Genomic DNA, 143,281 nt, shown 5'->3' with positions numbered 1-143,281 from the left:
CAACCCGTGGTACCCTGGGGGTATGCAAGGCAAAGGCAGGGGGTACATGGGTGCTGTGTTTTGGTCTTTGCCTGCTCAGGCCGAAAGCTCTGGCCTCCACTCCTCCCAACGTGTCCTGTGTGCTGGAGCTTTCACTTCCCAGCATTAGTGTGCTGGGGGATAGGGAGGGAGGCCCTGCGCAGGCTGCTTTGCCCTAGAGCAGTGGTTCTCAACTCATGGGTTGCACCCCAAAAGTGGGTCTCAAGAATGTATGAAAGGGTCGTGAACAAACTTTAAAAATGGATTCTCCTTTAAAGGAGAAAAATGTGGGAAATTCTGGATTTTCCCTTGCAGGCTGGCAGAGTTTCAGCCTGCAAGGGGCTGCTTGGAGCCCCCCCTGCCCTACACACTAGTCATCAATATGTACAAATGGGTCCTGGTACAAAAAAGGTTGAGAACCACTGCTCTAGGGCACAGATCATGAAGGTTCTCCAAAGATCCAGAGTTTCAGTCATTGTGTATACTTGATCATGAAACCAAAAGTCAGGGAAAATGCCAGGGTGCCTCAGGCTTGGGAAGGGATTGTGGATATAAAGCAGCCATGCCTGAAAAAAGGATTTACCCCATGGATGGCTGTGGCACCAGATAACAGATAGAATTTGGGATGGGATCTTAAGCTGCCTCAGTGTAAGGAATGAACCGAAGTCCTCGGCAGTAGCAGGAGGAAGGAGGATTCTCTTGATTCCAAACTGTATTAGGTAAACCTAACAATGTTGTCTTCCATGAAAGTCAGTTTTCAGCCCATTTTGGTTTTTAATTACATCCATGCAAGCCAAGCTCCACTTGACTTTGAATATTCTATGTCAGGGCAATTCCTACATCCAGCCCTACCTGTGGGAAAAGTCATTTCCAACAAAGGGACTAAACTACTAGATTGCAACTAAAGCTTCTAGTCTTGGCTTTGTCACTGGATGACCTTAGACAAGTAATTTTCCTTCCTATGCCTCAGTTTTTCCATCTGTAAAATGGGGTCAGTGATCCTGACCGTTGTAAATTGTTTTGAGATCAATTGGCATAAAAAAAAATCACCAAGAGCTAGGGAATGTTATTATAGGCAACCTTTGTTCTGCTAAATGGACAGAAACAGCTCTCAGCCCTGTGTTTGAAGTCAGCTGTTGCTAGTGTTATAGAAAAGCAGATATCCTCCTGGGTTGTTAAATGCCACATCCTGATTGCGCACCACATGCACGTGTGGTCTGCCGATGCTGTGTGGGAACAGACCTTGTAAAAGCAACTTACCCCATGCACACTGCTTCTGATGCTTGTGTATCACCACATCAAAGGGAGAGCTTCAAATGCTGCTTTCATACAGATACAGGGACAGTGGGTTTTGTCCTCATACTTGCCTTGCTTTGGAAGAGGCATTACCAGAGAAGTTAATTCTGTGGTCATGGTTCTTCTAGATTCCACAGGGCAGACCTATTTAAATAGACTAACACTCTGGTGTTACTCAGAATCATTCACCTGCATACCTCCAATTGATATATATAAGGCAGACCAGGTTCATAAGTAGATAAGGAGCAGGACTTGCCCAAAGCCTTACAGCCTCATGGCCACAGCTGGAAACAGAATCCAAGTCTCTTGTCTCTCCAAAGCAGTAACCAAGTTGCAGAGCCATGCTGTCTCTTTGCTTGCCTAATATGCAGGTAACAGCGAGTTCTCAGCCAGCTCAGATCAAGCGTTTCTCCTGAACACTGACCAAAGCCAGCAGAGCCATGAACTCCTTCAAATCCTCCCAATGTCTGTATGTATGTGGAGCAAAGCAAATCAGCCTCTAGCATTTGAATCCGGTGGATATCAGAGAAAAACATGATCTGGCATTTTGGGTGTGAATAACCTGCCAAGAGTTACTACAGGCTCATTGTCAAAGCTGGCAGTAGAATCCAAACCTCTCTCCAGTTTCTCTGTTTAGTGACCCAAGCAGTTACCCTAACTTGATTCACAGGCATTTTGAGCAGAAACCATAAGGAGAAAGGAGAGAGGAGAAGTCCTGGACTCTTGAAGAAACACTCAACAAATGCCAAGAATAGTCAAAAGTAGTTAGGAAGTTGTGATGAGGGCTTTTCTGTAGGTTGTTAGTGCTTTACTTAGAGCTGCATCTCTTGTGCTGTCTAAAGTAAAGAGTGATTGGTCTGAACGTTCTCATGCAACCTCTGTGTCTTAGTTCATTTAAAGCCTGCAAGAAGAAATGATTGGGCAAACAGAGGTTGGAGCTCTGAAGAAGGTATGCAGAAGCCACTAAAGGGGTTCACTCTAGTCTTGAAGCATAGGACTGGATTGTGACTTTCTACTGCCAGTAAGGGGACCCAGACAATCTGTACTAGAGGAGTGGACTTATAGGCCCCATACACAGACACGGTCCTTGGGGCCCACCCACACCCAGGGAAGCTGAAAAACATACTGATCTAATGCTGGAGCCCAAGACAAATGGATGCCAGAGGAAGGAAATGCCTTAATTTTTTTGCATTTGAGCAGCATGTCCACAAAGGTTCAGGAGAGCATTCCTGTCCAGCAGAGCACCTAAGAGCATGCTGAAAGTTAAATCCATGCTAAAATTCTATTGATGTGATTTACTGAACTGAGGACATGTGTATTTACAAGGAGCAACAGTCTCAAGTTGCAGCAAGGGAAATTTAAGTTAGGTATTAGGAAAGACTTTCTTCCTAGGGGGACAATGAAGCACCAGAACAGACTACCCAGAGAGGTTGTGGAACTTCCATCCTTGGAGGTTTTTAAGACCTGGCTAGACAAAGCCCTGGCTGGGATGATCTAGTTGGGGATGGTCCTGCTTTGAGCAGGAGGTTGGACTAGATGACCTCCTGAGGTCCCTCCCAACCCTCATTTTCTATGATTCTATTTGGAGGAGACAGCACATCAATTCATTTCCAGGGCAAGCACCATCTTACTGAACATTTGTGAAGTATCTAGTGTAGTAGTTCTCAATCTTTTTAGATTCAAGGCACCCTTCAGAAAAAAGCTTTTAGTTGTCACTCATTTTTTGACTACAGAAAAATAATAGAGCAATCCTTTTGTTGCAAATTACTCAGAAGAAAGACCACAATAGGTCAGTGAAAGACCACAGCAGGTCAGAATATTGTTAACGCTATGGATTTGAAACTTCTGGGTTTGTCTTGCAAATCGTGTTTGCGTACCTAACAGTGCTAACATGGCACTCTTGAAAAGACCTCAAACCTCTGCAGAGTACCACAGCACCCCGGTTGGGAGTCACTGGTCTAGTGCAATGGAGCCCCTCAGCACAGATAATGCACCTGTCCTGAGACCAGAGAAGAACCTGCTCTGTATTAAACAAAGGAAGGAGTTGCTAGCTGGGCTCAGCGCAATGCCTCAAACTGGAATTTAGCCAGATCCCTTCTTTGTCTCTATCTCCACAATGTGCCTCTATTCTGAGCCAAGCTCTGGCTTAGGAATGATGCGTATGGTTTAAAAATAGTTTTATGTTTTTAAACAAAAATGGGAATCATGTGAGCCCACAGCCTCTGCCAAGTTTCGCAGCCAGGGAGGAGGAGATTGGCAGTGCAGAAGTGCCGTGTCATTTTGTTTGCATTTCTGTCTGGGTCTTTGCCAATGTGTGGTTTTGCTTTGTACGTGCTGCTGCTCCTTTTCATTAAAAAAAAAAAAAAAAAAAAAGAGTTGTGGCCCAGCTCATTTAGATGTATGGAGAGAAGGTTTGCAGCGCTCTGTTCAGAACTGGATTGGACTGGACTGGAGCTCTGGGGTCAGTGAGTCCAGTGCCTTTTGCTGTTGCAAACTACTACCTTGTAAACCTACCATGATCCAGCTCTCTGACATCCCCTGTACCCCAAAGCCATTGGCTTGCATGGGAGCCATTTCACAGGGAAATACTGAGCAGGATTTCATAGATTTCATAGACATTAGGGCTGGAAGGGACCTCGGGAGATCATCGAGTCCAGCCCCCTGCCCAAAGGATAGCAGCTTGTTAAAATAAAACAGGTGCAGAAACTTTTTACAGGAAAAGCTGTGTTACCACATGCATTCCAGCTGTCTCTGGAGGCCCCACCTGGATTGCAGACTGATTGTGCACGGTGCTGCATACACATAGCACTGAAAAAGGTCTCTGCCCAAAAGGACTTCTTCACTGAAGAAGACAAGGCACAGAGAGCAGGTCAGCAGCAAAACTCAGGTCTCTTGTGTCAGTGGTAGTTCAATAGGACCCAGAGGTAGAGATTTAGCCAAGTATTTTTGTATGGCTCCACAAAGCACCAGGGATTAAGGTATAACCCAAGTATCAGAGAAAAAGGGCTGTTTGTTCCAGTTTTCCTCTAGCTTTTAGATGTGTTGCTCATGGTCAGAACAGCAGTTTGTAGGCAGAAGGCAAACACATTTTGCCATGGGACACAGGTAAAATGGCACCACCGAAATCTGCATGGGACACACACAACCGCTCCTCTGATTACTGACCCGCAAGAAGGTGAGGTTGGGGAAAATGTAAATGTAAGACAGTAGCTTCCGGGCCCTGACTATAACAAACCCTTCACCATAGCACAGGAGGGCAAGTGTCCTTCAAAAGCAGCATGCAAACTCTGCAGCCACCGTGATTACAGGCCAAATGTAGACTGATCAGCTATGCAGCCCTGTTGGGAGAAAGGTGTGCCCCATTTTACCAAGAGAGCCAAGCTAATATTTTCTACAAACTGGCCACTACATTCAGTGCCTCTATTTTTCAGAGGCCAATGTGAAGCTCCCTTAATTTGGTCTCAAGATTGGGTACCCAGACATTGAAATTAGTGGATATAAGAAGGCATTTCTCTCGCATGCACAGTGAAAGGCTTCTCCTGATGGCAATCGTCACATGATCCCATTAATGCCCCTGTAATGCTGCTTACACCTGAGGACTGACTAGAGTAAACACCCTGTCTAAATGCACACCTCTGGTCAGGTCATCAAAAGGCTTATTTTCATGGAGCCAAATTCCAGTAGGTTTTGGCTCAAGCCAACTCCTAATGAAATAAGTGGGATAAAATTGCTCTCTCCTTCCCCCTGCTGTGGGTGCCAAATAACTTTAAAGTGAATCAATTTAACCTAGATCAAGAGCTGTCCAGGCGGTATTTGGCTTCATGGCATGAACTAGATTTCCTGTATTTGGGTGCTCAGACAGAAAGAGGCCTACAGGGTTGAGGTTCACTCAGACCCAGGTGTAATATTGCTGTTTCAAGCTCCCTCTGCTCTCCAGGGGCATGTCTAGCTGCTTTCAATAGTTCTTACTGAGAGTTACCCTGTAGCCCAAAGAGCCACAAGTCAGGCTGAGAGGCAAGCACTTCCGAAAGCGTGTGGTGCAACGCTTGCAACCCTGAGGCAACAGCCTCACCCAACCAGCCAGGAGCGATCCTGTCGTGGTGGTAGTTGCTTAACGTCTTGTGAAAGGAACAGGGACAGCTCTGACTGTGGTCAGGGGCAACAACATGTTGGGGCCAGTGCCTCGCCTAGTGTAAAATGGCTTACAACGCCACTGAAGTCACTGAAACCACTTCAACTTATACCAGCTAAGATTCTGGACATTTAAAAGTTTGGCTGGGGAGGGGGATGGAGAAAGAAATAGATTAGTTCAGTGGTAACTTATTCTAGAGAATGAAATTTGGGAAGCTTTAAACAAGAATTTCTACAAACCAACACCCCACCCTGGAAGGACAGAGGCTAGTTTTCATTGCCTGGGCCAGTCTTTCATTAGGGTGATGACAGATGCTGGCAATTGCATTTCCATTGCCTTCTGCAATCTGACCACACTTCCTCTTAGAGCTCTGAGCCAAGAGAAAGCTCTTAGTTGGTGACGTGCTGGACCTCTGCAGTCATGCTATTTCTGGGGTAGCTGGAGATCGTTGTCACCCACTACTGGCCTCCAGCTCTTACACACGCACATAGCTGGGTGTAAATAACAGCTTACTAGCTACGTGCTAACATGCAGAGCTTAGCGACAGGCGCTCTGCCGGATTACTGATACATTCCCAAAACACTGTGAGCACAGGACACACAACACTGAAGTTTCCCTGCCACTTGAAAGTCCGTGCACATTATATAGGCTCTAAACTCAGATTTAGCGCTGCAGTCTGTAACTGAAGAAGAGGGTTTCAGAGCTGAGCTTTTATCAGCACTGGATGAGCCTTCACCTCCAGTTGGCTTAAAGGCAAGAGGCACCTAAGTTGTCACCCATGTTGCTGTATTTCTCCAGGGATGGAGAGCAGGAACCAAATTGCCATTGACACACAAGCTTGTTCATGTGGAGCTGCTGGCTGTGCCCTGATGCAGCGAGGTTAGCCGCCACTGAGCATTCCCCGTGAGAGGGGACTGGGCCTGCCTTTTTTGCTCCCTATAGCCAGACAGATGGCATCTGTGGTTAGGTTGGGGTGATGCTGAGACTCCTTCAGCATCCCACCACCCTCGCTGCATCTGTGCACAGGGCTATGGGAGAAATCACAGCTAGCTTGTCACCGCAGGAGAGAACCTAGAACAAGACCCCAGAGGTCACTGAAGAGACGTGACATGGCACATACTCCCAGGGACTACCGCAGTTTATTTTTCTACCCTTTTATGAAGATTTTTAGCACTAAGGGGGTGCTTTGTTGTGTCCTGGAGTGGGGAGAGGGAAGGTGGGCAGCTCAGTGCAGGTGCGCTCCTCAGGTGAGGGAGCAGCCCCGCCATGACACGCAGCAAGGCAGCACACTTCCCACAGCTTTCTGCCCCAGGCACATCAAAATGGAGTCTGAGCTGTGCACGGGCCTTTGGCCCCTTTGGTGGAGAGCAAAGCTGCGCTAGGAGCCATAAGCAATGGAACTTCTGAACTTCTGTCACAAAGCCTCCGCATGCGAGAGTGGTCGGCCATGCCGACAGGGAGGTCTCTTTTACCTCAGGAACGCGGCCCCCCCTCACTGCCATGTTCTGGGGGAGGATGGGCACCTCGTGCGCATGCGTACATGTGTGCATGTGCGTACATGTGCGTGGGGCAGGACAGGAGTCTTTATTGAGTCAAGTTAGGGAGGAATTGCAGGAGGCCGGCGCCCAGTCCAGTTCCAGTTTGGCCAGTCCATAAAAGCCAGGTGCTGCCTATCCTGGTGAGGGCTGCCCTGGGGCGTGTGGGACCAGACTGACAGGCCCCCCGTGAGCAGCCAGATCTTCCAGCTGCCTCAGGCTGCCAGCAGCCCTCCCGGTACCACTCTGGCAGAAGGGTTTGATAAAGGCTTATCCTGAGGCATTTTCGCCCCTTTCCTTCTCCCCGGCAGGGTATGTTGAAGGCCCGAGGTAGGGCCAGGCTTAGACGAGCCGACCCTGAGGTAACCTGCATTATTTGAGGGGCGCTGCAGGCGGCCTAATGAGAAACAGAGGCAAGGTGTTGCGCTAGCGTGGCTCTGACATGTCTCCTGGCAAAGTGAGGGCGACCGCAGCCCTCCCAATGCCGCGCAGTGCATGGCACAGCTCTGCGGGGCAGCGCCAGACAGGCCTAACTCCTTGACAAAACATCTTCCCTCAGCTCTGCATTGATATTACAATGACGCAGAGTAGCCAGCACCCCCCCATCCACACAGAGGGATCCCTGCGCCAGACATTGCCCGTGTCCAGGGTTCGTTTCATCAGGAGAAGAAACAGCCCTCACACACTGAGCCAAAATAATAGCTAATGGCTCCTGGGAGGGGAGGAACAGCTGCCTCCTGAACAACCTACGCCGTTTCTGTCAACTCCTACCCCTCCTCGAGTGACCCGTGCTGGTGGCCTGATCTGGTGTCACAGGCAGCCTGAGGTCTTTTCCGAGCTGCATTCAAATCCTATTGAGGCTAGGTTGGTATGACAGGTCCATGATTAATGTCCTTCCTCTGGGCGTGTCTGACCAATTTGTCATGTGTCGTGGGATGAGTCTTAACCTATTCACGCACACACGAGCTGACCAGTTTTCTTCAGGTGATCTCAGCTAGCAATGGCCGAGTCCTCCGCCACCCTCCTGCATCGCGAACAAAACAAACGAGACGCATTCTCAGTTGGCTGCTGTCTTGCCCACATTAACCACATAAACACGCTCTCATGTGGTAGGCTTCACTGACAGGAGGAATGGGGACACATCGCTAACAATACACGCTACAGCCCATCACCACTTCCTCCCCCAAGCACGATGTGTGGGTGGAAAAGCTATCTGTCACGTCCTTTGGCACTTAAGCTTACATCATTACAAGGAAGGCATTTTAAGAGCTGATGACAAAGACATACGGGAGGGAGAGGAAATACAAGCAACCCAAAGAACGCTTCTCAAAACCCAAGACCAGACGGGAAGAGAATCCATTAAGGCCAGGACCTATGAGGAAATCCTCTCTATAGGCGCTCTCTCCAGCATGTTTGAAAGCTAGATTGTGGGGGAGATTCAAGAGCTGAGTAAGAAAGCCAGCATCTACTCCCTTTGGTTTCATTTGCATGTATTTAAAGGAATACTTGTTCTCGGAGCCAACTCAGTTTGGGCCAGCTCCATAAAGCACCATTTTGCTGGGCACCACTTCTGCTACTTCTCTAGCAAAGTGTGCCAAGAGAAAACTGCAGTTACCTCTTGGAAAATTCAGCTTCTTCATGGAGTGATAATATGTATTTAGGAGAGCACCCAGTGATCTCCAAGCCCTTTTTGAAGTCAGCCCTCCTCCATTTTCAATGGTTTAGGTGGCAAAAACCCAGTGTTCAGAACTTAAGCAATGTGCCCACTACAGCAGCACCTATCATCTTGACTGAAAGTGCACCCGCCTCTCTCCCCAGCAGCATTGCATGCCTCATCTGTCAGCAGACTTCCTGCTCGCAGGTCTAAGCTAGTCTGTACCCCGTCCATTCCAATATAGCCAATGCAATAGGCCCACTGGCAACTTGCTTCAGACAAACAACGGGCTAAAGCAGTGGGCTGATTTAGTGGGAGGGGTGATTTAAAAATATGAGGAGGAAACCATAGCCCTATTTATGTATCATTATCCTTATGGGAGGAAACACCTTTATGAGTCATTAAGGTACTCAAGAGCTTTTCCTTCACCAGCGAGTCAAAAATAGATGAAACTTTGCTCCAAACCACTATGTACCTAAATCAGCTGCCCTGGCCTCCCTCTCCTTGCAAATATTGACACAGAATGGGCCAGAGAGTCAACCCAGTTTATACAGGGGCCTCAGATCCTGAAGGAAATGGCAGAGCTCCTGCCCATTTTAGTGGAAGCAGACTTACAATGGGGCATAAAGCCAAGCCAAGGGAAACAAGTTCACCTGCTGTTCTGTTTTGCGACCAGCCCTGCACTCATGACACGTAGCAGATGGCTGCTCTAACACATGCAAGGGTTGTAAGGGGCTCAGAGGCACCACAGTGGGCTGTAGAGGGAAAATGAAGGTTACACCACTAAGATTATGTTGCTACTCAGTTTTCTCATGCATTGAACAGTGTGAGCAAGGTGTGAACTGACACTTGCAGATTGTACTTTCAAGGGTGCATTCAACAGGCAGAGCCTCCTGGTCATATGGGGCCCTATAAGGTCAGTGAAATGGGGCAGGGAGCCTAGCAGTCTCTTCCCCTCCCAAGTACATCATTGTACAGGACTGGGGCCCCTAAGTGGTGCAGTGAAAATAGATGGGGAGCTACAGTTGACTCATTGTCTGTGGGTGTCAGAGACAGGAGACTGGGAGGACATGGGAGAAGCAAAAAACAAGTTTGTTTTATAGTCTGAGGTCAAAAGGGACTGTTCACATGACCTGCTTGCCTTGTGGAGCTGTCTCCTTCCCATCTCAAAACACCAGAAAAGGGAAACAGCCAATGACTTGAAAGCAGCGGCAAGTTCAAAGTCAACGAAAGGAAACGTTTCCATGCGGTGTGCAACTAGGCTTTGCAGCTCACTGCCACAGGAAGTTGCCAAGGCCAAAAAAATTCAGGGAGACTCATTTGACCTTGAGTAGGGTCCATGCTAGATGGATTTAGACTTCCTACGTGTAAGTGCCAGAAAGACTCATAGACTCAGAAGCGTGGAGTGACCAGTCCAGCCTTTGTTAAGTTGTTTCATGGTGAACTGACCTCACTGTTGTATGTTGTCACACAAAGCACTCAGACACTAATTAGGCACTAATTAGGGTCCCAGTATTAATCTAGGGTCCCAGATAGGTGTCAGAATGGTTGGTAATTAAATGGAGATTTTAAAGATAGTCTTCGGTGGAGAGAAAGATTAAATCACTTTTTATAGAGAGATGCATAGTTATAAAGGGCACAGTATCTGAGGAGGGTAGATGTCTTCCCATTTCAAATACACTGGCAGAAACATAGTATCTAACCAACAGTACTGAAATTGCTAACCAGGTCCCCCCACACCTGAAATAGCTGAAGTTTTCACAAACAGCCATGATTTTATCCCATCAATAGCCTGGTGAACTCCATGCTTTACAGAAGGGAAACTGAGGCACAAAGCAGGAAAGCAGGTCACATGGGAACTGCAAGGCAGAGCATGGCATTAAACCCAGATCCAGAGCTGGCATTGACCGCTGGGGCTCCCATGAATACACGCTTCCCATTTCCTACCTTTCACTAACTTAGTCTTGTGGGACCCTTATAACCTGGGGTTCTGGGCAGTTGCTCTCTTGTGCCAACATAGAACCAGCTCTGCCTCGTCCCTTCCCCACAGACTATCCTTCACTTCAAAAGGCAGCTACACAGACCACAGCTGTGCCCAGGAATGGCTCATTAGCAGACATGGAGGACTGTCAGAAGTTGCTTGTTGTAAGCCACTGCGACAAGTAATAGCTTAGTAGCACACACACACACATACACACACGTACACACACCTCCCCACACCTTCTATGGGATGCAGACAGGCATTGCAACATTGTGACTCAAATCCAGTTCCTCTAGAAGAGCTTCTTTGCAGAGTCACCTCCCTGACAATCAGCTCAGAGAACCTCTAGCCAGGGAGCTTTAGTCTTCACATCATCAATGTGTGGTATAGCGAGAATCCATGTGCTGTGCCTGCAGGTCCTTAGCTCGATGGAGTAATACGGGAGCATTATATGAAAGCAAGACCCTTTCTCTTGCTAGAATTTCAAAAAAGGGGGGACTTTCTACTCTGCAAGGAGAACAGGACTTTCCAAAGAAGTGTCTGGTTGCCCCCCTACAGTTAGAGGTCTTTGGACATGGCAGATTCTACAGAGGTTTTGCTTTACCAGATGTTTTCTCCTTAGATGCAGCCCAAAATGGATCCTTGGGATCTTAATTTCTTATGAACTTTCACTGGAACCAATGAAAAACTGCACCAGCTGTAGTTCCAACCAATGATAGCATCCAGCCAGTCAAATGCTGCCATTGCAACCACTTGAATGTCTAGCCTGTTCAGTTCAGGGAGGCTGCTCCAATAGAGAATATGCCACTTCTTGAGCAATCCTAAATACTGGTGTGGGATGATATGCATGTAAAGATTCACTGCTCTATTCCTAGCTTTCTCCTCCATTACAGCAACAATAATGTGACCCTGTACAGGGAAGCTTCTGTCATACCTGGGAAACCATAGAGGGTTACCTCCACAACTCTATATGGACCTTGAGTTTGTATTGGGTTATTTTCATTTCCTTATTATGCCCTCTGCTTAATTCTCTTTCCCCCATTGTTTTCATGCAGGTGCCACCTCATTGGTTTCAGTGGCATTATTTCTGATTCTACAGAGCCACAGCATGCCAGCCTGAGAGCCAGAGCCACCCTGCCCCATGCCACATGATCCCTGAATACTAAACAACCACAGACTTTTGGGGAGCTCTTAGAAGTTTGCTGATTTCTACTTTTTAGGGTGTCTTAGTTAAAAGACATTTTACTGTCATCATATTGGCAAAGAGGAAGAAAACAAAAGTTTCCGAGAAATGAGCAGGGACTCTATAACCTATGCCCCACCTCTGGACTTTGAATTTATAGATCCTCCCTGCATATGGCAAGAAGGACACCATTTCCAATTGTCTGTCCCCACCTATATTTGAGAAAAGTAACAGAAAGAGAAACTGAAGTAAATCAGGAATGGGAGGGCAGTGGCGCAGCAGATACCAAGGGCGGAGGTTACCGTTGCTAAACATCAAATACCACATGCCATAAACATATATCTGTCAGTCACGTGTCTATATGCACTAGCTGGTGTTGGAGAGAGAGGAGGGTAGATGTTACATTGCAGAACTCTAGTCTCTAAACAAAGCACCTGATACCTGTAGCAAACAGTCCTGCCACGACCAGAGCTTAGATAACCTTGAAAACCTTTGTTTCATTTAGAGAAGGTTTTAGTGTAAATATATCCAAAAGCTATTAGGCTGAGGTGTAGTGGAAACTCTGATGATATAGGATACACTTTTTGCAAACAGAGGGTCCTTCGTGCTTTCCTAGGAAGTTATTGGTTTAAGATGGGACTGAGAGTGACCAGAGATACTATCAATACCTGCTAATAAGTATATCCCCAGGCAATACCTTCCCTTCTCCAGCATATGAAAATAGCTTAAATTGACTGTCCTGGACACTAGCTTAAAATAGCTGATGAGGCAATTTGTTCAGTAGACTAGAACGGACATCTTGACACTGGGGTCCCATTTCCAGTTTGACCACCATAATCTCTTGTAAAAGTTACAACCTTTGTCCCAGTGTCTCTAATCTATGGATTGGAGTGATAGCTTGTTTGTAAAAGGTGTTGTTTTCTTCATAGGAGATATGTGACAGAGGTTTATTGTGTTTATGTGACAGGCAGTATTGTGGATGCTATTACTGGCTGGAGTTCTTGACATCCCATCTTTCTGAGAAGGGACTTTGGATGGTTTTATTCTCGATATGAACTGGTAAGTACTTGCAGACTTTCAGGCAGGAAATGAAACACAGTTGAACTACGTGCACACACCTGCTTACTGTGTTAGTGATGTAGCCATGGGGGAGTTCCCCTGTTTTCCTGGCAATAATCTATTCTGTATGGCAGGGAAGTTAAGGTAGACCGAAAGGCAAGATTCCCATGATGGCTACATGCAGCAAAGGCCCCCCAGGGTCCCAAAATGTCCAATAGGAAGAAACAAACTTAATAGGGCGTGTAACCTCATGCTTTCAGGAGGATGGTCTTCCTTCTGACAGCTGCCTTGGAAGTTGTCCACAGTTTAAAACAGATATGATAGAAACCTTTCAGTGCAATTTGTAAATCATCTTCATCATCCTTATGTGCCAGTCCAAGATTGTTCCTTACTGACCTTTCTCCAATTTGGTCTTATGTGTCTCCAGCGATGGCACTTTCCCTGCCTGCCTGTGAAAGCCACTGAAGTAGTCTCAGGGCAGGAATAGGGACTTTGGAATGTGGGTCTTATTTTCTGGAGTGATACTTGGGCACTAAAGAGATCAAGTCACCTTTGAAAATAGGGCACAGGAGCTTTGGAAAGTGGCCACATCCTGCAAAATGAAAAAACTGAATTTCAGTTTACTTGTAGGACAGCAAGAATAAAAATAAAAATCTGTCTCCCCCCACAATGGCAAGAATTTCTTTAAGAGCATGAAGGATTTGTGTCCTCCCCTTTTAAGGGCAATTAAGGCAACGTGTTATTCCCCTCCATGTTTTCCTGTAACCCCAGGAGACTATAGCTTACACAATGATAGTGCCTGATTCACTGCTGATTAGTCTATTTTCATTCTTTTTGCCCTGCACGTCAGTCACATACCAGACAGTTGTCGTGACAAAACAATGTGGTATCATAACTTGCCATCTGTCAGAGCCCCATCACCTGGCCTTAGTTTGCTTCTTAAAAAGGAAACATGGGCAGATAGGTTAGGTTTCATTCTCAGCTTGTCCTCAGAAGCAGGGAGAAAAAGCCCAAGGTAACTTGAGGGAACAAACCACACCCTGTGTACAGTAGCTGGAAAAGCCAACCAGGACCAGTTTAGCCAGCCTTAATTCTGATTTCTGACTGAAAATCCAGCAATGTTTGCTTTTCTAAATGTCTTCAGACCCCACCTGCTGTTTGCCTGGAAGCCTCTAAACTATATCTGTGGTCTCCCTGCAGTGGGGTATATCTCCAGGGAGGCTGATATACTCCTCTAAAAACATTCCCCACCCTGAAGGGAAACACAAAGCTTGTCTGATATATTGCATTGCCCCTGTATCTACTTATGGATAACAGAATCCATAGAGCTCAGCAGTCTATTACCCTACCCCCATGCTAGCAAGACAGCAGGGCATTGCTAGTATGACTGTGATGTTTTATATCAGTGCAGTGTGGGTGTAAGTGTGTCAGGGAAGGGAGGATACATGTCATTAGAAAAGTGAGATCCCTGAAAGAACAGGCATCGCTTGACCTGGAAGGGACACAGATGGAAGGAAAGTGCACATCTCACTTGGATTACATTGCATCTTCAGATAAGCTGAGCTTCAGATAAATGCCTGGCTTAGATCCACCTGTAAATTCTGTCCAGATGGAAGTCTGAGGACCTACTTCATTGCATAGGCCATAAGTTTGGCATTTTACAGTTGGTTGGCAGGCTGGACACCACAAGCTATTCAAAATTTCATGACAGCAGTGGGGAAGGAACATCAAACCTTTTTTTTCCTGCCCCATAAAGATAGCCCTGCAACCCTGCATATCTGTGCTGTTGGAATATAAAGCTGGAGTGTAAAGCGTCTGGTATGCAAGAAACTATTCCAGATCTGTCCCACCATGACTGCTACACATGCACAACAGCCAGTTCATAACAATAGTGGACAGCCCATCTGCTGTCTCTGTCATTATCTGTGGTCCAGGCATGTTTAGACACCCAGCTGAATATCCCTACCCAATCACCAGTTGTCTCCAAGTTGTATATACACTCACACACACATGCTAAAGGCTGCCCAAGTGTCCAGTGGATTGAGTAGGTCCTTGCTACAAATTCCTCATCTCAGCTGGTGCCATCTGGTTTTGTTGGTCTTTGCTGACCAAGCCTTAGCTTCCAGAAGTGAGTCATTAGCAGATTTGGGCCACCTTAGAAATTATACCCTCTTCAGAAGGTCGTTTATATACAAAGCCAAGTCAGGCTTTCCACATCGTGGCTCTTGTGGTATTTCTCTTGCTATCTGTCTCCACCCTCAACTTCCTGGCTCCACTCCCTAAGCCTTATTTTAAGTGCATTTAAGGTTTCCTCCTGATGGTAGGTTTTTCCTGACTTTGGAAGTACATATTATATACACACCACTTCCTCTGCTATGAACAGGGCCTTGTCATGAAAGGGGCCTTGGTTTCTCTATAGATTTGCACCTGCATCTTTGCTTGTGCAGCGTTGAGCAGGTGCAAAACCCCAAATGAGGGCATGAAGAGTGTGGGTGCGTGCCTCATATAGGAAGGGCTGATTTCTGACTCTTGGTTGCACATAGATTTGCTTCTAGACATTCAGAACTAGATCCTATATCACTGTCATGTTTGGAACACGGGTGGCCAGGCCTAAGGGTGAGATGGGGATTGGAGTTACCAGGTTGGAGGCTGTAGAGTAAGAACTAGAGCTGCAGAGTTATGAAGTCAAAGCTGAGTCCAGGGCAGGCAAGCTGGGTCTCAGAGCAAGTCAAATCAGGAACCAGGGGGTCAGAAGACAAACAGGTTCTGGGAGCACCATCAGGTATGAGGATAAGCCCTATTGTCTGGGCATTTCATAGTCCTTGCCCTGGACTTAAATAGGGCAACTGTTTGACCGAGTGTTACTAGAGACACATGAATGGTTTTGCAAGGACTGAAGCAGGATGGACCAGAATCTGGCTTGGGTACCTACATTATCTCAAGCATCTAACAGATGGGAGAGGACATGAGCCCTGGTCTCCACATGTGCTTCAGCCCTTTATTTCCCCTGGGGAAAATGTATTTCTCTCATCCTTGTGAAATCTGTCAGGTTCAATGAGGTGTTAATATTATGGACAGTTTTATTTCTGGCCCGCTCCAAGCAGCTAGTCAGTAAAACTGTCCAGAGCTTTTGTATTTTAATAGTTCTTTTCCTGTGTTAAAATGCAAGTGAAAGGTGGGGTGATTTTCTACTCTTGCTGATAGTTTTTCAAGTCAGCAATTATGTCACAGACCAGCTTTAAATGTAGAAAGGAGACCATTTTTAGCAGTAGGAAAACACAGGGCCAGCTCAGGTATTGCATGATGAGAAGACGTGGGCTTGTGTGACTTGCAGAAGAAGTACACATCACTCACAGACCAGGATGGTGGTGTCCTTTACCCAGAGCACCCAAGCAACAGCCAAGTGAGATGTCCAAAGGAAAAACGTTTTCCTATTCAGCCCATGTTTTCCGTATGCCCTCCCCTAGCTGGAACACAGAGAAGCAAGGCTTGAAACAGATGTTCTCCTTTCAGTATCCTGGAACAGATGTTTAGTCATTACTTTGTGGCAATTGCTATCACTTTGGAACAGGGTGGGTTGCAGTGGTTGTTGTCAGTATATGGTAATAGGTGTGATGTGCTAAAGGAGCTGGTGGCAAAACAGTAATCGTGTCTTGCTATGGCTTCAGGGGTATAGTTTAAGCCCTAGTCTGAGCTCATGTTGAAAGCTGTCCCGAACAGTAAAGGAGTCATTTAGGCTAGGGATTCAAAGGCAAGCAGATGTGATGCTGCCTTACCCACATGAGCCTAATGGGCAGCTGGGCTGGAGGAAGGTCCCTTCATGATGAGCGTGATGGTTGAGAGAAGAGTGCCAGGGGGAAGGCAACAATAGAGAACGTCCCTCCCACAAACACCATTCACACAGCCAGATCTGTTAGCAGACAATGACATGAGCTGATTGATCCTCTCAAAACAGCTCAGAGTCTTTCAGAGGAAAATTAAAGAGCTGTCTGGAAAGTAAGGGCCATTCCTGTCGCAGTTCTGTATTAGAAGAATTCCCTCTGGAGACTTTCCTGTCAGGAAATAATGGTTTTGTGGCAGGAAAATTTGAGGAGTCCAGCCTGGGAAAACTGACTTTTCCTCCCTGACCATTTCTCAGTTGGCGCTATGTGAAAAGTGTTATTTTCAGGTAGAAAGCTAAATGCTCAGTGATGCCATCTCCTTTCCTATAATCCTCCTTCATCCACCCTCTGGACATTTCTCCTGGAGGTAAAAAGAAAGTCAAAAGTAGAGGGCATTTTCCCTGTGATTCTGAAATGAAAAACCTACCTTGGGGATTTCCTTCCTGGATGATGAAGCATCAGACCCTGCCTGTATCCACTTTTAAGTCTCATGGGGAAGGAGGCTCTGGAGAGTGCCTCACTCCAGCCAAATTCCTGTAGTAGTCAATGGGAGACTTGCCTAAGTAAGGACTTTAAGTGGAGTGCAGTCCCTGCAAAGGAAAAAGAGGCACTTCCAGGTCCCTGTGACCCTTCACTGAAGTGGCCCATATGCTTTTGGAGGGATTTTTTTTTTTAAATCCTTGTGCAAATTACTGAGCAGTTTTTGGCCCTGTTCCTTGCTGCTGCTGCCAACTTTGGGCATTCTTCTCCTCCCCCCCCCCCACAGTCACAATGGAAAACTGGTCACCTGCCAGTTGCAAAGTAGCGGGCAAGCATTCAAGTCTCAGCTACTTGTGGAGAGAACAGAGGGAAGCCCATGTCAGTGCTGTAAAGTGTTGTGATTTATCGAGCAATTGGGTAACAAGAGCTGATCTGCGTACTGATTAGACACACGGATGGAGCCAGGCACTGCACTAATGGGACAGTTCAGCAATACAACACATTTTGCCAGGGCGGCTGACAGACAGACCTCACCCACATAGTGAGGAGCCAAGGCAGAATGCTTTCCGTGAGTGGATCTCTTGCTAGAACAAGCCCAAAAGCAGGAATTTGGTTCCGTAGAAAACTGCAGCATTTGAAAGCTTTTTCTTCCCCTTTCCAAGTGGAACAAAGAACCAAAATTCTATACAGAATGAAGAAAGATTTTTATCGAGGACCAACACCATTTTTGGAAAGTTATAACATGAAAAGATTCTATAACAGAAAGTATAAAGTATTATTTGATTATACCATTAAGGGAAAAGAAAACTAAAGTGAACGGCAGCAAGGAAGATGGAGCAAATTGATTTGTACTTCCCCTGTTGAAAAAATGAATCCCCACATAAATTCCCTTTAGCAAAACTTAACTTGTGATTTCCCTCAGCAAAAGTTAGTTGTAACTGACTCTATGGAGAATCTCTTCAGCAAGAAACACCGTTTAAAGATAGTCTAACCACCTGTACTGTACAGATTAAAGCCCCTAACCAGTGGCTGAAAGGGGGAGCTTTTTTAAAGGTATTGGAGGGATAAGGAGTCTCATTCATTTTTCCTTGTCAGTCTTATTCATTTTTCCTTGTCTAACTGTACAGGAATGGCCCAAACCTCTAAGCTGCTTGTAAGGAATACTTCACATGCTCTGTGTTTTCTCCTCACACACGCTGCCTTCTTTGAATGAAGATGCAAGAGGCCAGAAAATGTGTTTCTTTTTTTTGGAGAAGCAGAAAAAATACACATGATGCTACAGAGAAGAAAGAAGCAAGGCCATACTGTCTTGCAAGCCAGCAAATACTTTGTGGGTTGCCTATCATCAGCTATTTGTATTGTGTTAGTGAGAGAGGAAGGCTAGTTAAAGCCCTTTAAGTTTCCAAAGTGCCAGGAAAACCAAGCTTCATTCCTTTTGAATGCCAAAATGAGGGCAGCTAAAATCTGAGGACATTGCAGCCCTAAAAGACAGACAAGGCTTGCCTCTGACCAAGCACCTTGGCTGTCATGATGTTCAGATGCAGCTAGTGACTTGTGGAACTTGATTTGAAACTCCTATGAGAGACCTGTTTTCAGATTCTGAGTGTGGCCCAAAATATAAAAATCAAACCCTTTTAAGTTGTCCCTAGCTGGCAACACTTAAAGCTTTAGTGCGGGGGGTGCGGCAGAAATTACTGGATTTTTGGTTGTAGCCATGTTGGTCTAAGGACATAGGCAGGCAAGGTTCTGTGAGTAGATGTGATATCTTTTATTAGACCAACTGAGTAGTTGGGAAAAAGTTCTTAGCAAGCTTTCGGGCACAGTCACCCTCCTTCAGGCATAGGAAGTCTCTGCTGGCCACTTGAACAGTCGGTAACCTGTATGCAATATGTCTTGGGACTCCATGGGAGGTCAGGTCTAGAGACATGACTCCCTAGGGTTCAGACTTGCTTTCTCGCAGCTGGCACACAGGTGCATTTCCTCCTTTACCAGAAACACTCTGCTCTCTTGCCTCCTACTTACTGGCTTGGCAAGCTGGGCAGGTTTTTCTCCTCTGTTGGCTTGCAGAGTGTGATGCTTGTGTGGGTATCCTGTGGTTCTTGCAGAAACCTCAGCAACAGCACAGTCAGCAGACAGCACTGCACCTCGTGTTTGGGTTTCTTGTTTACTAAGCAAGGGGAACTGAAAGGAAAAAAAAAAACAGAGCGAAGGCTGAAGAGCACAGCCAGGTGGCTTTAAAACTGCTCATTTGAAGCATGGCTACCCTCTCAGTGAACGCAGGCCTTTTCCTGGGGAGCAGAGAGTTACCCCTGCTCCTCTTCTTCTCTGACCAACCCTCACTGCAAGCTTTACTGGCCCATTTAAAGAGCTAGAAGCTGCTCTCAGCTTTCCTCAAGCTGTCTTGGAGCAAGGGTTCTGAGTTTGGCTTCTTTCCACGGCCCTCTTCCTCACCCTCCCATTAGCCAGTTTGAATTTATTGTTTAGTAATAATGCAATAAATACAGCTGGGCATTACACGCAATGGCTTAGCTGCCTCCATCCATTCCTGAGCCAGCACAGAGATTGAAGGGAGGGGCAATGTACTTACTCTAAACCAGGGTTACTTGTGACCGGCACAATTCCCAATGCAGTCGAGATGCCCACAGCTGACAATAGGTCAGGTATAAGAATTCCTACAGCACCCCCTGAAATGGCTTTGAAATGGCAGGTGCTGTAGAAATACAATGTGCTATAACAGGGTGGTTATAGCTGGGAGCCAGCTGCCTGCCAGCTAAACCCTGCACCAGAGTTGTTGCACAAAACACGAGGACACGTGTGGAACACAGTGCTGTTGTATCTAATATTGCTGAGCATCCCTGAGGTTTTGGGTTAAACACTTTCTAGGACTCTGGAGAGCTGGATTTCCTTGCTAGCTCTGCCAAAGACTGCAATCCCTCAGGTAGAAAGGGTAGGTCATTTCTTCCCTGGCCCTCAGTGCTGTTCCCCTACATCAATAAAATCTTGCCTTAGCTATTCAGATTGAGAGTCCTTTGGACTGACAGACACTGCCTCAGCACGTGCGATGTTGCACAAACACATTGGGTCTCTCATGAGGCCTCTGCATATTCCAGGAATGAGATGTTGTTTGTTTGTCTGACGTCAGCATCAAAGCTTCCTCTATGCAAGGCAGACAGCAAGTCTGCCTAGCAAGAAATCTCTGGCAGGTGAGCTGTCTGCATGTCAGCCTGGCAGCAGGCTTACCCACAAGAGCTATTTAGGACACTTTTTTTTTCCCCCCCCCCCATAGTTAAACACTATCATTGAGGTCTGAGCTCCTAGGAAGGCAATGAAAGCAAGAGACCTCTTGCCAGAATCAGCCTCCTAGAGGTGACCAGCTCCAGTACTCATCTTCAGGCCATGCATGGCTACTCTGGATTTATGCTAAAGGGGTGCAGGCCAATGGAGACCAAGGCTTCCACTCAGCTACATAACCCATTAGTGCATAGATGCCTTCAAAGACGTTTTGCTAGATACCTAGCCTGTAGAAGACAATACAAGTCCTCTGAATCCAGGCCTCCTGAAGGCTGCTAAGAAAGCCAGTGTACTAAGTTCTGTAAAAAAAATCTGAGGAGTTAAACAGTCCCTTAAGTTTCTAAGCTGGAAAAGAAAAAGATAAAAACTGCTGACACAGGCAACAAAGCAGAAAGGCTTTCAAATGGTTTATGGCGGCAGACTTATGTTAATTGGTTTTGCCCGGCCCCTTACACGATCTTATTCTATAAAACACCTTGTTTGTGTACCAGTAATAGAGCACTGCCCTTCAGAGGCTGTTTACAGTTGTACAAGCTATTTGGGAAAAGGAGAGACACCTGGCTTGTCCAAACACAGCTGGCAGAGGAGAAAGAGCCTTTTGGCAAGTGAAAGCAGGTATAGATTTGATCCCAAATTCTCAAAACAGGCTCAGGAAAACCATAGCTTCTCCCTACAGCTCCCTGCCATGGAGATCAGACACAGGGCAAGGGAGCAAAAACAACACTTTTCAGTCAGAGCAGCTTAAATTACACAAGGCTACCAAAGGAAATGGGTATCTGTGCCATTCAGCAAGGCTTAGCACTTTCCTGATGGGGCTTTAGGGACTGGAGAATGCCAAAACATGAGTTATTTCTGCTCATAATTTACAGTTAATGCCTTCAGGTCTTAGTCAGTCAGTCCCTGAGTTGGGAATAAGTCCTGCTAACATTTCTGGGCAAGTGGTTTCCAACACCCAGAGTTCTTGCACAATACATGAGCTTTAAGGAAAGTGCTGGGATCATCCTCGTATTTCTAATTTATCAAAATTACAGTATTGGGTTCAAACATTCCTCTCTCACACTGCACCAAACTTACATACTCACTAAGGACCTCAACTTTAGAATACTCACAGGCCAAAAAGCAAAGATAAAGAACATCCCTTACCCTGATTAATGGCAAGCTCAGCTTTCTCTGGTCCTTCTCTTTCTGAATTCCTCCATACAAGTGCTTTGCTTCCCCCAGGCTGGTCTTTTACATTGAGTCAGGCTCCCAGCATGCCTTGAGACCAGCTGCCTTTTTGATGGTGTTGATGGCCACTATCCCTTCAAGCTAGGTAGCCAGGTTCTGTAAAGACGTGGAGTGTACAGGGTAGAAGACAGTCCCTACTTCCACCGTATTTAGTAAGGCATGAATTTCCCCACTTCAAATCAAGTTGGAGTTCAACCCAAAATAGAGAAGATTAAGGATATGCTACTAGGGTCTCTTGTGGCAGAAAGGTGGCAGGACTTGGTAAAATAACAATGACTACAGAGACTTTATTCAGGTCACTGGACATTCACAGGCCCTCCTCTCGGTGGCTGCCTCAGGCTGAGCTACAACCTCAACACAGCAGTAGTATTTGATAGTGTTGTACATTACTGATGTGTAGACTCTAAAGAAAATAAGAAGAAACAGAATGGATAGAAAAAAGAATCCCCTTGAGTCAAAAGCACTTCAGGGAAGGATAGTAACAGAAGTTCTCCTCTGATACACTAAAGGATCTGCTAAAGGTCCCCTGGGCTAGATTTCTACAATACAGGGATTTCTGTATCGTTATGAGAGAGAAAAAGACTTTTATGAAATGTGACTTTATAGGAGACTAACTTCCCAGATTTGGGTAGAAGAGCAAATGCTGATGATGATGATAACCGGGCCCAGATAGTTGTGGAAGTGAGAGCTGACCAAATAGTGACCTAATAGGAAGGGATGCTATTTTGTTTTTTGTAAGTAGCAAGACTAATACCAAGAGTTAGTTGCAGCAAGTTAGTGGTCATGAGTCGACACAGTTTAAATCAAGTGGAAGGATAAATAGAAATAGTCCTAAGTATGACTTTTGCTAAGAAAAGGGCAAACTTTGAGAAATAAAGGTGATGTGCTAATGAAGTCAACCAGACAGAAAAACCCGAGGACCTCAGTGCCTGAGATGTTCTTAAATCAAAGATGGAAAAAAACCCAACTTGCCTGGAAGTTGTATCCTAAATGAGGGAATAAAACTCATAGAGAAGGGTTTTGTATCTAACTGGAATTCAATAAGGATATTAGGATTGAGGGAAGAGCTTTAAAAGAGTGGATAAAAGGTATGTCTGGCCAAGAAAGGTACCTCTTGGAGGTCAAGCAACTTGAGGATAAAGTAAGAATGGGCAAAGGTTAAGCTGTGATTAACCTTGCAAAAGAAATTAAAACGAAGAGCATATTTACTTTTTATTTACTTTGGTCAAGTAATAAAAAGAGACCCGAGAAAGAAGAGATAAGGTCTTTGGGGAATAAGGGAAGTGTTGAGAAAAAAAAGCAAGGCATTGCCCCAAAATTCAATGCCTACTTTGGCTTGTGTTCAACTAAGGACAGAGGTGTTGACCAGCAGGCAAAAGCAGGATCATAGAATCATAAAAGAACAGTCCTGGAAGGGACCTGTAGAAACTTTCTAGTTTAATCCTATGCTAAAGGCAGGATCATCCTTTGTCCATCACGGACCAGTCTTAGAACTTATTGCTAACATTTCTGTCTACACCACATTTGCAGGGAGCGAGGTGCTGAAGCAGTCCCCAGCTGGGCCCAAAGTCCTAACTAGCTTTTAAAGGGAGCTTGATAACCATGGTCTGGAGACTGGGCTCAGCAGGTCCCTTCAGCACTGGGAATGGAAAAAAGGAAATAACCACTCAGCACTGGTCTTTCTGTAACTGCCACGCACAGATGACCCAGTAGTACTCACAATTCTAGGCAAGGAGGATATTAATGCAGATGAAGAACAACAGACAAAAGGGTCCCAATGAAGTGGAGACAAAGTTGGGATAGATTGCCAAGCACAGGCATACTGAATATGATGCCTACCACAGGGATTCCTTTGGGCTGGGGAGTCAAAAGCAGCTGGAGATAATGCAAGCCACAGATGGTGAGTTTGAACACACATATAACCTGCCAGCCTCCTTGGCCCTGATGTACCAACCTGCTTTACCCGATTTGTGCTCCTCCTGGAAGGACTGATCTAGGAGAACATGTAGTCTCTCTCTCCCTTCACACCCTTAAAGTGAAGAGGGTTTTATTCTGCCCACACAAAATTTTATTATAGACCAGGTTTCTCCTACTATTCCAGTAGTGCCTGCAATACTCAGCAGTCTCCACCCTACTAAAAAAAACACATGCAGTAGTTCAAGGAAGAGGCACAGAAACTCCCCACCACCAAACACGCACTTTTTAAGTAATATACATCAGCCATCGCTTTCACTGACATGCCTCCCTCTATGAAGAAGAGGGGACCTGGTTTATATAGACTAAGGTCAGGAAGAGCATTCAAATTCTTGCCCGGATTGTAAGAGCTGGCATGTTATCTTCTTGCCTCCCAACTATCTATGTTCTGCACTGCACAAACATGGACAGCTCTCCCTGGACTGAGTGCCATTAAACATCATCCGTAACTACACAGTAATCATCCCTTCCTCCCCAGCATAAAAATGCCAGATGCTGTTTCCTTTCCGATTCATAGTTCTTTAGCAATGACCACACTCCAGGCAGCAGGAGTGCTCTGAATCTGCAAGCAAGGGGAACTTGAAAGAGACACCACTGTGCTTAAAAAATGGCAGGTCTGTATGAAGCTGTATTTTCCTTAGTCAAGTGAGAAGCGCATGCACACATACCCCCATTGTCTTTCCAATTTAATCCCAGGACTGGCAGGTTCTTTCCAAAGTGAGAAACAATTGTAGAACTACAAGAGGTTGCTAGAAGAGGTGTAGCCCATTAAGGAAAAGCTTGGTTAGATTTCAAATAGAAAGACTCCAAACAAGAGGTGGCTCTGCAATATTTCACGATACTAGAAACATCACAGTCCAACATCTGTTTTGTCAGGCTTGTCTTATGGAAAAGTATGGAGGCTAAGGGCTGGAAGGGACCTCAACAGATCATTGAGTCCAACCCCCTGCTCTAGGCAGGAATACTACTGAGATCAAATGAGCCCAGCAAGGTGTCTATCCAGTTTCCTCCTGAAGACTTCCAAGGTTGGGGACTGCACCACTTACCTGGGAAGTCTATTCCAGATTCTGATCACCCTTACCATAAAGTTCTTCCTTGCATCCAACCTGAAACCATCCTCTAACAGTTTATGGCCGTTGCACCTTGCCCTCCACTGGGTCACCTTAGTGAAGTTTTTCTCCCAGCTCTTGATAGTCACTCCTTAAGTCCCTCCATCAAGAGAGAAGCAGCATCACTTCCTTAGCCCTGCTTGTGATGCATTGGCTAATGCATCCCAGTATGCTATTAGCTGTTGACTACAGCATTGCATTGGCAGCTCACATTGACCCTGCGATCAACTATAACCCTGAGATCCCTTTCAGCCATCCTGCTGGGCAGGACTTCTAACCTATATTCATGTTGCTGGTTACTTCTCCCCAGATGAAGCATCGTGCATTTATCCTTATTGAACTGCATCCGGTTCCACTTTGCCCACCTCTCAAGCTTGTCCAGGTCCACTGATCTGCATCCTATTCCCTAGCGTGACCACTCCTCCCCAGAACTTGGTATCATCCACAAACTTGGCCAGCGTGCTTTCCACATCCTCATCTAAATCATTAAATAAAGATGTTGAACAGCACAGGGCCAAGAACCAAACCCTCCAGGACTGGCAGGTGGTCACCTCCCACCAAGATGATAGAGACCTGTCCACTAACACTCTGAGTTACTTTTGTAACACAGCAAGAATGACATTACATCCTCCTCTCATACAGCACCAAGAACACCAGCACTGCAGTATTAGCAGAAGAGTATCATCTGATAAGGGTTTTTTCCCCAACTCTTTTGGCATTACCCATGCACTGTCTACAATGAGGACCATACCACACTGAGATAGATGTCCTTTTTGTTGCATGACTGGAAAGGGTTAATCAAGGCATGCATGCCATTTCAAGGATGCTGAAGTGGGGAGCACTCCATCTTCTGAACAGAGATTTAGTACAAAAACCCTGGAAGTAGATGCTCTGGATATCAATTACTGCCAAAAGAGAAGCAGTTGTAGTCCCACCAATACACATCATGGCTTTTTCCCTTGATGTTCTCCCCCACCTCATAACACTGATTAGGTTACTTTAAAAACCCCTTTCTAGGAGAAGAAATTGCAGCCGAAAAAACTTCTAAAAAGTTTGCTCATGTCATGCAAGGTGTAATCCATTTTGAGTGTCTACCTTGCCATCTGCCCAGGGACCATGAAGCCTCTTTGAAAAGGGCATCAGAGGATACATTGCCAAACTCATTAGCAGCTCCTGAAAAAATCTGGCAGGAAAGACATTAGGCCTGCCTGGAGATTAGATGTTCCAAACTGCATTGACCTGTGTTATCCGTCTCCTTCGAATACTCTTGCAATGAATGAAACTTGCTGAGGTTCACAGGACATGCCATTTATTAAAAAGGAACCCAGAAAAATCACTGAAGTGGTGAAAGCTCCAAATTATTTCCCCCTCAGATGAGAAGAATGCAGAAAGGACGACTCTCTCTTTAATAATGAAATAATTTATTTTCTAACAGTTGAACAATACAGAAGTATACATATACACAGCAAGGTCTTCTAAAACATGTAGTTTCTAAAAATGCATGTGCTAACTGTAATAAAAAGCACCTTTATATGGTCTTGACACAGGATTTATAATGATGTGTTATTTACATTAGGAACTGAACATCTGGAAACAGAATTCATATTCTCCCATCTGCTGCTCCCCTGTTTAGGCTGTGTTTATTATTCGGAAGACTGCCAAAAATAAAGCCGATGGTTTGACAGCAGTGTTGCTTAAAGCACGAACCCAAGGAAGGGAGACAGGAAAGTTAGGTTTTTGTATCAATTTGGAAGGGAAAAACCCCAGCACAAATAAAGGAGTTAAAAGAAATCCAAATCAATTTGAGGTCTGGGCATTTCAGAAAATATATAATGTGCTCAGAGGTTTTTGTGGGACTTTTTTTGTCTGGTGTCACACTACAGCTGAGAGATGCCCAAGTGACTTTCACCTAAAGAATGAGGCAGAGTTATCTCAAAGTAGTAACTGAGATGAGACTTAACACATCCCAGATTTATTTCTAAACTGGCCGTTAGAGATTTGGGTCCGAGATGACTATGCGAGGTTGGGATGTTTGATTTTTCCTCACCTCCGGACACATCTACTCAGCTTGCTACTCAGGCAGCTATTGTAGGAGTTGAATGTTTCAATAATACTCGGGAACTGGGTACCTGTTTCTACTACTAGTTTAAAAACAAAAACAACACAACTTTAAAGTTAAGCGGCAATAGAAAAACAACAGAATATACACTTTCAGGGGAGCAAACATGTAGCTTGGCAAAAGCAGAATTCTTCCCAATACAGTAATTTACAGTGTCAAAACCTGAAATCTGTTACAAAAGGGGCAAAATTAGAACTTAAAGCCCTAATATATTGCTACACAAATCTCCCAGAAGCTTGTTTAATCTGGTTCTTATGCTTTGAACAAGCAAGTGAAAACCCACCACCCATCTTTCACCCTGAATCCTGGGCTCTCTTTCCACCATGTTTATAGGTTTAGTGCACAGATTTGTAGCTCTGGAGTAAAACCAGAGTTTTCCTTTCATTTTCAGAGCTGTGGTAGGTTTGGGGAAGGTGGAGGGAGAAGCGCCATATTAGAGAACAAAGTGCTAAAATGGCAATTGGCAGAACATGGCCTGCTCATGCCCAGAGCTCAGGAGTATTTCAGATCATCTTGAAAGATATGAAGTTAGTGGCACCTATGGTGCTGCTCAAAAAAGTGCTCTCTGAATTTACATCACAAACTGGTATTAGCAATGACCCTGGAGATTCACAAGATGTAACAAACAGCACCTTGCAGAGCTTGAAAGCTCTGCTTTATAGACTAAGTTTTACTTGGGTGCTCAAGCCTCAGGGGAAAAAACCTCAACAGGTACACCCAATACTTTCAGATGTTTAAAGACAGACCTACACTAATATGCATGTTACTGCAACTTTAAAATTTCTCTGCTCTGATTAAGTGCAAGAGTTTCCAATTGAGTGCATGCCTGGTTTCACCATTTGCACTGACACTTTTTTCCCTTTTATTTTCTTTTTGAAAGGGCAGATTATAAAATACTGCCCTCAATAACAAAGTTTTTTTTTTTTTTTAAATCAACACACTTCTGTGCAACCATCCATTGTAAACTTGGGGTATATGAGTAGCCCCTCAATTCCCACCCACCCCCCTATTTTTTTTTAAACAAGTCTACAAAATTTTAAATTGCTGCAGCTTATTTAGTAATAATGCTGGTGGATCAGTGAATTCAAGGAAAGGCTGGCAAAACAGAGAACAGTGCTACCATTTCAGCAACCTTGAAAGTAAGCTTTGCCACCTGAGGCCCTGGCTTGTCGACTAGCCGAGAAAGATCTGAAGCTGCCAAAACTGGTCCTAGTCAATAAAAGAGTAGCCTTAGAGCCGCCATTAGCAACATTTACTTCCCCTACCTAGAGTTTTGGAAAAAAGACACCAAATATACTTTTGCGTCAGTTTTGACATTAGTGCATTGTTTTTCAAAAGTCAATATTTTCTATGCCAACAAGATTGAGAGGACCACATCCAAACAGTGCAAAGGTCAAAAAATGACTGTTTTATATTGGGACAACACATGCAATAGTACACACACAAAAAAAAAAGGTCAACTGAAAAAGGCAAACAATAATTAAAAAACACAGTAAACTGAATCTGTAAGATTCGGTACTTCTAAATAATAATAAAAAGAAAATACAAAGTATACAATTTTGTATTTCAATTTTAACCCTCTGATGCTTTCCAAAATTCTAGTTACTCTGACCTCAAAAATAAAAAAAGGTAGCAATATCCGCAACTCTAGGTTTGGATTTGTGAGGCAGCTTATGCAACATTTGGAACAAAAAAAGAAAAAGCTAGAGAGGTCTCTCAAGCAAAAATGTATTGGAGTGAAGGACCTCAAAGTGCAGATATTCAACTTTTTTTATTATTTAAAAGTTTACAGGTTTTGAGCTAGCTCTCTGAAGATTTTCTGCTTGGACTCAGGAAGTAGGCTTAAAAATGCAAAAGGCATACAAGTTGTAAGTTCAGTGCAAGTCTGCTGGACATCTGAAAATTCCAGCTGTTTTAAAAAAAAAAAAAATCCTTCGTTTTCAAAACATAGCGCACACAGAAAGGAGAGTAGACTTTGGAGATATGAGCAATCCACTAGCCCCGTTTCCCACTTTCTCTCGTTTCAAAGTTCAAATGATCCAAAAAATAGTATAAGGATATTTTAAGAAAAACAAGTCTCTTTAGAGAGTTCATTCATTTGCAATTTATAGACCGTCTTAGTGGCTTTTGGCAGCTTGACTTGTCAAGTCTTGAAAACTGCATTTTTTTTTTTTATTTTAAAAGACTTCAGGCAAATAGGCAACAAAAATGGGCTTTCATATCACTAAATAAGCTACATAGCCCTTTTATAGAGTGAAGTTCAGTTGCTTGGTTGGCTCTCTCTGGTTATATTGTGCGAGTTGGTTTATTACCAGAATCAATTGTTTAACAGTCATTGCAAAGTTTGCCAAGTGGGCAGAATATAAAGATCCTAAAATTTTTCAAGCAAAAAAGGACTGAGGGGCGGGGCGGGGGAGAGAAATCTATATGTCTCAGTTAGCAGACCTCTACGTACAAAGTTTCCAGAACAACTATAAAAGCACAAAGTCATAAGAATGTATCTCCATTACATTAGTTTCATATAAAATGAATAAATACTATTTATAGATCATATGTTTTATGTACATTTACATGTGCTCTATTTAGCTTAAATGAAAATGTTGCAAGGTTTGAAACCACAGCTTGGGAAAAAATATTAGTTTTTAGTTGGCAAGCAAAATCCTTAATGACACAGATTTAGAGCGCCTAAAAATACTTCAACGAGGTGAGGAAGTGCTTTAATGCCAATAGCACTTCACTGAATAATCGTAGTAACGTACTATTAGCAACATCCAGTAAAATGTGCCCTTTTCAATCACTGACAACTGAAGATAGCACAGCTACCTTCCCTCATTCAGTTATTGCTAAATTTTATAGGAAAATGGATTTCAATAGGACCGAGCATCACTTATCTAAAACAAATGAGGCATAATTATTTTTGTGCTAAAGGGATTGAGATAATCTTTGTTCATCTCTCTGAGGTAGAAAAAAATTGTCCCAGAGACAAGAAGCATGAACAAACTTCTAGGAAAACTTGCCTAGAACAGTAATATGCAGCTGTAATGCAATGAGGTCATGAACTGCACTGTAGAAATAGTACCATTTGGTTTTAGGTATTAAAGAAACTTGGAAATGTGGAAAACAGATGCACTTTCAAGAGACGGAGCAGTACTTGCCTTGCTAAGGTCCTACAGCTCAGAAGACTGCTTGCAATTTACAGAATGTGCCAAGAATCTCACAAGTTCGGTCCCACAGTCCTGTGACAGTTAAAATTCCCACTGGCGTGTGTGAGTCACCAGTCTGAGATCAATTCTGATGGGACTATTCTTGCTAGACAGGGCTGCTCTACTGCAGGATCTGAAACTGGAAGTCAGTGCAAGTTCCGATTAAGACAACAGGCGTGGGCCAGAAATACAATTACATGGCTATGCAAATACAAACACAGCACTCTGAACATTTAAGAACCAACTGTTCAAAGTGATGTCTGGGATCTTGCTGCATACTTCTCGGGAGTACCAGAGGGTTGACAAAGCCAATATGCTCCGCATATCACTTTGAAAGTTCACTCCACCCATTCCCAGATCTAAGCTAGAACACAGTTGAGGTTCACCCTTCAGATTGTAGTCCAAACAATTATGCTCAGACACTTGAGATACGTTTGTCACTAGGCAAAGACAAGGTACATTTAGAATACTAGGCAATAACAGCAAGGCAAAACAATGAAGAGGGAAGAAGTAGAGGTTTTTTAAAGTTGTTATTACTGCAAAAAGATTCTTGGGTGCTTTAAAATTTTGTTGGAATGTACAGTCTCACAGAGATGAGTTTACCGACAGAAAGAGAAGCTAGTGGATGCAATCAGATGTGTGCTCCAGAGAGTAGCTTGTAACCCACAACCCTAAGCACTGTTTTGGGACTTGGGCAAAGCTGATTTTGGTAACATTGTTGGTACATTAAATTTACGTGCAAGAGAATTATGGGACGGTCCAACATACTACCTAAGATCCAACAGGGAAACAGCAACGGATGGAACAGCTACTGGAGTTGCTTCTTATAGGCTGAGACAAGGCTTGTGATTGTTCTGCAACTTCAATCTTTTAATGCCAGAGCTGGAGTACCCCTCGTCGCTACAGATGCTCTGCATGCTTCCCCTTTCATCTGAGTCACTCGGACTGCTGCTGCTCCAGTCTAGATCTCCCATTAGGTAGTCTGTGCTTTCAACATCCACATCGATTTCTTCTGTAAGCAAAAAGATCCTTAGTAAACAACTGTTCCAAGGCAACATTTGAGGTCTCCAATACAGAGAGGGGGACAGGCTTCATTCCACCTATTAGGTATTTAAATTGTATTTTGCCACATAAGCAGTCCATCCTGCTCAAATCCTGGAATGACTTAGACAGGTTAAGTGATCAGTGTTTATTCAGGGACATGACCAGGGTGGAACAGCACTGCACTTAAAACTCCCAAGAGGTGGAAAAGGATATGGCCCATGGAGCCTTCAACCACCGAAGCACCTCACCTCTATCAGAGTCTGACCGTTCTGATGACACCGTGGATCCTATACTGTCCATTCTTATTCTTTCTATGCCCAATTTTTCCAGCTGCCTTTTCAGATGCCGCTGCTCTCGCTGCAACTGGTCTATTTGGTGTACTGCTTTTCTGTCGTAGTCTTCAAGCTTCTGCAGGTAACGAAACGAAAAGGAGGCACGTTTAGTTCTTTTGGTCACTGTGTGTCAAAACCAAATGTTACTAACTCAGGTACTTAAAGGAGTGGCCTACTTCCCAGAGGTAGGTGCTCAGCACCTTTGAAAGCCAGCTTATTTTTAGATGCCAAAACATGGCTTTAGTTGACTAATCATGTTTACCCAGGTTTCAAAGCACTGGCCTAGGTTCAGCACCTTTTACGCACATGCATTAGGGTAGCTTTAAACCAAAAGTAAATTAAAGAAAATAATGGAGGTATTTTAAACACAACTGAAACATCTGAGCAGACAGCTTTTCAAATGGAGTTTGCTACACCCACACTAGTAGCCAAAACCTGCAGCCTAAAAACCCAAGTTTTGTCCCAGGATCTACACAAGTGCCACCACTTTCTGGGTCACCAACTATAACCCTTGTTCTCACTGGCAATAGTTCAAATCACCTCAAAAAGCCCTTGGTCATTATGACTTAAAGCTTGTTTCAGAAGTTGATCCCAGCAGCACAGCTGAAGTTATTCCACATGCCTCACACAGCGGACAAACACTTGCTCACACAGAATAAGCAGGATTTTTTTGCTTCTGTACGCACCTCCTGGGACATTGGAAACATACTCCTTTTTAGTTACACCTGCTGGTCCCCCTTCTCCCCCACATTTACTTGGGCAGTGGAACTGAAACTCAAACGGGGTGCTCTTGTGCAGATGGGCACAGCAATGCCTTGCCTGTAGTGTCCACCAGACCTACTTTTAGCTTCAGCTAATTCTCATCTACATAGGAATGCATATAAATGACACTTCCCTCTCAAAAAACTGTTTGTGTGCAACTCATCTGGCAGCAGCCCAATCCTATTAATATCTATTCCAAGACTTTGATATCTAGCTATTTGTAGCCAGCCTGATGCCAAAGAAGTCCCCCAACCCCACCCCTTTTTCAAGTCCCTGGTATTAACTGGAAGATAAAATACTTGGTATCCTCAGGAAAGGCTTCCAACTACATCAACTGAGAGTAAACCATGTCACTTCCTCAGAGCAAGGCTATGAACAGCAAGAACATTTAGATTGCAAATTCTTTAAAGGCTTAATGTTGAACACATGCAAATATAAACGTTGAGCAGCTGCCAAGGTTGAAAAAAGGTCCTCTGGACACTATTGCAATACAGCTGAATATAAACATTAAAAATTAGTCCCGAGTGAATGGTGATGTGGGAGTAAAACCAAACAAAAATTAAGAAACTAACCGGTAAAGCTTTTAGGCAAGGCTGATCTCCACTCATGTTTTTATTTACGTCAGCAAGAAGTAGCTGCTTAAGAATCATTGTCTCATTCACCCCCACCGCATTTGTGTTATCTATGACAATCAATTATTTGGTTTGCAAGAGAGTTAAGTCCAAGTACTGACCCCAAAGCAACACTCAAAATTGTCCTCACAAATCTTGTCATACACGAGGGTTTCCACTGCTTTCTATTCAATTATTTTATATGCTTATTAATGTTCTTGATCTTACCTTTATGTGCAATTTAGCTTTTGTAAGTAAACTCAGTGTGGTATGTCTATTGGATTCAGGCCCAAGTGGTACCAGCCCCTTCAGCTTCTCCAGACACAGCCGTAGATGAGCACGCCTATACAGAACAAAGAGTGCATGTCATACCGAATATACTTTGTGCGTGAGTAGCAACTAGGTAAGATAAGCCATCTCACAACATCACTTAACATCTGCAAGCAAGTACAGCAAATATAAATCAAAGTATTTAGACAAGTCCTGTCAACATTACGTGACAAGAGGGTAGTCTGGATTGAAATATAAAAGCATGTATTGCTCTGTATTTTCTTTTGCTATATGACTTAATGCATCTTGGTGTAATACCAGATGCCTCTCCCCCCACATTAGGTATATCAATGTATTATTCCCAAGAGCTGTGAAGTGTTAGCCATCCAGAAAAGGAGGAATGTTCTCCCGAGCCATTAAGTTCCTTCACAGAGCAGACACTTTTAGAGGCAAGTACGTAACCCTAGTCTCCTCTTCAAGAGGAGACTAGACAGTCACCTTGCTGGGGTCACTGGACCCTCAGTTATCTTTCCTGCTTGGTGGAAGACCCAATGATCTTCTGAGGTCCCTCCCAGCCTTACAATCTATGAATAAGCTGGAGAATGTTTCAAATTTTTTTTTTTTTTTTTTACCAACTCTGTGCATGTCAAAATACAAGAGGTCCAGCAGACATTAAGGTGATTATTAGAAAGGAAATAAACAGCAACAAGTTGCCATCAAATAAAGCTCAGTGCATTGGCATTAACATTAACATTTTCCCCAGGTCTGCTGGGAAGACCTTGGCTCCCAACTGTGCACAGTGACCTACTATAAACTACTTCACCTTAATACAAGTTAATTTTCACACTACTGAATTCTTCAACAAGCACCTTCTAGCTGCAACCACCACTAGTTACCAGTCTGTGGTAAGTCACTAACATTCCCTCCTGGCATCACGTGTTACAAAGGGCTACATTAACCCCAATATTTGTATGTCAGTAAACATGGTATAGTTTGCATAAAATAAAAATTAACCCAAAGGGAGTTTTAATGTAGGGGGAATAGAGGCTTTGACTAAAAAAAAAAAAGGCCTATGCTGTTACACAGCTGTTTTCATACAATGCTATGAAGAGTACTGTGCTTTCCCATCTTCCAAAACAGGCAATCTTCCCAACTGTTCCACACACTAGGTGACATTTAGGTCACACTATTTAGTATTGGTTGCAGCACCTACACTTCAAGCGTCTAATTGACAAAGGTGGCTACTAACTGAGATGTTGCAATAACTTGCCAATCTTGCTCTCCCATACAATATCCTCAGCGTGCTGCAGTAAACAATCATCTGCCTCCATAAGGTCTCCGACACCGTGATGCAAACAGAAGCAGATAATCTTTACTCCAAGGGTGAATCCAAAAAGTGGCAAGGCCAATGATTAATCTTTGCTGAACACTACTTGTAATCTCCATCTGTGCAGACTTGTTCAACCATGCCTTAATGGGGACAAACACGCTGTCAGCAGTATGTAAGCAGGTAGTACAACTATGGTCCATGAAACCAGAGCACGAGATGGAAGTAAACATAAGATGGGGTATAAAATTTGCTTTTACGCTACGCGGTAGGAAGAAAAAGTTGTTCTTTGATATCAAAACAGAGAAAACACCACAACACCATGAATGCCGTCAGGAAGTTTTAGATTTAGCTAATAAGACTCAATGAATGCCCTGCAATTTAAAACCTAGACAATTAAAAACCCTAAACCAAGTGTTCACTGCACCGCCTCTTAATCATTTCAAAACTTCAACTTTTGCTTTAAAAGAAGGTTGGCCGCAGAAAATCGGCCGAAACACACTCAACATCAGCATCATTTTTAGCTAAATGAAGCTGCAACCACAATATTTAGATTAGACAAAATTATCTCGTTGTCAAAAATCAGAACTCCTTTGTGAAGAAAAGTCTATTCAGAGAGATAAAAAATGATCTTTCAAGTCTGCTATATGAACAAGCAATTTAAGGCATGAGCAGGAATCTGGGTTCTCTCAAAAAGGAGAAAGCCCCAGATTTTCTCATTTTAAGGAGAAAAACATTGGAAACAAGCTGGAAGGAGTGGGAGGGGATGCTCTGGGCTTCTGCACATGCACACATACACATTACGGGCACGTGAAACAGGCCGTACCTGAATCAGTGATTCGGATCACTGTCCCGATTCGATTTGGCCGAATCTAAAGATTTGATGCCGATTCGGAGAATTAGTGATTCAGCCACAGACACAGCTTTAAGGGTTTTTTCTATATACCTCGTGGTACCAAGCGCAGCTCCTGAACACTGTGATGGTGGGGCAGTTGGAGCATCCCCCAGGAGCATGCCCCCCGCACTCAGTGGCAAACCTAGAAGTGACCCAGAAGTACTTCCGGTCCACTTCTGGGTCTGTTGCTGCTAATTCTCAGGCTGAGGTATGATATGTGCAGTATTTGACCCCAGATAACTAGTTAAAACTAATTCTTAAAATACTTGCAAATACATAGCTAAAGTTACTTTAGAAAACAGCCTAAGCCACATGTAATGGGATCGTTCAGTCAGGAAATCGCCTGACATGTACGGGGCTTGGCTAATCTTCCAAACCCTCCTACCAAATGTTTTTTCTCTCCTCAGCCCCATCTGGTCCTGCAGGCATCACACAGACTCTGCTGCATAGCAGACACAAGGGTGAAACAATTGATCATTTTATTTGCCGAGGCTCTGAACTAGACAAGTCTCAATGAAGTGGTAAGAGGTAGGCATACACTGAGTACACCCTCATTAGGGAAAGGAAGTAACAAGCCCCAATGAAATGCCAACAGCTGAACCGTGCAGTTCCAACACAGAGCAGCTTACATGCTTAAATCATGATATACTGTACAGGTTTTTTAAATGTAGAATCCAGTACTACCTGGCAAATGATGCGTGTCATTTGCCCAATTGAAATGCTTCCCCATTTTACTCATGGGCATCTGAACTGGATTATACTGTTGTACACAAGGCAACCAAAGGGTTAACTTCAGGGGCCACATAAGAGGTGTAATGATTTGTTTCTGTATAGAAATAAGCTGCCTAATGTTTCCCAAACCACCCTTTCGATAAGAGCTTAAAATGCCTGACATTTACTTCCTTGCTTCTGCAATAATATAAACAGGATTTCAATACAATTCTGGTACAACAGCCAAAGACAACTTAGGAGGAGAGATGCAAAGCATTATTTGGTTGCGATTTTAAAGGGTCCTTCTTCCCTGCTGATTTTATGAAGTAGATTAAAATCTACAGTGTGCCTTTTTTATATCCATTCTGAGCTCAAAGAAACCAGGTGAGCTGACAGTTGCCAAAGCAATATAGCAACATTTGAATAGGATCTCAAAGTTTTACGGAAGAAACTGAGGAGCCTATCAACGATGCAAAGCCACCTTTCATTATGCTACAATTGAATAAGTCGATTTAAAATGAGCCTGTAAAACACAGCTGTCCATCTAGTAAAATGTATAATGTTGGAAAGCAATTCATAAGATGCTGCTGAACTCTGACAGAGATCCCTGATTAGATGCTTGCAATGCACCATATTTGTAGTCAAAGATGGAAAGCTATCAGCAGTGTAGATTGGAATTTCCCTGTAAGTGATTATTAGTTTGTCACTTTATCTTTCAGAACTGGGAGGTTAACAATAGCTTGCTAAGTACACTTGAGAATAGCTCTTTGCTACTGGAAGTATAAGTGTACCTTTCTTTACTTCCCAGTCCCTTCCTACTCAGAAGGACAGACTATGGAAAATGGAGTAAACTGCACTCTGAGATACTCCAGTTTTACGAGTCTTACTTTCTTGGAGAACATGTTCCTGTATCATGCCTTTGAAGCATGTTCATCAAGGCACAGGCTATGGGAGCGGACTTGAGGACCGTGCCAACTTGGGCAATAAGAGATTAAGATTCTGCATAGTACTATATATGCATAGCATCTTACTGGCTCAGGAAACCAGCAGCTTGGCAAAGGGCAGCCTGTATCAGAGACTTCAGCAGAAGACTCAAACTACAGTAGTCAGCTACGGAAAAGGCTTACTAGTACTAGGACATGGAGCAAATGTGTCTGGTAGTTAAAAGACAGCTTATGCCCTGAAAGAGGAAAGTCTCCTCTGCCTGTGAAGCCTAGAAATGCCGATACCAATGAAAACATCATCCTAGACAATGCTGTTCATCTACAATTGCCACAATGTGCCACATCTGAGCACACAGAGAGCCATTGCTGGTAACCCATCTTCTGCCTACAGGTGTTTGTAGATTCCAGGTGATAACTTAAACCAAGAGCCCCATCTTGAAGCAGTGATGGCACTTCAGTTGATCATTGCAAGGAGGACTCAGACAGTTTTAGTGTAGACTGGAGGAGGAGGGAACAAACATTTGTGAAGTTCATTAGGTATTTGCACCAACTCACCTGTTTTTTTCCATTTCATTGTGCGTGGACCTGAAAAACAAGGAACAGGCAATTATTTATTCAATTGTTACCAACCGCAGAGGACTAAAAATGCCCTGCAATTAACAATATCAATGCATAGTGTTAATAACCACTCACTACAAAACTGCAGCCCAAAAGTGACTTCAAAAGAAAAGTTGGTGGTTACTCTTGAGACATCAAAAAATGGAAGCCACCAGGACAGCGAAGATGCCTCCAGCAACACAGCTCGGCATTATGCCAGCTAATTGCAGTACAAACCCTCCCAAAAGCTGCAAAACATGATTTTGCCAGCACTGTAGCAACTTAGATTTTAAGAGCTATGAAGTTATAACTGCTCCAATAACGCTAACGATATTTAAACAAGCTTACTGATAGGAAACTCAAGACTAGCAGTACACACCAGCTCCACCCAGAAGCCATCACACCTCCTGGCTGTGAGACAAATATGAAGTAAAAGTGCACTTGATGTTGAAGACTTAACACAGAAAACTATCAGACAGAGCTCTCATAATACCACAAGAGGAAGATTACTCCATTTGAGCATAACATTTGAAACGCAGCCAATTAAGAGTCAGATGCAGTTTCAGACCTGACACGTGCCTGACTGCTTTGCCAACTTGTGGTTTAAAAGAAGCATTAAAAAACACTTCTCTCTCCTGTCGTGATGCGTTATGAGACCCACTGAACAAAGAAAGCCAGCTGTGCATTTTACAGGAAATTACAGATGAAATAAACACACTGAAGAGATGGTGTAAAATTATTCCCTGAACTTCCAATTACAGCCGTCTCGGGTGTTTGTAGAAGAAATGGTTCCCAAAAAGTTCTGCCTTTAAAAAGTTAAAGTACAGAATAAAAGACAGCTTGAAAATGGACCCTTTGGAGTGTCCTCCAATGGACGCACCTCCAAGCGAGGAGATGAATACTAGGCTGACAATAGTGGAACATGGCAGACTAATGCATTGAATATGGCAGTCGGACTAGAAGACAGCAGCCTTTACCTTACTTCTGCCTAGTTTTGGACCAGCACCAACTATGAGCTGGTGATGTGTCCTCATGTCCTGTTAGTACCAACACAAAAAATATCCATAGCACTCGCGCACAAATCAGTCACCGTTATTTCTTCAGAAAAGAGATTTGGACTTGCCAAAGATGCCACGGGTGGGCATTAGAAAAAAGGTGCTAAAACTCTCACAACCATATGCTAAAACATAAGGTTTCTCTTGTATCTGGATGATTGACAAAGTATCAAATTTCAAGCTGTAATCTAGGTTGGCATTAAAATTTACCTATTTCTTCTCTCTCATTTTCTCAGGTATTAGGGAAAAGGCAGGAAAAATGAACTGGCACTGGGTTCACCTATAAATAAGATGCCCCGGAACATTTGAAAGAGATTTACATTTCAAATTAGTCTGGTCTTAATATGACGCAAGGCCCAATGCATGTACACATAGTCCTAACATAAAGCTGGCTTTGCAGTTCTGTAAAAGCTTTCAGTGAAGCCTGTTACTATGGGACCAGAAGCCTGAAGGGAAAGAAACACTGCTGTGACAAAGGCCTGATGTGTGCATCTGAAGCCTTCAATCCGATTTATCTTGTGCCTTAACAAAGATGGCTCATTTCCATTGTGTTTTCTCCAACACCTTGGTACTGAAACAGTTCATCTGTAAGCCAAACAGAGTTAGGAACTTAGAACTCATTGGTTTTGATATTTCTTACTTTTGCTAGCAACAAGCGTAGACACTTCATTAGCAAAATTTCACAATAGGTGAATCTTGATTTGGCAAGCCAACTTTTCCCCCCTTTGAGTTATAAGTAAGAAGTTCTAACGTGGCTCCTTTCATTTATTTCCTAATCACATTGTTTCAAATGATCTCTTCCAAAATGCAAACATTCTACTTCCAGACAATTAAAAAAAAAAATCAAAATAAAAAAAAAAAAAAAAAAATCACAAGATGTTTGATTTCAGCTGAAAATGAAAGGTTCATATTTCTTAGGTGATCATTTAAATGAATGCACATTATTCTGACATGTAACTGAAAGGTAAGCTCTCCTTATCAGGCAATCCATAAAAAGCTGGAGAGAGAGAGAAAACATGCATTTTCGCTTCCACCAGTTTCCTCATTTGACTTCTTTGTATAAAACCCAGAGGAAAAAAAAAAAAAAAGCCTTGGCCCCTCTCTGCCTCTGAATTCTAATTGCCTATAATCTTTCAGTCCAACACTCTCTACACTGAATTTAGGATTTTAATATGCAGGGCAATAAGTCATAAACAAGCCATGTTCAATAGGGATAGCCAAAGCTAAAGATCCTTATTACCCAGACAACTTTATGAATGGAAAGCCTCTCTGGCATCGCAGATTTTTTTTTGTCCTGGAACACTTTACAGTAATTTGCTGAGTGGTAACCAGTTTATGGGCATAAAAAGATATTTGTGTTAGTTGGTGAACTATTTTTACAACCCAACCTTGACAGCGGTTTGTTTGCATTTTGCCACATGCACAGGATTCATCTCTTAATGCTGTATTCATTTCTTCTAAGAAAATATCTACTCATTTTTTAGCTACTGGAAAGAGATCGAATACAGTCATTCTTGCAAAAAATTTTAGTGTCTTTCCCATCTATTGCAAAACAACATCAATGCTTACCTATTTTTTTTAAGGCTAAAAACAAAGAGCAGCACCCATCACAGGGGATGGAACAGAGAACACTATAACCATATGTGCAACTAACTAAATGCCTGTCCACCATACATAGACAGTACCTATATGCTTACAGAAGGAAAACAAAAAGTGCCTCTAGTTGGCTTGCTTAGAAGAGCCACTGCCACTTTATTGTGCTCAGCTGTGTTCCAGGATTTCCATTCCAGATATGTGGACTAGGCCAAACATCCAGCAGTAACAGACCTGTCAAAGCTGACCTTAGCTTGAAAGAGCTATAGAAGAAAGATCTCCAGCTTCTCACTCATCACCAGACAGACACAGCTATCGCTTAATAATCACCCAAAAAACCATGCTCAGAAACAGATTCCAAATTTCATATCTACCAAAAATCAAGAACTTAGATTCTTCACTCTACCAAGCACTAGGACAACTTTTGAAGCATAATTTTTTAATGAATACTTATGTTAATACAGACCCAGAAGAATCGCTACAGTCTACAAGATTGCACTGAAACAATCTTAACATATTCCATTCTATAAACTGGAATCACTTTTCCTTCTATAAAAGACAGCCAACAATTGGCAGTGAAGGACACCCATCAGTTTGAAACCTAACCATCTTCAACAAAAGAAAGTCAGATGTACCTTCAGGTAACATGCCCTAGACCACTCCAAGCTGTGGTTTACAATTCAGTTTTCCTATTTGTGCATGCACCTGTCTCCCTCCATTGCTGCATGCAAGTTCCACATGGAAGATGCGATTTATTTTCCACTGAAGCCAATTTGAGTCGAATGGGCCGCAAGCTATACAGAGGAAAAATGAAAAAGACGATGCAAAGCTATCAAAGAAGCTGATCTGCATCCTTCCACCCACACCTCTTTCAGCTAAAGAAATGTTTGATATTACCTTGACAGAAATTTGCTTTTAAATTTTTGGTTAATTGGACACCGTCCCTTTAACTTGGGGGGGCAAAAGAAACATTCAAAACAAGAGTCTAATGACACTGCCTAGAAAAAAGTTAAAAATAGGCTAAATCAAAAGGAAATGCACATCCCACAGCAGACATCCAGAGCTGAACTCCCTCCAACTTCAGGCTACATATTTCTCCATTATGTTTTCTTTTTTAGCTCATCTGATGTAGAAGCTGCATACACAGCTTCTAAAAAGCTTGCTTCCCAACACCTGCTCCACATGCCTTTAAAATACTCTGTAAAATCCCAAGTACAGTGGTGGAGATCTGCAACCCAGGCAGGCTAGGAAAAAAAAAAAATGTCAATTTTCACCCCCCACTACCCCTCAAAATTAAGTTAAGTTAAGTCTTCCACTTTAGCTCCCCCCCCAATCTCCTTCCCAGCCACAATAATATTCCCTTTGGTAGAACCTGACATTGAGCAGAAGGTTTAAAGGATACATTTTTCCAGTAAATTAAAGCATATACTTAAGCTTATATTATAATGCCATTTGTACAGAGGTGCTAGAAACTCATCAGGACACTCTCTACATCACTGCACCCACAGTCCACACTATGCTAAAAAGCGTGCTAGGAAGATGTCCATGACCCTATTAAGATTCAAAGCAACATTAGGGTTTGAACCTAAATCCAAGAAATGGCCAGTTGAAGGATGGGATTTCAGTGTTCACTTTCATTTGCTATGCTGTACCTAACTGTTGCTGCATATATGGTGCAGCTCACGTACTGATCCTCAACCATTAACCACAGTCAAAACAGGGTGAGAGTAAGGACACAGCTTTAACTGTGAACTTCCTGATTTCTATTAGCTTGTTTTCCAACACAAGTGTTTACCTAAAAGGAGAGGCTAATAACATGCATAAAAAGAAATGAGTCAAAGGAACTTCAAGCACCTAAAAAGGTGACATAGGAACTCAAGGGTTCAATCTACAAGTCTTCAACACATAATTAAGCTAAACGTGGCCTGCAGAAACTGAGTCTTAAATTGGATAAGAAAAAGCTTGGATTCAATTTAACTGAATCAAATCTGGGTAACACAAAGCAGGTCTAACCCATATTCCACCACAGGCACTCAATGATTTAACACTCTTAGCTATCCCAGAAACAAGGTACCTATTCAAATCAAAGATTAATAATGTACAGCAAAGCTCTATCCATATTTTAAGAGGAGCAATAAAAAAAAAAAAAAAAAAAAAAAAAAGTCAGCCTGTCAAAGAAATAAAAATAAAAATGAAAAAATTAAGTGGTAGTAGCCGCACAAAAATTAATTAAAAAAAAAATGCCCAATAAGAGTCATGTCACTTTCTACACTCAGATTTATAATTTAGCACGAGTTAAAGAATACTTGGAGGTTCAGAGAGAAATAGACATTGTTACCAATTTAAATCCAATGTTGTCAATAAATCTCAATTAGAGATGCAACTCTTTCCGTTCCCGTTTGCTTTAAAAAACTCATTTCTATCACGTCACGTGACATTATGAGAGAGAGAGAGAGAGAGAATCTCTCCAAGCAATTAACAGGCTACAGACCAAAAACTGTCATTTACTCTCCTGCGAGCCTCACTTTTAACTTTATAACTGCCTGTGGCCACAAGCAACAGGAAGGCAACTAGTTGCTTAAAAGATAGGGATTGGTGACCACTACTTATGGATAATCCAATTTTTTAACGCAATATTGCCACAATTAAAAATGCACCCGAGTCTAAACGCAGGCAGGGCCCTTTCACTCAGATGTGTGACAACTTCACCTCTGAACATCTGGGCTGGAGTGCGCTGCCATTTTAAAAAAAAAATACCCAAGATCGAGGCATTGAAGTGAGGCATGTATTTGCTAGAGCAAAGACAGGATTTCTACTGAAACAGCACTTCCCTCTTCATATACTGCCTCAGTTTCAAAAGATCTCTACATATTAAGGATGATCATTGCAAGTCTGCCTAACCTTTGGCTTTGACACGCATACAAAGCCGGGGTGTTTTGTTCCTTTCCATTTCCAAAGCTAGCCTTGGGGGAGGGGGGAGAACAAAGGACTGATTTCCCTTCCAGTATCCTCAGACAAGGCTTGGATCAGCAGAGGATATTCTTGTGGGCATACCCCCACGGCTGGATAGCACATATCCCTTCAAGCGGAGGGGGCAGAGGGGTTGTCGCACTGGAAGTTATCTTACCCGTGGCAGATAAAAGCCAGTGTTTATTCCTAGCCTTCTAGGGTCGTCCCTGCCCCCACCAACATCAGCTCCCCCTCTAGCGCTTCCTCTCCATGGTGGATGCCCCCCACAACCTCAATTCCCCCCAACACCACCTCCTGCAGCAGGGAGGACTCCCCCCTCCTCCTCCCCACCCCCGAGAAGGGTCCCTTCCCGGGGCAGTTTCCCTTCCAGGATCCATCCCTGCTCCAGGCCGGATGCCCCAGTGTTGTCTCAGCCTCCCCTTCGTGTCAGTTCCTGCCCCCCACCCCCGCCCCCAGTCTCCCCTCCAGGCCGACTCCCCCAGGCCCGAGTCCACCCGCCCGCCACTGGTCCGGAGCCCCCAGCCCCAATGCCCCCAGGACACCTCCCTGCCCATCCCCCCCGCGCCGATACCCACGGGGGCTCTTACCTGCTGCTGGTGCCCCCACCGCCGCCACCGCCGCTCTTCCTGGGCTTGCCCCGGCGCTGGCAGGCGTCCCGCTCGCGCTGCTGGCCGCGGTATGGCGGCATCGAGGCGTAGCCATGCTCCGCTTCTGCAACGAGCGCAGCGCGGCCTCAGCACCGGACCCCCCCAGAGACCCCTCCCGGGACCCTCCCCCCCGCCCGGGCAGGGAGAGGCGGGGCGGAGGGGGCCCGCGCGTACCTCGCTCGCGGCGCTCCAGGTACTCAGCGGCCTCCAGCAGCATCTGGATGTTGACGCAAACCCCGGGCGCCGCCATCTTCCCCCACGGCCCCGCTCACACCGAGAGCCACCGCCGCCCGGGTGTTTATCCCCGGCCCCGGCCCGCCCCGCCCCCCAGCGGCGCTCTGACACACCCGACCAACCAACCCTGCCCCGCGCAGCCTAACGCGCAACGCCCGCCCTCCTGGTTGGGCAGCGCGAGGCCGATCCCCGCGCCCCATTGGGCCCGCTGAAGCTAGGCCCGCCTCCGAATAGGGGCCGAGCCTGGGATTTGCCTTCAACTCTCTCCTCCCTCTTCATTGGACACAGAGAGCCCCGCCCCAACGTGGGATTGGGCTAGCCCGGCTTGGTGCCGCCTCCTGATCCCCACTCGCTCCGCAGGGCCGATCCGAAGCCCCGCCCCTTCCTCGAATGTCGCTTAGGATTGGCCAACGGTCTTAGCGAAGCTCCTCCCCTCAGCTCTGCCTATTGTGTGCGGGGCCTCGCCTCCGGCCCGCCCATTGGTCAACTGGTTTGGAAGGAGCCAATCAGAGACCGAAGCATGGCCCGAGAAGGGCGGGGCTAGGTGCAGGGAGCAGGAGGTGTAAGACTGGGTTTCAACAATGCGGGGCGGGGGGCAACGTGGCGGGGGAGGGGGGGGGGCACGTGCACTGGGTCCCAGGGGCGAGACAATGAACAATGCACCCGAGCGCGGACCAGAGCCAGAGCTGCCCTTCCCCGGCACAGCCCGCTGGGGCAGGAGCTACTGCACCTGGCGTGCCCGGCTGCACACCCACCCTGTCCTGCCCTTGGGATACTCCGCTCTGGGGCACAGCCGGTTCGCTCTTGCCCAGTCTCCTTCGCCAGGGCCTGGCAGAGCAGATCCTGGAGGGGAGAAGCTGGCCTGATCCAGGCACTGGAGGGCGAGAGAAGGGGGTCTGACCCAGGTTCTTCTCTCCCCTGCAGCCTCCAGCATTTAAAGTCAAGGAAGCTCTGACACAGAGGGCGTGCCCCTCACCGCTGGGCTCAGTAGCTCTTGCTGCTCCTTTCCTCTAAGAATGTGTCCCGCCCCTATGGGAATCCAGCTAGGCTCTCAGATGTGCTGGCAATCAGTTCCACCCCTGAATGGCACACCAGGTGAAAACACTGCTCTGTACCAGTTTTGAACTTACTTGGTCCATGTCATTCCCTCCTAGTTCTTATCTGGGGGGAGACAGTCAAAAATAAATCCCTACTGACTTCCTCTTTGCCATTCAGTATTGGGTAACCCGTACCTTGTTCCTCCCTCAAACCTCTTTTCTCAGCTGAATAGGCCGAGTCTGTCTTTTCTAACCTGGACAGCCCAGGACTTTCACAACTCCTAAAACAAGTGCTCTCCTCCCAGCGTGGGTATGGCCTGAGATCTCACCATGGCCAGAGGGAACACAACAAGGACCCAATGGTGAACCTCAAGAAAATGGGTGCTGGCATGGCTGCTGACCAACTCCAATGGTGCTGCAGTCTCACCTGAGCTGCGGCCTGTTTCGAGGTAAAGTGTTTTGCCCTTGAAGCAGGGGAGAGAGAGCAAAGAAAGGGAAAGGAGAGCAATCTCAGCCTGCGGTCTACTCTGCACTGGGGAAAAGACCTGCAACTTCTGCTGATCTGTGGCTCAAGGACTGGACTCTTAAGTCACCGCAAGCCCATCAATGAGCCATGGTGGAGATTATCCTCAAAACTGAAGGATCACTGCTATCACCGCTTACAATCAGTTGCCCTTTTTCTCTTGTGCCACCTCTAGCCCTGAGCTTCAGAACAGTGTGGAATGGATTGTCCCAGCTCCTTCTCCATGCCCACCACCTCTAGGTATTTGCCTGCCAATGCTGCTCTGCTTGCTTCCTGTCACCAAGAACAAAACCAGCCCCAGATCTAGCTGTAAGGCCACCTCAAGTGTCTTCAATACAACAGCCCAGCAGAAGGGTGCTGAGTAGAGTGCACAGACTAGAATGGAACAATGTCAGCACAGCAACAGGCTCTAGTTTGGTCACCTGGTACATAACATGGGACACAAGGATTGTGTCAGATTAGCCATAGTGGAAACCCTCTGCTCCCTCCCAGGGCTTGCAATGTGGCGTGGAGCATTCCTCTGAGATGATTCCTAATGAATCTAAGTCGTGATTTGGCAATAAAGCCAGTGTAGCAATAAAAGCTAAATGGCTGCACATGATCTGCTGCTTCTGTAAACTATGCCTTGCCCCATTCTTGTCCTGACTTCCTAGACCAAGGAGCCACCTAATGAGACCTTCACATGACGACACATACAATGCTAGGATAAGTGTTTGCCTCATTAGCAATCTCCATGTGTAAAAGAGCTACTGCCACATTGTTTGAGATCCACTTTGAAATACCCTGCAAAAAAAGAATGCAGTAAAGATAAATGAAGCCATAGGAAAACACCATAGAAAGTAGCATGCATGTGAAACAGCAGAGAAAAGCACATACCTGTACTAGTTTCAAAAAGGGTAGGAGGAACCTGCAGCAGTGAAAGGTAGTCAATCCTCTGCTCATTGCTGTTGTTGCTGAGAACAGCTTAAGTCAGATTCAAGTGCTGCTTAAAGCAAACAGCTCTCCATAAGAAAGCCTATACTACATGTGCTTGTTTCTTATCCCTTTATAAGTCTCCACTCCACTCCATTATTCAGATTTTCAAATTCAGTCTTTTCCACTGCCTGCATTTCCTCCAGATTAGCTTTTCTGTTTTGTTTTTGATATTCCAAATACTTTGCCTCCCTAAAGACCAAGAGATTATTTTCTATTTTGATCCCTCTTGCCCTCATCCATTTTCACTGGCATTTTCTCCCACAGACCTTATCTGGTTACCAACATTTACTCCACTTCTTTCTCCCACTTCCCATCTTTAAAGCACTGATCCTATCCTACTTCCGTATGATGGCCAAGTGTATTTCAGAGGCTAATATAATTTGCCCTCCAGCCAGCAGCAAGCAGCCAACTCTATAGTCACTCATGACACAACACTTTCATTAACTTGCCCATCCAAGAATACACAGTTAGGCAACAACAAATAAATAGAGGTTTGACATCAACATATAGCAGTTGTTTTGCAAGGAAAATACATTAGAGAAAAGATCTTTAGGGATCTGTTAACCAGGCTACTTGCAGCAGTGACTTCAAGCTGCAATGGAAGACACAGCTATTCTGCCCCATGGGAAAGACATGCCACTGGTTTCCCTTCCTTCAGCTTTCCCAAGAAAAATCCAGGGCTTGGATGCCTCTCAGCAGTTAGGGATGCAGGTGAAGCCACTATTATCGTTAGCTGCAGGAGACTCTGACACTCAAAAACATTATTCCTAGACTGCCCCAATTCAAATATTTCATATTAAACTACTGTCGCTCTGGATAGGCTGCTAGCATTCCTTAGTTTGCCCTTGTTTAAGCTGTGGTGCCGGACACATTTTGGAGTATTGCAGCAAGTTTAAGTAAGTGCTGGACTAGGAAGCATTGCTTTCTTGCATTGATGCGGAGTCCTATATAGAGGATTATGCTCAGTGATCTGCCATCTCTGCCCACAGGACAGGGCCAAGACATGCTGCTACGCAAGCAGAACCAGGCTCTTGTTTATGTGACAACTAGGCTTTAAGCAGCAAGGGCAATGAAGATAGTGAGAATTTTTATGACCTCATGCTGATTTAGAGAAGTTTTTGGCAAACAGAGGAGCCTTATCTAAAGCCAGCAGAGAAGAGACCTTGATCAACTGGGTCCTCTTGTATATTACAGCTCTTACTCAGCACAAAAAGTAAAGCATTGGAATTGAACAGCTGTCTTCTATCTTAAGGCTGCTTCACATAGAACACTGGTTATAATTAGTGCTTTATTTCCCAAACTTTTCAGTAGTTTGGGGGGTTTTTTAGGGCTATTACAAAAGAATTTGAGTCTCCCCTAGATATCAGGCATATTTTTGAAGGTACAAAGGTTTGGCCTACTCGCTTTCAGCTAGTAAAAAAGTTTCCACTGTCAGTGTTAATCTTGTGGCTAACGCTACTGTTGTTTGACTACGTGGCATGTTTTAAGGTGCCCACGTTTAATTTGTGTGGGTGGACTAAATCCCAAACCACTCTTAGTCACCAAGGGCTGGACATGTGACTTTGATCTTGGACTCTTTCCTCTGCTGGGGAAAGGGAATAGCCTCATGTTGTGTTTGTTAACAGTCACTGAAGATGCAGGTAAAACTATAAGACATGAAGATTGCAGTTTTGCAGGAATCTCTGTTACTAGGGCATCTATACCGAGCTTCATTTTTTAAAAAAGGCAGCAACTAATTTTCTAAGGCAAGGAAGATTTGCACTTAAAGTCTTAGAGGTTTAAAAGAGAGAGTCACTCTCAGCCCACTTGGCAATTGCAAAGCTTTGAATGAGAAGTGGGGTCCATATATCACTGTAAGAGGGAAGATGAAAGGCAGTAGCCAATTAAGGCACCGTTAAGGTTTCCCAAAAAGGAGAAATACAGCTCACTCTACTCCAGAGAGCTAAGTACACATGCTTAGGACTTGGCTCATGTCACTTCGTCCTGTAAGCATTAGCTGTGTTTGCTGCAAGTGCTTACCCAATCAGAAGTGGGAGGAGAGAGAGGCCACACAGCTGCCTATAGGAAAGGAGGTGCCCATCAGTTCATGTGGGCTACACCAGGAAAATTTTCAAATGGCTTTGAACCATGCAGTGAGTGCTGCCGCCTACTGGAATGTGCAAGAAATGGTACAGAACAATCCAGGTATTTGTAAAATGCTTGAAAAACCCATAGCAATAATAATCTAGATGCAGAGAAATCCATGAAAGGGTGAGGCCCTACCAAACTTACTTGTTTCCCAGCCAGGGCAGTGCATTCCATTTAAGGGGACTGAAAAAGGGCCATGCACCTACCCAAACTCCACGTAAACAATGCTTGTAAGGACAGGGACAGCCTGTGCCAAGCTTAATGCTTCATTAAGCTCCCTACCTTGTTTTTCATAGCACCTTAGGCCTTTAATAGCAGCCCTGAAATTGATACTGCTTAGTCAGTTATGCAAATACCCTGTATGCATCCAAGTGGAGTACACTGTAGTTAAAACCTTTGTACTCCATGCTACCCTGAAGTTCATGAGAACATGGATTACTAAGTAGTAAAGAAAGGGTTAAATAGGGTTGGAAGCAGCTGATCTCAAAGGATCAATGGTGTGTTCCAGCCTGTCCAATAACACATACTCCCAAAACCCTTTTGTTAATCCCTTAAATCTTGTTTCTCTCCATAGTGACATGCCCCACCATCAGGCAAATGACTGCCCAGACACATTCCTCCATACCTTCCCTGGCACTTTATTCCTGAGTGATGCTACTGTTATCGAGTTAAAAAATGGGGGGAGGGGGGAATATATACACTGCTTTATTGTATACATCCAATACGGTTAAAAATAAAATAAAAACAAAAACAAAAAAAATCAAAGCAACAAAACGCACCACATGGAGGACACGAAAAATACAGCTCACAAAGAAATCCTGGTAGGAAACAAAACGAGTGTGAGCGCTTTCAAAACCAATGTTTCTACAAAACTGCATTTTTACCCTCTCTTCCTGCATGGCAGATCAAGTGTCTCTGGACTCGTCATAAATAAGCTGATCTTGGTTTATGGAGGGAAGCTGAGGTCCTGTCTCTGGAAGCACAGCACAGACGCCGCAGTGAGACAATTAAATATTAGCCACCGATGTTGCGGAGGTTGTTTTTCACAAGTAACCAACCAGTCTAGACATCAGGCAATAAAATCCAAAGGTCTGTTGAATCCACCCTTTCTGTTCATGTACTGCCTGCAGTGGGAGGGTGGGCAGGGTGGAGAATGGAACAGAGAAATATCAACATTATTAGAAATGAATTATCTGTCCCTGCCACGAATGTCAGAAATCAATTTACAAGACAGTTATAAAAAGATACTGGGAGACATCTCTCAGGCTGGCTGTAGTTAAACTACATACCCTGCTACAGACCCTAGCTGGTTTATTAGTGATGTGTATGAAATAACTTGGGTAGTTTTAACTGACAAAATCTCCTGTAAAGGTGCTAGTAAGCGCTAATTTTAGCTACAAAGGGTGATCTGAGCTCCCTATAACGGTTGATCACTGATCAGGCATACACAAGAAGTGTTTGCTGTAGTGACAACCCCTCCAATATACAGCCCAAACCTGCCTCTGCTGACATAAGTTTATAGCTCATTGTGCTTGCCAAAAATGTATCTGGGCAACAACCCTTTTCTGTTGGTTCAACTGCATTTACACTAAGGTTTTTGCTGGTATAGAAGTGTCAAAAAGGCCACACCCCCCTTCACTGACATCAGACTAGCAAACTTTTCTAGCCAACACTGGCCCAGACACTTGAAGACCACAAGCAAGGCTGCATCTGTTCAAGGACTACAGTCCCTCAGCTATCAATTCGGTATGTTCCAAGGGTGCTGAAGTTTAAAGACATGCTGGGGGTGAGGACAAAGGGAGGAAAAAAACCCCCTAACAAGTGATGCAGTCACTTCTAGCAACAAACAGCAGCAGAATACAGGTGGGGAAGGGCTGGCACTCTGTCTTTGGTGCCATTGCTGCTCAGGTGGGCAGGACAAGAATTTTAGTTGCATCTAAACAGAATGTCTGTGCACCCTAACTCTTTGTTTCTTACTGCTTTTTGCCAGCAGCACAGGATTTAAGTGGGACACCACAAGTATGAAACTCGTATCTGTCCTGGCTCTATAGCACATCCTTAGAGGCACGACCATGAAGCAACTCCTGTATCAATGACAACCGCTCAGGAAACAGACCCAGAAAGCTATTCTTCCAGCCAGGACTAAAAGCCTTCTCCAGTTCACCTCCTTCCCATGAGACTCTAGCTCTCTCTCAATAGGTAAGCATAACCAATATTCCCATGTCCTAATCTGGTCTACTGGGTTTGAGTGGCAAAGCCACAAACCTGTACTTTCTCTTCTGCGACACGTTGATGGCATAGGCATTTGCAGAACCATCCACTTTCTTTCCCTGAAAGACATAACAGGAAAAAATAAGGTCCAAACCTCAGAATACTGTACAGAGAACTGGTAAGAAGCTGAAGAGCACTGTTAGAGGTGGTAAAATTAAACCAAGACAGCTAACCCAACAGAACCCTGTCATTAGGAAAGCCAAGGAATTTAATAAACTCAAGGCAGGTTAGTTTTCGGAAAGCAGATTAACAGAACTAGCACAGCAAACTATTTTTAGAGACAGCTGGCTGCAGGACTAATTGCTTTCTTAGAATTATGCACCAAAGTATCTGTCCAAAGCTGATCCATAGCAAAAGGCATCAGCCTCTGAGAGACCTTCCCAACACACTGGTGACAAGGCTCAACCTCACTTGTCCTGAGAGATAAAATGGGATTACAACGCAAGCAGGTGAAGCTGCTAGCCATGACCTGTATGAAGATGTTCAATACAATTACGTATACAATCAGTACTGGCTCTAACGATGTAGTTCTGTGGGCAACACTTCTGATGCAAGGTTTCAAAACATGTGGGTGCATTATTTCTTAACAGTCCAGAGACAGACATGCAATAGGGACTGATTATGCCCTACAATGAACTGCAGATGTATTCAAGAAAATGGCAGGGACTTCAAGTTCCACGTGCTATGGAAAACACCACTCACTTTTGTTGTGTCAAAAGTTGCAAATCCCATTAACTTCATCATCTCAATTTCTTCTTCCGTCTTCCCTTCCAGATCTTCTTCTAAAAAGACAGTAAAAGGCAATATGGAATGTGTAATACAACAATAAGAAAGTTTCCTTGCCTCAGGGTTGGGGTGCACAGATAGATAGGACAGAAGCATGTGAGGAAGATTTCAGCAGCACCCGATTTTAGTTATCTTGACTCAAGCAATTTCCATGGCAACCACTGCTCTTCTTAACTGAATTAATGATGCCCAACAAGCTCTCTAAACACTGAGGTAAGATACACAAAGGCTCAAGAAGTTAGGACAACATTCTCGCACCAGTAATTTGCCGCTCCTTGGCTTTAGTGTCTTTGACTTCCTTCTTTTCTTCCTCTCGCCTTTCCTTAGGCCGGCTTGGGGAAGAGGAGCTGGATCGGTGCCGTCTTGGAGATCTAGAATTCCAAACAAGGACAGGTTTCAGTGGAACAGCAACAGAGGGAAACGCTGCAGCAGTCAATATTGCAATGAGTGCTAAAAATCGAATCCAGAGACCTCTGTTGTAATCCTATCTGCCACACCAATAAAGCCCGACGCTGTTACACAGTGTTACAAGTGCCCTCTGGTTTCCCTGCACTCTGCAGTTCTGTCTGAATTTACATGCTGACTTCGCAAGAGCTCTGCAGCCAGGACCATCTTTCTGTCTTTCATGTATAGTGATAAGCAATGCAGAGCCCAACACCATGACTGAGTAACTTAGACACTGTTGCAATAAGAAATACAAAGGGAAATAACTTTTCCCAGCTAACCCCCGTTAAGTAAGTAAAGACACCGGATGACCAGTATAAAGGCTTCCTTAGTTTCCCCACCTCCTGCTCAGATCAAAAGGCAAAATGGTCTCTCAGCTGGGTAACTGATAACTCACTACCCTGCCAATTTCATGGCAACAGTGATATTGAATAGAGGAGAAAGGAGCTGCCAGCCAGAAACCTACTCCATTACCCTTGGAGGACAACAGCACTCTGCCCTCACCTGGATCGTCTCCTGTGCGGCGAACGGGAACGACTCCTCCTCCTGTCCCTTTCCCGGGACCGCGAGCGCTCCCTTCGCCTCCTTTCCCTCTCCCGGGAAGTGGAACGAGAACGTCTACGGTCTGAGGCAAGCCAGGATCGGAAGGAAGAGAAAAAGAGAGGGTTGGCGAATCCTGGTCATCTTGAACTCGCTGCTTTATTATGGCTGTAGGAAACCTCTTGGCTTGGAACAGAAGACCAGGTTTATTTAGTATTTAAAATGCTGGGGATGTCTCCCCACATACGGGACTTGCTCAGGGGTAGGAAAAGGTGATCCTACAGTGCAAACACAACCAGAGGGAAAATGCACAATGCTCTGGGCAAACGGGGCCCAGCCCAACCCAGCATCACAGTTCCTCCAGAAGCTCCTGCTGAGATTCTGGCTGCACAACTCCCCACAGCTTTCTGTTCACACCCTCTCCAACTGCAGCCCCACCAAGTCCCCGGACCTCCTTGTCAACCTCCTCCTGGCCCTAGCCAAACTGGGCTGGAAGGAGACTCTGGCCAGGGCAAATCACTGGGGGCTGTGGGAACATTTTCCTGTATCTCACCCATTCATGTGTCCAGGCCAAGTATCTCCAGGCTCCTTAGACTCATCTGAGGACCAATGGGTGCTGTCAGGTATAGCCTGCTCAGTCCTCCCCCTTGATGCACTCATTATGAAATCTACAATCTTGACTCCTTTCCCTGTTTTCATTTGTCCCAAAGAATCGATTGCTACATCCTCAGCGGTCTCTTTCTTAAGGAAAGCTTACAGTTTTATTTGGTAGGCCTGGGCCTACGCTTTGCCGATGGTGTAACCAACAGCTCTGACCGGAAAGGAGGCTCTGGCCAGGGGGACGCCCGGGGACTGCAGGGCTGCCCCCGTCCCGAGGCCCCGGCTGCCGCTTGGAACAGCAGGGGCCGACAGTCCTCCCGACCGAGACCCGAGGGACGGCTCCCCCACCCCTGCCCAGACTCATGCCTAGGGCTGGCTTCTTGGGGACCATCCTCAGCGCCCCCTGCTGCGGAGGAGGGGCTTGTCCCCTACCCCCCCCCCCCATACAAGGGTGGGGGAGGGGCTGCCACTACCCCTTCTCCCCCTCCGGGCTGGGATCCAACCCCCTCCCCAAGGGGCGCACGGCACAGACCTGCCCTCCGGGTGGAGGCACTCACCCCTGCGCGGTGGCGAGCGGGACCGGCTGCGGCCCATCCCTGCAGCCCGAGCGGACTTCCCGGATCGCGGGCCACGCCGGAGCCCCGCAGGGAGATCCTTCCGGGGCGAGGTCCGTCACTTCCGCTCCGCTGGGGAGGGCGTCCGCCGCCCACCCCTGCGCACCTTGGTTCCGGGGAGGGAGGGTTCCGTCCTTCGTTGGGCTCGGCTCGGCTCGCGGCCGCGGGGCTCGGGCCCTTCGTGGGCCTGTGCTGCTGCTGAACGCGCCCCCCGTGGAAATAGGCAGGCGCGGTTCTTTGGGCACACGTGAAATCTTGTATTAGACTAAATACATGTTTGGGGAAGCCGTTCTTTGCAAGGTTTCGGGTACAAATCCCTCCTTCAGGCAGAGGGAGAGTGTCTGAAGAAGGGGGTTGTACCCGAAAGCTTGCAGAGAACGCTGTGCGCAGCCATTTACTTGGTCTAACACGAGGTTTCACCTTTACCCAAGCAAGCTCGTCTGCCCACGTCCTTGCAACCAGCACCTCCGTGGAAACACACTTTGGGGGCGCAAGCTGCAGATGCCAGCACCCAGCAGCAGTTGCCTCCACGTAGGTGCCCAGGTCATGACCTCGGCTCGGGCGACTGGTGAGTTGCAAAGCCCTTCTCGCAAGCATGCGAGCCCCGGCCCTCGGCGGCTGCCCAGCGCCCTGCGCAGCGAGGCTGCTGGTTGGTGCCTACCAGGGACACCAGGCACAGTGTAGCGCTGCATCTCATGCCATGCAATCACCACCCCTCTGCCCACTGCAACTGGCAGGCTGCGTCCTTTCCCTCTGGGCAGTCTTCCCCTTCACCCCGGCTTCTCCCTGGCTGCATCTATGCGAGACACCCCACAGGGCAGGATGGCTTTAGCACCATGGTTTCCCGTGTGAAAGCTCTGGGGTTATCTTGTGAGAGGGGTTTGCACACCTAACAGTGCTAACACCCTTGAAAGGATCTGGGACTCTCTTGAGAAACCCTTTTGAATTGATGCCTTAAGACTTCTGGTTGGTTTGCTCCAGATACACACTAGGGATCTCAGGAGGTTTCTCCTAAGGGACAGAAACTATATTTGCATCCTTGGATCAAGCTTTTCTTTTTCTCTCTGCTCTTCGTGGTGTGTCCTGCATCTCCCTCACCCTCCAGCCCTCAGGCAGCTGGTCTATAAGAAATACACTGCATTTCTTGGCACTATTGTAATACTGTTGTAAATTAGAAGCGCTTCTCTAGCCTCATGAGCTGAATCTTTCCCTTGCACGTCTGGGCTTCTGCTTTTACCTCTCCTTGGGTTTCTTGATTTTTGACTGGGATCCAGCCTCCTACCCTTTCTCTGGAGCGCTTGCAGCCTCTCCAGCACCTGACATATCCATTGTGCTGCTTTCTAAGCAAAACCAAGCCCTTCAGGCTGCCTCCCAGCCATGCACAGAACATCTGCAGCCCTCTGCATGGCCATGATGCTGGAAGCTTTACTTTGTGCAAGATCCTGGGTGCCCCTGGGCAAGAAAAAGCCAGGGGCTGGGATCCCCAAGTCAGGATGGAGCTGAGCTGCCTGTTCAAAGCAACCACCACGTTTGCAAATGTAAGTGGAGCCTCCAGCCCTCGGCAAGCCTGCACGGGACCACAGAGCCCCGAGGAGCTGGGAAGCCCTGGCCCATGACAGATCCCCTCCGGGGCTGCTTCAGCATCACTCTGACTTGGTCCAGGGGCAGAAAGCTGAGGGGTCCCAGGGCAACTTGGAGCAGACAGGAGCTGTTCAGTTGCTCCTCCATGCCATGAGTTGGGCAGGTCTCGGCCTCAGCAGAGGAAGGGGCAGAGAGGGAGCCACTAAGCAGGCACTACCTCCTCACCCCCCTCTCCCAACCTCCCTGGAAAGAAAATGCAGTGCCAGGCAGGCCAGAGTGTTACCGTGAAAGTTTATTCTGTTTGCTGCTGTTCTCAAAAGGGGGATAGAGCAAGGGGACAACAAGCCTCTGGTCCTGACCCTGGGGGCAGCTCGCTTGGCCCCCAGAGAGAGCTTGGCCCCAGGGTTGCTTTGATACAGGAATATCCACTCAGCCACGAAGAGCGTAATACAGTTGTCTGGATGCAGGGACATGCAATCCTAGCAGGACTCCCACCCCGCGGGGCCAAAAGTCTCCCAGGTCCCACTGGGAGGGTCTGCATGAAGCCAGCGGGACGGGCACCCAAAGGTTACGAGCCAAAACCGATACAGAGTAAAAACAAAAGAAAAGATAACTCGAAAACGGCAATGGAAACCCAAAATCTGGATGTCCCCACGTGTGGAGAAAAGAGTAGACCCACAGCAAAAAAATAGAGGCTTTCAAGTAGTAATGCACAGATACAGGTTACCAGAGCCTAGGTAGCAAGAAAGTTATTTACACCAGAACCCAACGGTAAACTTCACAATATTAGCAAAAGGCCAAACACAGGGTCATATTTACAGACGGAGACATGATAGAGCACTTTCAAGCAACGATTGTCAGACACAGACAGTTCACTTTAACAGCCCAACTGCTATATAGAACATTGTACCATACTTAGTTTGGTTATCGTTTGTACACTGGGCAGGCTCCCCTGGGCTCCTCCGCAAGCGAGTGAATTGTTGCCCTCAGCCCATCTGCTGTGAGAGGCAAAGCGTAAAGAGCTGCATTTTCAAACCAGAAGGATGGAGCCAGGCTCACCCATCAATCAGAAAGGGAAATCTGATGCCATTTGGGATATCCACTGCTATAAGCTGTCACCTGTTTCCATTGCGGTAGCCACCCTGCTGCTGCCATTTTTCTCATTCCACCATTCCCCCTGCAATGATTTCTTTGCAGAGCTGCTCTTACCTAGGACTTGCATGGTTGTGTGGGGGGGACCACTGATTTCCTGTGACATCTGTTTCCAGAGCACAGCTGGCATCTAGATCAGTAATTCCCAAGCTAAGGATCACAAGCCCAATCGGGGTCATGGCACATACAAGTGGGGTCACGAGCCCTGTAGAAGTGCAATTGGGAAGATAAGAGGTTGCACGCTGACTGGGAGTGGTGTCATAAACCTAGGAGCAGGGTCACAGGCCCCAAAAGTTCAGAAAACGCCTGGATTTTATCTCGGAATCAAGCTGACCACAAGATGTGCCAATGCATGTACCATCTTGCAACTACAATCCCAGGTGACACACATTTATTTTCCTGTCCTATTTGGCATTTAATATGTGTGAGGTCAATGCCATGATACTTTATAGAGACAAAGGTAAATAGAGCGGACTTCTGGACCAAAACCTATTGGGAGTGACGTGTCTCAAGGCATCAGCAGACTTAGCTCCCTACCACAGATGGCACCAAGCCTCTTGTGAGTGAATGCATATCTCAGCAAATACAGTGGGCTTCACCCTGCCCTCTGCTGAGATCCAGTTCCTGCTGTGAATCACTGACTTTAGTGGGTGCTGGATTCACACCTTCCTTTGGTTTGAATAACTCCATAAGCTTCAACAGCATCACACAGCATTGGTAAGGGGAGAATCAGGTAAGACAGCGATGGGCATGTTTTGCACCTGCTTATTCCAGTGCTGAATTGGGCCCAGGGATTTTATTAAAAAATAATAATAAATCTAGCAAACAAATTTGAACAGGAAGCGTTGGGTCTACTTTAAAATACTGGCTTAAGACAAGACAAAGGAGGGGCCTATTTGGGATGGTTCATGGTGCAGGCCTCTGGCTGTGAATGTGAGAGTGAGAACAAAATCCTTGGAGTCCAGGGAGCAGAGTATACTAAACTACCTGGGGTGAAAAGTCCTCTGCAACTGTTACAGCATGTTTCTGGGTGGCTGCTCAAATCACTGAATAACCGTGGGTGTGAACTTGCAAATAAGAACTTCAGACTAAGGGAGGGCTTAAACAAGCTCTCCCCATCTTGATACAGCAGCCCTCCATGCCCTGCCAGTTAGCATCCTGAGCCTGGCTGCCTGTCAGTGTAAGGCCCCTGATAGCCCTAGATATTTCAATTGCATACCCAGGCCGTGTACTATGGGGACGCAGCCACCACCAGGCTGCTCCTTCCTTGCTAATGCAGGTGGGCAGGGAGTGAGTGAAGCAGGCAGCATAGCTGAATCAGCGTGCAGAGAGAAGCAAGCTGCCTGAACAGTAGGACAGATGTCTTCTTTCCCCGTTCCACAGAGGAAGCAGGGATTCAACTGGGACTCAGATAGGTCTGGGGGCACAGCAGCACCATGCTCCTCCTGACTCAGGAACCACCTTCTCTAAGACTCAGGAGAGCTTGCGATGACAAAATGAGACCCAAAGCATTGCTGCCATTGCTTCACACTGAGATCTGCACTCCTGCCTTTCAGGGAACAAATAACCATAGATCAGTTCTGTAATTGCAGTGATAATTAGGGGTATAGTTCAAGATAATTATATGGTTATTTATGCCTGGCAGATTACATGGTGCAAGTGTTACTGCGAGCAGATGTAAACTTATAAATGAAAAACCAGTGAGTGAATAGCATGTAATTGCAGGGGGTCATTGTTCCCTATTAACTTGAGTGCATCTTTTCAGAACAGTGAAACTAAAAGGCAGCAGAAGCTCTGGCCCTTCCTCACTGACATGGGTCTTGTTATGTACTAAGGAAAGTGGTGCGTTAGGCTTCTTCATGTTTGTGCCTGGAAATGAAACCTCTGTGCCTCATCATAAGGCTCATTCTGAACAGTTCTCAGCACTCACGGCTCCCACTGTCATTGACATCTATTCTGCTCTTCAATGCTGATGCCACAGCAAGTTCCAACAGCCTTGAAAGTCAATGGAAAGATAGCAGAATCAGATTTTCCATAGGTGTAGTGGGTGTTCAGAGGCTAACATGAATGTACAATGAGCCATTGGTTAGGAAGACACAGGTCTCTTCAATACTTAATATTTAGCAATACAATTTCAGTTCCAGCTTAAGGTCAAGTCCAAGGGCTATTATCTGAGTTTGTCTTGAGGTATAAAAGAAGGGTTCAGATCCAGGCTTCACTGACACTCTACAATGTTCAGATCTGGGAATTTGGGTAAGCCCCCTTTCATGCTATTTTAGCAGAAGCTTGTAAAACATTTGTGGGGCACAGGAAAACTCCCTGTGGCTTTGAAGGCAGCCTACATGCAACTCAGGTTTAGTCATTCAGGCCTTTCTGCACTTCCATGCAAACTCATCCATAACCAGTGCTGAACATAAAATCATGATGTTTCATAGGAACGTAACCATAATAGATCAATGATCTGTGTGGATGAGGAGTCCATCTCCAAGAGGGGACAATGTCAGATATTTGAGAGGAAGGAATAAATACCCTTTCATTGTACCTAATTCAATACTTTCCCATGGGAGTTCCAAGAAGAGTTTCTCCCTGATCTCAGTTGGTGACCAGCTTTATAATGCTCATATAACTTAACAATAATATCTATAACCAAGGTTGCTTTGAAAGGTGGACTCCTGTACCCCAGTTTTGCCTTCCTGTACAGGCCAAATTCCCATTCATTTCAGTGGTGGTTCAGTGTACGAGAGCTGAAAATCAGAACTTTAATTGGCATTGACATTAAAGCCAATATCCAGCATGACATTTCAGTGCAGAACCAAAACACACAAGTGAAAGGAGTGGCGGCGTATATTGATTTTGTGTTATTTTTTAGCTAAGGTAAAAACATATCTAGCACATTTGAACCTGCAAGCTGGATTTTGGCTTTGGCTGTTTTATATCATAAGAACCTTGTTATTGAACACAGTGTCCTGCAGTTTAGTAAACTGGAGTAGTTGCCTTGAAGGGGGGTGTTAAAGATGCCTTCTCCATCTCCTGTGCTGAATTCAGAAAGCGGAAGGTGTTTGGATGTGGGAAGCGGGGTGTGACTCATCTGTTTAGGGGCAGATCTTTTGTTCTGTGTTGGTACAGCACCTAGCACATCCGGCATCCCCAGCATTTTAAATACTAAATAAACCTGGTCTTCTCTTCCAAGCCAAGAGGTTTCCTACAGTGCACCAGGTTGGAATAGCACAGGCCAAACCAGTGAATGCAATGAAAAGCACTAACAGGTCTCCATGTCACAGCCCTATCCAAGTGTGACAAGGTTGTCATTAATTAGCACTGCAGCGAGGAAGAGCAAAGTCACATTTTCTACAGGCTTCTCCTTTTGTGGTGCTTTTCGGTTCTGCAGCAGCTATCACAGGAGGGGGATTGGCAGCGTGAGTTTATGCCAAACTGACAAAGTAGCACTTAGTGACTGTAGTTTCCTTGGTTTTAAACAGAACAGATGGTTTCTCAAGGCATTCTCCCTCTCCGTTTCCACCACGGTCTTTATGGCAGGACACAAAAGCTTGCTTGACGTTGTTGGGCAGGGACCTGCGTATTCCCCGGAACACAATACTTCTTTCCAAGTGGCCTAATTTCCTATTTCATCCCATGCTGCAGCAAACAAAGCCTAAGATATCTTGTCACCACTCCACACAGAAAAAAACTTTGAAAATGGCTTGTTGGCTTCATCGGAAGATTGCCATCCAGGAAGCAAAAGGTCACGGGCTCATCCCCTGCCCTTTGCTTCTTTGGAGATCAATCCTGCCCACTTTTGATTTGGATAAAATTGTACCATCACCCTTTGAGTTACACAACCAAGTGCAGCCATGTGACTAGCTGGGACTGCTTGGAAGGCTTGGAAAAAAATTGGCAAATCAATCCAGTGCATCCTGGCTGTGCCATCATGTGTCATGAGGTGTGTTCTCAACTCTGCACACAAAACTGTTTCTAAAGGTGGCCACCTGTGCTGTGAAGAAAGCAGCGTGTGGGAAGACCTCAGCCCACACAACCTGAAACGACTTGGATTATAAGTGCTGTGACAAGGTGGAACTGCGGGGAAGGAAAAAAGAGAGTAAATTTATCGCTTGTGAAATAATTTGTGACTAGCTCATCAAGCAGAAAAATCAGGTCCACAGTCATTTTTAAGCTTGGTTACTTCCTCAAAAAGCGGTCAACAGCAGGTTAATGGGGAATGGTACATCTTGCTCCACGAGCACCCAGAAAATTCGCCACATTTCCTCCAAAGCGTAGGTTTTGTCTCCATGTGCACTACACAAGAGTCTTTTTGAGTCTCTCAGCGCCTGGTTCTACCTCAGCACAAACCATCCGAAGTGAGGCAGTTGTTAGCTGTGGTTAGGAGCTCCCTCTACTGCTCCGGTGACCTTGGTGGGTAGGGGAGTAGGTGGGAAGGAGCAGGAGGAAGGGGCCTGGAGAGGAATCAAGATTCAGCCTTCTCCTTCTTTTTGCTCTTTTTCAGGAAGGAGGGGGTCCGGAATTTCTTCTTCTTCTTGGAGGGAGATTTGGATGGCGACCCTTCTGGGGACACGGGGCCACTGGTAATTGACTCTGTTTTGTCCTTAGGGGTGTCTGTGTCAGCATCTGCATTAGTGGTCATCTGGCTTATTCCTTTGCTTAGGATTTCTTCTGCAGTTTGGTCATCGTCTTTTCCGTTCACCACCACCGCATCCTGCTGTTCCTTTTGGACAACAGCGGTGGTGTCATTGGGCGGCTGGCTGGAGTCGGCCTTTTTATCGCCTTCACACAAAGGAAAAAGAAAGACACAAGGCGTGAGGATTTATGGAGGCAGAATCACAGCTTGCATTAGTTGGGCTGCTGCTACAGGGCCATTGTTTGCCTTAGGGGGGCAAAATATGTAGGAAGTGGTCTTAGAGGCTGCAAGCAAGTTAGAAGCAGACATTTTTTGCCCTGCCTTCTGCATTTATTAAACTACCAACCCACCAGTGAGGATAGTCCAGGTTGATACTGGTTTGAATGGAGGCATAATTTGGCTTAGGGCATAAGAAGCATCATAAAACCTGATTTCCCCTTCGCTTACACCACATCAATTCCCCTGGGCCTGGTTACTCCGTGCTTCATGACACGTGCATTTTTATGTCTGTTCAAAGCAAGTGTGACATGAGTGTAAAACACAGGTGTAAAAAGGTGCCAAGATGGAGAATTAGGTCAATTGTTTTGCAGTGAACTATTGCTAGCACCAGCAAGGAAGAACAAAGCAGCTCATGAAGTTCACAGTCTGGACCTTATCCTCCTTCCAATAAGCCCTGTGGGCCTTTATTTTGACAACTGGGTCTTGCTAGTGGCTTGCCTGTACCAAGGTTTCTCTCCTGATATAGCTGGGCTGGTAGATCTCCCCAGTGGAGTGGCGATGCGGGCCAATAGGTGTTTTTCTACCAGCATAGCTCAACTCTCTTCCCAAATGACAGAGCTAAGCTGACCAAAGTCTCCTCTCTCAGCCTGGCTGCATCTGCACCAGCTATGGGATGCAATGGCTATGGGGGGGGTGAGCTTTTCACATCCTCCAGGAAACGTCCCTAGGCTGGCAAATGCTGTAGTGTAGACCTTGCTTAGTTCTTGCTCTGAAAGTGGAACCAGGGCCCTGATGGCTTGGGACAATGTCTTTGGGAAGGACACTCTTACCCACCCACATGCCGAAATGATTCCTTTTCTCCTAGAGTGGAGAGAAAAACCTTATGCATCAGGGTCCCTCAGCGGTTTCGTTTCCTTTATCAAATCTCAGTCGAGCTGGAAGACTCTGTCTGTAGACAATAACAATAATCTCACAACACCTACCACGCTAAGGCTGCAAATTCCACCTCTAGAATCCAGAGGAGGAGAGCTTATTGATAACCTAATGCAGTATCTACTGGATGCAGATTAACTAAGGACCCTGAAAGCACTCTGGCCTGTTTATTAAAGGTTCTGTGGCAGGTGAACATAGGCATGTGGATTTCCTATTTTCTCCCACACCCAGTCTTTCCTTCCAATATCACAGATGCAAGAGTGACTTCCAAAGAGCTCCTACCAAAACATACCTTAGCAACCTTGATTTCCTTCAGGCACTGAGCGTGAGCAAAAGTCTCTCAGGAAAATATAGTTAAACAATAGCCAGCTTGTCTCTTTTTCTCCTCCTCTTCTGTCCGGTTTGTATTTTTCCCCTTGGATTTGTTATCATATTTACCAAGACCTTTGCCATTCACACACAATGATTCTATAGCGCCTTTACCCTCTCTGGGTTTGCCAGAGGCTAACCCCACAAATCAGATTTTTCAATACAGTATCTTACTCTGGGTCAGCAAAATATTTCATACCATCTGAACTTGCAGCCTGACCCAGGATTGCTTTTTTTCCAACCTGATACTTCAGTTCTCTCACACAGAAGAGTTGTCCTGACTCTAACGGGACTGTCCTTGGGAACGTGCTGCTCTGTGGGAGGACAGGTTGCAGAATCTGATCCCCAGGAGAAAACAACGTGTAAAAGATATTATTGCCATTTCACCTACCCCAGGAGATACTCAGAGCTATGAAGAAGCCAGACCACTGACTTAGACTCTCAGGTTCTTGTTTAAAAACCACCAGAGCCACCCGTGGCTGATTAGATTGGTCCTTGCTCTATTTACATGTAGCATTTAGTTTACTTTGGTATTACAGTACTGGGACCTGTTACCACTCCTGACCATTTGGGGATGATGCTATCTCTACAGATTTAGCATTTTAAAGAACATTCCATACTGGAGACTTCCACCTGCAGTTTGGAATGCGTACATTGGAAAACCCAATTAAGAGGGGTTACAAAACTATGCCTGTCAAAGCAGCAGCACCCACTGTATGCATATGACACCTTGGTTTGCAAACAACGCTAAGAAAACATGACCTGAAACCTCAGTGAGTTGACATCAGCTTCACTGATTTCAATAGAGCTACAATAATTTATTTCAGCCAAGACTCTGGTCCTAAGCATTAGGATGTGAGTAGTTTCTTGTTCACTTTCCCCTCTTTTGATTTCCCATTTCTGCCTCTGCAGGATGGTGTTGTATTTGCCTACATGAGTCTTGTAGTTCTGCACCAGCCCCAATGTCTGTGCTCCATTCTGTCCTTACACTTACACCTCAGGCCTTGAAACCTGCCCAGATTTCAGCCTCCTGCTTGCAGGGAGGGAACTAGGTGGCTGATTCCAAGAGGTATCTGCAAAATTGAAACCTGTTTTAATTTTGCTGCACCCACCCCCAAAGCAAACAGTTGGTTTCCACCAGACTCCTGATTATGTTTTTGAGGTCTGCTTCTTCCACACTGTTCTGCAGGGCACTCTGGATATAAATTGTATGTGCAACAGCAGAAAGTCAGAGGCACAATGGAAAGCAATGGGAAAAGACAGAGGAGGTGTGAAAAAAAAAGCTGTTGATGGCAAATGTGAGCAGCTTAGCTGGCTAGTTTTGATGCTGGCCATTTGAGCTCATAAGATACTTCAAATGGTGACTGCTGGTGTTTGGAAAGTGTGGCAGGGAGACAAGGCAAAGGTCAGCTCTCAGATCAGCCCAATACATATCAGCTCCCAACAGTCTATTCCCCCACCGGCCACAGCTCCCCCTCTGAGCAGGGGAGAAGTTCGGTGACTAGGGAGCAAAGAAAACTGTCAAGAACTCCTGGATAGATCCAAAAGCACAATTTTGCCTGCGGGTAGGAAATTACTTCGACAAAGACCTGAAGCTACAGCTCACTCCTGTTTACAGCATTCAGAACTAGTGCAGGATGGAAACAAAAAAAAGAGAGAAATAAGAGGTAAAAATGAGGCAGAAAAAATGAGCGAGAGAGAATCCTCAAAATCTCAAGCAGGAAATACTGGAACAACTCTCCCAAAACAGTCCATAAAAAAAAGCGGGAGAAAAATGTTAGGAAAAAAGGTCCACCTGAACTTGTTGCAAAGATCTAGATCCCAAGTCTAGATGGTCAAATCAGTATGCAGGCAATGTAGCTGTGATCTTCCAAGTGCTAGTGTTTACACTAGATGCTACAAGAAATATTCCTATAGAAACACAATAGATATGAGCCTAAGGTCTGAGCGTCTAAACAAAAAACGTGCGGGTTCTAGTAAGCTTGCCCACATTTGAAGACTGGGCCCTATTGGTTTCCAGTTAAAAGCTGGCCCCACTGGGAAAATGGGAACCTGGAATAACTGATCACAACACTGCTGTTCCATGGAGTTGCTTCCCAGCTGTTTTCCCCAGTCACCCACTTTCCTGTGAGAAGTACCCCGCCTCCCACAAGGTGATGGTATGCGAGTGTAGAAAACAGCCTCTCTATACTTACTACAGTGACAAGTATTCAGAATCAGAGGTAAGTCCTTTGATGAAAGCAACACATGGAGGAAAGAGAAAGGAAGAGATTGTGGAGACAGACAAACACCAACACAGTGAGACACAATGCGACACAGTGAGAACACCAAGAACTACACCGCTTTCTGGGCTGCTGCTGCCCATGGCTGTTTTGTTGTGGGTTTGGGGTTTTTTTGCCTACAGCACCGTCAGATGCATTCATTATTTCCAGTGCTCTCAGGCGTGCAGTCTTACAAGCATGCTGATAACAAACACTGACAGCTCTACCCCCAGGATGGCACAGACATTCACAAAGGTGACTTGATTTGATTTGTGCTATCCAGACCCATCTGCTTGGTGGCCAGTGTGGAGAGAATTTGGTGGTTTCTGTCCCTTTCCCAGGGAGGGGGGAGCATCAAGTTCACTGAGCACTAAATGTCCTCCTCACTGTCCAACACATCTCAGTGGCCAGGGAAATTACATAGGTGCATGGAGACTGAGTTGTCAGGTCAAGGTGGAGGCACCCAGGTGAGATGACATAAGAAAACTTGTACTGCCTCCTCCTAGGCTGATTGACTTACATAAATGCAGAAATCTGATTTGGAGAGCTACTTTAAACCTTCACCGATACAAGAATGCAAAGGTCTCATTTTTAGAGAAGGATGGTATATGGAGACAATTTGGATCGAGACCACCTTAGACTCCACCCAGTCTCTTTCTGCATCAGTTCCTCCTTTCAAATTAGAGCAACACTTCCTCTTGAATTGTTTGTCAGGACCAAGGCTGCTCAGAATTTACAGTGGTAATAAGCCAGCCACCTTCTAGCAATGTAACACAGAACCTCTCTTGTCTTTCCACTGGTGGAAGGTGCCTGCTTTAAACCTACAGCATGCCCATGCCTTGCTGCAGAGTTTGGAAGGTGTCAGCTTTCTCTGTGGATTCGTGCCTCATGTATACTGTGGGCACACCCACCCATTGCAGCAGCTGTCCTAGGCTGCAGGCACAAGTGCTCCAAGTGTCTTCATGCAGCAGAACGGTGATAACATGACCTGGCACACAAGCCTAGCTTACCATCTGAAGACTTAGTGGGGGATAGGGGTGGGCTCTTGATTGGAGACTTTGTGGGGCTTTGCACTGGGGAAGCTGATGGAGACTTTCCAGGAGAAGCCAGAGATTCCTCCACGCTGGTGTCTTTCTCACCTGGGTAAAGAGAAGACATTTATGTGCTGCGGAAAAACAGGATCCCAGCCAACTTTACCTGCCTGCTTAGCTTCTGAGTAGGGCTGGTTGGAATGGGGTCTGCAAAGGGACATTGCAAAATGGAAACATTTTGCAGACATAGCTGAGTTCTGTCAAAAAGAGGCATTGGGCTTTTGTGAGAGAAAGAGATACTCCATATACCAGTGAGTGGGGTATGAGTCAAGATGGAGATGGAAAAACTTTGCTCTACATCAGGCAGAATAGGGACCTGAACCTAGGTTCCCACGCACTTTCTAGCCAAAAGCAGGCATTTTTGCATAATTTCATTCTCAGAGAAACATCTCAAAACTTTTTGTCTCATTCCAGTGAGGGAACAAAACCAAACATCAACACCTTAAAAGCTACCAAAAAACAGAGCCTTTTGTTTTGCTCTGCTTCTGAGTCACATATTTATACCAACTCGCAATACTGAAGAAACCACTGCTGTTCCTCCCCACAGGAGATTTACCGTCTAGTCCCAGTTCCTTTCTTTCCACTTCTTTCTTGTATTCCTCTAGCTCCTGGTCTGTTAGCTGGCTGAATGGGTTGGGGGGTTCTGGCTCAGCAGGTATCTCCTCCTGGAGTCCATCCTTTGTCTCCATGTCTGCTTTGGAAGCCAGCTGACTCTCTGTAGACTGAAACCAACCACAACATTGTAGTGTCTGCACCCTAGGGCTGGTCTTAAAAGCCAATTAACTATCCTAAGCACCTTCTTGTGTCACTAGCAAGGTTCAGTTTTCCTAGAGTCAAGCACACTGTTCAAGCACGTGCCTCCTGAGGCCAACACAACCCTTCCTTCAGGTCCCAATGGGAAACCATTTTTGGACAATTCCACCTTGCGTAAAAGCAGAAGAGATTCTGGGAGACTGGTGAGGAGATAACTCCTCTGGGGTATGAAACTTAGCTCCATGTGGCAGAAGTATCCCATGAGGCTGCTGCAGGGGGAGGCAAGCTACCAGATACATCAATGTGCATCTCCACTTGACATTGCCCTCCATGGAGTCACAGCTCGGAGAGGCACTTACATTCTCACCAAGACTTCATGAGCCCCCCTGCTGTGCCTCTGCCCTGGTTCCCAGAAGTACTCTCCTGGTACCCCTAAGTTGTTGCCTTCCACTGTGCCTGCAGCTGGTGTCTCAGACTGACCCTTATAACTAGAGAAAAGGGGCTAGCTCAGATTAGAGGTCCCTTGAACTTGGTGCAGTAGCAGAAGTTGTGTGTTGGATTTGAAATCAGATCTGAACCTATTTGCTTGTAACGTGCACAGGGCTGCTGACTTGGTTGAAGGGCAAGGAAGAGGTTTGCTCCCAAACAGTCCATCCCTATTATTATGAAAAATGATACAGGATATGATAAATATGCTATATTGTTAATGTAAGTACCGGACTTCTGCTCTTCTCTGCTATCACACTGGCTAGCAGCTGAGACTGGGGTCCTGCTGATTTCACATCCTGGCGGTTCTGTTCTCGAATCTGTAGGCAACAGATAAATACACAAGTCAAAGCTGATGTGTACCAGAAGGACTAAATGACTTAAGGAAGTAGCAAAAAACAGAGTGTGCCTTGATTCACCACTGCTTTGGTGTCATTTGCATCAGGGATAGGAACAAGTGACATAGCACCAGTTAAAATGGTAGCACCATGCACTCATGTGTGGAAGTGGATGTTCAGTCCCTGGATTCTCTTTTCTGCGTTGTTCACCCAAATCCAGGTTAGTTCAGTAGTCCCTTAATGCTCTTACCATCTGGTGACTGTTCCATTGGCCAGTATGGAATGAACCAGCATGTTTCTGTCTAGCACTTAGTGCAGTGACTCTCAACCAGGGCGTTGTGGCACCCTGGGGTTCCTTGAGATTCTTTTAAGGGTGCTGCAGGGTGCCACACACACTGTAAGGTGTACAAATGTGATTCACAAGATAAACCCCAAGATTTCAAATAGGAACCCATTGTGTTAAAACTATTCTGACCTGCTGTGGTCCTTCTGAGTTCTTTGCAACAAAGGAATGGCTTTATTATTTTTTCTGTAGTCAAAAAACAAATGAAAGTGAAGGGCTGGCATTTTCTGAGGGTGCCTAGAGTCTATCAAAGGGTGCCTTGAGTCCATTAAGGCTGAGAACTACTGAGCTGGTGGCTAGCTAAGCTGGGCATCACTTTGGCACTCTGGAACCTGTGCTGGCTGCTTCTGAACTGAATGGATTACAGGAAGGTGGGTCTTTCAGGCTGTGACTGAGTGGTATCTACAAGGTGTTATCTACAAAGTGATGTTAGGGAAGGGATATGTCTTGCACAACTGCTTCCCACACTAACTGCTCTGGAAGTACGTGAACGACTTGGATTTCTGGAGATGCCTGTCTGGACCCCTTCATGAGCACTATCTTTCCAGATGAAACATTTAAGAGAAATAAGACAAAATTGTCTCATCTCTTGCTTCCAGATGTTTCATTGCAATGGAACCTCAAAGGACTCTGCTGTATCTCAGTCAGCCCATGAGATCTTAATTCTTAGGAGGCCATCAGGATGTGGGGATGAAGCCATACCTTGTTTCTCATTTCCAGCACTTCCTGTGGGTCGGTATAGAGAGGCACAAATTGGTTGGGATTTTCAATTCGGATGGGGGTCCCACTGCTGCCTTTCTCCACCTCATCGGCCTTCATCCACTGGTGGACAAAAAGAACAGGAAATGTCAGGGAAAGGGAAGAGAAAATGGATCAAAATGAGACCCACAATGCCATGAAGACTGGGAAAAAATATGACCCTTCATTTCTGACCCAAAGTAGACTTTTGGACACTCTAACATTAACGGGCATTCCCGTCTGGGCTCTTTACAGCTTTTCTGTTTCAAATAAAACTGAAATGCTGCCCTTCAAAAATGTCAGGACAAAAAAATCTTTTTTTTTTTTTTCAGTATTTGCTTCTTCCCACACTCCCTGCTCCAACACATCTGAAAAGACTTGGTGAGATGGACAGAAATTTGTGAAGTTGACCCAAATCAGCAATTGTGAGTGGAGGAAAAACACCCTTCAGCTGTAAAATTTCAAACTGTTCAGAGCCCCTGTACCGTGGTTTTGCTCCTCTGGGTGCCCACATATCCTTGGTTCTCATCAGCAACATTGACTCGAAGATAAGTGTTGGGCGTGTTTAGCCAGCGGGTTTTCTCCTTCTGTTGTTTCTGAGCGTGCTGTCGGAGGGTGGAGATGGGAGCAGCCTCCTCATCAAAGATGAACGCTGTGACAGTGGCAGGGATTAGCACGTCACTTTTATGTTTGGCTTTCTCCTGGACAAATGGGTAACGATACGTGTAGCCTGTTCTATAACCCTAGAAGGACATACATACACAGAATGTGTGTTTTAGTTGCGAACACTAGCTTTTGGGGCTGGTTGAAACAGGGGAAAAGTTGAGAGAACGGTGTTACAGGATGTAAAACAGCTCTACTCTATTTTGGCTGCGTGAAAATTTTGGGGGCATATTTTTAATTGCAATGTTTGCAAACATCTTTTGTTTTTCCAAATTTAGATGCTCTGTAAATGATTTACCATAATCTGTCTGCCCCCCACTCCCTGCGCAATAATAAAAAACAATGAAAAAGGCTGATACCAGTTCGGACCAGCCGTGTTAGCTGTCTGTCCGTCTGCAGACAAACCTACACTGGAGATCAGGTCTATTCTCCAACCACGAGAGTCTGCAGCATGTCTTGCTTCTGGCTGGCTCCCCCATAGATTACTAGCTCACAGAGAGGCAAAGCAGAGTGCTCTTTGATACCAAGGGTGCAGCTCCTGTGACTACTGTGTCAGAGTCTTAATAGACAAGCGGTGTGTTTGTTCTGTGGAGTTCTGGGGAAGAGATGGTCAGAGGGTCTGATTCTTTGGGTGTGAGTAAAGGATGGCTCCACTGACAAGAGTGGTGTTTATGAACTTTAAAAGTTGGGGTTGGAGAATAATCAGGCCCAGCACTAGACCTGTAACTTTCAGAGTCCCAGAAACAAGGAACAGAATAGCATTGTACTGCACTGATAACATGGCAGATTTGGTAAAGGATAATGTGTATATCTATATATATATAGGTCCAGTAAACACAGACCACAAACCTCACATGAACCACAACTGCCTCAAACCCAGAACAGCAGGGCCTCCTATTCACTGCCCTTCTTTGCTACAAGTCCCCATAGAGCACCCAGATTTCAAAGACCAATAATGTGGTTTTGCTGCTGCACAGTCCTATTGCTGCAGTGCGGAGTCATTCATTTTGCCCTGGCACAATCAGTGCATACAGAGAAAGATGCTTCAAATGCCAGCTCCGTGCATGGCAGGGAACAGTGACTGGGAGAGCAGTGGATCTGATGGGAAAAGATTTTCTAGGTGTAATGTAGATCTTGGCTCACAAACAGGCCTTAGGGTTTGGATTGGGGGCCTCAGTGTCCCATATTTCATGGACTTTGAAGTCCAGATTCTTGGTCTGGGGGCTTTGTCCAAAGGAAAGTATTTGGATAGTCCATCGCCTGTAACTGGAAATGCTAATGGCTTCGTTAGCCTCCATTCCAACTAATGTTAGGGCAACTCCACTTTCTATCTGGAGATCATATATCTGACGTATAGAGTTGCAAAGTACTTTATGCCTCTGACAATACAATCATCCTTTCTAGAGTGTATATTTAATGGAATGCCTTGCAGGAGTGAAACACAGTGACTATTTATATATTTTACAGGCATAGAGCAAACAAAGCTAGGCTGGGATATTATTTAGTGGGTTTCTGTTTTATGTTGCTATTCTAGTTGCCTTCTTAAAGTTGTTTTCTTCTAATGTTTGCTCGCCTGTTATTTACTATAAGCCACACAGCCCCCCGGGTGGCATAAATAAATAAACAAATATTTAGCTTTGCATGGCAACATCACAGGCCTGTTTAGTACAAGAAGGTGAGAAGAGTGTGGCGTCTTATGGACACTGAAATCAGAGAGAATTGCAGCGAATGAGGGGACACTATAGTGACAGCTGGGAAGTCCAAGTGGTCATACCAGGTTGTCTAGCATTCTCATAAGAGCTTCAAACTCGTGTTCTCCAAGGCGGCTCTTCTGCATGGGTCCAAACATGCTCCCAGCCCATCGGACTGACCCAACATCGTGGGGTCTGTACTTCTCCCGCTCCAGCACAATAAGATTCTCAGCTCCTCCAGCACTAGACAAGGCTGAGACCTGAAACAGAGCACAGAGAACCTACTGACATAGGTGGAATCACAGAAGCAGTCAGGAAAACATGGATAAAGCCAGGTTCTCTGCTGGTTTCCATCCCTTTTGGGCTTCTCAGGTAGCAGAGTGGAAAGACTGCTGGCTAGAGTTGGCTAGGTGTGAGTTCTCCATGTGGAAGGGAACTGAAATCAAGCCATTAGAGCTGAGCTGTAACCCACCATCCCAATCTGTCTTCCACTAGGGTGGGATTCTGGGCACACTGGAGCAGTGAAAAGACTCCCTTGCCATTGAAGCTCTAATTGTGCAGTCACACATACTGCTCATGTGCAGTGGAATTGGGCCCACTTTATTTACAGAAAAATCCTCTCCCCATCTCAGCTTCAGTGTGTCCCTTGAGTTGCCCTAGTTTGGAAGGCCCAGGGAGGTGTAAATCAACATAGAACAGCCCTAGACTCCCCCAAAGGCACTCCCTGCCTGCCAACCAGCCAGGCAGCGCAAGTGCCCATTTTGAAACAAAAGCCAAGAACCCACCAGAAACATCACGAATGCAAATACGGGAGCAGCAGCTACTCCCCTGGGGACTCAGTAACTGGAGAGCCAGGAGCGAAGTAAGAAGCAGGACTCCCAGTGACAGCAGCAATATTCCTCTGTCAACATGGCTGCATGTGGCAATCTAGAAGGCTGCAAAGTGCACGCCCTGGATTCCTAGCCCGGCACCTGCTGATGACTCCCAGGCTCAGCCTCAGTAATGCGCTGACCTCATTTTTCCAACTGAGGAACTAGGTCGATGCACAGAGGGGAGGATGAGTGCATTGATAACGGATGGCCATGATTGCAACCTTGCTGCAGAACAAACACAATTAAACCTGCTGCCTTCCTACAGGGCATTGGCCCTGCTCTGCTTGAGAAGAGACAAGCAGGACAATGTAATTACTGGATTGTGCTTTCCAGCTTTGCTGACAAGATGTTGGGGTTTGTTTTTGTTGGGTTTTTTTTGGGGGGGGGAATGACATGCAAAGGAACTACACAATTGCTGTAGGTGGTCTTGGTTTTAGACTTGATTGTAGCTCCAGGCAAGAAGCCAGGGCAGAGATTTGAGTAGTGATGCTGATAAAGATGTCAGCAGCTGGTGGAATCACTTCTTAATCTGAGCTATACATTGCAATGAATGTACTGCCTTTGTCAAATTTTGGATTCTTAGTAAAATATATATATATATATATATATATATTTTTTTTCTGTAGTAAGTGCAGCTCTTATATAGCAAGGAGCAGCCAAACCAAGCAGTGGAGACTGTGGCATTATCACAAACAACCTGAGGCCACCTCTTCCATGCACAGAACACCCACTTTGCTGGAACCGCTCAGCTTTTTCAGCTACATGTTTCCAAAGACCCTGTTCATCCCACAGGGTGCATACGAAGCTAAACAAATGTTTATTCCCTTTGCTGAGCATCCCACTACATCCTGCCTACTCTACATCTGTTTTTCCTGAATTAAAAAAGGTTCTCTGTATGTGTATGTATGCATGTGCTTGCATGGCAGCAATTTCTAGGGCTGAGCTAAGTAAGACCTGAAGCTTGCAAGCTATAAGCATATTTCTATATTCATATCTGGGCTCATGTTGATTTTGCAAAGGAGGACAGTTTTCTAAATCTGCTTTTGTATATGCACAGTTAGTGTTTGTTAACATTTGGCCAAAGCCCCCAGTTACAGAAAAGTCACTTAATCTGAGCTACACACTGAAACGGATGTATTGCCTTTATCAAATTTCGGGTTCTTATTAAAAAAAAAAAAACCCAAAAAATTACTGTTTTAAGTACAGTTCTTGTATAGCAAGAAGCAGACAAACCAAAACGCCTTTTGGGTTGGGGCTGGGCTGAGCTGTGCCACATTATTTTTAGTTTGTATTCATATTGTACACAGCAGGGGAGTGCTCCTGAAACTAGCACACAGAACATGTCACAGCTCTGTCATGCTGAACAGTATATTCAGCTTTAGGAGCACTAACTCCATTCACTGCACTGAAATTACTCCTGAGTTAATCCACTGCATGCAAGATCCCAAGCAGAGCCCACTGCCTTTTATTCATCATTACAGCTCCATGCACTTTACGGGATTGCACATAGGTAACAAACAGCTGTAGCAAGCCATGCAGGAATTGGCTGCTTTTGTGCCCCTACATCAGTGCTTGCTGAACGAGGGATGTTTAGATATCGGGGCTCATCAGAAACACTCTATCGTGAACAATATCTGTTCTCAGTAACGACAGAACTTGTGTTGATATCAATGGGAACAAGTTACTCTAGTGCCAAGCAATTCTGGAAGTCTCATTCAAAACCACAGCTGATATCCGAGGAGAAGCCAGCTTCCAACTACTGAGAAAACTGCTGGCAGCAGTTTCAAGGCTTAGCTGGGGTTCTCTGAAAACCAAAAAGCTCCAAAAAATCTTGGAAAAAATGTTGTTTTTCCTCTTGAAACTGTTCCAGAGTTGGACCGTTAGAGGGCGATAGATGACTGACAGAGTCAAGGAAGGCTGAGCTTTCATCCTCTGCAACACACCAGTGGGTGGATGTATGTTTCTACTGTGTTACTGCAGCATGGGCAGACACACCCGAGCTCGATCGATCTGAACTACATAGCGTGGGTACCATTCGCAGCAAAGAGGCAGCACTTAAGCAACCCAAGGATTCCCGGGGGGTCTCTTAGAGCCCAGGCTGAAGTCTGTGCCACTGCTGTTGTTAATTGCGCCAGCTAGATTCAAGCTAGATTACATCATAGTTATGACTGCAGCGTAGACGTACCCATACTCTATACCAGCCTGCAAACCTTGATCTGCCCCACAGGGGGGGAATCTCCCAAGTGTCAAGTGCAAAACAAGCTGTTGCCATCATGCTGCCAACCATACACAGAAAAGCACTGGACTAGTCCAGCTTCATGTTTAGAAATGTTGCAGTGATCCTGTTGCAAGATCTAATATCTGGTATGGCTATTTTAGAAAGCTGTAGCTTACCCAGTAATATGCATACAGGGGAGTCAGAGGTTCATTTAAAGAAAAAACTTCCCTGATAGACACAATGCAGGCCTGTCTCTACACTTTACCACTACCTATCAAACTGCTGTCAGGATTAGAAGGGAGAACAAACTTTGTTGGCGTGTTTAACTTGTTGGAGGTACTCTGGTACTACAGTGGTCCAGGCCACATTCACGTACCAGTAGACATACTGGGAGTAGACCAGTGCGATGTTTATGGTAGGCAGTGCTTGGGAGCCCAGTAACTGCATGCTGAAATGAGAAGCAATTTGGGAAACGTGCATTCGCCTCCCTAGGTGTTGTCCAAAGGACTGCCCTGTTGGAGAATCTCACCTGTATCTCACAAGCTGCTTGCAAGTGAAAGATTTTATAAAATGCTTCTTCCACGGTATCTCCCAAAGCAATTACTCCATGATTTCGCAGCACCAGGATCTGCAAAAAGAGAAAAGGCCAGCTGAAAAAATGGTCATCACCAACAAATGTATGTCTGTATGAGGGAGAAGAACCAGTCCAGGGAGAAGTCTAAATCTCTCTACCACTTCCTGGATGATAAGGAGTTCAGATACCTCATCTGGCTTATTGGCTATGTTAACTCTCAGCTTCTGCACGTGGTACCCAGCTCTCTGTGGTATCGGGGGTGTCAGAAAAGCTTTTCAAATGCTAATGCATTAAGCAACAGGTATATCCTCATGATCTGCTATGCACTAGGGTGCATCTACACATGCTAGTAATGTGACAAAATAAACTCCAGTGCAGTTTGCACCAGAGTTAGCTGCTCCTGGGCTCAGCATATGCATGTGTGCCCAGAACCACAGCACTTTGAGCTGGGCCGGCAGACCAGCCACAGGCTGGCGGGAGGCCTGGGGGGTCAGCACTGGGCTCCCAGGTTGTGATGTTGGTTGGTGAAGGGACTAGCTGGGGCACGAGGGTGCTAAAGTGCAGGGCCAGCCAGGAGGCAGCCCACTCACTTTAGCACCCTCATGCCCCAGCCAGCCCATCTCTGTCTACACAGGTGTTTCGACGGAACAAATTATTCTGCTGCAGGATAGTACTGTCTCCAGTAGTACTACCTGAGGACAGTACTATCCTACAATGGAGCTAATTAATTTACTCTGCCATAATACTGGTGCACACGTAGACTATGACGCTTTCCTGTGGAGCTAATTAGTCAACTCCACAGTAAAGTGTATGTGTTGATGCACCCACAGATGAGGGAACTGAGACAGCAGAGCAGTTGTGTGGGCCAAGTTTGACAAGACTAAAACCCAGTGCCTTAACTCACATTTGGAGCCACAACCTCAGGCCAGGTCAGCATGGAAACCTCAGTCCTGATGTGGTCTTAAGCTAGAACCTGCACACCAACCCAGATCTGATCTGAATGCTTCTTCAGCCCACACCCAGTGAAACATTCCCACAGCTATGCCCTTAGCAGCTAAGCCAAATAATTATAGATCCATCTTATTATCTGAGGAGTGTAGTTTCTCTTAACCTTGCATGTTGGTCCAAGGCACTTCTGTAACTCAATTCTGTCTGCCTCTTCCTCCATCTCACCATTGAAATCAAAATACACCATATCGCCCACCAGCAATGCATCATGAGATATAGGCAGGACACCACATTTCATGGCAGATACCTGGGGAACAGAGAGAAAGCAAGTAGGACGCCAGTGAGAAGAATCAGCATATTGGTCCCCTTATGCAGGCACTAACATGCCTATACAGTTCATTTTTAGCTTCCAGGCCACTATGTAGTGGGAGAAAGGACCAACAGTAGCACTTTTATGGATCTGGTCTTGACAGCTCTTGTCTGTGAAATCAGTGGGATTTGTATTGCTGGATACTTCCTAGGATTAGATCCTCAGAACATCAGTTGATCAGACCATGGGTGCATGAAACTGTGAAGAATGAGTGGGTCTGTCACTAAGAAATCAGTATGGAGCAAGACCATCCATCCTTAGCACCAGCAGTAAGGCACCCCTGAAAAATGATGATTTTGTACCAGTTGCGTTTTTGCCTTTTGTCTCTTATTTTTCCACCTCCCACCATTTCTGTGGCCCTTAAAGGTTTTGCATCAGTGCAGAGGCAGAATGCTTTTGTGAAATTGGATGGTAAAAGTATTTCTTCAATAACAGAATGGGAAAATATCATCAAAGTGCTATGACAAGCTAATAAGGCCCTTCACCTCCACAATGACTGTGAAATGGGGGTTACCCCAGGAACCTTGACACCTTTATCCCTTCTCTTCCTCTTGGCTTCGTAGCCCAGCCCTATCAAATGTGAGGGTGCATCAACAGCATGCTGCTTGCCCATGAAAGCAGGCGGCAGGCAGTTCTCCCACAAGGCAGAAGCTGCTCTATAAATCAGTCGCAGAGCTGGTATACATAGCTCTGGGAGGGGTGCACTCTCCGATTTTCCACTGCCCTGGCAAACTGGCCATCAGCATGATGGATGGGATTCCTTACTGCAGCGGTGGCAGGCGTGTGCAAGTGGATAATGCATCTCACGTCGGGTCTGGCCGCATAAATGGCTGAGTGCAAGCTGAATCCTCGTGTGTCCACTGCAAAATTGGTGCTGCCCTGCTCCACCACTTCACCCAGGATGTTCACTTTAACCTATGGTGAGGAAATGAAGTGGGACAGCATGAAAGCACAGAGCCTGCCTACAGTGGGTCACCCCCATTTGTTCTTGGGCAGCTCCATCCCATGGCCCAGATGGGTCTGCAGTGTGGGAGCATGCTTCCCTGAGGCTGCTTCTCCACCTGTCTAGATCACATGCCCTTTGTGAGTCTTCAAACCCTTTGCAAACATTAAGCACAGGCTTTACAAAGCAGACCAGTATCATTATCTCCATCTTACAAGTGGGGAAGCTATGGCTTGGAGAGGTCTGAGGTCACCCGGCCACCTGGAAACAACCCTGGGAAGAGAGCCCAAGTCTTCTGGGACCATGTTCCATGTTTTTAGAACAAAATTGTATTGGCTACTGTCTCAGCCTGATCCTCTGGACCTTTGGCTGAAACCGGTTGTGCTCTGCAGGCTTTCAGGCTGCAGGTGCATGTGGAACACCTTAGTCCTTGGAAGCCAGCTCTGGCTCAGTGGGCAGATAGGGCTTCCATATATATAAGGGAACTAGTCAGAATATTACAAATTTCTAACCTAAAGTTTAAAACTTTGAACAAATGGTGGGATTTTCATGCATCTTCCTTCCTCCCACATACCAGGGATACATATATTTACAAATTTGAGGCCTTTGTGAATTTGGGAGCAAAATTTCATGCATTCTACCCCTTTTTTACCATCTCTGCCCTCAACCTCTTTGAATGCAGTGCCAGAATTATGAGCCTGGTTTGCTTGATGGACAGGAAAGAGAGGGGAAAGGGATTGCAGAGCATGGAGGCATATCTTAGCAGACTCACCAAGCTGGATGCTGTGACTTCATTACAGGAAAAGCCTTTGGGGCTGATCAAGAAATGATCCTGTTCTTTGCTGACACGCAGCTACCAAAAGAAATATGCTGTTAGGGTTAAGTAGGTAATTTTTAGATTCCCACTCCCCCACTGGATCCCAGCTCTTGGATTGTAAGAGACAGACAGTCCAGAGGAGAGCCACGCGCATGATCAGAGGTCAGGAAAACAGATCTTACGATGACAGGCTGAGAGCCATGGGACTCTTTAGCCTGGAAAAGCGCAGGCTCAGGGGTGATCTGATGGCCACCTATAAGTTTATCAGGGGTGACCACCAGGACCTGGGGGAACGTTTGTTCACCAGAGCGCCCCAAGGGATGATGAGGTCGAATGGTCACAAACTCCTGCAAGACCATTTCAGGCTGGACATAAGGAAGAATTTCTTTACTGTCCGAGCCCCCAAGGTCTGGAACAGTCTGCCAGCGGAGGTGGTTCAAGCACCTACATTGAACACCTTCAAGAGTAAATTGGATGCTTATCTTGCTGGGATCCTATGACCCAACTGACTTCCTGCCCCTTGGGCAGAGGGCTGGACTCGATGATCTCCCAAGGTCCCTTTCAGCCCTAATGTCTATGAAATCTATGAAATCTATTTCAGGAATCACTTCAAACCTAAAGGAAATGACAGTGTGGAAGGGATTCAGCTGAGTAGGTTGTAATGGGCTACAGAGCAATTTGGTTGGACATACTCAGACTTAGTCTGCACTGACGGTTAGCAAAGTCCCTGCTTGTGAATCTATCGCTGGTTCCACTAGAGTTAGGAAGGGACCTGTAGTAAGGACCCCACTGTTAGCATCATGCTGGCTAGTTGTGATTTGATTAGGGTTAGATAAAGTATGTTGGCAAACATGCTGGCAGCCAGACCTAGCCCTGACAGAGCAGCACTGGTGGTAGAGAAATCTTATTGTAGGCAGAACCCAGCTCTTATGACAAATTCTTGAGAATTTTTCATGTCAGCAGGCAGGCAGGATGTCAGTTTTCTCTCTTATTCAATAGATGGCACTACCACAAGAGTCACAGTGCTCCCTCCCTTGCTTACAGTACAACCTTGCCTCCATCGCCACCACAACCACCTCTCCCATTGTCCAAGGTTATATTGCTTGTTGCAGACACTTAAGATAGCTCTCACCTGGTCGTTGACCTATCCTAGTGCTGCCTAACCTGTGAGACCTGACAGCACCTCAGCCCAAGCAAGACAACAGTAATACAAAGAAGAGTTTCATGGGAAGTTATAAGTATCTTATGATAATAAAGCAACCCCTAGTGCCATTTCTTGTCATCTGCATTTCACTGTCCATCCTCCAGTATCTGAGATTCCATCTGGTTGAATTTGGATCTCAGACCACTGTGGGAGTCAGACTTGACTGACCAAGCTTGATTGGGTCACCATGGGGAGGAAAAAAATGCTTAACAGATTGTAATAGGGGCAGAAATAAAAAGGAGGTCAGTGGCAGAGAGAAATTTGAGAACAATACAGTGCATTCCTTGGTCACATACCATGTGGCTGTGCTGGAGCCAACAGATTAGGCAGGCTTTGATCACAGAGATAATGGGAAATGGCATTTTTTGGCAGGTTCTGTGCATTTTACTACATGTCTCTTTTGCGTCTAGTGGTCACTAGTGGTCTAGTGCGCCTGTGGTCTAGTTTTTTGTTGGATGTAAGGCAATAGAGTTCTGCTGCAGGCAGTGGACAAGCAAAAATGTACATCCACTCATCTGGCCCATTTTGGTTATTAAATGGCATAGAAGGGAACACAGTTCCCTACTGGGTAGAGGCAGAGCAGGGAAGTCACTGCTGGATGTTTTCTGACCCTCTATCCAAGCCAAGATCAGGCTCAACAGATGTAGGACATATATGATCATTGGCAGGTGCCAGAAGAGAAGGCACTGACACCCTTAATTCCCATTGACAGGATCAAATTGCTGACCCTATGCTTCAGTGCTGTAGGATTGCAAGGGTTTTTCTCTTCCCTCTCTCCTAAATGCTATGCGCTGGTTTTGACAAGATACCAGCCCTGGCACTGGGTCAAATGTTGCATTTGCAGGCTGGCCACAAGATACAGCATGAGACCAGAAATACCTGACCCCAAGGGCTCTCACAGAGAACTGGAAAGCATCCCCTTGTTCGGCGAACCCTCATATTCTTTACTTCCTCCTATCCTGATCTGATCCACCCTGGTAACCAGAGGACAAAAAAAGTCTACATATTTAACTGAGCCCTTCACAATAGAGGCAGGGCTGCTAGGCAGAGTGTGCAGTCAAGTTCCAGCTACTGGGAAAGCCTAAATCACCATCAGCTACACTGAGGCATGACCTCACCGTGACATAGGTGCTGCTGATCTGGGCCCAGCCATAGAGGTCTAGCAGTCGGTAGATGCTGCTGATCTTGCACCTCATGAGCCTCTCTCCTTTCACTAAGGACATGGAGTCGGTGCCATGGAGGTCATTGATGGGTGTCACTGTGGACAGATCTGAAGAAGAAAGGGAAAACCACTGAGGTGAATAGGTCTGAGGAGGTCACTGGGAAAAGGCACAGTGCTTTTCAGAGCTAGGAAGCATTCCAGGCCACGAGGCTACCATGTATCACCTGTCTTCCCCAGAGCCTCAGCTGTTATCTATTATCTTTACTGGGAGATTCCTCATCCCTGATCTTCACAGGTCACTCACGTGGCCTAGCCCTCACTAAAGGATCTGGGAGACTTGACAGCAAGTTTCCTAGCATGAGTGCACCCCCACAACAGCCACTGGAGAAAGGCAGCTAAGACCCATAATTTTTTAGAGCTGGACAGTGAAAGAGATCGATGAGCTGAGTTGCCCAAAGATGTCCAACCCAAGGTACCCTCTTATGGGAACCTCCAAGGTATTTGAACAGCTCCCCACAGAAAAGAAGAAAGCAGTGCTTAGATGTCCCACGGAGGCAGTAAGAAGTGAGGCCAGCTCATCCCGCTGAAATCTAACTCCTTTGAAAATCCCAGCCTCCCAGCTTTGGCAGCCCTTGCCTGAAGCCCTAATCTTTGCAAACCCTGCCTCCCCACAAGCTGGTATCCCAGCAGCAATGCAGGCCGCTTCTCCCATGTGGGCCCTTACCCCCTGCGAGAAAGGTTTTGAACCAACATACTGAGCGGAGACGTGGGGAAGACAGAAGGAGCAGTGCTGGCCATGAAGTCTGCAATCTGCCGGAGGGCCCAGATGTTGGAAGAGTTGTTCCCTTTCTTCATCTGCTCTTGGATAAGGCTCTCCAGCTCCTCCCTGAAAGACTGAAACAACAGTGATTTCACAGATGAGCCCTCACTTGGCCCACACTTCCCGGCAGCCACACTGAGAACTGTGGAGTGCCGTTATCTTCCCGATAATCAGCCACGCTCTTCCCTGCATGCCAGGCATTTCAGGGCAAACAGACACCCCAGCCTCATTCATTCAACACAGTCCTCATGCACAATTCTGACAGCCCAAGAAAGAGCCTCTGGAAGAGGATGCCGTGGTCAGTGGCCTTCTCTTTGCTCCATTCCTTAAGCAAAAAAAAAAAATTCCCACATCAGGGTGTGGAGAAGAAGAGTCCTATTCTGCAAGAGGAGAAGGTTTAACACTTTTTTTAAAAATGGCTTCTAATTGGGGATACTTTCATTTTTTGGTGCTGAACTTGAAGGTGGAGAGCTGGAGTTTCAGGAGGTACCTAAATAAGGACCAGATTTCCAGGGAAACCTGGCACCCAACCTACTGAGAGCTTTTAAGCATCTGGTCACTCTTTTGGGGGCTGATGGGCACAGGTGCTGAGCACCTGAGGTACTGCCTTCAGCTGGTTTAGCATGAAATGAATCAAGAGAGGCAACCATATTCCAGACATCACCAATGGACCATATGATCCCAGAAGACAGCCTTGAGTTGGGCAGAATTAAAAATGGAAATCCCAGGCCCCCTCACTTTCAGCCATTTACGAGGTATCCTTTACTCACTGGACTCTGCAGAATCATGGTGACCCGTTTCTTCTGCTCCATCATGTTGAAGTCCTGCCGGAGGTCTGCTGCCATGTTCCGGATCCGTAGGTACTCGGGGTCATCTTCAGAGAATCTGTCAAAGTATCGCTGCCCAGGCGGGGGTGGGGAAGAGATGGCCTCAGGGGTAGTTTCGTTGCTCATCTTCCTGGTTGTCTAGAGCTGATTTCTTGGTACCTGTGTATAGGGATGAAAGGGGTCAAGGGAAGTGAGGAAAACTGACTGAGCACTGACTGAGCAATTCATGTCATGTGAAAAACCTCAGTGGTAGCCTTAGGGTTTGGGGCCCTGGGGAAGAGAGTCATTTGGGGCCCCTTAGAGGTATGCACTCAGGTAAATATTAAGCCACCACAGCTGTATTTTGGATCTTTTTAATATTCTTTCGGGGAATTAGATAAATAGTCAAGTGTTAACATGCAAATAGAGCCTCTTCCTTGCAAAAACTTCACTCCCCCCCCAAAAAAATTGGACCCCCTAAAGTACAGCTGCCCAGTTTGCCCTCCCCTGAGGCCATTACTGACCTTCTGGAGGGTGCCTGCATAAGGAACTGCAGGGCAACTTCATTAATACCAACAGGAAGGAGTGGTGTGTGAGAGAGAAGAAGAAATGTGTGTGAATGCTACATGCATGTTACATGCAGAATTTCTGACTGGATAACATACCCGACACTGTCTTTAACAGCTGCAAGATCTGCAGCATTTGAACTAGGATCATCTTAGACAGCTTCCACAACACGGTTCAAGTTACAAAACCTGGGACCTCACACAAGTTGCCCAGATTTGGGCTTCTGAGTGAGCTTCAAATCTGTGCAAATGCTAGCAGGAGTGAGACGCCTGAGTGTAATCATCCCACTGGTCCCCACTGGCACAGAAAGGATAGGGTGCCCCTTGGAGCATGGTAACTCTCCAGGGACTTGGTGCATGTAAATTTGAAAGCTTCCTCCCAATACTGTTGTTTTAAGGGTTGATATTTTTGGAGGGGCTATCACAAGAGCTGGCATTGCTGAACACTGAGTGGGATGTTTGTCCATCACCTGCATCCCCTTATTATCCACTTGGACACAAGGCCTAGAGACTGGAAAGGCAACGAGCCCCTGAAGGAATGCAGAAGGCTTCTGTCTGGTCTCCAGGCCGTAGCTGGGCCACTACCAGTTACTCTCAGCTTCCAGGAGGAAAGTGGAAATGAAACCTCAGTCAGGCAGAGATCTGCTCCTGGCAGGCAGTTGAAAAGCTGGCATCACATGGGTCATGCAGCCTGGCAGCCTTTGTGCAGCAGAGATAGCAACAGACAGACCTAGAGATTTATCAGTCCCCCAAGCTTAAAGAAAGAAAGCATCATTCACTGAGGGCTATGAACATCTTGAGTATGAATAACTTGGGTTCTACCATACATAATACTAGAGTCATGGGGCTCAGGGCTAAACCTCTCCAAGGGTGTTTGGCTGTGAAGTTTTTGGTTCAGTCCGTGAATAACAGGGGTTCCCTGAAGCACAGAGGTCAGAACTGGAAGCCTGGAGTTCTGCTTTTGGGTTGGAGAGTCTCTTGCACATGCACATGCACGCACGCACACCCATAATCTTCAAAGGCTCTTACTGCATTTGATATCTCTTGGCAAAGGGGAGGTCACTGTTTTCTTTTTCATTCTTCCCTCTATAAATATGGACCCAACTCATGTTAACTCCAAAGTTCTTGGCACTTCAGGAGGCTTTGGTCCACATTTAGGTACCTAAATAAGGACCAGGTTTCCAGGGGAGACCAGCACACAAGCTGCTGGGTTGGGTCTTGGAAGGGTCAACGAAACAAATCTCTGAGATGTCTACATTTCACTAAGGGACCGGGGATCTTGTCAAAGAAGATGCGATTCAGTGAAGTGTTTGGCTGCTATAAAAATCTCAGCTGCTGCTGTGTCTTGCTGACTGTCCACCCTGACACCCTGACCACAGGGCTTAGACATTGCAATTAGAAAAAAGAGCTAGAAATAAACAACAGGACAAAACAGGAAGAGCATATGAAAACCATAGGCAATGCACTTCTACTCCCAGCCCCAGCAAAAGAGCTTGCTTGGCTGGCTGTCCTGAATGACGCACAATCCTGGACTGATGCTATCAGATTCTGCAGCCCGGCGCTGTGTCTGATGCTTCAGGTAAGGCTGGGTGTCAGAGAGGGAATCACTACCGACTACACGTGGCTTGTTTGTATACAAGTCACAGCGAATTAACAGCACGAACAAATGCAATGAGCGGCACCGGGCTGAACAAGCCAGAGCAGCAAAACAGCATCCCCACTGCTCTGAGCAACACAGGGCAGATGGAAACTGCGATGCGACAAACCAGAGAGCATTCTCTGGGCAACATCAGGCCATTTTGCCACTGCTCTGAGGAGGGGATGGTGCAGTACTGAGGGAAGGAGACACAAAGCTTCCCCCAGCCCTTCTGTGTGCAAGAGAATTGTGCAAACTGCTCCGCTCCTTGTCATCTGAATCACCTCTATCTTGGGGCACTGATATAGGGCCATGCGCCAGCTTCCTGCCCTCTCGCCTGAAGCCACTGCAGAGAGCTCAAGGACTGATGTTCCCTGGCACTTGCATAGCGTTTCTGGGTAAAGCTGGATCTATGAGCCGTTCTGCTATTAGTGGCATCATCCACAGGATCAGGGCAGATGGCACTGCAACGTGGACGAGGTGGGGGACTAGATTGCTGGAGCCAGAACTGAAAGCTCATGCCCATAGCAGCAAGCTTGTATGGGTGAGAAGGCAGCCTCTTCCCTGCCAGCAATGATTCAGATGCAGCCCAGTTTCCTCTGCTGCTGACAGTTCTACCTCAGCCTGGCTTCATTTTCTAAACCCTGTTTCCTCCAGCTGCAATTTACAGTCCTCAGCATCCTTCATGCCAAAGAGGTTCTCAGCAATAGATGGAAGGCCATTTCATTCACCATGTCAATGTAGCCACTTCTGGGGTGGACTGACACTGTGTAGAACCATGCAGCAGACAGGACTGGAGGGAAAGAAGGACATCATAAGCCACTACAGTAATGCAAACAAGCTGACTCCTGCTCTTATTAGTACAGGCTTGTGATGGCCAGTGGCTCCTGGGGTCATCCTCTACACTACGCACTTTGGTGCCCCCAACCCTTTTAGGCTTGGGGGAGCTGAAGGGTAATGGATTCCCAGTGGAGTGTGGCAAGAAGTTAGGGTGCAGAGTTAGTTCACAGGACAGTACAGGCAGGAGGCAACATGATGGGTAGAGTCCCTGTATCTTATGGAGCTCTCTCTGTAAACTCACTATGGCACCCAGATGCCCTGGTGATGGGCACAACACAAGTTTGTGGAGGAAGCAGAGCACTTTTAGGAAAGAGCTTTGCCTGCTCACTCCCTGCAGCATCCTGAGTGCTCTCCTCTCCAGGCACTATCCCACCTCCCAACTTCAGAGATAAGAGCCAACAGGACCACAGCACACGTGACAGCAAATTTGCCGCCTCTGCTGCTGACACACCTGCTTCCTGCAACTACGGCTGACACTCCTCCACCATTTGCTGATGCAACTAGCAGGGCCATTCCATTGGCTGGGATCATAGCACAGGTTCAGTAAGTCAACAGGGCCATGCTGAAAAACCATCCCCAAGAGATGGGTAAATGAAGTAACAGTATGAACACAATGGACTATTCTGATGCTAGAAACAAAGCTTCTGATTTGTTTTCATTCATAGTTTTCCCTTCTTCTTTTTTACCAACCTCATGAGCTCCTCAGGAAGGAAATACCTCTTCTTCCAGCTGTGCTTTAGGACTAGCTCATCTTGATCTGTTTTCCCCAACTCAAGACCTTGGCAAGATGTGACCTCCATGCCCTCTGATGCTCTGTCTAGCACCAAAGGGGACTGCTGGGCACTATCAGGTAAAAAGAGTGAGGGAGGCCGGAAGCTGCGTTTGAACTCTGACCGCTGCTTCCCGTGGTTCTCTGCCACTTCTGCTTTTGCTAAACAAACAGCTCTCTCGTTTCCATGGCAAAGGCTGCTCCAGAAATATATTTTGTAGAAATTGGCCCTGTGGTGTGGACTAAAATAGCTCAAGCAGCCTGTAAGGTGCCTGGATTTCTGTGCTTGCAGAGAGAGAAAACTGTGGAGCCCCGCAGAGAAAAAAAATAAGACTGGTTTTCACCCTTTTGGTGCTGTCTCTTGGGGAAAACATTAGCCCTATATGATAAAATATGCTGCCCATCTCATTGCGCGTTACAGTCAGACAGGCATATGCAGGTCCTCTCTTTGCCAACAGGATTTGAGTTCTGGGTTGCAGATGAAAATTCCTGAGGGGAAATTTCCCCTGCCTTTTTTGCTTCATTTGCTGTGAGTACGAGCTGCTGAGTCTCACCAAGTAGCATCACCCGGGCAGGTGCAAGTGGGGTGCTTAGGTAGAGGAGGTGCTAGAAGGGAAGCACCACAGCTGCAGCTGGGGGGCAAAACTTCCTAATTAAGCCTCTCTTCTCACTACTGCCTTTTCCCTATGCTGGTAGGTTTTTTCCTCTCCCATGCAGTGGTGAAAGAGCCTGCTGCTTGCCAGGCTTTCTGAAACCAGTGTCTGGGCCAAAGTGAGTCGGTAGTTAGCACTTCCATGGGAAGGGACAACTCTCTCTGTTGCTGCGGGACGTTCTCACGGGCAACAAAGTGGGTTCTATGGGAAAGCAAGGGCAGGCCACTTTCGGGCAACCCTTGTAAGGGCTCTACCCCACCACTGCCCCATGAAGCCCATTTCCATGACTGGAGGGAGCAGGCGGGACAGGAGAAGTGGGTATGCAGGCTACCAGGTCTCAGACTCTTTGTATTGGGATGTCAGCTCCTTCCTGCTCCAAGCCATTTGCACTCCGGATTTATTTCCCTTCTCTTCTTGCTCCAGGGATGGGAGCCTCAGCCCAGTTGCTTAGTTACCCAAAGGCTTAAGATACTGCAGCACCACAAGGCAGCTGCCTACTGCCAAAATACAGTCGTCTTGCAGTCATAAAGCAGGTTAGAAGGCTCTGTTGTCTCATAGATCAAGACCCCAGGCTGGAGGGGAGTGGGAAAATGATGGTAGTAAGGAGAGCAGGCTGGGCTTGGGCCACTCTTTGAGAAGGGAATGAGCACACAGAAGGGGCACCCACACAGCAGTCAGTGCTATAATGCAGAGAGACCCAGCTAGCGTGCTGTGCTCTGGGGCCCAGCTCATGCTTTTGTTAGGGCAATGGGCAACACTGGTTTCATAAGGAAAGTGCGGGTCAGGAAGCTCCTATACGGACCAATTTCTGTTGCAGATTTAGTTGTCTAACAGTGTTTCAAGTCTTATGCTTCAGGGCTTGAAAACTGCTGGCAGTGGGAGCTGGAAATGAATGCCTGCCCATCCCTCCTACCAACCCCCCTGTCCAGAACTGCAGTGCACAGTTGGCCAAGGGCATTGCAAAAGGCTTTTGCTGACCACTGAGTAGCATCAGGCATTGCTCACTGCCAGAGGCAGGATGCCAGACTACAGAGACTATGGCCAGAACTGCAGTCTGTCCTGACATATGGGATGGTCCTCTTTAAAGAAGTCTGGCTATCCCTTCATACAATAAAATGCTGATTCTAGAGAGACACACATAAAACAAAATGATCACTGCAAACATCCATGAGCAAGGAGTCAGGAGAAATGTCCACAAATTCACTTTCTACCTCAAAAAACTCCATGCAGCTTAAAAGCAGGGACTTCACAAAATCAATCCTGCCCATTAGCAGTGAATGTCTGCGCAAACCAGGCCCTCTTGCTTTCATTCAGCTTATCCAGGCAACGTGTGCAAGCACAAAGAAGGGTAGTAGCATCAGCTGGGAAAGAGGGGATGTATCTGTACTGCTGCTAGACCAGGTCCATCCCTGCTTTAAAGGGGTCTTCTTCAAGTACCACACAACTTAGTCACACACAAAGATACCTCCTGTGGCACATTTCACTGGCCAAACAAATACAGACCAGATTTTCCAGGCAGATGTGAAGGAGCAAGGCAAGTGAAGTAAATCTGCTTGTAACAGTGCGCATCTACACATGACTTTTACTGTGGAGCTGACTAATTAGCTCCACAATAAAAAGTTTCAGTGTCTACACATGCAGCCCTATTAGGCTGCAGTAAACTAATAAACTTCACTGCAGGATAGTATCTACTGTGCCACAACGTATGTGTAGATGCTGATGGGGCTGGCTGAAGCATGAGTGTGCCTGCCGTCTAACCCCAAACTGGAGCACTGGTGCCCCAGCCAGCCCTTCTGGAACATGCTGAGCCTGGCTGGAGCAGCCCCAGGCAGGCACGCTGACCCTCCAGACCACCTGCCAGCCAGGGCTGCTCCAACTCAGTTCAACATGCTGCAGAAGTGAAGATGTAGCACCCAGAAGCAATAAACTCCAGTGAGAACTGCGCTGAAGTTTATTAATTCTAATTAACTGCATGTGTAGATGTGCCCACAGTATATGAGATGAGAACACAGCCTAAGTATTTGAACAAAGACATATATTTTATTGCAGTGCAAAGCAGGGATCAGTTACTATACCCAGGGGTCTATAAATGTTTTTTGTGTACATATGTAGGGATTCTTTGCTGCAGGGGATACGGAGCAGGAGACCCTCTATATATAACAGCAACTAGTCACCTTTTTAAAACCAAGTCCTTCTTTGTTAGGCTCAAAGCACCACTGGAAAATGCCAGCTCTTAGTCGCTCATTTTTTGATGAAGGAAAACAAGCTGAGAAATTCTTCTATTGTAACAAGCTCAGAAAAACCACAACAGGTCAGAATGGTTTTGGCCCTGTGAATTCCTATTTGAAATCTCTGCATTTGTCTTGTGAGTCATGTGTAGATGTAGTCACAATCTACACATGTATTTTGGCATATGTAACTGTGCTGGGATTGTTCCAGATAGTCTACAGTGGAGTTAATTAAGTTGCTGTGCCCTAACATGGGCACACATGTAGACCATGACACTTTACTGCAGAACTAATTAGTCAGCTCTGCAGTGAAGTGCATGTGTAGATGCACCCCGGTAGATGTGTCAGTTAAGGACCAGCAAGATCTATTGCAGTTTATCAATGCCTTATGCTGGGTCCAACCCAGGGAGGACCCCTTAATAAAAGGACCTGTTATATTAGAGATGGTCCATCTTTGTAAGCATTCATTACATGATGTTGTTGGAAGTAATGTGGTGGAGCAGTGGCTGGAGGCTGCTGTTCTAGTTAGATAAGGAATGGGCTAGCCTTCACCCATCTGGGAACCAGAGATCCCCAGTTAGCAGCAGGTCATAGCTCTGCACACTCTTCTGGAAAGAGCAGAGGATTCAAGGTTAACCCTTTTCATTGCACAGAGGCACATGCTAATGCCAGGCACCATACCACCACCAGGCACGCTTAGCAGCCTGGAACATATCAGGGTGGTGGGGGTTAATATGCACTGGTTCATATGCAAGTAGACCCAAGAAGGCAAATCTTAGGAACGCAATAAGCAGCTGCGTGTGGTCAGTTAGCACCAAACCAAAGGGCTCCGAGAAGCCTCAAATCACTGAAGTCGTGAGCACTCTTCATGCTCACCCTAGCTCATTCCAGGAGGGGTTGCCGCGGTGGCACATAACACCACCCACAATCTCCTTCTGCTGCTGTTTATTTGTTAAAATAGGTTTTGTTTCCTGCTCGTCTCCTGCATTGGCAGGTGCCCCAAGCATTAACTGCTGAGCTCCAAAGCTAGGACATTGCTTCCAGTGGGCCATAAAACATCACAGTGGCTTATGCAACAGTTATTATAAGTGTATTTCCATTATACTCCTAATGTTCTGCTCTTGAGCAGGGCATATGAACAGGCAGGTCACTAGCAAGTGCACCTCACCCACAAGGAAACTTGTGCAAAATGTTCACCAGTGATAATGATGCACTATGCAAGGACAGGAATCACTTAACTGCATTCATTCTTATTCTCTGTAATGTCTGAAGGAAGCAGATGTTTGACATGGCTCAGTGAGAGGGACATTGATGCATTTCCAATGTCTCCATTAAGGTAACCGCCGGATCTCAAACTTACTCACTCTTGCCTGCTTTTGTCCTTCCTAAAAACGAAAATAAATGGGGGATCCCATGTATTCCAGAAGGGCCTGATGCAGGTCCTGAAATGCAAACAGATTCTGGGCAGCTTTTGGATCTGAACTCCCAGTATAAAAGCTCCTTCCTAATAAATACAACTTGGCAAGGAGCTGAGCACTTCCAGTCTCCACTACCTTAAGTGGGATCACTGTGCCCTTTGCAAGTGGCACTCAGAACATTGCAAGCCCATGTTCAATGGGGACCCATGCTGTATCAGAAAAATCCTCCTAATGGGAGCAAACACTCTGCTTGGTTGGTTCATCCTAAGGCTTCTGTAAAAGCCGTATCAGAGACACAAAAGGACGAATGCACAACTCCTGCTGATGGTACTACATATACCGTGGCTACATAAAGTCTCATAATATAATACAAATCAGGTACTTAGTCATTTCACCAAGTGCCCCAATAAGAGTCACCATTACATGGTTCTGTTCATTCTTCTAGCTGTTAATCAGATTCTGAAAACACCTCCCCTTTAGCCAAACCTCAATGCTCTACTTGTGGTTAGAAAACACTGATGAAGCATCAAAAAACTCCTAGCAGCACTAAGGGTTGACAGTCACAGCAGCGAGCAGGTAACAGGACCATAAACATTTCTGAATAAAAGGTAAACAGCAGCTGCATACATTGCTTACCTGCCAATCTCTCTCCTTTCTTAAAGTAGAGGAGCATAATATTCTGGTCCCATCGGCATTTTAAATGCTTCTGTCTCTGAGAAGGTACTTGCTTAAGACCCACCCATAAGCTACCACATGCTAGAGAGCAAAACATTGAGCCTGCCAATCAGATACAACCACATTTCAGCATTCACAGCCTGTCTCATGCAAAAACCCCTGCCACTCTCTTGAAGCCAGGCAGCGATCCGACAACCTGTCCCACTGTTGAGAGAAGTTTGCCATAAGCATGGTTTCTCTGACCTACATACTATAGACTCACAGGGTGCCCTGAGGGCCATCCATAACCAATAGGACAGAGAAATGCATTAATTGATCTAACCCTGAGTTGTCCAAATGGAAGTGAGAGATGCTTTTTACATTAATTTGAGCATCTGCCTTATCCTTTAATAGCTCCAGTTTATGTATCAGTTGCAGCTGCGACTGTAACTTCTTCTCTTGTATTACTGCTGATTTATATTACAGTAGCAGTGAAAAGCCCAATCTAAGGTTAGGGCTCACTATGCCAGGTGCTATATAGGCAGTGTGATCCAACTCTTGCTCAAGAGACCTGACCAGCTAAATAGACAAGCCAGAAAAATGAAAGCAAAGCAAGTGTTAACCCAGTTGTACAACAGGAAATTGGAGACTCACAGCAAGAAATTGACTTTCCCAAGATTACAGTCTAAGTGTAATCATTGAGAGCTTAACTTTGCAGCATTCATAGATGCTAGTTGAAAAACAGAATTTCTTGCCAGTAGGAAATGCTGTCTATGTATCGCTATCGATTCCCTTGGAGTTACATCCACCTACAGTATCCACAGACCTGACCACTCTGTGTTATAATCTTATATGAGTTTACAGGCAACTGACAGGGCGAGATCATGCTACCCCATCCAAGTTACCCCAGTGAAGTTGCCTGATGTGGCAGCATTGCTGCGTGGAGTGATTTCTAACAGAAAAGACTCTCCACTTTCTGCACCTCAGCACCCATCCACATTATTGTTGGGAAAAAACCCAAAGTGCAGAATTGTCTTTGCTAGGCACTGGGGAACAGACCTAATACTTATGCATCCTATACCATCTCCATACCTTGGGATCCCCTTCTGTGGTCTCCATCACCAAGGGTTCTCTGGTTTCAGAAAAAAACACTACCAGGACAGGGATTTTGGGACCTGTTTGAGTGGTCTGGGGGCAGATGCTTCTACAGCAAACAGCTATAACAGGGCTTACCAAGCTTATGGTCTTGCCTCTTACCACACACACACCACCAGTCCTGGCTTTTCCTGTTGGATAAACTAAATTGCTGCCAATCAGTCTCTTTCAGTATCTTTAATTATTTGGATCAATTATTCATGCCTCAGTGCACTGATAAAAGTCACCCATTAAAAGCAGGCTGAACGCAACCATGTCTAGACCTAAATCCATGCCACTGTCTGAGAACTAATGAAATACAGGGATAGGCACTGTTCTCCCAGACCTCATCAGCCCATTAGACACTTTGTGGGCAAGCCAGAGGAGCTTACGGCATCTTAAATGCCCTGGTGCATCAAAGCTTTGGTGCAAATTCAGATAGGAAATAAAATCTCCTCATTTTGATACATTTATACCTGCTCACTGCCAGGTTTGAGTTTCATACAAGGTGTGAAACGCAAAGGGCGTCAGCAACTTGGTCCACCAAATCCCTGGCAGCATCCATCCATGATGTTTGGTGACATGCTCACAACCATGATTAAGGCTGCTGGGAAACAGTGACTTGAACTTTCATGTAGGAGGGACAAATCCACCACTGGGGAAATGTTGGTTTGCTCTTTTGCAGGGCAAGGAGGTTACTGAAACAGCCTGATCTGCAGCCACCTAAACTGTACCCCATTTCCTGCACCCAAGCACAAATGTGCAAGCTGAATAAGTTACTGTGCTCACACACAATAGATAGTGTGGTGCAGAAAGGTGTGTGCCTTTTCCCTGTGTATGCATGGTAATGCTCTCCAGATGCAGTTCAGCTGGACACCTTTATCTGAGTTGACTTCTAGCCAGTACACAGCCCCAGACTCTACTCTGCAATGTGGCTCTACAAGCAGCACTATCAGTTGTAAGTGGCACTCTTGGTATAGCAACCGTGTCTTCCGGCAGCATGAAGTCAGCTTAGCATCTCTTGCAGCACAACTGCAGATTCTGGCATCCAGCTGGCAGTAAGAGAATGGATGTGGTCAGAGCTTTCATAGATGCCACTAGTTCCCAGCTGATTGTTCAACCCAGTGGGAACAGTAGGGCTTGGCACGGCTTGCAGAAGCCTTCCTGAGGCTCTGAATGTATTCATGGGGATGGGAGCAGCACACAGGTAGCCTGAAGTGGGGGAGCAGGGATGTTTACTCCTCCTAATTCTGGAGCTGGGCTATTTACTCCTAAACAACAGCCGCGGCTCTGAGCTTTCATGTTTATGATACTTTAAATCGTTCCTGGCATATGGGCTTAATTAATTTTTTCACAAACAGATAGATTCCAACCGGGAGCACAAAACAGCAATTATTTTCCAATCCAATTTTAATAGTGAAAAGCCGCTGGTGCGGAATAACTCCCAGGACATGTACTTTTCCACATAATCTCCCCCTGCAAAAAAAGTGGCCTTGATAGATATTGGATCTAATCAAACAAATTAGGGTGTCTTAAAACTGATGTTTTGCCTTGCACAGTGCTCCAGTGCTGTGTTGCTTTAACCCGGTTGTTAGCATGAGCCTAACTAACAATCACTAGCATGGTAGTCTTTTGGGGGAGGGCTTGGACTAAAACCAGGTAACAGAAAAGGTTTTTGATCCTATCATGTGTAAAATTCCAATTTCTGTGCTAAAAGTACATGCAGGCTGCTTCAGAAATGATACCTCCACTATGAAGTTCCCAGAGGGTAACATTTTTTCATTTTTCGACACCTCAATGATTTTTGTAGATTTTTAAATAATTTTTCTTCTAAATGAAACTCTGTGAGGGTTTTTTTTGTTCCTCTTTCCCCTCTTTATTTGACTTTTCCTCCTCACCCCACTCTACCAAGAGAAAAAGAAGAGAGGAAAGCACACAAAGCTCTTTAAAAAATGATGGAAAAGATACTTTAAAGCTCCTGCTGTAATTTAGTAAGTCAATTTTATCTGTACAACTGACCATCATTCAGCTAATTCTACTCCATGGGTCCCAGCTGTGGTATACTTATTAATGGCGCTGAAAGGACATTAGCAGAGAGAGGAACTTTTGATTCCAAGTGCACTCTTAAGTGGCAAGTGTCTTCATTAGCTGTAGTATCATTGGGGTTTATATATGTATCCTTCCTGGATCAGGGCATTCACATACTCACGGTCTCCGTCTCACACACGCACACAAGCACAAGCATACATGAGCAAGTCCTTGAACTGAACTCCTGGGTCTTCAATGCCAAAAAGCCCAAAGCTGTATTGTGTGAACCCCACAAAAAGCTCTCTTAGCTGTGCGTTAATAGCAGTCTGTTTTTGTCACTGGTATGACTCCCTAGGGGAAGACCTGATCACATCCTAATCTTAGTGTTCCACATACAAGTGTGAGACTAGTGCACTGTCACATTCATGCAAGTAAAAATGCCACAGCTGGCCTGTGTAATGCTCCTTTGAAAATGTAGCTCTGCATGAGGTCAGAACAGGGGAGGCATTTTGAGGTTATGAATGAGCTGCAGCGTGACCTCCGATGTGACATCAGAATTAGAGAGACTATTCAGTTGCTTAACACAGTGTCCATCATGGAGGCGTCCAGGCACCTTCTAGTGGCACACTAAACTTTGTTGGAGTGCAGAGATGGCTCTCAGCTTCAGATTTCTTGCCTTGGCAAGCTATTGAAATCTACCATATTTGCTCTTGTCAACCAAAAATTATCAGTAGCAGCTCAGTTTGGCAATGGGATGCATGTGTGCATTTTCTCACTGAAGTGCAATATACAATGAGACCATTCTCACAGTCCATTCAGGGTCAAGGCATCCAAAACAACAGGCTGCCATGCATGCTAAATTAAAATGAATGTATAGGAGGCTGTGACAATAATCAGTCTGAGGATGAAATCATTTGATGCGGCATGGAAGTCTATGGCTGTGCATAAAAACCTGCCAATTTGCAGCAGTCTGGTTTTGCAAGGGTACCTTTGTGTATGAAAGTGCGGCAGCATATGGTCCTTTGGAAATCTAATAATGCTGGCAGACAGCCATCATACTAAGTGTCTTAAGCGATAGAGCAGACCTGCCCGATGGGGAAGGGTTGAGCTTTTGCAGACAGGCAGAGAAGAAAAGAATGTCCCAGGGGCTGGGTTGGGGTCGGATAGCATACAGACAATGATGGAGGAAAGAGAGATGGAGCAAGATTCAGAGCCCACGGCTTTCCTGGAGGAGGAGGGGAGTTCGCTTAGCAGTCTAGCATTGCTCACTCCATCACATGTCAAACCACGGGCCTTCCAAAGGCATTTTGCAGAATGGACAAAGAACTACTTTAGTTTCATCCTAGACCTATGAATGGGGAGAAAGGAGAACTGTTTGGATAAGCAGAAGCTGTCATTAGGAAGTTCTGCAACATTCAAGGGTAGCCACAAACTCTTCCAGCTTACTGGGAGTTTTGACCAAAGGCTCCACACTGCCTTCTTGTTGGAAGCTCATTTAGATGAAAGTAGCCTGGGAATGTAATGTGCAATAGCTTTTCTGAGGGAGAAAAGCAAAATCTGTGCAGATACATTTTTTTTCTCAAAATAAACATGGGTAAAGTCAAACTAAGACAAGATGCCACCCCAGTTTTTTCCAGAATAGCCATGCCTGAATAACCCCACATGTCTGTGGGTGAGGGGGGCTTGGGAGCAAAAGTATGATCTTGCATATTTAAAACAGACCAGTTCTGTATTCTTCATCAACTAAACTTTTCCTTAGCATTCTTAGAGCAAATGAGGATGGATTTTTAAAGGAAAAAATGGCAGTATCTGTTTGCTAAGCCTTTGTCTCATAATCTGTCTTAACATACATGCATGCATGCGCGTGTGTATGTGTATAAACCTTCCAAAGCCACGTATGGTAAAGAATATCATGGCTGCCAATTCAAGCACTCAGAAATAAAGATACACCCCCTTGTGCTAGGCCTGATGACACAGTCGTCAGCTACATGGTCACATATTACTGCTTTCAGCAGACCACGAGTTGCTAAGCACATAGAAATCATACTGGGAGTCATTTGGGCTGCTGGCTACAGGATTAATAGATTCATAGATATTAGGGTCAGAAGGAACCTCAGCAGATCATCAAGTCCAACCCCCTGGCCCGGGCAGAAAGGACACTGGGGTCAGATGACCCCGGCCAGGTGCTTGTCCAGGATGCCTGACCTCCCCCCGCCTCACCCCCCATTGCAGAAGTTGGGAAATGTGGAGCAAGGCAGGGGATTGCAAGATGGGAGAGCACATTGTGATGATTGAAAGCAGCTGAACTGACCTTCGAGAACTGGATTCTTGCCCTGCTTGGCTTGGGTTTCTCAGGCTTTGCTGGTGCGATGCACATGGTTCCCCGAGACCAACGGACAGTCCCAGCCCCAAGGGACCTTTTCACATGGGACACAGTTCAGAGATTGTCAGTGTAGGTGTGAGAACAGATGCCTCACAACGTCCTATGCTTTCTTCCTGCTGGAGGAGCTCACACAGGCTGCTCCCACTCTGTCATGCAAGAAAGTGCAAAGCCTGAGTCACACAGCTAGCGGCGTGAAAGCAGACTGCCAAGCGCAGCGACAGCAATTGCTCCTTCTAAACGGCACATGTCAGTGTGATGAGAACACAGGTTTGGTCATGCAGAGCTGATCAGAGCACGGTTGCCTTTATTGGGCTTTATTGCATTCAGAGATGTAATCTTTCAGAGTGTGGGGGAGCAGAATTCCCCCTGCCTGCAGGGGCAAATACAGAAAACCAGTGCCAGTTGTGTTTCATGTGGCATGTGGTAGACACATAGGAGTTGCCATCTCAAGGAAATAAAATAGGAGATTCACTATGGACAAGTTACAAAGAGGTCAGACCCAGAGAGTGGTAATAAACAAAAGTAAATCCTTGCGGTGCACCGTGACCAGCGGGGTCCCCCAAGGCTCCGTCCTTGGACCTATACTCTTTAACATCTTTATTAACAATGTAGATATTGGTATCAAAAGTGGACTGGCCAAGTTCGCTGATGACACCAAACTTTGGGATACAGCGTCCACACCTGAGGATAGGCTGGTGATCCCGGCTGACTTTGACAGGCTCTGAAAATGGGAAGATGAAAACCTGATGGCGTTCAACACCAAAAAATGCAAGGTATTCCACCTTGGGGAAAAAAATCCCACAGCATGCTTATAGGCTTGGCAGTGCTAGCTGGCTTGCTAGCACCAAGGCCGAAAGGGACTTGGGGTCATGATTGACCACAAGACGAACATGAGCTATCAATGTGATGCTGCAGCTAGTAAAGTTAGCAAAATGCTGGCTTGCATCCATAGATGCTTCTCAAACAAATCCCAGGATGTCATCCTCCCACTGTACTTGGCCTTGGTGAGGCCGCAGCTGGAGTACTGCATCCAATTCTGGGTTCCAGAATTTAAAAAGGATGTGGAGAAGCTTGAGAAGGTCCAGAGGAGAGCCACACACATGATCAGAGGGGAGGAGAACAGGCCTTATGATGAGAAGTTGAGAGCTATGGGACTCTTCAGCCTGGAAAAGCGCAGGCTCAGGGGGTACTTGGTGGTTGCCTATAAGTACATCAGGGGTGTGCATCAGGATCTAGGGGAATGCCTGTTACCAGAGCACCCCAAGGGCTGACAAGGTCAAATGGCTCCTTCAAGACCGTTTCAGCCTGGACAAAGGGAAAAACTTTTTTACTGTCCGAGCCCTCATGACCTGGAATAGACTGCCTCCAGAGGTGGTACACGCACCTACTCTGGAATCTTTTAAGAAACATTTGGATGTCTATCTTGCTGGGATCCTTTGAACCTAGCTGACTTCCTGCCCCTGGGGCAGGGGGCTGGATTCAAGGATTTTCCAAGGTCCCTTCCAGCCCTAATGTCTTTGAAATCTATGAAATACAGAGCAGCTGGAACATTAAAAAGGCTTTTTCTTAACCCCAGACAGACAGTCACCATTTGTATCCAAAGAAACTTTCTGCTAGTATAATAGTTACTTCACCTCCTTGAATGAAAGCTAAGCTGTAGGCATAGCTGCATTCATATGTCCCCATGCTCTGAGCTAACATAGCTATGCAGGCAAACTTTTCTGGTGTGGACTGTGCTTTCAGTCAGTCAGTGTTTTCTTATCCTCCATAGCCAGATGCTGCCTTTGTTAAACTCAGGGGGTAACCTCTCCAGGAATGAGGGACTTTGCCATACCTACCCTTGCCTCTTCAACTCTCTCAGTTCATTGACTGGTCCCGCAATTCATTCTGCACTTATTTTTCTGACTATTGCGAGAACTTATGGCCCTTTCTCCTCTGCTTGACCCCACGAGGAACCTGCTCTTGTGGTGTGAAGCAGCAGGCATTTCAGAAGAAGCAGGGAGTGCTAGCAGAGCAAGATCTCAGAGGGGATTAATGCCTGCCCAAACTAGATGGGAAGCCAATAAGTGCAATTCAACAGCACGTCAATCATGCGGTTTTCTTGGCCTCCCTCTGTTTCTGTTTCAGGTGCCTTGGCAGTGCTAGCTCTCACTCAGATAGCTCTTCTTTACATGGGAATTTTTTCTGCCCTGTTACTGCCTTCGCCATGGCTCCCTGTGTAGCATTATACAACTTCTATGGAGCAAAAGTCAATCTTTACCCAACTCCCTGCTTTTTTATGACTTAACAGTACTCCAACCTGTCCCACACTGGAGAAATTGCGTCAGTGTTGCTGACTGCAATTATCAATCTTGTTACACAGTGCAAAGCCCCTGATGTCAATAGTTTTTAGCCTGTATAAAGCTCATTTAAAAATGATAAATACACTGACTCGAGCTCAAATAATTTTCATGGAGCTTAAACAGGTTGGGGCAACTGACAACGGACGCCCAGGAAAAAGCCAACTTATTAAATGGGTACTTTGCGCTGGTCTTTCATCAGTCCCATGGGATGCCCATGCCTGCTATGGGACAGGGAGGTCCTGGTGAGGGAGATCCCCTGCCCTCCATCAATGCTGACCTCGTGAAGGAATATCTTGAGAGGCTGGATACCTTCAAGTCAGCCGGCCCTGACAATCTACACCCCAGGGTGCTCAGGGAGCTGGCGAGCATCATAGCCCAGCCCCTGGTGCGGATCTTTAAAAATTCCTGGTGCTCTGGTGTAGTGCCCAAAGACTGGAAGAAGGCCAATGTGGTGCCTATCTTCAAGAAAGGGAGGAAAGTGGATCCGGCAAACTATAGGACCATCAGCCTGACTTCTATCCCGGGGAAGATCTTAGAAAAGTTTATTAAAGAGGCCATCTTTGATGGACTGGCCAATGCCAACATCCTAAGGGATAGCCAGCACAGGTCTGTTGCAGGTAGGTCTTGCTTGACCAATCTCATTTCCTTCTATGACCAGGGAGAAGAGATTGATGTCATATATCTTGACTTCAAAAAAGCCTTCCATCTTGGGTCCGCTGGCTGGGAAATTGGCTCCGTGGTCAGATCCAGAGGCTAGTAATTGATGGAAGTCAATTGTCATGGTGCCCTGTGACCAGTGGGGTCCCCCAAGGCTCTGTCCTTGGACCCCTATCTTTCAACGTCTTCTTTAATGATGTGGACATTGGAGTCAGAAGTGGACTGGCCAAGTTTGCCGATGACACCAAACTTTGGGGCAAAGCATCCACACCAGAAGACAGAAGGGCAATCCAGGCTGACCTGGACAGGCTCAGGAAATGGGCAGATGAGAACCTGACGGTGTTTAACACTGAAAAATGCAAGATTCTCCACCTTGGGAGGAAAAACCTGCAGCATCCCTGTAGGCTCGGCAGCGCTACGCTGGCTAGCACTACGGAAGAAAGAGACTTGGGGGTCTCTTGCTAGTAAAGCAATCAAAACACTGGCTTGCATCCATAGATGCTTCTCAAGCAAATCCAGGGATGTCATTTTCCCCTTGAACTTGGCCTTGGTGAAACCACAGCTGGAGTACTGCGTCCAGTTTTGGGCTCCACAATTCAAAAAGGATGTGGAGAAGCTTGAGAGAGTCCAGAGAAGAGCCACACGCATCATCAGACGTCAGAAAAACAAACTTTATGATGACAGGCTGAGAGCTATGGGGCTCTTTAGCCTGGAAAAGCGCAGGCTCAGTGCTGATCTGATGGCCACCCACCAGGATCTGGGGGAACGTTTGTTCACCAGAGCGCCCCAAGGGATGACGAGGTCGAACGGTCACAAACTCCTGCAAGACCGTTTCAGGCTGGACATAAGGAAGAATTTCTTTACTGTCCGAGCCCCCAAGGTCTGGAACAGTCTGCCAGCGGAGGTGGTTCAAGCACCTACATTGAACACCTTCAAGAGTAAATTGGATGCTTATCTTGCTGGGATCCTATGACCCCAGCTGACTTCCTGCCCTTTGGGCAGGGGTCTGGACTTGATGATCTCCTGAGGTCCCTTCCAGCCCTAATGTCTATGAAATCTATGAAAAGCTTCTGTGCCCTACCCCAGAGAAAGCTGCATTTCAGAAGTGGGATAAGCACATTTCTTTTTCCACAGGGCACTTGGATCATCTCCTGTTTGCGTAGCTGAGTGGACAATTCAGACAACTTAGCCTTGTGTTGCACAGATCAATAAACAAGAGTAACCAAAAAAAACCCACATGAGCAACTGTCTCAGATTTATACTGTGAATGCCAGGATGCTGCCAGGAGCCAGACAAAACAGCTGAAAGTCATGAACGTCTCAGTGCACAGACATATCAATGAGCAGCACGATGCCTATAACTGCATTTACAGTTCCTAATTTATACCCATAGAGGCAAAAGCAGAATCAGACCCACAACTTGAAGGATGAGACTATTCTTTAACGTGTGGCTGGGAAGGCTGTGCTAAGAGATTGCATTTTATTTTCCATTTTAAAGGGCCATTAAGCCAGCATGAGTGATCATGGCATTTAGTCAGTGTTTTACCCCTTCATGGGGCTAAATCTGAAAATGTCCATGACAGTCCTTTCTTCTGTTGTTTGGATGATTGCAGTAGGTAGGGTTGTCTATGGCTTGAACTTTTAGTGGGCATTCACATCTGTGCAAAGGGGCAGTGCAATTTGTTGAGCCTCTGTAGAGCAGGAGGTCTCCAAAGGCGTGGGAGAAGCATCCAGTGACTTTTCCACCAAGATTTCAAATTAAAACAGCAAAAAAATCATCAGCTGGCTTGAAAAACAGAGTAGAAAGTTAACAAAATTTCCTTTAGCACTGTGTTTTCCCTTTCAACCAGGATCAACAACTTGCTCCTTTCTCCTTACTCATGGGAAAGGCACAGGTCTTGTGGTTTTAAGATGCGTGGAGAATGCTAACATGGAGACTGCAACCAGCAATCAGCCCCCTCAAGACTGTGAACCCCAACCCATTAAGAATCAGTGACTGCTTATGTTACATTCTTAATCTACATGGACTTTGTAGCATTTAATAAGCTCTAGCCAAAACTATACTGTCAGAAGACATTACAGGATCTGGGGGAAGACGTGTTTAGTTCTGCCTCCTTGCATTCCTTCTTAGATGGCTGATGTCTTAATGAAGTTTCTTCTCACTCTAGCCATGCAGACAAAAAAGAAAAATCTCATTTAGCTGATGAAGAGGTATGAGGATGATGAGCCGACGACCAGACAAACAGTTTGTGGACGTAGGGAGCAGCCCTGCCAGACGGAAATGAATTGCTGAGCAGGTTGAACTGCACGACGAACAAACCTGGCTCATGAAAACCAAATTTCAAGGGTGGGACCCTGGTAATTTAATATAGCTCGTAGTTCAGCTGCAGACACCAGAGGCCAGATCCCCTGACTGGGGTAAAACTGGCATAACGCTACTCATGTCAAGCAGTTATGCCCAGTTTATGCCAGTGGAAGGTCTGGCCCCGTGTATGCTGTTGATTACAACAGTGGGACAAAGGGTTGAGGGTCATGAGCATGATGTCTAATTAAGAAAATACAAGTAAGCCTGTGATCTTGACATAGCCCAGACAGAAGCCTTTGCCAAGACTGCTGCTGACACTGCCTTTCAGCTGCACTAGTGTTGCCAGCACTGCATTCTGCAATCGACATTCAGAGACCTGCACGGACCCTAAATGAACTAGTTTGGGTGCATCTACACTGTTCTGCGGTTGACAGTGTATACACACCCCAGAATGACAATAAGATGGGGCCAAATACTAAAGTGCCCACACCCACTTCATCATGAAAGCCAAAAGGCACTTATTCAGCATGATTCCCCACTGCCTCATTTAACCCTTAACATGAAAAGGTCTCTCCCCCCCCCACCGTCTTTCAACACATTCTCCCTCTGCCGAATTGGTTTCCTATACTGCTTCTATTATGGTTTTAAAAATATTCCTGTCTAAAGATGAGATGATCTCTTGGCAAATAAATGGCAGGTGCTGGAGTATCTGTGACAGCCAATTCATGGAGCAGTTTGGAATGAACATTTATCAGTTACTCCCTGTAAAAGAGCACTGAGAAGCAAAAGCCAGAAAAGCAGGAAAGACGATGCACTGGTTCACATAATGCCGTCCTGGAAGGGCATGAGCTGCTGCTTAGGAAGCCCTATCCAGCCCTATTGCCTGCTAGCCTGCCCTGGCAAGCTGGACAGCAAATGCTAGCAGGCGTTGAACCCTGCTATGTAAAAGGAGCACTTTTCCCTCCCCTCACTGCAAGGGCACCTGGGATTCCTGCAGCAGATGGCAGCTGAACAGCATTCCTGATTTCCCCTAATTGCACCAGGCCAGGAGTCCCAGAATGCCTTTCAATTCTTTGGGGTGAAGGATGCTAGATCCGGCTATGCATATATACATAAAAATGAGGTGTGTTTTAAATCTGGCAGGCAAGGGGAAGGGGAAGGGCACTATCTCAACTCTGATGCTTGCCCCTGGGAAGGGGTCACTTTTGTGCCTCAGTTTCCCCAGTATCCTACCTTCTTTCCTATTTAAATTTGAAGCATCTTGGGGAAGGAATGGTTTCTTACTATACATCTCTCTAGCACCTGGGACAGTGGAGTTTTATTGACACTGGGGTCCCAAGGTGCTGTTGTCAATTAGAGACATGAATGATTTATATCAGGTCATTTATATTCCAAATGCACGGGGTTCATTTTCTCTTACCGCCCCCACCCAGTAGATTAGTCTGGGAACCAGTTTGGAACATATGGAGGTGCTGCCCCTCTTCTCTTGCCAAAGGCACTTCTGATAGCGAGATTTATTACAGATTAGGATGAGCTATGAGCCACATCTGTGAGCGTCTCTGTTTTAATTGGCTCACCTTCTAGGGGCAAGGAGGAGCAACCATCCTCAGAGAAAGCCTGAACAATTTGGTTAGCTTCTGAGTTGCTTCAGGTCCCAGAGGGAAAGGGTAAATAAGACTAGCAATCAGGAACTCAACTGTCTTCTCTCTTACGCTGCCCTACACATGGTCTGTATCTGTTCTAATGCATCTTGGTTGGTTACATGCAGTGTGATAACAGAGGAGCAATGTGTGTCAGAAGTTCACTCCTTATTTCCCCGCCTCTTACTTAATGGAATAAGGTCAGACTTCCACTGACTTCTCTAGGAAGAGGACTGTCTTTTTTTACAGCACTTACACTCTGGGTAATATTGTTTAATTGAATTGTATTAAGCCTGATGGAGGAGATTGCTTTAGGAAGACGAGCCAAAGTTAATATACATGAACAAAGGGAAGTCTGCTTCCATTTCCTTTCAGTGCTGATAAGAAAAGGCAACCTCTTGGGTAAAAGCCTGGAGACAAGATGAAACTAAAGTAGTGTGCAGGGCTGATTTACACTGAAAGCCCGAATGACTCAAGTCAATATTTTCAAGCCTGGGTGTTTTTTAGATAGACCCTCATCTTTACACCCCTTTAACATGGATGTTGATTTCCAAATATGATGAACACTTATTGACTTAATGAGGCAGACAAGGGTTTTTGGGTGAAGCTGATATCTTTTATAAGACCAACTTAAGTAGTACCAACTTAAGTAGTATGTCTCTCCTGCGTTAATACATAGGAGAGACTAAACAACAACTGTGCACCAGAATGAACGCACACCAGAAATCAACCAAAGACAGGAATGCCCAGTTACCTGTGGGGGCACATGTCTCACAAGACAACCGCTCTCTCCAATCTCTCAGTCCAGACCCTCAAAGGAAACTTACAAAACACTTCCCAGAGACGAGCCTATGAACTCCACTTCATCAACCTCCTGGATACTGAAAATCATGGATTAAATATAGACATTGGATTCATGACACATTATAACCTGCCTGACATCTGGCTCCCCAGGTACCTCTCCACTATTCATCCCCCTTCTCTCCCACACCACCCAGCCTGTCTCTCACCCATTGACTCCTCAATCTACATCTTCACTGACTGTCTGTCTGGTCTGCATCCCAGCCCAGCCTTTGGCTTCTTTGCTTTTCATTCCATCCAGGAAGAGCACACACCAACTGCAGAAACATCCTCTGCCTGACTAAGGATTTTTGAACCCCAAAGCTTGCTTTAAAATTTTTTTTTTCCAACTACTTAAGTTGGTCTAATAAACGATATCAGATTCACCCAAAGAACCTTGTCTGCCTATGTCCTTAGACCAACACGGCTACAATCTGCACCCCTACTGAATGAATGGTCTTTTCTAGCAAATCAGAGGACTGGAAGGAACCTCAAGGGTTATCTGGCTTAGCTCCATTTCTAATTAGGGCCATAATGATGGATTTATGCACCTTATTTTAGGCACTCACATTTGAAAACTTCAGCCTCAGATTTCAGCCTGATAGATCCATGAACTTTAGGTGCAGATCTTATAGAAATCCCTATATATAGTCTCCAGTCACAGGCAGCTGCAGCTAGCAAACACCAGTGCTTTCCTAAACCAAAGGGCCAGGAGATGATTCAGTCTTTCAATCCAGGGATTTTTCCATCTCATGGAAGAAGCCACACAGAAAAGATCCAATGCATTTCAGTCTGCTCTTTTCCACGAAGCTGTTCTCTCCATTGCAAGGCAGATGTCAGTGAAGACTGTTTCTTTCCCCTCATCCTTCCCATTTTGCTTTGCTGCTCCTTCAGCTGTTTAACTCAGACCCTGGGGCTTCTCTCAGGGCAATGATGTGGATTTCAGCCAGCACAGAATCAATCAAAAAGAGACTGGAGATGGACTTCCTTTTGGGATGAAAGATGCCATACAAAATAAAGACCTAGTCTTACCTCCATTTAAGTCAAAACTCAACAATGTCAATGGGCCACTCCCTTTTACACCCATGAAAAACTTGGCCAAAGAATACAGCTATAAGGAAGCAATCCTGCTCACACAGAAGTCAATGGAGCTGTTGCTATTTAAGCCAGCAGAAGGCCTGACTGCATAATACATAACGTCTAGTGTCTATCATGCTTTCATTTTACAGGTTCACCTGACTTCTAGGGCTGTGCAAAGCTTTGGGTGGTGATTTGATTCAGAGTAGATTCAGCCTGATTCAGTGGCCGAATCTCCAAATCTGAATCGAATCAGGGGACCAATTTAAAGGTCCAAATCGATTCAAAGCTCTCCAAATCTTTGGAAAAGATTTGGAGAGATTTGATGATTTAGGCAGTCCCTGGTGGCTGCAGCACAAAGCTGCAGCCAAGTCTGAGCTGGTAAGTACTGGGGGAGAGGGGCTGGGGGAGGGGACCATGGGGGGACCCCTGCCAGCCCCTCTGGCCCCCACTCTCCCCCAGCCCCCCTGCCCCAGCCCAGTACTTTAGAAAAAAGCCCTGGGTGCTCACTGCGTGCTGCCGAGGGGGGGGGTGATGCCTGTTGACCCCCCCACTGCCCCGTGCTGCATGGGGGGGCTCTGCATGAGCCCCCTGATCCACCCTCCCCCGCTCCCCCAGCCCCACCCCATGGTTGTCCTGCCCGCCATGGCTCCAGCCCTTTAAGAAAAAAAAGATCAAGAAAAGTCCCAGGACTCATCACTCCTGCAGCGGCCTTGGGGCTTCAGGGGGCTTGTACAGAGGCTCTCACATGGCGTGGGGCAGCAGGGATTGCCCCTGCCAGCAGAAGCAGCGAGTCTGGGTTTTTTTTCAGTTTTGTTTTGTTTTTTAAAGGGCCGGAGCAGCCATGGGGAGGTGGGGGAGCGGGGGGGCTGGGGGCTTGTGCAGAACCCCTCCATGCAGTGTGGGGCAGTGGGGGGCAGCAGGGATCACCCCCTGCCCAGAAGCTGAGTCGGGGCTTTTTTCACCCATGGAGCCGGGAGCTGGGGCAGGCAGCGCAGCCATTGCCGGGCTGCGGGGGATGGGCATGGTTGAGTTGGAGATTCAGCAGCTGCCAAATCTTCGAATCAGTTTCAGCTGAATCCCCCCTCTGAATCTCCGAATCAGTTTCAGCCGGATCAAATTGGGACAGTGATTCAAATCACCAAATCGAATCACTGTCCCCCAAATTAGATGAATCTAAAGTGAATACTAGCTGCTTTGTACAGGCCTACTGACTTCCATCCCTACCTCTGTCTTGGCTCCTCCTGCAGGAGTCCCTGTAGACAATAACTCAGCAGAAATGCACTCAGGGATTATTTTGCCCAGGTCTGAGTAAGAGGCCTCCAAAGGGGATACTTCTCTGCGAGTCATTAACTAACAAACAGATAAAAAGCCAGGCCACAGCCTTACAGCCAGACACCCTTAGCTGCAACTCCCCCTCACTCTTACTCTTAATCCTATATATTCCTTCAGCCAAATTCTGCCCACAGTTGACTTTACAAGGGCCTCAGTGCTCCTAAAGTTTTCTAATCAGCATAGTGCTTGCTACCACTTTCTCCAAATGCACAGCATCATGCCATTTTCAAGTAACACTGAAAATGTTCAGGGTAAGATAAGAGAGAGAGGAACCTAAATCACTGCTGGTTTCTACCTAATCCCCAATCGCTAGGGGCTACTTTCTAACTTGGACAACCATATTCATGGTATAACTTCACTATCTTCGCCAGAGATTTTGAGGGTGCAAGAAAACCTTTGTGTCATAATCTTATGGGCAAGGCACTGAAATGACACTCAGAAAATTTGGATTCAACTTTGAGCTCTACCTGTAGGACTTAGACAAGCACTTCTCCTCTGGGCCTCAGTTCCCCATCTGTGAAATAAGGACTGTCCCTTTCTCCCACTTTTTTTAACCTGCTTTGACTAAATTATTTGGGGTAAGGACCATCTCTTATTATGCCTATATGCAATGCTTAGCACCACAGATTAATGAGCTTAACTGGGGGGTCTCCACTGAAAAGACATAAAAGTAACCTTTTTTTTTTTTTTTTGGAAGGTGCTGGACAATTTATCCCTGGGATTTTCCAAAATGCAGTCTGAAACAGGCCCTGGGACATTTATTGCTCTGCTGAGTCATGTAAAGGGAAGGTTAAACAGAAAGGACAAAGAGCAAGGACTTAAAATAATCATGGCTTTCCTGTAATTGTTTGGGACACTCGATAGAGCTCCGAACCTGACCCTTTCTCTCACACACACCAGTTCCACAGTGCTCTGTCTCCACAACCGTGAATAGAGTTACACTAATGAAACTGGTATACCTGGGGGTCAGGGCTCAAATAATCTCCAGGTTTTGTGGTGGATCAGGATGCTGGTGAAAGCCAGAAGAGACTGCTTTTCTTTGACAAAATTAAATGCTGGAGGAAAAAAAATGCAGCTGCCTTGCTGTTTGAAAGTTAAAGCAGATGGTCTCTCAAATCTGTGGCATAGGTTTAAATATGCCACGTACTTTCAGTACATTGAGCTTCCGCTGATTTCATTTTCAGAGCATTTGGGGTTTTTTTAGAGCTGCATGGTGACTTATTTTAGCCAACACACACTAACCAAAAGAAAAGTAATCACAGAGCAGTCTGAATCTGTGGCACCACAAATACAGATGACGTCTTAAGGAGCCTAATTATTGTTTCTTAGGGATGCATTCGACAGTGTACAGACATGTCTACCTGGATTTCCTCTCTATGGAATTTACCCTCCAGGGCCTGGATCCTACAGAGGGAATCACACACAGCCGGGTCTTGGTGCCTCATGCCAAAACTGACCGCAATCAACAGGGCTTCACATGGGCACAAGGAACTGCTTCTGTGGGTGCAACTAGAGAATAAGGGCTCAAGGGCCCGCCTAGCAAAGAGACCCATGGGTAGAGATGGAGATTAACAGAAGGGGGTTCCTTGAGGGAAGCAGTGTCCGTACTTACATGACTATGTTGCAGTCAGAGAAATGTCTGCACTGGAGAGATACCTGAGCTGGCCTTAAATGTCCTAGGCTGGATCTACCAGTGGATGTACAGAGCTCAGCACAGGCTAATTTCCACTACTGCATTTGTTCCTTACACTTCTTTGACAGCTGTGCAAACATGCCTTCAGATGCCAATATCTCATTCTCTGAAGTGACTTATGCTCTAAAGTATCTAAGTCACTTTTAAAAATAGAGCTTGGCATCTTTGAAGATTTTGCCTGTGATCTCAGAAATAAGGCTGGAACAAACAGACAGGAACATTAACAACAAAAAACCCATTGCAATCAGCACTTTGAATATACCAGATACAAGCATAAGACTCCCCAGAGTGAACTGGAAAAACAAAAAAAGCATGTTGCACTGTATTGGCTTATCCTTACGGGATTTTCCCCAGAAATTTGTGATTTTGCACAGTAGGCAGAGGTTTTAGAGTCTCTCTCTCTCATCAAATTCATCCTTCAGTTTCTAACATCCCATGCCACCAACTCTCAGTGCTGCCGGTATAAGACGTAAGTAGGACATTTCAAATGCACAAAACTATGGCATACAAAGGTTGCATGCTACGGGCTACCAGTGCAACAGAAATAGGATTTGCATACTAAAGAAGTACATTAAATGAAACCACAGTCTCATCTGATTGTGCTGGTAACCCCTTTACAAAATTCAGAATAACATTCCAGCCTAGCAGGATCAAAAAAAACAGAAAATGTGTAAAATGCTGATTTAGAATGAACATCTGTATATAAAAAAATGCCCATGTGTGTTACAAAAGAATGATACTACAACAGCTTCTTAGAAACATCATCACAATGATTACAGAAGTAGGAAATAAGCTCAGTGACAGATAGGCTTTCTGATACAGGAGGTTGTTGCCCTCCATATGTCTTACCCTAAATACAACACAGCTGGAAAAAAGCAGCTAGATAATCAGAGATAGCAATGCTTTCTGACCTGGTAAATTAATTCTTCAGACTCAGGACTTCTTTTGGACAAACCTGTTTTATGAAGGTGGATTCCAGGAGACACTGCATAGGAAAGTAGATGCCAATCTAATAGGCTCCTATTATTCTGTGACTAGCAGACACTTTTATAAAAGAATACATACTCTTATAAAATTATGCTTGCTTGGTACTACTTCAGGTCTACCTCCATCCCTGCAAAAATCTCTTTCATCTCCCTTGTCAGGGGCCAGCAAAAAAACATGGAGAGCAAAGAGCCCCGTGGCTTCTAAGATGGAGACCTCTGAGAGGAGATACGAAGAGAAGACAAAAGACTTAGTGTCTGTGATACAGAGCATAGCTAGAGAGCAACACAGCTTTAAAATAACAGTGGTTAGGACTCAGAAATTTGTCGTGAAAGTCCAGGCTTCCTTAGACATCCTAGTAAAACTGGTTCAGGGAGCAGAGCACAGTATTTTTTGCACATGAGGATCAGGCTGTGGAAACAGGGTAGCAGGCAGTCTCTCACAGCAAGGAGCTGCAGGCTCTGAGAACCAAAGTGTTGGGCTTGGAAAGCAAATCCAGAAGATACAATATTCATAGTGGTGGAGTGCCTGAGAGGTCTGAAAAGGAAATCCTACAGAATTTGTGACAAAGCTACTTGGCAGCTTTTTAAAACTCCGCTTAAACGCTGGCTTCATGACAGAGGAAACTCACAGTACTCACTGGAGAAAGCCTGGTCTGGGAGAAGAACCTAAGGCCTTCATCACACATTTCTGCGATTGTCCACCAAAGAGAAGTGCTCAAAGCTGCCCAAGATCTAGGGGAACCAAACAGGAGGTGAGCCTGCTCTTTCCATAATGCTGCTTCTTGCTCCTTCCCATAAGGTCGCTGAAAAACAGGATCTGGTTTCAACCAGTAAAACTGCCTGCCAAACTGAAGTAGCTGAGACATTTCATGACATATCCTGCCATCCTCCCACAATTAACCAAAGAAAAACCTACAGTGTTTCTGACCTTAAGAAAGCAGAAACCTTTATACAATACAGAGAGCGGATGGGGCAAGTGCAGCAAGTCATTCCACTCTCTTCCTGGGCTATGAATAAGCAAAAAGTGGCCTTCCCCTCCTACATGCCTGGTACATCTGATAAACGGCCTAAGATCGTGGCACGAACAATGGCACTGCGTGGGGGCTGAGATTAATAGGCAAGATAATTGTCGTGCCATGGCATACTGAGGCATGAAGGGGAGTCCTGGCTCTCTCCTCCTCCAGAGACATGATTATCTTTTGATAACATGGCCTGCTGCAATTCCCTTTGGCATTTCAGTGGAACAAAGCTGTTTTGATCCATGGAAACTGCCAAGCCGACTCAGAGCTGTATGAGCACAACAGCCCAGCTTTGGCTTCATTATCCTTGCAAAAACAGTGCATTCTCCTGCCCTCTGTGTATCCTGTGATAAGAACCTCCCTGTGGCAGACCTGCAGCTCCATCTGAGTCTATAGAAACAGCAGAGGATGCAAGCTAAGGGTTTTCCCCCACCTCATGTATTAAGTTCAAGCCATTGGAATTTGTTTTCTTCTCCTCTATATTGGCTCAATGCCACAACAATTCCCTTGGAGCTAGTCCAGCATAACCGATTCATCTCTTCTTTACCTTTTATTTTTCAAGATAGAATAACCGCAAAAGATTTCAGCTAACAGGATTTTATTTTCTCTGCCTTTCTTGTACCTTTTCAAATGCCGGCCCTCCAGCCGTTCAATTCGCCCAGTCCCTTCACAATTTCCCACGGCAGTACAGTGCAGAAATGTGCCTTGGGAACTTGCACAAACAAGGGAAGAACAGCATCAGAACATCCATTATCTTTTAGATGTTTTCATAGCGTTCACAAAAAGAGCAAAACAGACAGGAAAAATGACAGTAGCTGAAAGGAGCAATTTGAAGGGGTGGGGTGGGGAAGGGAGGCTGGCACTGTAATAAAAGGAAACAGAATTTAGGGCCTAGTGGGTTCATGTGCCAAGAGAACTTTATAGCGAAAAGAGTGCAAAAGCTCTTTCAATTGCATCATTGTAATGCAGGGAATATTAAAACCTGCACTGAAGAGTGAATTTCACCCATGGCACAAAAAAATGTCGCTAGTAGGCTTCCACGTGAATGTAAGCCATATTATGAGTGCTGAAATTTGCACAAGAGATTTGTACAAGGTCACTTTGTGTTCTGCAGGACCAAGTATTTTGCCTTAGATGTTTGAAAGATTTCAGCAACTCAGGCCTGTGTCACATATAAACCTGAATCCGTGTTCAGACTGGACTCAATTTGTACAAGCTGTGCTAATCACTGATGAGCTGCCTCACTTGCAACTAAGGGCAATACAAACTACCGCTGTCAGCATAACAGCTCAGAAAACAAGTTCTCTATCTGGCTATTATTTTTCCCATTAATGAAAGAGAAATCTTTGATAGTAGAGGACTCCTTAATCTGGCAGACAAAGTCATTAACAAGATACAAGAGCTGGAAGCTGAAGTTAGACAGATTTTTAACAGGAAATAAGCAGGTATGTACCTTGCTGTTTAAATAAAAGAAAAAGATAACTCTTGGAAATGCTACCCTCGCAATGGGGTTTGTCATTTGAGGTCTTAAAATTAAGACTGTAATGATCCGTATAGATCCACAGAAAAAGTCTTAGCTGTTCTGACCACCACCTGTAAGACCCTCTCCCACTACCACTGCCTATCGCTCCACTGCCTTATCACCCCATGTCTTATATCAGTTGCATATTCAAGAAGTCAGGGAGAGTTCAGTTAGGTGAGCAATGCAAGATCAGTCCCCACTCTCCACACAATGTTTGTTAGGTGCTTTTCCTAAGGATAACTAGGCATTTTCACTTTATTCCTTCCAGTGTGCCAGTAGGCCCGTGCTGTCTGCTCCAGACATAGGCCATTAATTATGTATACAATCCATAACCAAGACAGGCCAAATGTTCCTAAAAGGCCTGCCAATAACATCAGGACAATTAACCACAGAAAACATAGGCAACAAATTCACCAGACAGCCTCGTATGTATGCACAGGAGCCTAAGTAAGCTGTTTCATTTTGTTTTTCTCAAGTATGCATGTACTAAGATGACAATGACTCCCAGATTTCCATGCATATTTGAAGCCTTTAGCTCAATGAGGGCAAAGTTCACCCTGTGCAGACAGGACAAGTGCTATAGCTACCTGCCACCAGAACCTGCCCAGAGGGGCCACATGGGACATAAGTAGCACACAAATAATGTAGAAGGCCCTTCTCTGCGTGGGCGGGGGGGGGCGGTGAGGCAAATTTCACGTTTCACATTTTCTCTATTCTGTTTCAAAGAAGATGCAATAGATACCTGCTTATCTGCACACTGTGGGCTCTCTGGGAGGTGGTAAATACCAGCAAATACATCAGCAGTATAGAAAGCCTCATAGAAACAGTTCCCGCAAAAATTAGCAGGCATTGGCCATCTACATCATAGAAACTGCTTTGGAAATAAAATTGCAAGCTCTGGATGCAAATCAACCTGATTTGGATTCCCTGCATATATGGCAGTAAATCAAGATCAAGGTCCACTGGCATCAGCCAGCCTGGTGTAAAACCCACTCCTGAAAAAGCCGATATTAAAGGAGGAAGAGGGCAGCTGTGAGCTTCTCTTCTCCATGCAAATCCACAGACCCACAGATTCCTGGCAAGCAGCCACCGAGTACCGTAATTGGGCAAAAATGAGGGTGGCCCTGTCAGAGTGTAATGCAATCAGAGCCCACACATTCAGCACCACAGAGGTGGTACAGGACTGCTTTCTCCTGCTTCTTGCTGTTATCAACATTTCAGAGACCCTTAAGAGAAACACATCTCTAAGCACTGCTGTCCAGCCAGCCTAATGAAGACACAGCAGGGAGTAGTATATCTTATGCTCCAGTTTTGCATTACGGATTAAAGAGCACAGGGAATAGTGGTAACCTCTTCCATGGCATGTTATGTTTTATGTATTCCATGATTTACATATCACATCTCATTTCACCCCCATTTCTGCCTCCCCCCCCCCGGGTGAACATAAAGCTTTTCAGTTCTTACCCCAAATGCCCCGTCATGCCTCTTTATGCAAAACTGGGACTACAATAGGCTAAAGCTCCTCTCAGTAAGAGATGCTAAGAGAAATGGAGATGCTGATAAAGCTGAAGAAAAAACCTTGTTTAAATTAACTGCAGGCCCTGAGCTCATAGGGTTGAATTCTGATCTTTCCTACCTCGGTATGGGAGAGGAGTAACACCCTTCAGTGGATTTCTACACTGGTCTAAGTGAGACAAAAATCAGATCCATATTAGTCAGCTTCAGAATTTTTTCCCTTTTGCAGATTTATTTAAAATGCTCTGAAATATCAGCACATTATATCCCAAAAAAGCATGGATTTAGCTTACTCTGCTGGACCAGACATGCAGCTAGTATCAGCAAGGTTACATCAGTTTCCACTGACCGAGAATCTAGCCCAGCTAGATTCTCTGCCCATCCTTTATGGCTTAAACCTGCTGGATTCTCCTGGAATATCTTCCAACTCTGTGAATCACATACCCAGCCTATCACTGTGGTAGCCAAGTGCCTTCCCACAGCGCTTGGAAGGTTAAGGCCTGAAAAAGATCTGGGACAATAAGCTTCTTCACACCTTTCACAGTTTAACCCCTGAGGCACGGAAATATACATTTTGCCCTAAGTTTATTTTCCTCTGTTTACTGCATTAAAGATACAACAGACCAAGGGGCAATTACCCTAGCTTAGGAAACCCATGTGGCTCATGCATCCAGCTTTCTCCAGCAAAGCACTACTGACCTGAATTGGATTTCGGTACCCATTTGAGCCCTTTGCCGAACAGAGTGCTTTGTTGTAGCAGGCCAGACTGATGGCTGCTCTTCTAGTGAGCTTTTTTAAAGTGCCACATGATTTTTCTTTCTGCCTTGTCAAATCGCAGTTTCCTGTGGGATGCAGAAGACAGGTAAACCTGACATTTCCTGGATGTAGGATGCTTCACTGCAGCATCTTTACTGTAAAGGACTCTGTTTAAGCCCCATCCTGATGAAATACAAAGAAGAATGGAATAAAAGAGGTGCCTATGGCAAGTTTTTAAACATTCCTGCCTTAATAATTATCATATGATATGTTACTTCAGTGGCCAGATATGCAGGTTCTGCACAGGCAACGTTACCAAAACACAGCTAAATGAAATCTGTTAGCATGATGATTTCCCTGTTTAAAGGTGACAGCCTCTGAGCACATTCTCAAGAGGTTATATTCCATGAATAATGAAGCTGTCAGAGCTGCTTTGGGACTGATGATGGCTAGCCACCGTTTGTAAATATACAAACATCTTCTACAAAGAACCCAGCATATATGCTACTGTACTTCATCTTTGCATTACTGTTGGTAAAATATTTGCATTAGCTAAATCCTGTATCCCTGTGGAGGAGCTGATTTTTCTATTGCCATCACATTTTCATGGGAAGAAAAGAATCAAAGCAATAGGAAAATTGAAGGATCCTGCTGCCAAATTAGGCAGCAATATAAGCACATTTGAAATTTTCAAAGCCAGCTGATTTAGGATTTAGGCACAGAAACCCCATGATGTGCAGTGCTGCCCTGGTCAATCTTGAAAATCTCAGCCATGGATTATAAACATCCAGCCTGTTCAGAAAGAACTAGTATTTTTCTCAGATGCTTAAAATGTAGATGCTAATTAAATGAAGATTAATAGAAACCTATTCCCCATGATTTATCTGAAAGCAGTTGTAAGGTGGAATATTGAAAGAGGACTCCATAAATAAAGCATCTATTTTAAGAACAAAGGGTGCATGTAAAGAGGAGATTAAGTTATTTTTATCCTTTATAATCAATACATTTAAGAAATACAGGGCTCAGTTCAAATGGAATGGAGATGAAGGGGAATTTCAATAATCTCATTAAAAATGGAAGACATGAATGACTCCATTCTGCTTGCATCTGTACTACTGTAAAGGCAGAGTTGCATTGGGTATGGGAGCAACCATGCTGGGCCCAGATGACTTGAAACATGCTGCTTATTTCACCATATTAATAGTTTGTTTCCTGCTATATAAATCTAACTGCAGCCTATGAACAAAGTAGAAAGCCACCTTGGAAGCCCACAGCCCAATCCTGTGAAGTGCTGAGCATCCTCTGTGCAGCGCTCGACATCCCAAGCTCCTAAAGAATTCAGTGCAAGTGGGACTAGCTGAGTGTATTGAACAATGCTTGGAAGATACTTGGCTCCTATAGACGTCACTGGGAATTACATGTGCTTAGAACCTGAGAAGCCACTCGGCACCATGCATTAGCACTATACTGTGGACCTGATCCTGCCCTCTCCCTGAGAATACTGCCAAGTGTTTCTTATTACCAGTCATAGTGCCTCACACATTCTGACTACTCCCTGATGGAATAATTTTCCCCTCCCCTAAGACATCTCTGAAAGGTTTCTTCTAAAATGTAATGTGACAGCTCTGGGAATGTATTTGTTTCAGTTTATTTTCTGAAGACTGAACATGTTCTGTATTTTTCCCCCAGTGCTCCCCAAACTGCCCTGCAAAAACTTTACTGAAAATGATTTCATTTGTCCATTATTAATCAAAGCCCAGAAAATTTGGCCGAAAGTGAAGAATCTCCATTTAAAAAAAGCCTCCATTTGATCAGGAAGCCATTTTTCATTGAAAGCCAGGTTTTGAAAAAAAAAATCATCCAGCTCTAGATATCATTCACACTCTATTTGTGTCTGTTTCTTGTATGCCAGCCTCAAAAAGCAAAATTATGCCTTTCAGCCCATCTCTAGGAAAGGAATGCAATGCGTATTGCACCAACCCAGCAGCAGCTCTGGAACACAGCATGACTCAAACACACTGAGCTAAAACTCCCTCCTCCATCTCCTCTGGCTCTGGCAGGTAGTTATTTTCCTCTCGTCTGTGCCATCAGGATGTCATAACACCGGTCAGTGCACTGGAGAGGCAGAGTCAAGATTTCAGCCCTTTCTGCATGCCTGGAAGAAAGGGATCGGGGGATCTGATTCTATGAACAAGTATGCAATCCAAATCACCCTCTGATCCTATGGGTACATTGTCATGGCACCATTTATCTGGACAACTGGTGATGGGGTTTGAGTTCCTGAATAGCAGAGCCAAGCCCATATTATCATGTTCTCATGTGAAAAAGCAACCCAGGCTTACCATACCTCCACACCAGGGTCAGAGGGCTTTCTATGTGGGCAGGACAAAAACCCAAATAAAAACCTGCATGCAGTGCCAACAAACCATGATGGTCTAATCAGTATTTCTTCTTTTCCCTATCCTCACTTCCTGTATGTTTCACATAAGCTGGCAGCTCTGGGACTTTCTTTAAAATCTCTGCAAAGAACCATGTAGTCTCATGGGGCTGCAGAACTATGAATTCATAGAGGTTCCATGAAAAAGGACTTTGAAAAGAATCAATCCTGCTGTGAGCAGCAATGCTGCTCAAATTGCCCACTTATTGAGTGCCTCTAATAAAGGACCCTGAGGAATCGACTGCTAACAACAGAAATGGACTTTTCTGGGGTTGATGAGACTGAAGGAGGCAGATATGGGATCAACAAGAATATTTGAGAACAAGTGTGCATGGGAATGTCAGCCAAGCATAGCAAATGCCTCTAAATTATAGATAGTCCAGGACAGAGTCAGTTTGGTAATGGGTTACTGAGCACATGCCTACATGCCTCCCCTTCAAGGCATGCTTACAAGCATGGAAGTGCAGAGAGACATTGTACAATAAATAAATTATAACCTTGACTCACAGCTAAGCTCTCAAGCTCTTTGGCTGTGTTGGGATTTTGATAGTGAACCACAGTTTCTTCTTATTAAACCTGTTTCTTACAGGCACCAACTCTGATCAGGGCCCTGATGTGTTAGGTGCTGTACAAATACAGTCAAGAATCCCTGCCTTAAAGACCTTCTGCTCCAAGTAAGATAGGCCAAGGGAAGGGGAAAGAACAGAGCATGAAACAAGTATCGGTGTAATGACAGCAAACATCATGTTAGTTAGTAGACAAAGGTGAGGGAGAGTCAAGAAAAGATGTGCTTTTATGTAGCAAAACAAAGATGAGGGAAGAGAGCAGGGGCAAGGAACACACAGCAGCATCCCCAGAGCTACTTCTGATTATGGTTACATTCAAGGATGTCTTCTAGCTCTTTCTGATGCATGGGGAACTATGTTGAATCTGGTAAGTTTCCTGGCTGTCCTACATTTGGGACAATGCAGAGTGGATTAAATATTGCCTTTGTTTTCTTTTAATGATGGCTAAGGCACTAGAAACCACTGCCCAAATCACAGACTGTTATGGCCTATATAAAGCAGAAAGCTCTGTGAAACTATGGGTTCCATGCAAACTGACTGACAATGCAGAAGTTGGGAATCACCTGGATTGCAGCAGTGGGTGTGCAAAGTAGGAAAGCTGAGACTAAAAACCCAAGGAAAAGCACTAGCAATGTGTCAATGAGAGAACACCAGGGGGGAATTTGCTCTAGGCCAAACACTGACTGGATAAGCAGGCTTGGAAAAGGTAAGCAAATAAAGCATATCATGCTGCTTGTTCCCAGTGAGCTCAAGGAAGCAAGGCTTCCTATATGCTGCATGACATGCAGGATCACACACACACACACACACACCAGACCATCATCTGCTTTTCTCCTCAAGGAAGCAACCTGGAAAGACATCTAAATAGGAAACGAGTGTGGGCCAAGACATGCCGAACAGAAAAACCACAGCACAGGCCAGCAGGAGCCAGGCCTTGTCCAGGGTCCTGAAATCTGATCCACTGATCCAGAGCAGGGTTTGGAAAGTCTTCTTTCCCTAGAGCAGTGGTTCTCAACATTTGTTGGACCCAAGGCAACCCTCCCTCCACATCCTTTGTGAACTAAGTGGTACTCAGTGACAAAAGCTAATTTATATATTACATTGCTTACCTCCTTGCAGAGGTGGTGGGCATTGGAATATGGGATCATTCAAGCAGGGACAAGCCTAAGCCTGTGTTTATCTGCTTAATTCCTCACAGGACCCTTCACAAGATTTAGAGGCACCTTGGTTGACAATCACTGCTTTAGTGGAATCCACCCCTGAAAGACAGCCAGTGTGCTTGCATAAGCACATACCCGTCAGGCACCCCCTATCCCAGGGGTGGGCAAAATACGACCTGCAGGCTGGATTCGGCCCACCAGTCCATTGCATCTGGCCTTTGGAGCCCCTAGAAAATTTAGTAAATTAATATTTATTTGTTCTGGCTCCCTGTCAAAGCTGGCTGGAGCCGAGACATTAGGACCCAGAGGGAGCCCTCAGTAGGCTGGCAGGCTTGAGCAACCAGCCCTGCCCATGCCCAGCCAGTTCCCTGCTTTCCTGCCCCTGCCCTGCTCCAGCACCACATGGCTGTGGCTCCTGGCTGCAACCCTGACCCTGGAGCATGGGAACACACTGGTAGGGGTATATATGTATGTGTACACATGGCAGCAGGCACAGGGGTAGAGTATGTGCATGTGTGTATCTGCAGGCACAGGGAAAGAGTGTGTGTGTGTGTGTGTGTGTGTGTGTGTGTGTCACATGAACACCCCTCCATACACATGCACCTACCCCTCCCCTTGCGCTGCCAAACACAAACCCCAGCCACCCTCCCTACATACTCAGCCACACACCTATAAACCTATATGCACCCCCCACAACATACAAGAGTAAGACTTCATTTTAAGCTATTGTGCAGTTGCCTCTGCATACACTTCACGATGTGTTTCTGCCAGCACATGGGAGAGCTGAGTTCATGTCCCAGCTGGGATGGACTTGGGGTGAGTGAGCTAACAAGAAGCAAATCTGCTTTAGATGAACACTTTGACCCCAGTACTTTTTCCTGCCAAGGCAGGGGGTCGGACTTGATGATATGCTCAGGTCCATTGCAACCCTACAAACTATGAAACAAACACATGTAAATCAGGACAAAAATATTTTTTGCAATCAAATTAATGAATGTTGTAGATGATCACTTTTTAGAATATAATTTGGTATTTTCCTGAGATGGCAAAACCCCTTGCTGAAAGGAGTACTTGGTCAGGGTTTAGGGCGTGGAACTTCTGGTCACAAGATGGCAACCAGTGGGCGGGACACCTGTCTAGGGGTGGGACTACCCATGCAGCCATTGACAGTTTGCCAAAACTCAGTAAGCAGCCCTCCGCCCAAAATAATTGCGCGCCCCTGCCCTATCCTCAGACTGGAACTATGTGAGGAAGCAACGTATATGTATTTTATATTTTAACATGTGGAAAATCTGCATATCATGTGATGGTAAAATCACTATCACTACTGCCTTGTCCTCTTATATTATGCTTTGCATCAGCAAACCTGAAAGCACTTTGCAAATAAGGTTGGTGTTATTATGCCCGTTTTACAGACTGGGCAGCTGACGTAGAGAAAAAAGGAAGCAATAGTCCCAAGTTCATTTCTCTCCACACTAGTTAGGGAGACAACTATAAACAAGAATTGGGTTTAATGACCATAAAAACTGTGTATCAGTACATCACCACTCATTGCACATTGTGGCAAGTATATGAAAGCAACTTATAAACCACAAGGAAAAAAGGAAATGGAAGAGGAATATTCATTATTGAGGCTTAAGAAAAAGCAAGAGGGCCCTTATATTTTTCCATTTTCATTTCAAATACACCTTTCTGCCACCTGAACATGTAAACTTTGCCCAGGTAGCGATCCATAGACTACAGCAAAATTTATGCACTCTGTTTGCAAATACACTGAAATGGAGCCACTTCCAGTGTAGAACAGCAGTTATACGATCCTATGGGAAGCTACAAAATTAGTACCACTACATCCAAAGGAAGTTACATATAGGATTAAAAAAATATGACCAATTTTACACCAGTCAAGAATGTTAGGATGAGGATCTTAACCTCTGCAAGGGATGCAGTAGGACCATGAACTACCATGAGTAAGAGGATATAAAACACGATCACCATAATCTAAGAGAGACCCATGAAAATTGGGTGCCAACTTTTGGAATTGTAATTGAACAAGGACTGTATTTCTCCCTTGTTCAGGATGCTATGATTTCTAATGCAAGACTACTGCTTTCATCTCAAAAGAATTTCCTCTCTGATTAGCTGCCTTTTCACTAACAAAAGAGGAAATAATTACAGAGAAACACATTTCTGTAATGAAAGGAGATTAACTCTCACCCTCTAACATACAAGACTGGGAGCAAGCAGCAATTTTGAAGAACACGCATGCCATGAAACAAGTACAAGAGTGAAATCCCCATTGCAAAAGAAATGCTTTGGAGAACCAGGAAGATAAGACATCTTAGCAACAATAAGATGCAACTTTTGTAGCTGTACAAAGATTGCAATGTAAGAAGGTTGCCCTACTGTATTTAAGCCAGCCAAGTAATAAAGAGAAAAAACTTCTGACCATTTTGCTCATAGCAGAATGTTTGGAAAGAGTCCCCTGCTATGAATGAACTAAAATATTCATAATGCAGTCATTTTAATCAGACTGTCATTTGCATTTCTGCACCACCTAGTAATGTGAATCTTGCTTGGGACTTCCATGACAGGAGGTCTGGAGAACTGATGTTGATCTCACTATTTAAAATGAGGTCACACCACTGATTTTAGATGGAGTGTCTCTATAGTCATGCTGCATATGGTGTAGAATGGGCCCAATTCTCATAATTATGGAAGTTTTGCCCCTGAACTCCAGTGGAATAGTTTATGCTACAGGCCATCCTATCTTGAGAAGATTTCTCATACTGCTTAAATGCCCCAAACTGGAAAACCAGCCCATCTTAGGACTGATCTACTTTACTGCCCATGGGTTTCCTTATCCTTAACACCAGAACTACTTGCCTGGGCCTGGCTTTTGAGTCTTTCTGGATATTTGTAAAGGAGAGCATGGACTTTGGAAGTCCACTTTGCCAAGGTACTGGTAGGGAGAGGGGAGGAAAGGAGTAGCCACAGCCTTCTTCTTCATTGTGTCACCAATCCAACCTTTCTATCTGGTCTGTTCTCAATACACTTCACAGGCCATTGCTTTTGATGTTGGTGCTGCCAGATCTTGTGGGATGCATTGGGGTGCTACAGGGCATCTCAGGAGATGATCCATGGTTTGTGTCTCCTGACAGACACATTGGTCAGTTACAGAGAGGTCCCATGATTTTATGAGAAAGTTGCATCTTCTGAGACCCATTCTCAATCTGTTCAGGCTCCCCCACGTATGCCATTCATAGTTGGAGCCAGATATTAACTTCTCACTGGGGGTAATTCCTTGCCTGCTCCATTTAACAGCATTGTTGCCTAGTTTCTCCCATTCTTTTTGCCAGAAGACAGTTCTGGCTGATTCTTCTGATGTGTCAGTGGTGTGGCATAGGACAAAAAGCTATTTCTGATGAGAGATGATGGTGCACTGGTTGATGTCCCTTTAGCAGGTGGCATTCATCTGACTTGTACCTGCCAGTCAGTGTCCCTTGCTCTTTTCATCCTGATGCAAGGGGGTGCTTTGCCAGATAGCATGTATAGGCAGGGGATGGGGGTGGGTTTTAGGCAGCCTGTTATAATTCTGCATGCATCATTTAGGGCAGTGTCACTATGTTTACTGTGACTTCAGCATCCCCAGATGGTGCAGGCATATTCAGCCACAGAGAAACAAAGTGCTAAGACAGTAGCATGTAGGGCAGATGGATGAATGTGCTCCCTACTTGGAAATTTCAAACTTACGCAGAACCTTGTTACACAGACAACACCAAGATACTATTACTCAAACCTATGGAAGTATGTAGGGGTCGGGGGCTGCAATGCTCTCCCCCTACCTTCCTGGCCAACACACTGTAGCTGGCACAGAGGGAGAAATTTGCAACAGGAGGAAACAGAGGTAATTCACTTCCCTTTCATAAGCAGAAAGAAAGCAAGAATCTGAATGTGCCTTGGGGTGAATCCCTGCTCCTCAGGCACTGCAGCTATGCTCGTGACATCACCACCCCATCCTTACAGATCATTCCTTTGGTTAAAGCTTGCTGGATTGGACCATAAATTCATTAATGTAGCTTAGGACAGATGCCTCGGACATGAAACAACTCCAGAACAGAGGGCAGCTCTCTTAAAATTAAATGGCCTGCTTAAACAGGATCTGTCACAACTGAAAAATCTCTAACAGGTTAAAAAAAACCAAAAATAAGAGAGTGAAACAATAATTAAAAAGCTGTTAATGTTTTTGCTTTGAACCTTGCAAACGTGGTTAGTCTTTGCTAGTGGAAGAGACCTACTTGGAGCTGGTGAAAAAATAGGATTCCTCTCCGAGGGGAAGTTTGGGATTTCAACATGGGGTTTCTTCCCCAAACAGACCAATATTCATGGGACTAACTCCTCTGAAGAGTTTCATTTTGATAGAAACGTTTCGAATTTACCAGTTTTGCTCCCCCCTCCCCCATTTAATTTTAGGGCCTCGCAGTAAAATCAAATCCCTCCATCCTCTTAATAGGTTTTATGGCAACCATTCATCAGCAAGTGATGGCGGATATTGCAGCAATTCTGCTGACTGGTGGTGCATTTTCTCTTGCGGCTGTAGAGACCAGTCTTGGACTTGCAGATCCTGCCACAGTGGTCACAGGCGTACATGGAGCTAGGGGCTACTGTACTGACAGACTGTCTCCTGTGGTCCCATGCTGCAATTCAAGTGACTATTTCTCATCATGATGTTGAACTCCATGATTAAGAAGGGAGCACCTTATGTAGCATTTTGCTAATTTCCTATACATATCCAAGAATATTACAAAACATGGATTTAGTTATGTCTGCATTTTTCATGGGACAACTCCCTTCATCAGGATATCTTTAATCTGTTCTACTCCTGACTGTGGAAGTATGTTTCTATATTTAAAGACTTGTCAAGCAGCTCCATAGCAATGCAAGCTCAGAGCCCTGGGAAAGAAAAAGTGTTTCTTCTCTAACTGGCATGGTGCATTCCTTTCTCCTTTGCAAGAAGAGCAGATCCCAGTGAGCTGTGGGTACTGAAGCTGTGCTCTAGCCCTTGGTGACATAATAAGGAAATCAATACAAGTGCTGTGACCTCATAAAATAGACCTGGAAGGAGTATTGAGCATGCAAATGGAGAGAAATCAATAATGTACTATAAAAACAGGAGGACAATGAGGAAGGAGAATTTTTATTAAGGGAAAAAATGTTTTTTCAAACTGTTGTTTCAGTCAAATGCCTCTTGCACTCTCCACTTTAGAACTGTTCCTGTGAAGTTAAATTCATTGGGAAAACATCTTTTGAAGCATGTTTCTTGGACTGAGCTCACTTATACAAGCTTCACATGGGTAAAAAAAAAATCTTATCCACAAGGGGATTCACAGTGAGCCACTCTTCCTCCCCGCTCTATCAAGATGAACATGGAGCCTAAAAACTGAAATAGCTATTGCATTCAAGAGAGCAGCCAAGCAAAACACTTTCAGCTCAAAGATCTCTTCTTTAGAAAGAGGCCGTCTTCATCTGGTCCATCAAATCCAGTTCCCAGCAATTATGCACTCAAAGTTTAATTCTCAAAATCGCAACTCCAAACCCTTGCATGAAATAGGCCCATGAAGAACTGCAAGCAAGAATTTGTAAGCTTGACTGAAAGACCCAGGTCCAGTGACTAGACTCTAACAGACTTGCATTCTCCCTGGGTTGGACTTGGGAGGTGAAACGGAAGACTCGGAGCAAGGGGTCAGGCTTGTATTCTTTGGAGCTACACAAAGCAGGACATGGGCTGTGATAGGACATGACATTCAACAATCAAAAGAGAAACAGAAATTTTGCATGGATTATCAGACAGTTGAGAACAAACTTAAGTGAACAGGGAGTCTTAGCAGAGGTAAATCAATAAGTCTCCCAGTGCAGACAGGTCTAAGAGCTGGGGTGTGAAGTGCTGTGTACAGTGAGATCAAATCCACGTATAAAAATAGAGCTTTTGTAGGTAGAACACAAACACCTGTCAATACAAAGGTGATCATGTTACAGTCACGGGGTAAGTGGGTGATGGTACGAACTCACACCTGCCCATGACCTAGGTGTTTGATCCCCACTATGCTAACGCTGGCACTGACTTGCTCCTCATGCCATAATCTCTTTTTTTTTTTTGAAAAGAGCAGCAGGGTGTGCCAGCTTCTGCACCATTTCCCCAAGGCGGCTTTATACACTTGCTTTATAAATTTCTAGGCTCCTTAATTACTTCTTCTTGACTTAACAGCACTGGTCCAGATTAAGTGGCACCAGAGCTCATAACATAAAATGTCTGGAACTTCGTGTCCCTGAACTCCCTTCCAGCAAATAGCAAAGAAGGGGCTGCACTGTGCTGTCAAATCAGAGTGGATTTCACATCTCAGCTAACAGCACTACATAATCCAAGAAGAGCACAGGGAAGAGACCAAGACCTTTATGTAGAAGAGATTACTTGTGTGTGCCTACAATTCCCTTGCACCCACTGAAAGGACCTTCTATGAGCTACAAGGCACAGGGAGGGAGGGATAAACTAGAGGCTGGGTGTTATATAACTTTGTAGCCCCCAGCTAACTGCAAACAGCATTAGGTCCTGGGCACTGGTCATCAAGAAGGCTTCCTAGAGCAGCTTTCAGGAAATTCCCTTGCAGCTAGAGACAAAGGCAGGGCATAGCTAGGGAGCTACAGAGAATGAGTATATGACCTGTGAACATAATATTCTCTGTGCAATCTCTCAGGAAAGGGCATACACTACTTTCCAACCTCCCTGAGCAGAATGATTCAGAGTCCCACCCAGGGTCCAAGGATAACTCTAGCCTCACTGCCACATACCCATGCCCTGAAGCCTCCTAGGGAGGAGGAAGAATATTTCCTGGTCCTAGAGGTAAATGGAGAAAGGAGATATGCATGACAAGATAATCTTTTTTAGCCCTGTAAAAAAGGAACAGTTATTTCCATCTCCCCTTGATTTGTGCCTTCACAACCAAAGCACCAGCTTCCAAAATGACTCAGTCTTTGCTGCCTACAGCTTATGCACAGCTAGACAGTTTATTAGGGTGATTACAGTAGATGCCAAACTTTGAAGTGCAATGAAGTGCTTGCTCAGACTCCATCCCAAAAAGCAAAAAAGTTGTGTAATTCTATGCCTTCATGTGAAATAAAGCCTGATGTCTCTTTCAGCTGTGGAGATGACTTTTGGCTGACAGATAAAAAAACAAAACCAAACAAGTACTTGCCATTATAAATAGACCCTAAATGTGGAAATACTTCTTCCACTGAAAGCTCTCCCATGCACCTTGCATTGCATTAAGCACATGGTCAGCAAGAAGGGAAATAAATTACTGAGGATCAAGATTTTCAAAGCATTTTCACAGGGGTTAAACACCACAACAGGACATGTTCGGTACAACTTAGATGACTGTTGGACCCCTTTAAGGTAGTCAGTCGAAAGTCTCTATTCCAAGGGCTGATCCAAATTGCTATAACTCATCTGAAGTTACTTGGATTTTTGCCAGCTCAGCAGATGGCTGGTGGAAACCAATCAAATGTTCATTTTCATTTCCAGCCCCTGCAAGAGGAAGAGTACATCTTTGTTACGCCAGCCACAAGACAAGGGAAAAAATCAGGCCTCCACACCAGTGAAACAGAGCTAGAGACATATTGTCCTCCTCAAACCTTTCAGCTATAATTACAGTACTTACAACAGAAGCAGGTACAGCATTTCCAAGTGAAAGTGCTGCCAGGAGGTGACAGCATCCCTCTAAGTCAACCAAAGCCTTTCCTGCAACATTGTACCCACCCTGTTACTGCCACAGTGGATTTCATTCAAGATTTATCAGCGAACATGCAGAGTTTCTCTCCAGTGTATGGCCTAGCAGCCTGTCAGAGGGAATGAAGCAACAACGTGCGTTCCTAACAGTGGACCCCGCTGCAGTGGTTTTCAAAAACAGAGCATTGGGCTGTCCTAGAAAGCATTTCCGTTCACTTTTCAAGATCAGTTGAGCCACTGATCTTCCTGGGTACTACTCCTACTTTGGCTGTTGCTCTACTGCAAGGTTCAGTTCTGGGCATCTCCCAGCAGTGGGACCTACACTAGTAAGTAAACAAGCAAGCAAGCACGCACGCACAATAAGCTTCCTCAGTTAGGGGAAGAAAGATGGAAGGCCTAAGAGAACATATCAAGAAGCACTGTAATAGCTCAAAACTGGTTGGAAAGATTGTTTTGGGTAGGGGGTGGGGAGAAAAGAAACCTTGAAGAGCATTAGAACTGGTCAGGAATGTGACCCAAAATGTTGAAAAATTATCACTTGTCAAAAGTAGAATTAAAAGCATCCATGAAGACTGAGGGGTCAGTTTATTTTTAAAACTTTGGATTGAGAAATCTGGTAATTTCGAATTTGCAAGAACAGCACATATATTATTTTCAGAAGGAAAAAAAAAAGTTTTCTGGTTCAAAACAGCTTTTTGATTTGACATCTAAGCTGAACCCTACAGTTTGGAAACAGAACAAGCGGGTCCAACTCCAAGCAAGACGTTTTAATGAACCTAAACCAATTATTTAATATTTGTCTCTTGTAACCATTTGAAAGTTTCATCAAAATTTGAGGCCTGATAAATACTCAAAACCTTAAAAGTGTTCATGGGATGGGAAACCTATTTCCTGCCTGGCTCTAAACATCTTTGCTGGCACAATGGTATTTCTTGAATGGTAGTTCCAGTAGTGGTTGCGTTCTCACACCATAGAGCTCAGTTCTGTACTAGCACCACCGTCAGCATCAGTAGAAACACCAATAACCAAAGAAGTCCTACAGGACCACATATCCCATCTGTCCCTAGTGGTCTAGAGCAAAATACAATGGCTATGGAAGCATGAAGGAAGCTTGTGCACTGGGTGTGTTGTACCCAAATGGCATCCATTGCCAAAGCTGTCAATCTGACCTCTGTCACAAGCTCCAAATTCACACAGGACTGTACCACAAGCCACAGATGACCCAGCGGGCGTCCCCCCCCGCATCCCCTACACCACCCAGATTAATCCAAGTGCATCACAGATTAAAGATGCATTTCTGTTACCATTTCCCTGAATGCTTTCAGGCTGCAGGCAGAGGCATCAATTATTCTCCCAGCCCAAGTTTCCGCTCCACAGAATTAACGTCTCTGAAGCTTTCACTTGAAGTTGCTAATGTGAGCAGGTTGTGTTGTGTGTGCTGACACAAAAAGCAGAATTGCTTTGTTAAATGAGTGCAATGAAAAAGGATGCTGTGCCTCAGTGCTGCAGTGCAATCCCATGGGGCTCCTCCATGGGTTGGTCTACATTGCAGTGAGACATGCAAATACAACACAGCCATCCCAACACAAGCTTTAATTTAGCTTGCTCAGACAGCCCAGACTTGAGCATGTAAGTGCATAGACCAGAGTCCTGGTAGGTTGCACAGCCAACCCTGAAAAGTCTGCATTTTAGCTGTCATTGCTACCCATGCTAGCTTGATTCAACTGTAGGCATCTCTACCCCTTCTGCAGCTGCACTCAGTTGCTCTGTAGACATACCTTAATATAGTGGTTCTCAATCTTTTTTAGACTTAAGGCACCCCTCAGAAAATGCTGGCCCTCAGCTATCACTTTTTTTTTCTGTCCAAAAAAGTTAAAAAATAAAAATAGGGCAATTCTGCTGTTGCAAAGAACTCAGAAAGACCACAACAGATCAGAATGTTTCTGACATTGTGGATTTTTATAATCTCTGGGTTTATTATATTAATCATGTATAGGCATTTGCACATCTAACAGTGCTAATATTGAGCAACACCTAGCAACATACTTGCAAGAATCTCCCTGCAACCTGGTTGAGAATCACTACCCTAAAGGGCCAAGAACCTGAAACACTCAGTCAGCTGGGGGCAGGACAAGCCACCAAGAATGCACCCCTTCCCCAAAAGGCAAGGTCTGCACTCCAGTCCTCAATCCTGCTAATTAACATTGATAATGAGCATTGGTAAACCTAGCACACTTTCCCCTCATGTTTGCCTATGTTTGTTCTTCATCGTGTAGTTCAGGGGTGTCTAACCTTTTTTATCACCCAGTGGGCTGGCGAGCCATATTCAAACACCCTCTGTCCAGGCCAGAGAGACCCTGCCTGTGTAGCCCTACTGCACCTACCTGTTACTGCAAGGTTCATGGTAGCTGCTGGTGGGCAGGGGCAAGAGGGACCCGTTCTACATCCAGCCAGCTACTGCCCCAGAAACCAAAGGGGAGAAATAAATAGCTCCACATCTCTGTCCCCTGAGCAGCGCTGCCCCATGAGCTGGTGCTGCCTGAAGGGAACTGGAGCGAGGCGGTCACTGCACCGCAGCCCCTTACCCGCCTGCCTGCATGGCCCCACTCACCGTAGTACCCAGCTGCCCACACATGCAGCCCCAGTGGCCTCAGTGCTGTGAGCCTGGAGCACTGGGTCCAGCAGACACTGGCTCCCACCACCTTGCCCTGCACAGGTCATGCCAGGATCCCGCTTGCCAAGGCCCCCCGTGCTAGCTTCCCACATGCTGCTGGGCTCATCCTGTCCTGAGGCACATAGCTACTCCTCTTCCCACACGCACTGCATTGGCAATGTCAAGCTGACACGGTGCATGTGGGAGCCTTGTGCCTTCCCCAGCCCTTCAGCAGCCATTAGGAAGTTGCTGAGGGGCTGGGGGAGGGACAAGGGGTTGGAATGAAAGTAAACAGTGTTTACTTTCATTTCCCCATCGCAGCACCGCGGGCCGCAGAAAATGCCTTGGTGGGCTGCATGGCGGCCCGTGGGCCATATGTTGGACAAGCCTGATGTAGTTCAACATTTGTAAGGTGTCTGTGCAGTCTGGTTTGTTGCCACTTGTTAACAGCTGGAAAAGACAGACTTATCTCAAAAAAAGGGGGAGAGGTAAACTAGGTTCTTTCTGTGGGATCCAATGTTAGCAATAAAATAGGGAACAATGCAGAAACTTTGGATAGATAAGAAAATTCACTGCATTTTTGACACCACTGAGGCAACAGCATGGAAAAATAGTTCTATGCTAAAGCTTCAAAAGATGTCCAAATCACTCTCTCAAAGTATCCTGGGTTAGAGTGGGAAAAAAGGCCAATGGATTTAGGCCAAGACACTTGGGTGCATTAGAAGTTTACCTAGGATCCCTATCAATCCTTTCATATCTTGAGTCAAGAGCAATCCCCACCTAGTTTACAAAGAGAATTGCTAAAATGTATTCCCGTGAATAACCTTTTACAGGACTAGGCTCCAAGCATGACCTATGCAAGGCAAAGATGTCACTTTACAAAGGTTGAATGGAGAGAAAGAAGAACAATACAGTAAAACCCTTAACGTTCTTACCTCTTGGTAACATTCTTACTTAAGGTACATTAGTACCTTGTAAAGCAGGTGTTGCCCCTTCCAAAAACTCAGAACACACAGAAGTGCACATAGTTGCCACATGACTCAAATCTGTGCTCTGTTCAAAGAGCAGCTACAGGATTTAAACCAAATAAAGTATAACCATGGAAACATAGATTATCTTCTTCCTTCAGCCAACTAGGGTATCAGAACAGAGAGCCTTGAGGGTGTAGGAGGATGTATTGCAATCAAAGACAACAATTTCCAAATAAAGAAATGATTTATTCAGTGAAAGTGACAAAGACAGAGCCATCAGATGGAAGTGATTATGGAAAAAAGGGATTGAGCAGTTGTGTATGCACAGGCAGAATTATGAGGTAATAGATCTCGCACATAAGGGAATGCTAGAAAATAGATTCCTAGGGTTAATGACAAGACATTGTAGAGCTAAAAAAAAAAAAAAAATCTGTAGTCACTGATAGATAGTTTTAAAAATGCATGTATGTATAATCACCACACTTGTGCATATAAGTTAGACTCACAATTGTGAGCTAAGGCTTTCTAAAGAACATGTGCAATTGTCCAGGGAACGAGATGTCAATAGTTTAGGTATGCAAGTATGTCTCTAGTTCACCTGCACAAGTGCTGCAATTTCAGGAGAATGAATGAGTAAACATATCTAGCCACTTACATGTACATTTACTTATTTATGCATGTAATCATCTTGGGATCACAACAGCTTATGGAGATCACTGACCAAGTCCAAGGGTGCTTCTACCTAAACCTACAAAACCTCAACTAACCAGTATCCAGTGACCCCCTCCTTCCCTGAAGGAATCTCACCTGGCCATTGCCCATTATGGGTTGAGCAGAGCCATTTTAGGAACCAGTCTGCTCACTGCTGGTTTCTCGTTCCATCTTTGGCTCTAACTGCAGGCATTCGAGACAGGAAGTTGGGAGTAGAGAAGGCCCCAAATTCAGGAACAACAAGTAGGTGAAACACTGCTGGTAGATTTCCAGAGCTCATGGCCTAAGCTGCCTCGGTGAGTTCCAAATGTGCCACAGATAGGGGCAGGCTTGATGTCAGGCCACAACATTCACTGACTGGCTGCAGCCAGCATTGAACCTAGAGGCTCTCAGGTGGTTGGCAGGTACAGGCTTGAGTGTGATGCCATGGTTGACTCTATTCAACCAGTGTATATATAGCTCCTGAGTGAATTGTAAAAAAATGGTTTTATGGACAGGTATTAGAGAGGGAACAAGAACACTGGAAGGAGGAGGTTCAAAGATGCAGATGGAAGGAAAAAAACCCCAAGGAGGAAGTGGATGTGATTGCTGGGATTTAGCCATGGAAAGCAATTAGAACCAAGAGTGGGAATGCCAAGATTTAAGTAACAGCATTGCAGATAAAAATTAAAAGTATCTTGAAGTCTGGCAGGTGGGAGAATTGGACAGATGAAATGCCATATAAAGCAAGCAAGAACATATTCAAAGAGAAATCTGATATTCACAATGGAAGAGAAACTGTTCCAGTAAATAAAGATGTTTTAACAACCTCCCCACAAAAACCTAAAAATGCAGGCAGCGTGCAAGTTGTGAAGCAAAAAGCATAACCCTCTTAAAACAGCAACAACATTAAGGAACATAGGTTGTAATTATTTTGCATCTGTCTCTACCCAAGAACAATGAGATCAGATTTCCAAAGGGAAGGGGTAGGGGGAGGTGAAGGAGGAAAGGGGAAATATGAAGGCTACTAATTTCATATTAGACAGCATCAGGCTAAGCTCATGGACAAGTGGGAATGCTTAGTGAGTACACAACAAAAGGATTAGCTGTTTTTAGGAAGAAAACGGTGCTTGGAGTCATGTTCTCTGTAGAACTCAGTCAAGGGAAGATGCTTCCATAAGGCCCTTGCTCCTGCTAAGCACCTAAAGCAGGTCTGCCTTGCCCTTCCCACACCCGAGTTAGAAGGAGATCCTGGCTAAATGAAGACACTTCTGGTAGAGAAAAGTAATAATTTGTGTGCGCTAAAGTTGAGAAGCACCCACACACTACTGAGCATTACCGATGACTGATTCAGTAGTCAGAATCAGAGGCTGATTTTCCAGAGAGCTCCATCACATTTAGGCTCTTAAAATGGAACAAGGATGTCAGATGGGCTAGCTGGGAGCTTCAAGTTAATAAAAATACTTGAGTACATGCTTAACTATTTATTTCAGGAGAGAAATCATGGAATTGATTTTAGAAAAAATTCTCTCTCAGAGGAAGGAATGCTACCCAGTATTTAACTCTCCCCCATCCATGAGTAGGTGCTCCTTTCCTTTGGGTGTGTCACACATGGTCTTCCATAGTCAAGCCTTGGCAAGCCAAGAACTTGGATTTGATGTCAAGATGAAGACCATGATGCTCTTTCATAGCACAAGTGTTTTTGTGACTTTTGCCTCACAAACTTAACCCAGTTTCAAAATCAGCATATTCCCAAGATTGAAGAGCAAATCCCAAACATGGGTAGACAACTTAGAGACCTGAGCAAACTACTGCAACCTCAAATTGGTCTGGGGCAGCATTTCACTCAAGAACAAGTTTATCTCCTCCTCCGCCCCTGCTGCAGGAAGGGGAACTCTAGCCAGGAAGCATGCCATACAAGAAATGCCCCAAATTTAACAGGGGCCTAGGAGCCATGCATCTGCAAAAGAATATCCTAAAAGAATAAGAATATCCTCATGGCTCATCCACTTTTGAAGTTCCCCATCTCCTGCTCAAAGGATAAAGACTGATGACTGAGATGGAGAAATTATCTTGCAACTCACACATACAGAAGTCTATTGATGAAAGCCATATTATTTATTCAGTGGCTATACTGTATCACTGTTTATCATGAGCCAAGGAGGGCTAGACAAATGAAATGATCAAAGTCATGTGCCAGGGTAAAGGAAACTTACCAAGCTGTACTTGTAAATTATCCTCAGGATACAAAGTTGCCTGAATGTGTGGGCCCTATTAAAAGTTAACTGTATCTTAAGAGTGGCTCATTAAAAGTCTTATTATTTAAGGGTCCTCCAGCTGGCAGGGCTGGAGGGTGGATCGGTTACCTGTAGGCACATTATTTGTGCAGCCAGAGTCCATGGTATACTTACTTTTGTACACCTGCAGAACCAAGTTCCAACATGTCAAGAAGCCAATGAAAGGTGTTCCTGAGACGTATTTAATACTCTTTTGGATAAAGGTCACCTCATTATTTGACAAGTCTCCAAACAGTTTCTTTAGCTCCAAGGCAGAGACTGACTGCGTGTATAGTACCCAGGACAACATTGCCACTTATCTTGTAGCGTGCCAAGATTGTACTGTGGCAGGTATGGTGCAGTTCCATTGACATTGGAGTCTCTAGGCACCACTGCAGTAGAGATAACGAGTGCTGACCCCAAGAAGCTGTACATAAATATTTTCTGGGTTGATGGTATGTTAACTTCACACACCAGAGTTACCAGCAGGGTAGAGGCCTTTTTGCACAAGATCCAAGTGAGAAACCATCTGTCATTATCAATTCAGAGAAGCAAGGCAGCCTGGCAAACCCAGAACCGCTGACCTTTTGTTTTGCATTTTAATAACCAAGCTGAAAATTCAAATCTCCAAATTGTCAGCTTCAGCAAAATACAAGCTGTAACTGCTGCCAGGATGAAGGGTTACAGCAGCACAGTAGTTCAACCATCTCACACACGCTCCTCCTCTGCTCTTTGATCTGCTGTTCTAAAGGTCTCCTATTTACATTCACCTCTAGCCCACAAAGTTACCTGAAAGGTTTTGCTTTGTAGCACTGGGGACAAGTCCAAGCCCAACAGGACTCTCCTCCTGACTTCAATGGTAAGGGATTAAAATTCAGGAGAAAGCCAAGATATCTGGACTCTTGCAAAGGGCACGTCCCTTGATTAGTCATGCTCCCTCTCTGCAACAAAAACAACCTACAAGACAGAATGCTTTGTAATATGTGACCTGGGTATTTATGTTAGATGATGATACAGCAAAGAGAGCAAGTGACCTAAATAAATAAATAAATAAAGCTGTTTTTCTGCTTACATCTAACCAGTTGCAAATGACTGCTTATTCTCATGTGCCCTTCATTAGCAAGCAGCATCTGTGTGTTGTTAGATGCGGCCTCTGAAGCACTTCTGATCCCAAAAGCTACGGCATATTTTATCCCTGTGCCCCACCCATGCTTTGTTAAATCAGAAGGTACAACAGACACTTTGTGCTCTCATGGAATGCAAATGAAGGCAGGTGAGAAGAAATGAAAGTAACTTCAAACCTGAGAAAGGACTAAACATCATCACCTGTGATGTAAAGCAAAAGTGTGGAACATGTTATCTCTTCCTTAACTTGTGAATTAAAGGGCACTAGTGTGGTGTGTGGGGGGGGGGAAAAGAGGAGTGGGGCTGATATATGCTCACAACAGTTTTTCGTCTAGGATCTTGATTTGCCATAAATAAGAGCAAAATTTGCACATGTACACAAGACTTGAGAACCTACATCACTTAAGCACCATGACAACTGCATTTGATCCAAAGCTCATACATGCATCTTTATGTGTACCCAGCTTGTAGTTGGGATTTGTACAGGACCCTGCCGCCAAGTCTTCATGATGCTTCCATGGTTTATGGCTTGGCTCTACTGGAAATGTTAGGGCCTGTTGTTTATCACTGGTACAAATCACTGGGAGATGCAGCATTGATAAGATACAGGCAGCTTTACCAGTGTCCCTCAAGCTTACTCTCAGTAGAAGACAATGGTAAGCGCACAAGCTACATAACAGCCTCCACCCTTCAATACAGACCGCCAAACTGCAGCAGGGTGAACTGCAAGTCTGAACTGTGCCAGTGCAGACATAGACCTGAGAGACAGTGTTTCATAGGCCTGCAGCCCACCAAAAAACTTAGGGGTCCACCCTGAAAGACCCCTCATTTAGTGCCAGTTTCCAATTATTATTTGGAATACAACTTTGGCCAAGAATACCAAGCAAGGAATGGAATGAGCAGGGGGAAAAAAAAAAAAAAAGTAACTAGTACTCTCCTCAATTTATTGAGATTTCAGAAACAACCCAAAACCCCTCTAGTACTTTTGGGTACAAAATCAACATATAGGTCCATATGGGCATATGCTGATCTCCATGGCAGAGATCTACACTTATGCTTGGATTTAAATTACAGATTTTATCATACATTATATATTTTATCATTTCCAAGCACTGATCAATGGATTTTTTTGTGGACTTCATCTAGTACATATTAAATGTCAAATTCAGACATGTTGGATACAGCTGATGGGATGGTACTTTGTAGAGCAGCGAGGAAGGAGTGGGGGGCAGGGAGGAGTGAGCAGATGTGTAGTGACCCTTGTGTCACAGAGATAAATGTATCCAGCTTCAGGAGGAGAAGGACAAAAGAAAGTGATTAGTATTCAGTGGAGGCCAAACCCAGGTGTTTGCAACCAAGAGGCAGACACTTCCCCTTCCCAGATATAGGGGAAAGAAGTGAGAAGAATAATGCAGAGAGGAAAAAACAGCTATGTTTCAAGTCTCTCAACTGCTGTAGAAGAGGCTAAAGATTCAACACATAATTTAGTCTCACAGATTAACTGCTTTGACATTTCAGCCACTTTACACACCCCTACCGGCCTCGCTGAAGCTGAGTATCTCTGCACACATTGCTGCCTAGGAAACAAGAGGGATTCCCCAAGATCAAAAGGATATGGAAACCATGCAGTGGCTGACCCAAACTAAAACATTTTCATCCCCAAATTAAAGCAATTGGTAGGAAGAGGAGGAAAAAAATCTCAGGTACCTGATAGAGATGCTCTCTTAGATAGCCATTAAAACGATCAACAAGCAATTTTTCCGAATAGACATCTACCATGTGAGCCTGCAATGGGGGAGAATTGTCTTTTGCTAGCTATGCATTTGCAGCATCCGTTTTAAGAAATGGAACCACATGTCAGACTATCATCTTACTTGCCTTTACAAATACATTTAACCAGAGAAGGACTCCACCTAGAACAGCAAATCATGCACCACTGTCACTTCGCTGGACTGCAGTTTAACCACATATGCATCACTATGCACAAAGGTTCCCAAGCTATTAGAAATCTGGGCAGATTTGGCAATTTTGAAAGGAAATCCTGCTGGAATGAGGCAAATATATTCTAGCTTTGTAAACGGGACTGCTAAACAGGCGAAGAGTTGCATCGATCCCAAGTGGCTTACCTTCTTAGAGCATCTTCTAGCCTCCGTTTTCCCAGTATCTGCAACAATCAATCTTCTCTCCTGTTCCTTTCCAATCGGCTAATCAGAGGAACCTTTTCTACCCATCTCTCTGATTTGACAGGTCAGCTACAGCAATCCCTTCACCACGCCTGCTTGCTATTCCACTTTTCAGCTGCTTGATCTTCCCTAGATACACACTTGGAGAAGAATTAGGGCTGCCTCACACACATAGCAAGGGGGAGCAGCTTTATTTCCACCCACCCTCGCGACAGGAGCATTAAAATTAGATTCAAAGCCTGCATGACGTTTTGGAGGAAGGAGTATGCTCCACAATATCTTTAATGACAAAAGGACAACTCCCTGTGCATGCCGAGCTCCCTCTACTGGCAGATGGCCCAACAGCAGGACAGGAGTTGAGATACTGCAATCTTTCACCTATTTTCTCTTGCTGCAGTGGAGTGAAATGATGCAACGAGCCTATTTTGTTACCTTTTTTTTTTTAATCCATCCAATTAAATTCTTGCACCACAGTTTAGCAGGAGTTTGGTCTGCCATTTATTTTTTTTTGGGGGGTGGTGAAAGAAAACATTCCCATCAGTGAATTCAAAGGGTGGAACAGTCTGCAATGGGGAATGATGAAAGGCCTCTGACCTGAGTAACTAGGCAGGATGCAGTGCCAGGAATCAGTTTCAGGAAGAATCCTGCATTAGCCAGGGGAAGGTATAGGGTAGGTTAAAGTTCTTTTCCAACCTCTTTTTCAAAGGTTTCAAACTAGCTTGGTTTCCCATTTTACTTATGAACACCCAACTTACTAACTTTAAAGTCAGGACATTTATTTATTTTACCATAAGAGGGCTGAGTCCCATTTACATTTATTATTGGACAAGGAAAGAAGTATCTTTACTTGGAGAGCCAAGGAGCTCATACCATCCCCACAGAAAAGCAGCTAGGGAACTGAGCTGCTGCAAGATTTCAGAAGCAACATTTACAACCTGGCTGCAGTATCAGCAAGAGGATTTCACAATATAATGTGCTGTGTTCTAGAAAAGCCCTTTAAGCAGCCACAGCTGGTTATATACTAGTTATGAGCCAAGCATGCTGCCTGCTAAAGCAGAGGAACCTCTGTGACTTCTGCTACAAGGTCACATATTACTGCTTACATAGCAATAGCAGCTCACTGCATGCATGCATGCATGTATGAAGGTATGACAGCCTGCTCCAGCAGGTGTGTAGCAGTGTGCACCTGCACTTCTGAGAGCAAGTGCTATGCCTTGGAAGGGCACATGCATCACTGCCACTTCATTAGGTTACAGGGACTCAGAGGCAGACACTGATGCTTAAAACCTTAAGATGAGGTGGGGGCAAAGAAAAACTGCCACATCCAAATAGCCCTGTCTGATGGGCAAATTCAGATCTGAAGGGGATTGTCTAGTATAAGCAAAAGTGACCTTTTACTTCTGGTTGGACACCAATCTCTGCAGTACATTTTCCCCCATCGTGGACTTCCCAATGTCATTCTATTTAAGGTTACTGCACTACCTTGAATATTTCAAGAGGTTCAACAAATTTATCCTCACAATGCTCCAATGGGGTAAGACAGATGGCAAGGGGAGTTGATGCAAAAAGATGGCCGAGTGACTTACTCAAGCACAGATAGGAAGTATGGGGCAGAGCAGAGCAATCATGCAGTCTGTCTCCCCCAAGTGCCAGGTTAATGCTTTATTACAAAGCCATTCTTCCTCCATCCTACCCAGCCATGGCTCCTTTTTCTTAAGCCAGTGATTCTCAATCAGGGTGCTCTGGCACCCTGGGGTGCCTTGAGATCTTTTCAGGATGCTACCCCATGTTCACACTGTGAATCATGTTTGCATGCCTAACAAGACAAAACCAGATCTTTCAGATAGGAATCCACAGTGTTAAAAGTCTACTGACCCGTTTTGGGCCAAGTTCTTTGCAAACAGAGTAATTGCTCTCTTATTTTTCTAGAGTCAATAACCGAGTGAAAATTAAGAGCTGGCATTTTCAGAGGAGTGCCTCAAATCTACTGAGAGGTGCTTTGAGTCTAAAGAGATGGAGAGCCTGTGCTTTATGCACCCTCCTGGACTGTTGAATAACATTGTTGCATAATAATCATTAGAAGTGGCGGCCACACTGGATGCCAGCAATCGCTGGAGTCACTGCATATTTTATCATCTCAGTAGGAGCTGTTGTAATACCATGGTGGAAGACAGGGAGCCTGCTTGGAAAGCCTTACTCCAATGGTATCTCTCCACCATTCATCCCCCTTCTTTCTCTCCCCCTGCCCCCCCAAAGCCCGTCTCTTACCCATTGACTCCTCAATCTACATTTTCACTGACTACCTGTCTTGTATGCAGACTAGACCAGCCTCTGGCTTCTTTGCTTTTCATTCCATCCAGGAAGAGCACGCACCAACTGCAGAAACTTCCTCTGCCTGACAAAGGGTCTTTGAACCTGAAAGATTGCTTAATAATTGTTTTCCAACTATTTAAGTTGATCTAATAAAAGATATCAGATTTACCCAAAGAACCTTGTTTGCTTTACTCCAATGGATACAACCATCGCATATGACCAAGGCCCAGTCTCAGAACAATGCATGTTTCTTGTGCTAGATGCATGTTGGTCTGCATTTGTGTCCTTACCCCATACTCCTAGTTCTCCTAAAGTTAACTTCCCACTCTGCGATGGCTCAGTGATGTTCTTCAGAAATACCAAGCTATGACAGTCGCACTGGATACCAGCAAACCCTGCAAGTCTGGGGTGAGGAGGAGGGGAATGTGGATATACCAACCAAGTTGTTTGAGCGTTAGGATGAAGTGTCAGAGATGGGGTTTAAAAGTATGGGCCATTTCCTGTTTGCACTTGCAATTCCATTGATAGAGGGAAAGTTCTCCAAACAATGCAGAGAACAGAAACAACTGGAAGTGTTACAGTGCAAGTCCATTTACTATAAGAGTACCAGCCTAGATGCATTTTCACTCACACCTTTTACAATTTCAGTACATCACTACCTGCCTTTCATTTTATAAACTAAAATTTTACTTAAGATGCAGCTTCAAAAAGAAAAAGCAAGATGGAGTGAATGATCAGCTCTTGGTAGTTTATTGGTTTCTTTCCGGATATTTTTCATAAAGCAAATTCAAAAATCCACGAAGTGGGAAACTCATCTTTCTTTAAACTGCTCTTGAAAAACAAAGTTCTCTGTATCCATAGAGTTTGACATCTGCAAGACAGTTTAGTTAAAGATGCCATTAATGGGAGCAGTTTTAAACAAGCAAAATTACCTGGCAACTAACAAGATAATATCTGCTGGCATTGCTAATTACATTTGGAAACAGCAATTACAGAACTTTGGGATCCTCAGAGCCTTAAACTAGATTTACCCATGATTGAGGTTACAATTAAGTCTTCACTCCATCTCCTCTTACCTACCACCTCCTGCATTTTTTATACTCTGCGCAATTAAAAACAAAACAAAAAAAACCCCCAAAAAACTAGGAGCATGTGACCTGATGCCAGGCATGGCAGAGGAAATGCACAAGACATAATCAGTCTCAAAATTACATACAAAACCAGCTGAGGATCAGGCATAAATTGGCCTAACTCCAGGAGATGGCTCATAGCATTTCCTCATAAAGGAGACTGGCCACCTGTGCTCACCACCTAAACCTACACAAGGAGTTGTAATATCAGTTGTTATAAGTGGCAGACTAGAAACTCCCCACACCAGGAAACTGGGTTAAAACAGATCACTTACTGCAGACTATTCAGAAGAGTTTGTTGCTTTAAGGGTTTGTTTGATACACCTTTAAAAAGATAAAATTTGGATACTTTAAAGCAAAAGCAACTTCAAGAATATCCTTGCAAATAAAAGTTGCATTTATAACAAAATCATAGAAGAACCATCTTGCAGCTTCTAAATTATCAGAACCACCTGACCCTAATGGACCAGCGTGCATATTACAGAAGCTAGAGGTTTACAAGAAGTCACACTGCTTTCTGAAACAACCTGATTATTAAAGCCTCTGTTAACAGAAGGGTGTTTCACAGCACAAGGAAAGCCTCGCCATTCGCAGATTCATGGTTTTGAATATTCAAACCCATGCTCCCTCCCCACACACTCTCTCCATGCTCCCATACCCCCCCGATCAACAGCGTCTGCAGGAGCTCTGCACTTGCTGCCACTGCGCTCCTGATGTATTAGCGGATTTCACCATTCATGGGGATCTTTGGAACATATCCCCTGCAAATGGCAAGGGTCTCCTGTAATACATAACTGATTCTCATGTGCTAGAACAGTGGTTCTCAACTGTTTTTATACCAGGACCCATTTGTAAGCATTGATGACCAGTCCTGACCGAGTGACTCTCACTCCCTACCTGCTGTCCGCCACCCCCAGGCCAGGGTGTGTGAGTGACGGGCATGGGGACCCCCCAGCAGTCCCTTGCAGGCTGGAACTCTGCCAGCCTGAAAGGGAAAAGTCACAATTTCCCATGTTTTCCTTCTTTAATAGAGAATCCATTTTTAAAGATTGTTCATGACCCTTTCATATATTTTTGTGACCCGCTTTTGGGTCGCAACCCATGGCTTGAAAAACACTGCCCTACCATGTTAAATTACATCTGTAGGTGAGCCTTAATTGCCTATACCCAAGAACTTGTCCACGGAGACTAAAATAGCCTAGGGTCTCCTTAGTACAACATTAGTTTGCTGAGTCAGAGGTGAGTGTGGCACCCCATCTAAAGGAGGATTGGCATATTAAAGTCTCTGCCATTATTATTATTAGTAATAATTATACTAGTAATACTACTACTAATTTTTTAATTATTTTTCCAGCTCACTGCACTTTTTATTTTTAAAGTGGATCTTTCCCTGAAAGGTGAAACTTCACTCTAAGTCCCTTCAGATCAAGTATTTCAATTTGCCTGCTGTTAAATTGGGACAGTACCTTTATCCTCCAAGTTAAAAAGTAGATTGCCTCATAGCCTGATTTTAGGGATTACTAAGCATCCATATTGGTCAATGATGTAATAGGAAATGGCATGTACTTAACACTCCTAGAAAAAAAAAAAAACCTCAGTTATTTACATCTGACTCTGTCAGACAGAAAACAGACAGAACTGCGAGGCTGAAAGCCTTGCTAGTAGTGCCCCACCCCGCAGCTCCTTTTTAGACCAAGGATATTCCAGTTCTGGCAGCTGATGACAGCTAGAGCAGCCCTGCACAGAAGAGGATCAGTCTCCTAGGTGGAAAGGTTCATAGCTGTTTAGGCATCTAAACAGGTTAGATAAGGCTACGATGTATTGTCTTAACTACTATCAATGCTGAGTGCATACACACACACACACACAAAGAACATCTCTACGCAAAGAAATCTCAGTATTCACTCTTACCAGCCTTCCATTCTTCTGGAATTGCACAATTCCCAGGTAAGCAGGTAATACACCTCTCCCCCACACACATACAGGGCTTTCTGTGGCATGGCTGGTCCAAGCTGTATTCATCCCATTTTCATTCCTGAGGCAAGAGCTGGCACTGTTTGGCAGGGGGTTCCCTGCTAAGCCTTCCATGAAGGACACTGGCCTGGGAATGCTGTCAGGCAACTCATGATCAGCAGGGTCTTCTACTTTCTAGATGCAATAGAAAGAGATGAGGAATTAAAAAAAAAAAAAAGGCACTTGAAAACATTAACTTGTACCACTGCAGAAATTCCCTAAGTACAGGGAAATTAAATGCTAACAGAGAAAAAGCAAGGAGGACTGCAGTATAAGAATTGGGAAGCCAACTTTGCCATTTGAGGAATTCAGAAAGAGTATGGTGGGCATGCCAGAGTGCAAAACATAGGAACACAAGCAGTGCTGGAGACAACACACGGTATAAAGTTGCATCATACACTGCACTCCCTACAACAAACTACTTAGGCAGTATCAGGCTCTCACCCACCCATGCATCACCTCTATATTTGCCCCCTTTTGAGCCACATGGAGCATAAAAGAATCCAGACTTGCAGAATTCATGCCCCAGAAGAAATAAGTATGCAATAAGATTGAAATGAAAGTAGGTCACTTGCCCACTTTTTGACACCTTCTCCCAGAGCCTTAGAGAGATTAGGAGAGTTTAAATTCCTGTGTATGCCCCCAGTTTATTTCAGGTGTCAAGACAGATGTGAAAACCTAACTCTCCCTTGATATCTCAGTGCTTCTCCAACTCCTCACCCAGACAAACCCTCAACCTGCATCAGTTTCTTTCCTTCAAGCTGCCTGAATCATTTCCAGAACAAGCAAGTTGGCAGGCTACAGCCTTGCATGGATCACTGTAGCTGCTTGAGAAGAACTGGCTTCATGCCCATCCCTCAAAACATGTCTTTCAAAACACTTTTTTTCTTTAATAAAGCAGAAAGTAAATTTAAAAGAAACAACAAATTAGAATTCCCCACCAGATCTTTTTTCCATCTGCTATTAGCAAAAGGTAAATTGAAGGTGCAAAGATACCCACATGTCCCTTTTGAGAGAGAAATAGAGAGAGACTTTTCTTTTATTCCATTCCAGATAACAGTAAAAGTTGTTCAAGAATGTGACTGCTCCTCACTTTTCCCCAATTTTTTATGTTTCTCCCCAGAGGGAGGGAAACTTAAAAAAAAAACAAAAACAAACAAACAAACAAAAAAACCCTCTATTTTTGCTAAGAGCTATGTTTTCAATTCCAACAACAAAAAAAATCTTCCAAGTTTTTCATTTAATTGCTCACAAAACCATTTGAAGAGACTGACATCTTCCAACAAGGTTTTTAGCTGAAGAATCCCCATCTAACCCACAGGTCCTCAATTTCTGCTGGTCCGAGATAGAAGTCAGGACAGAGTCACCATGGTAGAGATAACTGGTTATATAGAATACATCTGCCATTTATTAGCAAGTTTCCAAATGAAGCTGACCTGTTCACTTTGGTATTTTTACTCAATAGGAAGGAAGGAAGGAACAGGGCATGCTCTTTTTAAAGAGGTAGCATATTCAATATGAAGATCAAGATGTACACAAATAGGGCTGGAGTTATGCTTAGGGTTCTGCTAACAATATTAATAAGCAGTCATCAAGTCTGCTGACATGTATGTTGACACCAGCACCCCTTAAAGAATAACAGATTGATTATGTTGAGTTAAGGGACAGTTTTTCTGTACCTCAAAGCCTCCAGTTTCTTCCAAGATCAAGTGGAGTAGGCGTATGTATTCAGCGGCTGCTTTGAGTGTGTCAACTTTACTAGGCTTCCGGTCTTTAGGTATCAATGGCACAATTGTCTTCAGCTTTGAAAAACCACTGTTCAAGTTTCTGATCTGCCAGACACACACAGACATGAAAGATGAGATTATATAACCTTCAGTCCATCAGCTGCAGCACACCACCAAGTGGTGAAAGAGGCACGTTTTAATACAGCTCATTTTCAAACGGACAGAA

At 45.2% G+C, this 143,281-nt stretch overlaps 4 protein-coding genes and 1 long non-coding RNA gene across 8 annotated transcripts in view; 1 reads left to right on the top strand and 4 right to left on the bottom strand.

The window, feature by feature from the left end:
* Positions 1-26,222: 26,222 nt before the first annotated feature.
* Positions 26,223-44,393, bottom strand: MXD1 (MAX dimerization protein 1). Of its 3 annotated transcripts, XR_016443059.1 has the most exons (7): positions 44,075-44,387; positions 43,841-43,964; positions 37,594-37,623; positions 33,120-33,234; positions 31,435-31,594; positions 30,914-31,154; positions 26,223-30,281 (listed from the first exon to the last, which is right to left on the bottom strand). XR_016443059.1 is itself a non-coding variant. In XM_090052700.1 (6 exons), the coding sequence occupies exons 1-6, from the start codon at positions 44,148-44,150 to the stop codon at positions 30,967-30,969; spliced, it is 690 nt and encodes a 229-aa protein (XP_089908826.1). In that variant the 5' UTR covers positions 44,151-44,393; the 3' UTR covers positions 26,223-30,966. The 3 variants fall into 3 exon arrangements, 2 of the variants coding, with proteins under 2 accessions (XP_089908826.1, XP_089908825.1); XM_090052700.1 differs by having other exon boundaries at positions 26,223-31,151; positions 44,075-44,393; XM_090052699.1 differs by having other exon boundaries at positions 26,223-31,154; positions 44,075-44,385.
* Positions 44,394-49,483: 5,090 nt separating this feature from the next.
* Positions 49,484-54,135, bottom strand: SNRNP27 (small nuclear ribonucleoprotein U4/U6.U5 subunit 27). The gene is made up of 6 exons (XM_090051625.1): positions 53,995-54,135; positions 52,802-52,922; positions 52,112-52,224; positions 51,770-51,849; positions 51,062-51,126; positions 49,484-49,920 (listed from the first exon to the last, which is right to left on the bottom strand). Exons 1-6 carry the CDS (start codon positions 54,029-54,031, stop codon positions 49,866-49,868), a joined length of 471 nt encoding a protein of 156 aa, XP_089907751.1. The 5' UTR covers positions 54,032-54,135; the 3' UTR covers positions 49,484-49,865.
* A 101-nt stretch (positions 54,136-54,236) lies between these two features.
* On the top strand, positions 54,237-69,415 carry LOC149862157 (uncharacterized). Its single transcript, XR_016442943.1, has 3 exons — positions 54,237-54,619; positions 61,286-61,364; positions 69,281-69,415. It is a non-coding gene; the product is annotated as an uncharacterized LOC149862157 (long non-coding RNA).
* Positions 55,921-136,043, bottom strand: ADD2 (adducin 2). 2 transcript variants are annotated; one of them, XM_090051623.1, is made up of 15 exons: positions 135,816-136,043; positions 82,001-82,216; positions 81,166-81,304; positions 80,367-80,518; positions 78,000-78,080; positions 77,050-77,199; positions 76,078-76,221; positions 74,922-75,020; positions 71,386-71,562; positions 69,434-69,691; positions 68,913-69,032; positions 67,760-67,849; positions 66,847-67,012; positions 66,210-66,338; positions 55,921-61,563 (listed from the first exon to the last, which is right to left on the bottom strand). In XM_090051623.1, the coding sequence occupies exons 2-15, from the start codon at positions 82,181-82,183 to the stop codon at positions 61,247-61,249; spliced, it is 2,205 nt and encodes a 734-aa protein (XP_089907749.1). In that variant the 5' UTR covers positions 82,184-82,216; positions 135,816-136,043; the 3' UTR covers positions 55,921-61,246. The 2 variants fall into 2 exon arrangements, with proteins under 2 accessions (XP_089907749.1, XP_089907750.1); XM_090051624.1 differs by lacking the exon at positions 135,816-136,043 and adding an exon at positions 90,783-90,848.
* Positions 136,044-138,925: 2,882 nt separating this feature from the next.
* Positions 138,926-143,281, bottom strand: part of FIGLA (folliculogenesis specific bHLH transcription factor) — a 6,773-nt gene continuing 2,417 nt past the window's right edge. The window contains exons 2-4 of the mRNA XM_090054287.1: positions 143,008-143,160; positions 141,227-141,463; positions 138,926-139,056 (exon numbers count right to left, since the gene is read on the bottom strand). Coding sequence (XP_089910413.1) covers positions 138,997-139,056; positions 141,227-141,463; positions 143,008-143,160 — 450 coding nt within the window. The 3' untranslated portion in view covers positions 138,926-138,996. The remainder of the gene's footprint in view (positions 139,057-141,226; positions 141,464-143,007; positions 143,161-143,281) is intronic.

The sequence above is a fragment of the Crocodylus siamensis genome, chromosome 6 (genome assembly GCF_052110815.1).
Source record: "Crocodylus siamensis isolate JL-2025a chromosome 6, ASM5211081v1, whole genome shotgun sequence".
Classification (NCBI taxonomy): Eukaryota; Metazoa; Chordata; order Crocodylia; family Crocodylidae; genus Crocodylus; species Crocodylus siamensis.
This window is presented reverse-complemented; position numbering and strand designations above follow the sequence as displayed.

What these genes read in the sequence shown, in the direction of transcription:
- ADD2 (XM_090051623.1), bottom strand. Translation starts at nt 82,183, where the DNA reads ATGAGCAACGAAACTACCCCTGAGGCCATCTCTTCCCCACCCCCGCCT. An exon ending in ACACGCCTGCCACCGCTGCA is followed by an intron (nt 76,222 to 77,049) that starts GTAAGGAATCCC and finishes TCTGTTCCCCAG; the next exon opens with GTATCTGCCATGAAATGTGG. An exon ending in GCCTTGGACCAACATGCAAG is followed by an intron (nt 75,021 to 76,077) that starts GTTAAGAGAAAC and finishes CTCTTTTTGCAG; the next exon opens with ATCCTGGTGCTGCGAAATCA.
- SNRNP27 (XM_090051625.1), bottom strand. Translation starts at nt 54,031, where the DNA reads ATGGGCCGCAGCCGGTCCCGCTCGCCACCGCGCAGGG. An exon ending in CCGCTCGCCACCGCGCAGGG is followed by an intron (nt 52,923 to 53,994) that starts GTGAGTGCCTCC and finishes GGCTTGCCTCAG; the next exon opens with ACCGTAGACGTTCTCGTTCC. An exon ending in TCGCAGAAGAGAAAGTACAG is followed by an intron (nt 49,921 to 51,061) that starts GTTTGTGGCTTT and finishes CTCCCACTGCAG; the next exon opens with GCAGTACATGAACAGAAAGG.
- MXD1 (XM_090052699.1), bottom strand. Translation starts at nt 44,150, where the DNA reads ATGGCGGCGCCCGGGGTTTGCGTCAACATCCAGATGCTGCTGGAGGCC. An exon ending in CCTGGAGCGCCGCGAGCGAG is followed by an intron (nt 43,965 to 44,074) that starts GTACGCGCGGGC and finishes CGCTCGTTGCAG; the next exon opens with AAGCGGAGCATGGCTACGCC. An exon ending in AATGAAATGGAAAAAAACAG is followed by an intron (nt 33,235 to 37,593) that starts GTGAGTTGGTGC and finishes TGTTCTGTATAG; the next exon opens with GCGTGCTCATCTACGGCTGT.